General features: G+C 40.8%; 2 protein-coding genes and 1 pseudogene across 5 annotated transcripts; all 3 read left to right on the top strand.

The window, feature by feature from the left end:
- Positions 1 to 30632: 30632 nt before the first annotated feature.
- On the top strand, positions 30633 to 113411 carry RALGAPB (Ral GTPase activating protein non-catalytic subunit beta). Of its 4 annotated transcripts, none has more exons than XM_070420984.1 (31): positions 30633 to 30863; positions 38237 to 38452; positions 41182 to 41384; positions 45039 to 45202; positions 46112 to 46298; positions 50037 to 50168; positions 52434 to 52612; positions 53826 to 53974; positions 54102 to 54318; positions 56531 to 56566; positions 57777 to 57978; positions 60699 to 60866; positions 61394 to 61508; positions 61891 to 62038; positions 63723 to 63787; positions 64988 to 65117; positions 66844 to 66965; positions 73461 to 73643; positions 75322 to 75473; positions 80476 to 80663; positions 82916 to 83022; positions 84707 to 84859; positions 87405 to 87614; positions 91154 to 91312; positions 94579 to 94744; positions 97499 to 97621; positions 99414 to 99550; positions 102918 to 103026; positions 103828 to 103906; positions 108691 to 108839; positions 109307 to 113411. In XM_070420984.1, exons 2-31 carry the CDS (start codon positions 38267 to 38269, stop codon positions 109498 to 109500), a joined length of 4512 nt encoding a protein of 1503 aa, XP_070277085.1. In that variant the 5' UTR covers positions 30633 to 30863; positions 38237 to 38266; the 3' UTR covers positions 109501 to 113411. The 4 variants fall into 4 exon arrangements, with proteins under 4 accessions (XP_070277085.1, XP_070277084.1, XP_070277087.1 ...); XM_070420983.1 differs by having other exon boundaries at positions 66832 to 66965; XM_070420986.1 differs by lacking the exon at positions 56531 to 56566.
- LOC139014288 (small ribosomal subunit protein uS3-like) lies at positions 70362 to 71291 on the top strand (annotated as a pseudogene).
- Positions 113412 to 115667: 2256 nt separating the features above from the next.
- ADIG (adipogenin) lies at positions 115668 to 122913 on the top strand. The gene is made up of 3 exons (XM_070420981.1): positions 115668 to 115829; positions 119593 to 119719; positions 121232 to 122913. Exons 1-2 carry the CDS (start codon positions 115703 to 115705, stop codon positions 119703 to 119705), a joined length of 240 nt encoding a protein of 79 aa, XP_070277082.1. The 5' UTR covers positions 115668 to 115702; the 3' UTR covers positions 119706 to 119719; positions 121232 to 122913.
- The last annotated feature ends 480 nt before the right edge of the window (positions 122914 to 123393 follow it).

The following is a 123393-nucleotide window of genomic DNA, read 5'->3' as shown; positions in this document are numbered from 1 at the left end:
TGGCCATCTTCCCTCTGCTTCTGTGTGTCCCTGTGTCTTTCTATGGTGCTTTCCCCATGTCTGTCTTCACATTGTATCCCTCTTCTTATAAGGACACCAGTCATATTGGATTAGAACCCACCCTAATGACCTCATCCTAACTAATTATATCTGCAGTAATCCTATATCCAAATAGGTCACAATCTGAAGTATTTGGGGTAGAACTTCAACATATTTTTGGGGGGGAACACAATTTATCCTGTAACAGGAAAGAAATAGTGGTTGGGAAGGACTGGACAGCTGCGGAATCAAGTCGCAGATCTTACACAAGAGAAGCCTTTCTGATCTCTTGCCCACAACCTGGATCTGCTAACTCTGACTCACTCCCACTAATATCTTTTAAAACATGCTTTATTCTGAGTGCTTCTATTTGTTATTGATTTAATGTAAAAAGCACTTTTATGCTCCTAAAGCTAGGACGTTTTTATTAACGGTTGTAGTCATTTATGGTCGTGCAGGCCTGAATGACTGGTCTCCCCATCTCTCACTCCATGGCCATCACACTTTCCAACTGGGAAGTAAGACAGGTAAGGCCAGGCCAGATCATGAAAGACCAAGGGAGCCGGCAGGACCTGGACTGGCCTGGGAAATAAATAAATAAATGTAAAACTTTTAGTTCACAGAAAGCATGATCCAGAATGTAGAGAAATCTCAGAATAAAAGATCAATACAAAATATCAATTTTTTTCTATGTAATTGCAATGAACTGTCCAAAAAACATATTTTTTTTTAAAAAAAATCCCAATACTATCCAAAAGGATAAAATACTTAGAATTAAATTTTCCTTAATAAGTGCAAACCTTGTACACTAAAAAGTACAAAACACTAGAAGAGAAATTAAAGATTTAAATCTATGTGTATTTTATCTTTATGAATTAAAAGAAACAATATTTTAAGATAGCAGTCCTCCCCAAATTGACAAATGGAATCCCTATCAAAATCCCAGCAGAATTTCTTGTGGTAATTGACAAGACAATTCTAAAATGTATATGAAAATGCAAAAGACCTAGAATAGCCAAAACATTTTTTTAAAAGAAGAACAAATTTGAACTTACTTACTCAAAGCCATGGTAATGAAGACAAGGTGGCCTTGGCACAAAGATAGACATACAGATTAATGGAGCAGAACTGAGATTTCAGAAATAAACCCTTATATTTATGGTCAATTGATTTCTAACAAAGGTATTAGTTCAGTTGAAAAAGAATGGTCTTCAACAAATGTTGCTGGGAATAGTTGGATATCCATACACAGAAAAACGAACTCAGACCCTTACTTCACAACATACACAAAAATTAACCCAAAATAACCCATAGGCTTACAAGTAAGAGCAAAAACTATAAAACTTCTAGAAGAAAACATTGCAGAAAAATCTTTGTGACCTTAGGTCAGATAAAGAGTTCTTAGGTATGGGACATAAAGCACAGTATGATACCAAAAGAAGTAATTTATAAATTGGACTTCATCAAAATTAAAAACTTTTGCTCTTCAAAAGATAAAAGATGCACCACAGTCTATGAGAAAATATTTGTAAATCTATGTCTGAAAAGGGATTTGTATCTAGAATATGTAAAGCACTCCTACAATTCAATAATAAGTCAAATAGCTCAATTAAAAATGGGCAAAAAACTTTAATAGCTATTTTACCAAGAAGATATTCAAGTGACTAATAAGGGCACAAAAGTACATATCTACACAAAGACTTGTCTGTGAATATTTATAACTGAACACTGGGGGCTGACTCTATACCTGTTCTTGCTTCTACCTGTACTACCTAGCCTGATAGGTGCATTTTGGCTGGTTAAGACTGAGCACTCCTACTTCTCATCTCTGTCTCTTTGAAACAGAAAAATATGCTTTGTCACCCTTGAACTGTCTTATAAAGAGAAGGAGAAATGAGAGCATTTACTATGACTGAGCTCCATTCCTGGGACTATTAAAAATCAGTGCAAAACCACAGTAGCTTAGGAGGAGGGAGAAATGTGGTTTACTAAGCTTTGCTGAAAAGAAGGAATTTCTCTCATGGGACAACTTGCTTGGAAATGGAAGGAACTGCAGTTAAGACATGTGATTCTCATTACCAGCTACATCCTTTCATACAGGAGGCAGATATAATTGGAGCCATTTCTATTTTAATTATAATTCTTTGGCTTTAAAAAAATTGCCAATGGAAATCTGCAAGCCACCACAAATGCCACCATTGCAAATTCCCTGAATTTTAATGTGGCCTGGATTTCCTTCAGGAAGGCTGAGGCCACCGGCCACAATTGATATTTGTTGTTGTTACAGACCTAAAGTTTTCCACAAACAAAGAATGACTGAGCCCTTCTCTCTCTCTTCCTCCTTCTATTTTTCCTTTTGAAACAAGGAGGCAGATCTTTTAGATTTTGCCACCCTTCCCCTACAAAACACAATAGAGAGAAGGAAGCCTTTTGTGATGAAGGACAAGAGAGTGCAGGCTCACAGGGCTTCCTTTTGTTCCCCCACTATCTGCCCAGAGGGAGTCTCCAACCTCTCCAGAGTCCCAGGTTCTGGTATAGTCCTGAAAAGTGCTGGAAATTCAAGGACAGGCTCCTTATAAAGTCAAAGAGCACAACCAACACCTGTAAAACCTCTGGAGTTAAACCTCATCTGAGCTGTTTCCCACTCACTACCTTTTAAGTGTCTCCTGTTAAATATGAATGAGAAGCCAAGAATCACCTGACAATAGAAGAAAGCTTTTAACATGAAATCTGAAAATCAAATAAATAAATTGAAAGATGAAATTTGGAAACAAAGACCATGCAGAGAACAGAATAATATTATAAAAATATAATTAATACCCTAGATAGATGAGATTTCACATTTATTAAATAAGACCAGAAGGCTTTAAAAAAGAAGCATTCAAAAGATAAGGAAGAGTTCTTAAAAATTTAAAATATGATATCAGAAATTAAAAATTCAGCAGCATATTGAAAAGATAAAGTTAAGGATGTTTCCAAGAAAGAATAAAAGATAGATTGCCGAAACCGGTTTGGCTCAGTGGATAGAGTGTCGGCCTGCGGACCGAAGGGTCCCAGGTTCAATTCCGGTCAAGGGCATGTACCTGGGTTGCGGGCACATCCCCAGTAGGAGATGTGCAGGAGGCAGCTGATCGATGTTTCTCTCTCATCAATGTTTCTAGCTCTCTATCTCTCTCCCTTCCTCTCTGCAAAAAATCAATAAAATATATTTAAAAAAAATATATAGTTGACAGACAGACAGAAACAGGAGAAAAATAATAAAATTAGGGGATTAGTCCTGGAGATCCAACATCCAAATAACAAAAACTCCTGAAAGAGAAAACATAGGGAAGAGAACTCTTCAAGACAAAATCCAAGAGGACATACAGATGGCCAATAGACATGAAAAGATGCTCAAAGTCACTAATCATCAGAGAAATGCAAATTAAAACCACAATGAGATATCACCTCACACCTGTCAGAGTGGCTATCTATAATAATAAAAGCATAATATGCTAATTATACCTGATGGTCTGGACCGGGGCTTCCCTTGAAGCCCGGTCCCGGGTACCAGAGGGGGAAGCCAGTGCCGGCAGCTGCGGGGAAGGAAGGCCTACTCTTGCACGAATTTCGTGCATCAGGCCTCTAGTCTATAATAATAAAAGCATAATATGCTAATTAGACCTGATGGTCTGGACAAAGCCGGGGCTTCAAGGGAAGCCCCGGTCCCGGGTACCAGAGGGGGAAGCCAGTGCCGGCAGCTGCGGGAAAGGAAGGCCTACTCTTGCACGAATTTCGTGCATCAGGCCTCTAGTCATTAATAAATCAACAAACGACAAGTGCTGGCAAGGATGTGGAGAAGAGGGAAACCTTGTGCACTGTTGGTGGAATCCAGACTGGTGCAGCCACTGTGGAAAACAGTATGGAGTTATCTCAAAAAGTTAAAAATGGAACTGCCTTGCCCTAGCCCCGTGATCGGCAAACTGCAGCTCGAGAGCCACATGTGGCTCTTTGGCCCCTTGAGTGTGGCTCTTCCTAAGCCTTAGGAGTACCTTAATTAAGTTAATAACAATGTACCTACCTATATAGTTTAAGTTTAAAAAATTTGGCTGTCAAAAGAAATTTCAATCGTACTGTTGATATTTGGCTCTGTTGACTAATGAGTTTCCCGACCACTGCCCTAGCCAGTTTGGCTCAGTGGATAGATCGTTGGCCTGCGGACCAAAGGTCCCAGGTTTGAGTCAAGGGCACGTACCTCAGTTGCAGGCTCCTCCCGGGCCCTGGTCAGGGCTTGCACAGGAGGCAACCAATCGATGTGTTTCTCTCACATCGATGTTTCTCTCTGTCTTTCCCTTTCTCTCCCATTCTCCCTTTAAAAAAAAATTAATGGAAAAATATCCTCGGGTGAGGATATTAAAAAAAAAAAAAAATGGAACTGCCTTATGAACCAGCCATTCCACTTCTGGGAATTTATCCTAAGAAACCCAAAACACTCTTTCAAAAGAATATTTGCACCCCTATGTTCATTGCAATGATATTTATAGTAGCCAAGATTTGGAAGCAGCCCACGAGCCTATCAGTAGATGAGTGGATAAAAAAGCAGTGGTAGTCCCGGCCAGTGAGCTCAGTGGTTAGGGCATTGGCCCACACATGGAAGGGTTGCAGGTTCAATTCCTAGTCAAGGGCACATAACTGGGTTGTGGGTTCACTCTCCACTTCCAGTCAGGGTGTGTTTGGGAGCAACCAGTCGATATCTCTCTCTCACATCGATGTTTCTCTCTCTCTCTCTTTCTGTCCCCCTGACCAGGAATGGGAACTGGCAGCCTTTTGGTGCACAAGACAACTAATGCCCAACAAACTGAGCCACACCAGCCAGGGCATGAGAAAATCTTAAAGGCAGCTGGGGTGGGGGGGTGGAGGGATAGTATGAACAGAGAGACAAAGGTAAAAATGGCAGACTTCTCACTAAACACAATAGAAGTGAGATGACAAGGAGCATCTTTCAACCTTAAATTCTGTACCCAATGAAAATATCTTTCAAAAACGAGGGGGAAATAGCCTGGCCAGTGTGGCTCAGTGGTTGAGCATCAACTATGAACCAGGAGGTCATGTTCGATTCCCAGTCAGGAGACCTGCCCAGGTTGTGGACTTGATCCCCAGTAGGGGGCGTGTAAGAGGAAGCCAATCAATTATTCTCTCTCATCATTGATGTTTCTGTCTCTCTCCCTCTCCCTTCCTCTCTGAAATCAATAAAAAAATATTTTTTTAAATGAGGGGAAATTAAAGATGCATCATCAGACCTGCACTATAAAAAATGTTAAAGGACATCCTTCAGGAGGAAATAATGTCAGAGGTACATCTGGATCTATGCAAAGGAGTAAAAGCATGGGTAAATATATGAGTGTAGCATAAGGGCCTGACAGGTTGTTTTTCTTATTGCAATGCAAGTGCCTGAATTAAACTCTGTATTGCTGAAACATCCACTTTGCAGATAATAATCTTGAATAAACACATTGCCAACCACAGGACTAGGTAAAGAGCCAGCCCACAGCACCCCAAATTTTCTTTGTTTTAGAGATCTGGTTGATTTAGACAACTGATTGTTTAGCTGCTTGTTTTTCACTTCCTGCGCTTTAATTTCCACTTTTATGTTTTAAATTCACCAATAAAGAGTGAACACTTTGAAACCCTAGGCACTCTACCTTTGGCTTCAATGAAACAGAACCCAAGTCTCACATTCTCTCTCTACCTGCGGCATTGCTGTGTGACCCCAGGTGTGCCCTGGTACCCTTCAGGATTTGTGAGTAACAAACCTGTCTTTCAAAGTTTCCTGATGATTATTGATGAGTGCATCTTGCAGTCATAATAAGAACCACAGGGCCGGTCCTGCCATAGCATTGGTTCCAAAGGGGAGATGTCTGTGGGGTGTTCACTGCGCCAGGGTGAGTGCCGCAAGCATTGGTGGCTGATAACATCACTATCCAGAGGCTGAGACTGGCAAGAAACAAAAAGATTTTACTATGTATGTATTCGTATTTACATCTCTTTTTAAAATAAATGATGATTTAACAAAAGTAATAACATTGTATGATAGGATTTATAAAAAATGTATAAAATGGCCCTAGCCTGTTTGGCTCCGTGGATAGAGCGTCAGCCTGGGGACTGAAGGGTCCTTGATTTGATTCTGGTCAAGGGCATGTACCTCGGTTGCAGGCTTCTCCCCAGCCTGGGCCCTGGTCAGGGAAAACAAAATAAAGCAGGAGGCAACCAATTGATGTGTTTCTCTCACATTGATGTTTCTCTCTGTCTTTCCCTCTCTCTTCCACTCTAAAAAAGATCAATGGAGAAATATCCTCAGATGAGGATTAACAAAAAAAACAAAATAAAACAGAGAAGTATAAAATGGATGTCATAACTGGTAGCAGGGGAGAAATGTAAGTAAAGTATTGTGAGATTCTTATTCTATATGTTGTCACAGAATTTACCAGGCGACCTAAAAATACACAGGAATACCCGGAAATACAGGAAAAACCCATTATTTCCAGATGTACTAGTACCGTGACTCAGGGGAGCCTGTTTCCAAATCCTGAGCAAACCAATATGGAGGAAGCTTTCTCTTTATACCCTTTGGTTTCTTTGTCCCCCAAATAAGGATCAGACTTCCGGACCTTTCATGGGCTTTGCAAGACGCCCTCTGTGTTGGGATGGGGGCCATGAGACCACATCTAAAGGCCTGGTGCCAGCACTGATAACCCCCTCCAGGGGTTGTGTATTGTTCATGGTTTATGGCCTCTGTAAAATGTAAGTATTTAGGTAAACAGGTCTTGCAAGACCAGATAATTAAGGAAGGGGTAATGACTACTATAGGCTAACAGGAATGTGCATTAGGGATACTGATTAACTAGGTACAGAGTCAGGCTGCTAGCACCCCCCCCCCCAAAATGTCTTATTTTCCTCATCCTTGTGAAGTAATATAATATCACTTGAAAGTAGATTGTGATAAGTTAAAGATACATAATATAAATCCTAAAACAACTACTAGATACTAAATAAGAAAAAATTCATGAACTTGAAGACACAACAATAGAAACTGTCCAAAATAAAACACAGAGAGGAAAAAGACTGAAATAGGTGAACAAAGCATCAAAGCTGTGGGATAATTTCAAGTGATCAAATAGACACACAATTGGAGTCCCTGAAAAAAAAGGAATAGAAAAAAAAAATCTGTAAAAATAATGGCCAAAATTTTTCTGAATTTGATAAAGTGTATAGACCCACAGGCCTAAAAAACTCAATAAAATCCATGCACATACACACACACAAAATTACACCAAGGCACATCATAATCAAATTTCTCAAAACCAATGATAAAGACAAAATCTTAAAGATGGCTGGAAGAAAAAAAGACATTACATAAGACAAAAATTGATGCCAGATTTCTCATTGGAAAAATGCAGGCTAGAAGACATTACAGTAACATCTTTAAAGTATTGGGGGGAAATCTGTCAACCTAAAATTCTTCATTCAAAAGCAAAATAGAGCTTTTCCAGACAAACAAAAACTGAAAGAATCCATCTTTAGTTGCACATACTAAAGAAATGTTTAAGGAAGTCCTTTAGGAAGAAATACAATAACAACAGATGGAAAACTGGATTTACTCGAAGAAATGAAGAACATAAAAACAGTAATTGCATGAGTAAATATAAAGAACATTTTAATCTTTTAAATCACATTACAAGATAATCGACTCCTTAAGCAAAAATAATGATAGAAGTCATGTGAGGATGGAGGAGGGGCCACATGAAGATTGAAGGGATGTGGCCAGGAGCCCGCGGAAGCTGAAGAGGCACGAAGGACCCTGGCCTGGAGCCCTTCGAGGGAGCACAGCCCCAGACACCCTGATTTCAGATTCTGGCCCCAGAACAGGGAGAGCACATGTTCCTGTTTAGGCCAGTCTGTAGTTATTGCAGCAGCAGCCTCAGGAAATAGACCCCTCCTGGCCCCTCCTTTTGGGGCTTTGACCGGATTCTGGGAACAGCTGAGCCCTGTAGTCTCGCAGGGGAGAACCCCTACCAGTGATAGCGAACCTATGACATGCGTGTCAGAGGTGACACACGAACTCATTTTTTTGGTTGATTTTTCTTTGTTAAATGCCATTTAAATATATAAAATAAATATCAAAAATATAAGTCTTTGTTTTACTATGGTTGCAAAGATCAAAAAATTTCTATATGTGACACGGCACCAGAGTTAAGTTAGGGTTTTTCAAAATGCTGACACGCCGAGCTCAAAAGGTTCGCCATCACTGCGCCTAGACCTGTCACTGCAGGGGCTCACAGGGAGATCCATCCCTGTGTCTGTGCCACAGCCCTGTCTCCCGCTCCCTCAGGAGCATCTCGGCAGTGACGTGCAGTGGGCACACCAGGGCAGGCTGCTTGGTAGGAAGTGCAGGCTCCATGGCTCAGGGACTCCTCATCGCCTTGCCAAGCCCCCATCTGCAGGATGATGCAGGGTACTCCCCAGCCCCGCCCTTACCTCCCAGGCCTTCCCCCAGATGAGTCCAGCCTGGGCCTCTACTTCCTGAAGCACCTGGGTTGACAGGAGCCAGCAACTGGGTTGTTGTGCCCATATTCTAGATGCCAAAACTGAGGCTCAGGGGGAGCAGAGGTCTCTACCCCCAACCCACCTCCCCCTTAACTCAGCCCAGCTCACAGGTGGCTCCCTCAGCTGCCATGGTGTCCAAAAGGAGGAGGAGGAGGAAGAAGAGGAAGAGACTTCTGAGAAGCAATCCAAAAATACACACCAACTGGCCCCTCCTTTCTCACTCCCTCTCCAGCTTCAAAGCCTCTTTTTGTGCAGGTCTGTGGGGGCCTCTTCCTGGCCAGGCAGCCGAGAGCAAAGGAGGTCAAGGAGGCAGAGGGTCCAGGGAGTGGGTTCTGGGATCCCAACCTCACCCAGCAGATTTCCTGGACCTGGGCTCCATCGCCCTCCCACAGTCCCTAGACCAGGTGGGCTGTTTCCTGCCTCCCTGCCTTCGCACATGCAGTTCCCTCCACCTTAAATGCCCTTCCTCATCCTTCAAATCTCAGCTCGGCTTTAACTCCACTGGAGAACCTTCCCTGAGTCACTTGGGGCTCCCCCTGCATCCTGCACCCACCCCAGTCACAGCCGTTTTCTGGATGATGCTCTCACGGGGCAGTGAGGTCTTGGGGATGCTAGCTCTGCCTTTGTACCCCAGCCCCTGGCACAGACAGGTGCTCATAAATCCGGAAGGAAGGGAAGGAGGGAGGGAGGTCTGAGAGCAAAGAAACACCTCTCATAGGATTGTAGAGGATCTGGACCGTGAGCACCTGGTACAGGGCTGGGCACGGAGCGAAACCCACTCCCTTATTGCCGCTTCCACTTGAGCATGGGCTCCAGCACCTTCTGCCTCATCTGATTTGGAGCTGGCTCAGCGGCCATCTCCATATCCGCAGGGTTGTGTCTGTTGCCCATTTGGATGCAAGGTAATGACACCAGGATGCAGACGTGCACTAGTGTGTTAGGGAGACAGGCCTCCATTCTCGGAAATCCAGAACTGCAAACTTGCAAGGGCCTGAGGGCTGACCTTAAGCAGGGATTTTCAAACTGTTTTCACACTGAATACTTTCTGCACACAAAGCCTTACCTGAAGGCCATTATATAAAACAGAAGGAAACTAAACAACAACAAAAACACACCATATATTGTGAAGTTTAGAAGTAAAACATATGACAATAACACACAAAGACCTGGAGGGGAGAGATAGAACTATACTGTTGTAAGGCCCTTATAATGTCTGTGAAGTAGTATAATATCCCTTGATACATTAAAGATGTATATGGTAAACCCTAAATAAAGAACTAAAATAATATAAGAGTTACAGCTACTAAGGCAACACATGAGATAAGATGGAATAAAGAAATACTCAACCCTAAAGAAAGCAGAAAAAGAGAGAGGTGAAAGTCCAAAGAAACAATGGGGCAAATAGAAAACAAATATCAAAATGAGAGACTTAACTATAACCAACCAATAATCACATTACATGTAAATGTTCAGATTGTAAAAAAAAAAAAAAAGCAAGTCTCAACTATAATTAATTAGAATGCAATAGCAGAATGATTTCTGGAAAACCCCAGATATTTGAAAATTGAATACTTGAAAACTGGCAAATATGCACATGAAAAGATGCCCAACACCGTTAGCAAGTTAATTAAAGAAATGTAATTAAAATCACAAGATACCTCTACACTTATTAGAATGGCTAATGATTACAAAGACTGACCATACCAACTATTGGTGAGAATGCAGAGAAACTGGAACTCTTGTGGGAACATAGAATGGTACAAACACTTTGAAAAACAGTTCAGCAGTTTCTTAAAAAATTAAACATAAACCTACCACATGACCCAACCATTTCACTACTACGTATTTACCCAAAGGTAAAGAAAAAAATGCACGTGCCAAGACTTTTACGCAAATGTTTATGGCAGCTTCAATTGTAATAATCCTAAACTGGAAACAAGTAAATTGTCCACCAACAGGTGAATGGATAAACAAATCATGGTATATCCATAAGGTGGAATATTACTCAGCAATAAAAAGGAATAAACTGTGGATTCATGCTACAAGATGGATGAATCTCAGAATTAGTATAGTAAGTGAAAGAAACCAGACCCTTCCCCAAAAAAGTATCCATTGTGTGATTCCATTCATTAAAAATTTTAGAAAATGAAAACAACTCTATCTATAGTGATAGAAAGCAATCATTTATTGCATGAAGAAAAGGATGTAAGGAGGGTAGGAGAAAAGTATTACAAAAGGACATAAGGAAATTTGAGGGGATGACAAATTTTTCACTATTTATTGATGATGGTTTATAGCTTCATCCATATGCCAAAGCTTACCAATTTTTACACTTTAAATGTGTGCAGGATCTTGTGTGGCAACTTTATTTCTATAAAACTGTTAAATATGAAATACAGGAAGATTTGCATAAATGTACATGGATGTAATGATAACACTTTGAGAAGTTGTTTCTTAAAAAGGAAGAAAATAATTTAAAAAGTCATCCATTGGAAAATACCTTTGAAAGGGAACTTCTTTATTTTCCCTTTCATTTCCAATTTACTGTCTCACTCCGGCTCCAGAGAAACAGATCACAAAGAGGAAATAAGATTGGTTGCAATTGGATTCTTTTAAAATGATAATTCAATAATATTTCCTCTCAAGGGATTGAAAGTACAGTGCCCACTGAAGCTGCCTGGCACTTTATCTAAATTTCATTTCACTCATTGTTAAGTAGCAGGAGACAGCATGATTTATACCTCTGTCAGGAGAACGAGGAAGACTTGTAGTAGTAGTATCCTACTAAGGAACAAGTCAGGGATGTTACAAAACACATTCAGTATTTCCCATCACCAGTAGGATGAGATCATTCACTATCTTGCTCCTACTGACCATTTCCAGCCTCCATTTTCATTCCATCCTTAGTAATCATTGCTCAGCTTCATCCAAGCAGATTGACTCATTGTTCCACAGTAGACCTTGAGATTTCCCTACCACCTGCCTGGGAAACATCCCTTGCTAATGCCTCTTCACTGTTCTGCTCAACCCTTACCCATCTGCTGGGATCCCATTATATCTCTTATCCTAAGTGAATGTCCCACTTATGAATGGCTAGAGCATTTGTTGTCTATACCATCATTGGCTGATAGTTATTTTCTTTTAGCATGTTGGAGATATCATTCCATTGTCTTCCAGATTCCATTGTTTCTGCTTAGAAGTTGGCTGTAAATCTATGGCTTAATATCTTTAATCAATTTTTGAACATTCTCAATTATGAGCTCTTCAAATACTTAGTGTTTTTTGAAGCAGGGTGTCATTTGATCACATTTTAACCAAGACATTCACCATCCTGAAATCCTTCCCTGGGAGCCTCTATTGTATAAAAGATGCTCATTGCTTCCAAATTAACCTCCTTTGTCTGTAACCAGCAAGTGCCAGACTCCAGATCCTCTGTGCCTTGGGAGCTGGTGTGAACAGCACATGTTTATGAACTGCTGATGGTGTCCCTAACCAACAGATACACTGCCTATAGCTAGCTTCTCTACTCAAACTGGGATCATCACACCCACCGACCCGTTAGGATGTGCATAGAACCCTTGGCTCTATGCAAGCTTCTTAGAGTTCTAGGGTGTTTCATGTTTTTAAATCCAACACAGTTAACTTTTAGATGTTGCTAAATTTTAAAAAAGATTTTCCAATTCCATTAAGATTTTTCTGAGTTATCATCTCCTCTTTCCTTGTTCTTGATTTTATTTTTTGCCATTAGCCTGTATTGCTTTTAAACAATCCAGATGCTGTCCACTCCTAACCCAGACTGTCCTGGGTGGAACTTTGTCTGAGAACCACTGGTGCTGTGATATATATGTGATCAGGTGCCATTATGGTCTTATCTGAGGCAGAACTCTGTGCGTGTCCCCACCCATGGCCTGATTTGTTGTCACGTTGGCTTTAACAGCTATAACCATGGAGCATTTAACAAAAAGTGGGCTTTTTGTCATGCCCAAACCTCACCCGTTATAAAAACACCTTCCCTGCAGTTATTCCTTCATCTCTCCCTGTGCTTTCTCAGCCAGACTTCTTGAAAGAAATGTCAGCATGTACTCCTTCCATTTCTTCACACCTGGCCTGATTGCAATCTGCTTTTTGTACCCCACGCCAGACTCCCTAAGCATCTTTCACCAGCTCCTGCACCTGCCCCCTCTGGTCTCCTCCAGCATGCAGGGACAGCATCCCATACCACAGGCCCACCCCCCTTCTCTTCCCCGACTTCTCTGCCATCCCTCCACTCTCTTTCCACCCCCTCCTTTTGTTCCCTCCCAGTTTTGTTGATGGTCCTGGGTGCTTTGTCCCCACTCATTCTTCAGACTCTTGTTGCTTTGCTGACCCCCCTCGTGGGGGAGAGCTGGGGATGAAGAAGACTGCATAGGTCAGGAGAGTGGGCCAGGCCTTGGACCAGACCATAAGCAGATTGCTGGGGGAAATGAAGGCAGCTGGAGGGGAGTGGGGACACTAGGAACAAGCCTGCCGCTTCCAGATGTGATGCCCAAATACTGATGGGTCAGTTTTGCTTGCGGATCCAGAATAGGAGAAATGTAAAGTATACAAGGCAAATGTTTCCGCAGATCAGTGGTTATAACATCTGATATTGCATGCAAGCACAGAGCAATATATCAACCTGGAACGCTGAGTAAGGCTTTGCTCTCTTGAAGTGCCATGAGGAGTGCAATTTATATGTTGAGACGTCCCCTCTCGGGGGAAGAACCATGCAGATGTGTTTGTTCCAGTTTGCTTTATACATGTGTATGTGTATGTACAGAGGAGGGACAAAGGCCACTGCCCTTCTGTGGCTGCTGGTTCCAACACCAGGACCTAATAACCACGACTATGTCCAATTGCCAGTCTCAGCCTGGAAATCTTCTCCCTTCCTGCCACAACTTGCCCTCCTCCCCGGCAGAGCTTGCAGCTGCCTTTCCCAGCAAGTCTCCCACCACCTGGTGCTTGCCCCTTGTGCAGGAACATCTGGTTATTCCCACTTCCTTCTGCTGTGGCTCATACAAACCTCCTTTCTTCAGCCGGTCTGTAGGCGTTTTGAAGAGAGGGCTTGATCCTCAAGGCATCCAGCAAAGCACTCCACCTGCTTCAAGCACTGGGTATTTGTGAACCGAAGTTGGCCTGTCAGTTCCTTTAGGAGGGCAAGGATTCCTGCAGAAGGTTGGCTGCTCACCCCAACCTCAGCCACCCAGTCAGTAAGAAGAGCCACTTGAGAGCACTGATGTGGCTCCTTACCAGCCCCATACCAGGCAAGTAATTCTCTGCTCCAAATGCAGGAGAAAGGAGAGAGGAGAGCACTTAGGCCATCCTATCTCTTGCTCTGCAGCATATCCACCCTACGGGAATGTGGGGGCCAGGCTGTTCTGGACTGGGGCCATGTAATGGTCCATCCTCGGCCAGCTCAGGCTGGGCATGTGTGTGTGTGTGTGTGTGTGCGTGTGTGCGTGTGTGTGCTGGGGGCAGGGGAAGAGTTACTATAAAATACCGTTTTCCCATTGAGTTATTCACCCCACCTTTCCAGAGAGTACCCTTTGTGCTCATGTTAAGAACTTTGAGTTTTTAGGGTGATGGTTACTTAACTTTAGTAAATAAAAGAAAAACTATTTTTTAAGTTCTCTTAGCAGATTCCTTGTATCTTCTAGCGATTCTGATTTAATAGGGTTTGGATAGCCCTAATATATGAATTTTAATAAAGCACCGGATTATTCTGATGAGGGGAGATCATACTCTGAGAAAATTTGTTCTAGCAATTCCAAGAAATTTTACCACAAGAGTCTAAGCTATGGTGTGGGCCAGGGATGCAACCTGTACAGGGAAACTAGAAGTGTGACTTGTCCGGTTCTGACATTTGCATTCTAGTGTCCTCAGGCAACTCACTTCTTTGTGTTAAAGATCCAGTGCTTAATCACTGGATATTACACTACAGCATTCCAGTCATTCCTACCATCCAAATTCATTTCTAATCCATTTCTTCTCCCTTGAAGTTAAGCTCCCTCAAAGTTCAAGCCCCAAGGACTTTACCACCCGTGACCCTGCTTGTAGCCAACTTCTACTTACCTCCTCATCCCACAGTGACTTTAGCATGTAACTGACCTGGTCTTCTACACCCTCTTCCTGTTGCTCTGCATCAAGATGAGCCACCACACTCTGGTTTCTCAGTTTTTCATCATCTCAATAACCATCTTCTCCCTCCTCACACTTCAGTGGCCCAACTCCAGATCTTACTTTCCCAAATGAATGCACCGCCTTCAGAAGCTTGCTTGGCACCTCCATCTCCCATGCTTCCCGGTCTCTACAGAATCCCAGCTCCAGAATAGAAATAAATACATTTTTATACACCGGGTGGTTTGTCATAGCAACCAATACGACATCCTTTGACCCATATTCATATCTAGAAACCCGAGTGTGAGCAGGAGTGGCAGCGACTCCTCTGGCTTGGCCTGTGTGCCCACATGTCTGGGGCTGACTCCCTAGATGGTGAAGCCACTGCACCCAGAAAGGAAACCACTCGCTGTTTCAAGCAGAGAGGAGCTGTGTACCAAGGTTTTGCAAGGGCTGGGGTTGGGCAGGGGTTGCCAGCTGAGAAAAACAGATTAGGGAAGCTCTAAGGGCTGAGTTATAAAACATGATCAGCATGCAGAGCCAATCACATTTGACAATCTCAGAGGAAAGACCTTGAAGGAGCCACCCGGAGACCGTTCAGTGCTCACTTGGCAATCCCACTTGAGTTTCATAGATAAAGAAATAATAGTGATAGTAATAATGATAACAACTAGTGTTTCCTTCTAATGTAAAGGGTTTCCTAGACACTTCGGAAACACAACCACACTTACTCCTCAGGACAAACCTATGAGGGTAATTACCGTTATTACCTTCACTTTCCAGAAGAGAAAACAGACTCACGCGGTAAACTCACCTGCGCTAGGGCCTGGCCAGGAAGGGCAGTGCCAGGAGGAGGGCCTGTGCATTATGCTCCTGGCCCAATGTCATTTCCATTCCACTCCACCACACAGTAGGTAAGCTCAGTCGGAAATGCTCTAGTAAAATGAGATTTAAGATCAGAAAGAATGGTGCATATCTTTTCCCCTTTTCAAGTTCAGAGTCCAAGAGCAGAGCCTTTGCTTTGAAAACACTTGTGGTGTTAGATTGAAATGCCAAGGAGAGAGGGTGAAGAGCAGACCACAAATGGAAAAACAGAAGCTGTGAAAACAGTGTCCACCAGGGCATCTCTAGGCTCAGACAGAGGCAAGCTGACGGGCCAACAGATGCGAGACCCTGGGGGAAGGAGAATGGCAGTTCCCGCATTGGGAGACAATGGGTCCTGGAGGAGAAAAGAGACCTAGAGACCAGGGAGGCCCAGTGATAAAACGAGCTGAGACCAGGGAGAGAAGTCAGAGTTTAGAGGTCCTGGGCAAGAAGGCAGCCTGGGCTTGATATTTGAGAACGAACCCCCAGATAAGGGGGAAAGGGCTGAAGGAGAACACCAGCCTCTTAGTGGAAACGGCCCTGGAAAAGCCAATGGCTCCATGACGAGAGGGTGAAGTACAGCTGCAGAAGGCCATGGGGATGAGGCCGGTGACTATCACGAGACTTGAGGGAACAGAGCAAGCTGCAAGGGGTGAAGTAGGGAGAACAAAGTGCTAAGCGAATTTGAAAGGGATGCTCAGGAACTTAAAGAGAGACCTCCATGTCTGCCCAGTATCTGCAGGCAGAGTCTCGGCTAAGAAACCTTCTCCTCTTCATCACCACTCTGAGTCTTCTGGTGTGCTACTTCCTGCATCCCCACAGCCCCCCTGGGCTGTGCTCCCACCCTTCATCTCCCATGTGCATGCAGCCTATCCCACCCCCACTGCTCATCCAAACGCATCACTGACAGTGCTGCTGGGTGTGCTGCCACCCCGCGTCCCCCAAATCCCCTCACAGCACCCCCCCATCATTCCACCCTCCCAGCAGGAACACCCCCAACTCATTATCTGTGGATTCCTTCGGTCCTTGGAATGTCCTTCAAATACATGATTCTTGATCCCAGTGTGACGCCACTAGATAGTGAGTGCTCTGAATCATGTCTTATTCATCTTGCACGGTGCCCTGGACCACAAAGATGGTCATTTAGATGCTAATAATAGCAGTTTATCAACTCTACCCAAACGGAAATAGCTGTTAGTAGTCTGTTAATTGCCAAAAGCCAGTGCTGAAACAATCAGTTAAAAATCATATTCATCTTGTGCCCTCTTGTGGAGAAGAAGGCAAAGAACATTTAGTTCTTTCCTTACCACCTTGTTAGAACTCAGAGGTATAATTCTTGTGGAAAATATGGGTATAGCCAAAGGCTATTCCTGGGAGTCACTAATGCACTTTTTTGAAATTGGTATTCCTCGGAATGTTCTAAGTGCCCCTCCAAAGCCAACAGTGCCATCTTGGTAGGGGTCCCAAGTCCAGACCAAGCCCCATGTGGATCCTGTTAGCCAGCAATTTCTACCTTAACATTTTATATGTCGGCTGAGGGATGTGGGGGCCAGGGCTCTGGAAGAGGATGATGGTGGGATAAACATAGGGACAGAGTCGGGCTGAAGTCTTGAGGAATGCCAGAGTGCCTTGAGCTCTGAGGAGGAAAGTACACCTGGTCAATTTAGGAAGATGGTCTTGAGTCCTTGAGTCGGGGTGCGAGTGGGGTGTTTGAGGAACAGATGCTCTTGGGCGAACTCAGGGCGGGGGCCGGGGGAGGGGGTTAAGCAAAGGCTAGGTGTTGGGTTACAGCTACTGTTACCATGAGGTAGATGTGGTAACAGTAAAGGCAGATTGGCTAACCATGTATGTGCTTCACCACCCTGTGGATATGCGTTACTCTGTCCTCATTTTTCAGGTACAGTCTACACCAGCCGTGGGCAAACTACGGCCCGCGGGCCAGATCCGGCCCATTTGAAATGAATAAAACTAAAAAAAAAAAAAAGACCATATCCTTTTATGTAATGATGTTTACTTTGAATTTATATTAGTTCACACAAACACTCCATCCATGCTTTTGTTCCGGCCCTCCGGTCCAGTTTAAGAACCCATTGTGGCCCTCGAGTCAAAAAGTTTGCCCACTCCTGGTCTACACAGAGGACCTCTCCCAAAGGCCATGGGAAGCGGGGAGTTGATTGTCTGTCTATTTCATCCATTGAAACAGAAATCACCTGGACTGGGCTGAGGTGGAAGGTAGGGGGTCAGGCCTGCCTTTGTGAACTCAGGACCTTGGTGGACTCTGTCAGTGGGAGGCATTCTTGGTGTCTAGAGGGTCTACTCCTCCACTGGTTCAGCTGAGGTCCTTATTTCTGCCCTACCCCTCCTTACTTCCAACTCAACCATTTGCTCTCTTGAAGATCCCCACCGACTCCAATCCTCTGCATCAGTTTCATCCAACCATGGCCTTAGTCCTCTAGTGGAAAGTGACCACATTTTCCCCAACTTGGCCAGAGGTCCTTTTCAGTGAAGTTTTGCTGTTGGTGGTTGCCTCTTTGTTTGACACTAACCGTCCCCTTTTATTGCGAAGCAGCTTCCATTCAGTTTTCAAGTAGCAGTGTCTGCACCCCATTCCCCTCCCTTTTAAAAATATTTTTTTATTAATTTCAGAAAGGAAGGGAGAGGGAGAAAGATAGAAACATCAATGATGAGAGAATCATCAATTGGCTGACTCCTGCACAGCCCACACTGGGGATCGAGCCTGCAACCTGGGCATGTGCCCTGACTGGGAATCGAACCGTGACCTCTAGCTCATAGGTCAAGTCTCAACCACTGAGCCATGCTGGCCAGGCCCATCCCCTTCCCTTTAATTCTGTTTATTCTCTCAGGATTTTCTTGACCTTCCACCTCAATCCTATAGCTCTCCGCTGCCCTCTGCCTCCCTCGCCCTTCCTGACCCTCAGCCCCAGCAAGTCTCCAGGGAAGCCGTGCGGGGCTCTCCTCCCTGCTTGAGCTCTGCCTACCCACCCTCATCTCACACATTGCTCCCCACAAGTATTGTGGGCCCAGCCACTCCACCACGTCAGGTTCCTGGACAGGCTCTCCTCTTCCTGGCCTGTGTGCCTACAATGCATCCTCCATTGCAGACGCTGGCCTGACTCAGCTTGTGTCACTTCCTTCAGGAATTCTTTCCTGGCTGAACCACCCAGCCTGGATTCCCTGCACCTCCTTTCATTCCTACCACGTCTCAGTTATGTGCAGGCACAATTCTAGGAACCGGTAAACAAAAGGCAAAAGAGCCAATCCCTGTCTTCATGGTGCTTACATTTTAGAGATGGAGACATACCATACACATAATATGCTAGAGAGGGCTAAGGAAAATATAATAAAGCAGAAAAGCAAGACAGGAAGTCTGTGGGCCTGGAGGAGCAGTGTTTTAAGTGAATGCTGGGAGGTATGTGATCTGAGTAAAGTGAGGGACTCTCACCTCTGGGCGTTTACTGCAGCCTGTGCAGCTTTCATCACAGCTTGGACTGCGATGGTAGGAAGCTTTCCTCTGGGATACCAGCCCGGGGAACTAGGGTGGTGGTGAGAGGGGGGCGGGGGGAGGGAGCACCAGAGGCCTCTGAGGCCACTGCAGTGCTGCACCTTATGGTGAATGTCTGCCATGTGGTGAGTCTGACAGCCCAATTGAGTTGGGATTAGCTAGTCACACCAGGCTGTGCATGTCTTGAGGTCAGCTTCTATACCTGTCAGCTGCAGCCCCCTCACCCTCTTTTCCCTCCATCCACAACTCAGTAGGCTGGGGAAGCCCAGATACCTAAGGACAGGCCTAACCCATGACCTTGGTCTAGGACAAGAGCAGCGATAAACAAGCCAGGCAGGTTTTCCTTTTGGGGAGTTCTGAGTATGTCAAGAGCCTGAGTAATAGGACCAGACACAGAAAGAGACAGGAATTGAGTGCCTTTAGCAACAGAGTCTAGAAGTGCAGAGCATGGAGCTCCTGTTGCAGGCGAGAGAACCATTTCTAGGGGAGGATGACATTCCAATTTCTGAACCACGTTAGTATTCTGCTAGCCCTGGCTATGAGCAGCACTCAGACTTGCTGCGAGGCCTGGGGTTTAGGTTTTCTTGCATTTTTATAAGGTATGGCCACATGACCAAAATTCCTGTCTTCCTTTTCTTTATGAGATCTCACGCTCACCACAATTGTGCCATTATTAGAGGGAGCTAAATGAGTCTGCTCATAACAGCCTAAAGGGTGTTACTTACCAACACAGCTATTTACACATGTGAGGAGCTCAATCAGCCTTTAAGAATGAGGAATAAAGCCAGTGGTGGCCTTGATGGTGTGCACCAGGAATAGCTCGCCAAGGTTTCTCTATGCCCATGACTACAACTGCCATGCCACCAGGATACCTAACTCCACCAGCACTGGAAAGCAGCCTAGTGAAATCATTAAGAGCCTGTAGAATTCTGATGTCCCTTAACTGCTATGAAGCCTGGGGGCATGTTCTTTTGCCTCTTTGAACCTCAGCTTCTGGCTCTCTGATTTGACCATCAGAATAGCACCTAACCCAAATAGTAAGGATTAAATAAAATGACGCACATTAAATGCATAACACAGTACCTGCCTTATACTGAATGTTCAATAAATGGCATCTATTTTTATTTGATGAGCATGTCTAGCTAGTTGATAGTTAAAATGAGAACAAATATATAATGTCATTTTGACAGACTCATCTGTTAATGTGACACCATGAATACTTTTTGCTAATTTGCAGACATCCCAGTGGGGCTGATGTTAGGCATTGCTACCATTGGTCAAACTTTTATTAAATGCCATGCATTGTACTAAGTCAGTGGTTCTCAACCTTCCTAATGCTGCGACCCTTTAATACAGTTCCTCATGTTGTGGTGACACCCAACCATAAAATTATTTTCATTGCTACTTCATAACTGTAATTTTGCTACTGTTATGAATCGTAATGTAAATATCTGATATGCAGGATGTATTTAGGCAACCCCTGTGAAAGGGTCGTTCGACCCCCAAAGGGGTCGCGACCCACAGGTTGAGAACCGCTGTACTACGTAAACTCTTATATATAACTAGAGGCCAGATGCACGAAATTCATGCAAGGGGCTCAGCCCTTGCAGCTCCAGCTGCCTGGCAGCCCCCTAGCCCTGCCCACTGGTCGTTCCGCCATCCGGTCTAATTAGCATATTAGCTCTTTATTATATAGGATTACTTAATATAATCTTCACAATAATCCAGTGAAGTAGATTCAATTATCCTCCATTTCATAAATGTGGAAACCAAGACTCAGAGAAGTGAAGGGACCTGTCTCACTTCTAATGAGTGACTCAGCTGGTTTTCCATTTCCTGGCATATTAAATAGTGAAAAATGTTGCAGGCTGATTTCATAAATAGCATTAGTATACCAGGCTGTCCGATGCTTGTTTGTATTAGAAAACTGGGAATTGGGATGTTTTACTATTCCCTCCATCTGCTTCAAAGTATTGCCTATTATCCAGTCTTCCTAAGATAGTCCCCATCTAAATCAACAGTCTTGAGGATTGAACTTGTGAACCTGACACAGAGACAACAGGCCTGTTTCAGCCAACACCAAGTGTCTCTCTCATTACTGTTGTATCTGACCCGGGAATTATCCTAGGTCTTCTGAACTTGAGGAAACCTTTGCAGGGTATTTCTGAGGTGGCCCAAGAACCAGGATTAGGGCCAAAAAGAGTCATGATCCTATCAGAAAATTAGTGCTGCTCTAGCTGGTTTGGCTCAATGGATGAAGCATCAGCCTGTGGACTGAAGGGTCCTGGGTTCGATTCCAGTCAAGGGCACATACCTCCATTTCAGGCTCAATCCCCAGCCCTGGTTGGGGTGCATGCGGAAGGCAACCAATCCATGTGTCTTTTTCACATCGATATTTCTCTCTCTGTCTCTCCCTCTCCTTTCCACTTTCTCAAAAAAAAAAAAAAAAAAAAATCAATGTCCTCTGGTGAGGATAACAAAAAACAGCAACAACAAAAAGAAAATTGGTGCCTACCAGAGGTGGGACTTAGCAGAATCAAGCTAGGAGAAGGGAGAGCTGGAAGAATGGAGGTTCATTTGTCCATTCAAAAAATATTTGTTAGGCAAGTGCATAGATCATAAATTCTATCATTCCACACCCAAGGTAGTTAGGAACAATCACTATGTGCGTGATCTTGCACTAAACTGGGCATATAGCTCTGAACAAAGCAGAGGAGGGGCCTCGGTCTAAACAGTCCAATAGAAACACAATGCAACCTACCTATGCAATTGAATATATGTCCAGTGGCCACATTGAAGAAATAAAAGGCAGATGAAATACGTTTTAGTAATAAGTTTAATTCACTACATCAAAAAAAATGTCATTTCATCATCTAATCAATATAAAAATTATTAATGAGATAGTTTACATTTTTTTCTCCCAAATGAAGTCTTTGAAATCTGGTGTACATTTTATGCTTCTAGCACATCTCAGTTTAGACTAACCGCATTTCAAATGCACAGTAGCCACATGTGGCTTGCGGCTATCTTGTTGGATGTCAGAGATCTAGATGACATCCTAAGGGTTTAAGGCTAATTCTATTGAGTAAGAGTGTTGTGGGGATGCCTCCTTTACAGGAAGGTTGCTTCACCTTGTAAAAGGGCTTGAAGAAGCTGTTCCAGTCTGGGTCGCCACTCTCGGGTATCCCTCTTGCCCATTTGGCAGAGAGGGCCAGGCAGATATCAGGTGTGCCGGACGGAGTCCTGCATCGCATTACAAAGCCTTCTGGAGGCAGGGTGCCAAGTTCCTACTGCTTCTCCACTGGAGTTAAGCCCCCACCTACTGGAGATAACCTTAGTGTGCCCAGAGTTGTTTCCATTCAGTCAGTCGCTGCTTGTTTACTGAGCACCTACTAAGTGCCAGCTTCTGTGCTGAGCACTGGGAACACACACCAGTGAACATAGACAGTTATCTTATCGTCTTGTTATGGTAATCAAGTAATCCACAAATGAAGAAATCATTAAAATGGACAAATGAAAGGGTACAGAGACTGCACAGGGACACTTGACCTCTTGGGAGGTCAGAGAAGGTCTCCCCGAAGAAGTCGAATTAACTGAGCAAAGGAGGAGGGGCCCATGTACAAAAGCAGTATGAGGGATGCAGGGAGGAGCTCAAAGAGGGCCAGTGTGGATGGCGTACAACACTAAGGATTAGGGCCGCAGTCTGGAGTGGGTGTGAGACCGCTGGCTTCAGAGTCACAAAGACCTGGTCCAACTAAGTCGTGTGACTCGGAAGATAAGTTTCAACTTCTCTGGGCCTCAGTTAACTCCTTTAGAGGAATGTGGTGAAGGTGAAAGAGCATGACATACGAAAACTCTTGCTGTAGCAGATGCCCTGATTCATTGTTAAATTATTGATTTCTGTTATTATTTATTGAATGTTCGTCTGTACCATATTATGACGGTGGGCAAGACAGTCCTAGTATGTGCAAGGCCTTGGGAAAATGTTTTTTCCATGGACCCTGTCTATATAAACAATTTGCTTAAAGGTGTATTACAAAATTCATGAGCCCATGTGGAGTATAGCGATTATCAATGGAGATTTAGAATGATGAGTAGAGAAGAAGTACTAGGACTTCATTTATTGTCCTAGCATTGTACATGAAGATTCTTGGTAGTACCCAGGCACCATCTCTTCCTGTTCAAGTCTAGAAACAATCTTCTTTTTTAAAAAATACTCCCTCTGTCCCATAATAATAGTAGCAAGTGAATATTTAAACGGGGATCATTGGCGAATGCAGCTGTTAGTTATGTTGTAGCGCAAAATTGCGAAGCCTTCAATCAAAATCAATGTTTCATGACATCTGTCATTTGTTTTGACACATCTTTCAATTTTTAGGTTAATCTAATTATTACAAATTATAGCTATTTTTCTAATTTCATCTGCTGATCGAAATCAATTGTTTTATTTCAGTTGACTATCAACCCATTGTAAAAGTAAGATGAAAAAAAGAGAGTTTCAAGCAAAGTTCGAGCTGCGATTGTCCAGTTCTTGATGCATCAAAAAAAGAGGAAAATTTGCAGAAAGGTGCAATTACGTTAGCTGCAAAACAATTTAAGTGCAACAGAATGACCATATCAAGAATTTGGAAACGTGCTTCCGAAAATAATTGTCAAGGAGAATCTTATGCTAATGTTGATTCTTTGAAAAAACAAAACTGTGGACGTAAATGCAAAGATTATGGAGAAAAACTTGAAAAACTTAGACATATTCCTCTTAGCAGAAGAGGCACCATATTAGCCTTTGATAATATTTCTCCCGAAATACTGGATAATACGTTTCTGTCACTTCAACAAGTTATGCTGGAAGCAATGAAGAACGATGGCTCCAATAATTTTAAGCTCACGCATATAGGGAAAGCAAAGCTTCACAGCCAAGGGATCCTACCTACAAGTTTAAAATGCAGTAATGAAATTATTGAGAAATCCAGAAACTATCTGAACAATCAAAATAAAAATTAGGAGTACTATTTTTAATTTATTGTTTAATTTAATCTAGTTTTTTATAATAAATGTTGCGTTCTATATTTATTTTCTTTTGCTACTATTATTATGGGACAAATGACATTCATCAGCTGCTACTATTATTATGGGACAGAGGGAGTATATTTTAATTGATTTCAGAGAGGAAGTGAGAGGGAAAGAGAGACAGAAATATCAATAATGAGAGAGAATCATTGATCTACTGCCTCCTGCATACCCCCTACTGGGGATTGAGCCTGAGCCTGCAACCTGGACATGTGCCCTGACCAGGAATCAAACGGTGATCTCCTGGTTCATAGGTTGACAACCAACCACTGAGCCACACCAGCTGGGCTCTTCTTAATTTTTTTAATTGTAAAATGTGCCCTTCTTGCTTAATTTCGTATTTCCTACTGCAAAAAAAATATGTTGTTTGGAACCTGTTAGTATTGAATCAATATTGATCTTCTTTACTTTGTAGTTCTCTAATACATTTGTATAGTGCTGGGTATATTATTACTTATGATGCTTCATCATCCATTGGTGGTAGTCCCTTTATACTGGTTTCCAATGACTCAAAGATTTTTACTGTTCCTCATTGATGAGAACTATATTATAAATCTTACCTAGAGTATGCAGGAAAATGTGAGTGATTATTTTCCGGTCATGTAAAATTTACCATTTCAAATATTGTTTCATAAACATATACCAATATATCTTCCAATCATATCTTGAACTCTCTAGGTCATAATCACTGCATTTCTAAAATAGAGTTGCTTTGCCTGGCTGGAGTGGCTCAGTGGATTGAGTGTTGTCCCATGGACCAAGAGGTATAGGGTTCGATTCCTGGTCGGGACACATGCCTGCATTGTGAGCTCGATCCCCAGTAGGGAGCGTGCAGGAGGCAGCCGATCGATGTTTCTATCTTTCCCTCTCTCTTCCTTTCTGAAATCAATAAAAATATATTTTAAAAAATAAAAATAAAATAGGATTGCTTTCAATGTTGAACACACTCCTGCCTTCCACACAGCACCAGCAGTGGGGAGCACAGGAAAGGGGTGCATGAGCAGAGTGAAAGTGATAAGAACAGTCCTATTCATACAAGATATTCCCATCCCTTGTTCTCTGTGGCTTAAGACGGTTGAGAACACCATGTTATCGAATTGATTGGAGGTAAGAAATCACATCAGTAGGAAGAGGACACCGGCATTGCTGAACAATGTCTTAAAAGTTCTTGGAGAAGATTGGCAAGGCCGCTCCTGCCAAAGGAGGTGAAGTGACCGTCCCGGGGGCCAGCTGGGGAAAGGAGTACAGAGTACATGGAGTAAAAGATGTTTGCTGCCCTCTCCCACATCTTCTGGCCAGAGTGGCACTGTGCAGCTCAAGTCCAAGTGTCTGTAGTAGACTGTTGGTAGCTCAGAGTCTTAAACTCACCCTGGTTTCAATGTGCATAAGAGTCACCAAAATCGGAATGTCAACACCGTTTTGGCAGTCCAATTTCACACAAGCTGGTAATACTGCACTGGCTAGCTAGAGTGAGCTCCTTGCTAGGCTGTCCTCCTAGAACCAGAGCTGGCCTTAAGACTCCAGGATGAGTGCATAGACATGAGTCCTGGAGCTTCTTAGGGCATCTGGTCTACCCCACATAAGTGAGAAAAGGCTGGAGGTAACATAGAGAGTTGAACAACTCTCCAAAGAAAAGAAATAGAGAATGAGGCTCAGCGGGAATGGCCTTGGTCTGGAACAGGTTCATCCTATCTAGATGGCACTTCTTCCTCTGGCCAGTACCAACCACTGGAGTGAGACTTATAAAATTTCAAGGTAGAAATTGCTGGCTAACAAGACCCACATGGGGCTTGGTCTGGACTTGGCACTCCCTACCAAGATGGCACTGTTGGCTTTGGAGGGCACTTAGAACATTTTTTTTTAATATATTTTATTGATTTTTTACAGAGAGGAAAGGAGAGAGAGATAGAGAGTTAGAAACATCGATGAGAGAGAAACATCGATCAGCTGCCTCCTGCACATCTCCCACTGGGGATGTGCCCGCAACCCAGGTACATGCCCTTGACCGGAATCGAACCTGGGATCTTTCAGTCCGCAGGCCGACGCTCTGTCCACTCAGCCAAACCGGTTTCGGCAAGAACATTTTGAGATATACCAATCCAAAGTGCAATACTCTTTAAGACACAGGGTCTGGGCAGGGGGGCTGCTTACCTAGTTCTAATAACAGTACTACCACTAGCCACTGGGTATTATTCACTAAGATTTAACAGTAGCAGTGGGTTCAATGCTTAGCCAATGAATGTTCTATCTATCCATTCATCCATTCATCCACCCAACCATCAAACAAATGTTCATTGAGCACCTAAACTGTGCCAGTATTGTGTTAGGGTCAGGAGAAAGAGATGTGGGTCTTCCCAATCATTATCTACCCCATGTTAGTTCTGCATGATAAAAAAAAATGGTGGGGGGGGGATAAAAGAGGGAAAAAATTAGATACAGATGATATCCCTCTCATATAGCTGTTCAGCTAATAACTGTTCTCAATTATGGCTGTTGAAAGTTAAATTACTATGATTATAAACAATTTACCCCCAAACTTAGTGGCTTAAAACAATGACAATATTCATTTTGCTCATGAGTCTGCTATTAGGGCTGGGCTCAACAGTTTTAGCTTGTCTCTGTTCTGCTCAGTGACAGGTGGGGTGGCTTGAAGATTGGGGACTGGAATCATCTGAAGCCTTCCTCATTCACATGTCTGGCCATTGATATTATCAGCTGAGACCTTAACGCAGGCTGTCAGCTGGCACACCTCCACATGGTCTCTTCATGTGTCCTGGGCTTCCTCCCAACATGGTGGCTGGGTTTCAAGGGTGAGCCTTGCAAAAGGGGGTAAGCCAGGTGAAAGCCATATCCTCTTTATGACCTAGCTCTGGAAGTCAAATAGCATTACTTCTTTCCTATTGGCCAGAACAGTCATACTCCCCAACCAGGCTCTAGGGGAGGGAACAAGGGCCCCAACTCTCAGTAGGAAAAGTGTTGGTTACATTGTTTTATTTTATTTATTTTTTAAAAATTGATTTTAGAGAGAGAGGAAGAGGGAAAGAGAAACATTGATGTGAGAGAGAAACATTGATCGGTTGCCTCCTGTACACACCCTGCCCCCCAACATGGGATGGAACCCGAGACCCTTGGGTGCACAGGAGGATACTGCAACCAACGGAGCCACACGGGCCAGGGTGAATGTTGGTTACATTGTAAAAAGAACTGTGGGATGGTATGACCAACTTTGGGGGGAAAAATATGCCACAAAGGATTAATACAACTGCTATTTTTTTCCTTGAGTGTAATGCCTTTTAATACATAGTAAAAGTACACAATATAAAGTGATATTTTGATAATACAGTTTCAAACGAAGACACTCCCCCAGTATGTCCCATGTTTCTAGTTATAAATTATGATGTGGAACAAATTAGAATTGTGTACTGTGTTTGGAGAATCCATAATATTTTACTCTGTATAACATTTCCCATCTCTTCAGTCTACTGTATAGGCACTCTACCTACGTTTCAAAGAATTCTGATATTTAGTCTTTAATTTTCCCTAAGGTGTATGTGTGTGTGTAACTTTATTTTTATGTTGGTTTAAGTGAAGCTATAAAAATTTTTTTTAAATAAAAAAATTTTAATTGGTAAAGAAAAAGGTGCAGAAATATAAATAATATCACCTTTAAAGCATGACTAGCTTGCACCTTTCCTCTACCAACCCCCACTAATATTAAATCTTATCTTCCTGGCCAGTACAAGTCCTTATACTTTACATTTTATATAAAAGCCATATTCTTAATTTAAAATTATTTATTGCTTATATAATCTTTTGTTTTGCTTTGTTTCATTAATATAGTTTTCTGTTAAAAATACTTAGGTGTCTTGGGTTGGAACTGAACACATTTTTTCCCATTAACATGAATGGAAAAAAAAAAATATATATATATATATATATATATATATATATATGTACTTTTTCATTTAACAGTTTTGCACTTAGAGGCAGAATTTTCAGGAATGAATTAAAGTAACCAGGTGTGAGATAGATGTATTTTCATCTTCTCCCCAAGAGCTGTTAAATAACTTCTGAGTCCTCTGTGTCTGTCACTTTTTCAATTTCCATTGCCTGCGGCTCTTCCAATTTGTCAGCCCCATCACCAGCCCCTTACCTATCTGATATATTATAGGTGTGTTAGTATGGGAAGACTAAGGGAAAGCCCTTGAGGATAAAATTCTACCTCTGTAAACAGAGGGCAGGAAAAGACTGAAGGAAGAAGCTGACCACTTCAGTCTGACAACTAATAGAGTTTATTAAGGGAGACTTACATTTGAGGCACATCTTGGGTGTCTGCAGACAAAATGGATCCCCGAGTTGCTTGGCAGGTGCAAAGAATTATATAGGACAAGGTGGGATTGTCACTGGGTACTAATACGTGAATGCTACCAAGTATGGGAAATTACATGCTTGATCAGGTCAGGACAGCAGCCTGTTCCAGGAACCGGCATATAAGGAGGCAGGGGAGGGGTTCACTCTTGGTGTATGTAAGAATGAACATCCATTACGATCAGTCTCCAAGGGAGGGGGGTTTGAGGGACACAATCTCCCTCTTTTGGCTCCTGGGTCAGGTAGCAGTCATGCCTTGGAACAGTCTCTTCTTCACAAGGTGTTCAACATTTATTATGTTAGGAATGCATCTGGTTGAAAGTAACAGAAGACTCAACAAACTATGGTCTAAAGCAGGGGTCCTCAAACTTTTTAAATAGGGGGCCAGTTCACTGTCCCTCAGACCGTTGGAGGGCCGGACTATAGTTTTAAAAAAAAAACTATGAACAAATTCCTATGCACACTGCACATATCTTATTTTGAAGTAAAAAAACAAAACGGGAACAAATACAATATTTGTATTTGCATGTGGCCCGCGGGCCGTAGTTTGAGGACCCCTGGTCTAAAGATTTCCCCCACTTTTCCCTCTCAAAAAACAGGAAGGCAATCCAGGAATTGTACAGCCACTTGAATATATCTTAAAGAACCGGGCTTCTTTTGTCTTTCTGTTCCACCTCTTAGTATAGTCCTCCACATTGTGTCAAGAGGGCTGCTACACCTCCAGGTGTTGTGTCTTAGTTCCAAGCATGAAGTAGGAGAAAGATGAAGGTCACAAATGTCTCTAAAACTTCCTTTTCATCCTGGAAGGGAAGTTCTCCCTTGGGACTTCTACCTACATCTTATTGGCCAGATTTTGTCTCATTGCTACCCTTAGCTGCTAGGGAGTTTCGGAATTGTGTGTTTGCTTTTCAGCCTCTGTAGTTTGGAAAGGCCAGAGATAGTGGTTGGAATTGATACTGAATGAGCTTCTTAAGATATTTGTGACATGATGTTTAATTGAAATGCATTGCTTTGATCCACAAAATGTTCTGGATATAGCCCTGCTCTTGTCCTGGAACATTTTTACTCCTTGTTCTTCTTCCCTCCTCTAGCCACTTTCCTGTTGGTGGTGGGGGGTGATGCAAAATCTTGAAAATACACACTTCTCTTCTATCCTTTTTAGGAGTATAACAGTTCCCTTGTCACTCCTTCCTCCTTGTCCCTTCTAATTGAAGGTAAGGATATTCCTCTTTGCTTCCCTCTGCTCTTTTGAGACAACTGTGCCTTGAGCACTACTCAACACCCTGGTCTCTTCTTCCCTGGGTAGCAAGGACAGTCTCAAGGCCAGGTCCTCCCTCCGCTTCTCTCTCAGCCCTTTTCCTCCTTTACGCTTCCAAGCACTTCAGCTGTACTTCTCTGAAGGTATTTATTATTTTCTTCGTTGAAGTTGAAACCACATTATTGAAAGTGGCATTGTTTACAAAATGTGTGGTGCATTGTTAGGTGCTCAAACTGGTAACTCCTGCTTTTATTATTAATAATGTCTTATCGCCTATATCAGACTCTGCTACTTAATGAGAGGCTCTGATCCAGGTCTCTGATTCATCTTTGTAACTCACATTTGGCCTGGAATTGAGCATTGCAAATAGTTAATGCTATATCGGCAGGTAAAGGACAACATTTCGAAGGAAGGGTGCTGCAATGGGATGTGAGAAATTTCAGAACCTGGGTGGGAGCCAGAATCTTGCAGAGAAGAGCCAAATTCCGTCCGCACCTAAAACCAGCAAAGTCGGGATGGATTCACAGGGACGCAGGTGGAGCACCAGCCGCCAGTACCCTGATGAGGTATGCGCATTCGTCATTTCACTCCTCCCCCTCCACTGGATCCGGAAAGGGAGGTGGGACTGTACCCCGCGCAGAGAGCTGGGATAGCTGCGCACGCGCAGCTTCCGGCTCCATGTCTCGGGAATTATTTGACGCCGCCGTTCAGGACTCGCAGAAGTCTCTGACCAGGCGCGCAGCGCACGCGCAGTGGCCACTGGCTGGAGGAGCTATTTGACGCTGTCGCCTCTGGCAGTCGGAAGTTGCCTGAGCAGAGCCCAGCCGGCCGGCCCGACCGGCCTTCGTCGTCCCCAGGCGCCCTCAGAGAGTCGCTGACCGCTGGACGGACCGACCGCCTGAGGACAGTTGGCCGGGGCAGCGAAAACGCCGGCCCTATGGCGCCCGAGGCGTGAGGCGGAAAGCCGAGTGCGGCTGGCAGTGGTGGCGCCCGCCCCAGCAATGCGGGCCCCGCCCGTCGCCTCAGGTAATCGGGCGGTCCTCCCCGTCGCTGCCGGACCTCCCCTTCCCTCCCCTCCTGGTGGTCCCGGGACGGCCCAGTGTGTTTCTCGGCCCGGGGTGTTTCAAGTGCCCGGCCTTCGGAAGCACATCTTCTTTTTTTTGTGGGGACCCACAGGGTCCGGGGGAACTTGGCCCTGGAGTCGGTGGCGTCGGACGGGTCTGTTGAAACCCGGTCTGGTCCTGGGGAGCGGACGCGGCCGGGGGAAGCGCTCTCCGGGCTGCCGGGGGTAGGGGGCGGGTCTGGAGCGGAGCTGGACAACTCCAGCGAAGAACTCGTCCCGCGGAAAGGTTGGTCGAGTTGATCCCTCCCCTTGGGGACGATGCTGCCTAGTGCACAGTGACACTCGGATGAGGAAGAGTTAATACCGAGAATCAACAACTAAACCTTGTTCAGCGCGTACTGTATGCCAGGCCATTGCGTTCGCTGCATCTAACTTCACAGCAACTCTTTCAGGATAGAATTGTGACCCCCGTTTTAACGGGGAGGCAACTGAGGCCCTGGATGGTTAGGTGACTTACTTGCCCAAGGTCACTTAGCTGGTCATTTAGTCCGAATCCAGATGCACATTCTTAAAACGAGGTCAGTGTTCCTCCAACTTGGTTGCAGGTTAAAATCGTCTGGGGGAGCTTTTCAGAAGTCCTGATGCCTAGGTAGCACACCCAGAGCAATTGAATCAGAATTGGGGGGGAAGGGGTGGGTGAAGCCATACATCAGTATTTTTTTTTTTTTAAGATTCCCATGTGATTTCAGTGTGCAGCAAAGTTTGGGAACTGCTAGGTAATTCTGCATCTCGAAAGATGTTTCAGTGTCTCTCTGTTGAGGTGTGTAGGAGAATTACCTGGGAATTTGTTAAACATGCAGTTCCACCTGCAAAAGTCTTTTCGCTGGGCCCACTGACGACTACTCCTTGTTTAAAGTCTGTTGGGGATGGGAAGTAAATTTCTCTGCAGGATTTCTGAGTTAGCTGGATTTTTTAAAGTATATACATGTCATGCAAAACTGTTTGCAGTTTTCCAGAATATGCAGTACACGTAGATCTAGTGTCTCTAACATCTGGGTCCTCTCCTCATATGCGATTTCTCGGCCTAGACTGTCCTCCAGGCTTCCTCCCCACTCCACCCAAATGCACACACTTACGCTCGCTCTCATACACATGCATATATCCTTTTCTTCCCGTCACTGGCTGTGTAACTCCCAACATTCCAGATGCTCTGTCTGTGACCCCCTATCACCTTGGGTCTTTCCTATCTGCTCCTTGCATCATCACACTGGAATTTACCAGTTATTTTTCTGTGTTGTGTGTTTCTCTCTCTTCTAGATTATGAGCAACTTGAACCATGTGTTCTCCATCTCTATTCTTCCCAGTGCTTTGACATACAGACTCACAAAGATTTTACTCAGTGGAATGTTTGAGTCCTTTTTATGTGATAGACTTCATGCCACAAATAGTTTCTTCTGTGTTTCCATTTTTACAAAAGGTATTTAGTAGTTCTTCTTTTTTTTAAAAAAATATATATTTTATTGATTTTTTTACAGAGAGGAAGGGAGAGGGATAGAGAGTTAGAAACATCGATGGGAGAGAAACATCCATCAGCTGCCTCTTGCACACCTCCTACTGGGGATGTGCCCGCAACCAAGATACATGCCCTTGGCTGGAATTGAACCCAGGACCCTTCAGTCCGCAGGCTGATGCTCTATCCACTGAGCCAAACTGGTTAGGGCATGGTAGTTCTTAACGTATATTGTTTTGTTCTTTTTGCTTGGAAATACTGTAGGTTCATTAAGTTATCCATCTAGCAGTTGAATAAACTACTAGTTCTTGCACTGGCAACGCACTATGTAGGACTAACTCTGTGCAATCAATGTTGGTTGAATTTGTTTTTAATTGTTTTTTTTTTTTTTTTAGAGAGAAAAAGGGGTAGAGGGGAGAAACATTGATCCACTATTCCACACATTTATGCATTTATTGGTTGACTCCTGTATGTGCCAGGGCATTGAACCTGCAACCTTGGCCCATTGAGATGATGCTCCAAACAACTGAGCTACCTGGCCAGGGCAACATTGGTTGATTTTGTTTTAAAAAATATGTTTTTATTGATTTTAGAGAGAAGGAAAGGGAGAAGGGAGGGAGATAGAAACATTGATTTGGGAGAAACATCGATTGGCTGCCTCCTACATGCCCCCTACTGGGGATTGAGCCTGCAACCCAGGCATATGCCCTGACGGGAATTGAACCAGTGACCTCTTGATTCATGGGTCAATGTTCAGCTATTGAGCCATTCTGGAAGGGCAGATGATTTTTAATATTTGACTTTATCGCAATCAGTTCTTTAGTGGAAACCTTATTATTGTCCTTAGGTCTTTGCATATGTTCCCCACCTCATTGTCCAAAATAGTACTTAGTTGTCATCCATTAAATACTGGAGGCCCGGTGCACGAAATCGTGCACCAGTGGGATCCCTTGGCCTGGCCTGCGGGATCAGGTCAAAACTGGCTTTCCAACATCCCCTGAGGGGTCCTGGATTGCGAGAGGGTGCAGGCCAGGCTGAGAGACCCCACTGGTGCATGATCGGGGCCGAGGAGGGACGCAGGAGGTTGGCCAGCTGGGAGGGACCACGGGAAGGCTCCAGGGTGTGTCCAGATCGTCTTGCTCAGTCCCGATCAGCCGGACCTCAGCAGCAAGCTAACCTACCAGTCGGAGCGTCTGCCCCGTGGTGGTCAGTGCACGTCATAGCAAGCGGTTGAGTGGCCTTAGCATATCATTAGCATATTACACTTTGATTGGTTGAATGGCCTACCTGCCAACCGGACACTTAGCATATTAGGCTTTTATTAAATAGTATTATTGCCTTGTTGGTACTTGGTAAATCCTACTAGATAGAATTGCTGTTGGAAATAGTTGATCCTATTCACCAGAAGAGATGATAGAAGAAGTCCTTGATGAAGACTAAAACCTTGATGTCAGAGTTGACAGGCTTAGTGTATATTTAGTGCATAATGCCTTATGTATTTATAAGTTTGCCCAATGTATTTATAAGTTTTAAAGGAAGGCAGGGCACTAATTCAGATTGTATTCGCTCTTGACTGGTCTTAAAAGCATGTAAAGTTTATAGAAGTAAGGGGGTACGTGTGTGAAGGTCATGAAGAGGTTTTTAGACAATAAAGATTTTTTATAGCAATTAAATATGGCAAAGTATGTGACAAAAATACACATTTCATATAATGACATTCTTTGCAGCAAAAGTTATAAAAAGATTGTTTTGGTTCAGATTTTTACTGTTTCTCAATTTTTAGGCTAAGGTTAATGTAGAAACTGATGGGACAATTCATGTTATATTCAAACCTGCCCTTGTTTCTCTGATCTGATATGGACAGAGTATCCAGTTCTGGCCTCAGCACATGGAAGAAACTTAATCTTTAAGCCTGAGGTTTAAGTCTCTAGTTGATCTCCAAAGTAATAAAGGCGAAAATTTCACTTCCTCAGTTAAAGACCAAAAGTGACTCTAATCGTGATAGCCTGAAACCTAAAAATGGAATCTATTTAATTTGAGATTCCTGTCAGTGTTAGCAGGTGTGTTCCCTGGCATGTGTAAAGACCTTTTAGATAGACTGCATGATTTCCTTTAGTGTAAGGTGGTTAAAGTTATAGAATTAAGATACTTGGAGTTTAATTATAAGTTTTTATAGGTGAAGAAAGTAGGTAACTTGCCCAAGATTTAAATGGTTGGCTTCTAGCACATCTAGAACTAGAAAGCAGGCCACTTTTCTTTGGGTGCAGTGTGTTCTTCCACACCCATTCCTCCCATGTGAGAGGATATCTTTGTGTGTTGGGTTTTTTGCATGCGTTTTGTGTGTGTGCGTGTGTGTGTGCGCGTGTGTATGTGTGTTGGGGATGGGGGAAGTGTACAGAGTAGTCTGCTGTGTTTGAGATATTCAGTTCGATGTAAAGTGACTGCTTGGTGTGTACCCCGTGTACTTTGCTATTTAAATTGGGATACCAAGGTAAATAAGACACAGCTCCGTCCTTAAGGAGTCTATAGTCAAGGTTGTAATGAAAGTAAAAGTATAGTACCTGTCAGCTCTGTCAAATAGAACTTTCCACAGTGATGGAACTGTTCTATATTTGCACTGTCCAATATGGTAGCCACTAGCCACATGTGACTATTGAGCACTTGAAATGTGACTAAGGAACTGAATTTCTAATTTAATTTAAATTTAAGTAATTATATGTGGATTGGCTATTGTATTGGACAGAGCAGATCTGAGAAATAAAAGATGAGAACTGTGATAGTGCTGTTGAGGGGAAGGTAATGGGTATTCATTTATTTTTTATTTTGGATAGACTAGTAAAAACTGCCTGTTTCCACAATAGGGAGGAATGTAGGCAGAACCTGTCTGTCTTTCTTGTAATTCAGGTGTTTGATAGGATCCCTGATAGTTAGAATCTGGTATATAGGTGAATACATTCCTTTTTAGCTAAACTTGATTATTTGCCTTGTAGGGTCAATAGGACTACAACAGAAATATGAACTATGAACCTTTTGCCTTTATTAGTCATAAAGTTATATGGATGACCTTGAATGTACGTATGTGCCTTAAAATCCAGCAAGGTTCATTCATTTGCTCAGTATTTTGGCATTCTGTAAGAGAAAGGAGGCATGCCTAAGAATATGTACATTGTATTTGTACATCTCAAAGTTTGTTGCCTTATTTAAAAGCAATTTTTTAAAAATTGATTTTAGAGAGGGAGGGAGGAAAGGAGAGAGAGAAACATTGCTGTGAGAGAGAAATATCGGTTGGCTGCCTCCCACACGCTCCCCAACCGGGAATTGAACTGGTGACATTTTGGTGCATGGGACGATGCTCAACCAACTGAACTATATTGGCCAGGGCAACTTACGTTGTTTTATTTGATCCTTCTCCCAAGTAACTTTAGCTAGGTACTGCAGGTATTCTCCCTATTTTACAAATGAGAGAACTATGACAAAGAAATACCAAGTTTCTTGTCCAGGGTGATATGGTGAGGAATGGAGTCAGAAAAAAGAAAAGAACATTGCACTTCGAGGCATTTCTTGTCCCAGCTCTACTGTTACTTGATGTGACCTGAGCACGTTATAACCTTACTTTGTTTCCTCACTGAGTGGCTAGTGACATCTGTCTTAATTTTCTTGGCTTGTTTTTGGAATAAAATGAAATTACATGTGAAAATTCCTTGAAGTATACAAAGCTACATTGTTATTAAATAAGATCTTGAGTTTTTCTGTTGCATGTTGCTACCTTCATACCTCATCACATCAGTTATCATGTTGAATGCTATTGTATTATGTTGTTGTCATGGATTTTGCTTGTCTTCCTCACTAGGAAACCTTCTTTTGGGCAGCCATTGTGTCCTGTTTATATCTGCAGGACACAATGGTACTTACATTCTTTAAAAACAATACCTGACATATAGCAGGTGTTTAAAAAAATGTTTGTTTAATGAGATAATTGATGTCTAGATTTACTTTACAAAGTTTTAAAAAATTGTTCTCTGTAATTAGACTTGAAGCTCCTTGGGAACAGGGATGATATTTCTTCATTGTTACATTCCCTGCGCCTGGTGTACAGAAGGCATGCAATAAATATTGGTTGAGTCAATTGATGTAATTAATGTCAGCCTGCGGTCTTAGTGTGTCTACCACTGTATTGATCATTTTGGTAGTTTGTCAGTTAGGCCAAACCTTCATGTTATTCTGCGGTAATACCTACAAGCCATAAGCTGTTACCCAGCACACAGTCACCTGGTAATAGAAACCTCCAGAGACATTACCTAGAAAATGGGTGCATGTAGAGTTGGGAAGAAAATTAAATGATCTGCAAGGAACATCTTCCCCTTCCTCCTATCATATTTACTTCTGGAGCATTGAAGGTAGAGACTTCTTTACTAGCAGCTCAGGTTGTTAGCTGACTGCCTTATTTGGGGAGGAGACTCATAGGATCCTTAACATAACAATAAAAGTCCTTAATCATCTGACTTCAGTTATGTTTTCATATCTCACTGCAGTGTCTAACCCTCCGCATCCTTTTCTTCATCTTTCATGCTAAGGAGTTTGACCTTCATGCTGTAGGCTCATGATTCTCTAATACCATATCCTCTTGGAAAACACTGATATTACTTGAGCTGGAATGAGGTTTCCTAAGGTAAAATTAAACAATGCTAGTCTCTTCCAGTTTGAAGAAAATTTAGGTTAAGGTCTAGAACTTTTTAAAGATTAAGTGTACCCATGTATTTTGTTTAAACACTGCTGGCTGGGCAAACATTTCAGAGCAAGTAGAAAGTGGAAGTTAACAGAAATGAATTGGAAAGGGCTAACCTACCTTGATTCTCTTCATAAATATATGGCATTTGTGATTGTAATATTTATATTGCATTCATATAGATGTGTTTTCTGTGACCAAAATTTCTCATTTGTATGATAGACTTAGACATCATTTCATGGAGAATATATAGCTTGGGAGAAGGGAGAAGCAGTACCTGCCATGGGGAATGTACTAGTATAGGAAAGGGGGAGACAGAGAACATGCCATGGTTACGAGCATGGTCTCTGGAACCCAGCAGATATGGTTCAAAACCCAGTTCTACCACATTATAGCTCTGAAGCCTCAGGTAAGAAGCAAACCTCTCCACGTCTCAGTTTTTTCATCCGTGAAGTGGAGATAATACTACTTAATATTCATAGAGTTGTTTTGATGATTACATGAGTAGTATGTAATAAATGCTCAGTAAGTGGGAGCTCTTAGTATGTTTTTTAAAGGACACTGTGACTTCTAGGTGTTCTAGTACTGGAAGTTTCTGTGCCTCTACTGCAGGGAATAAAATATTCTCAAAGAATATTGTGTCTGATTTGAGGACATTGATGGGTGTGTTTCCAGCATGTACTAGGTACCTGGCAACCATTAACTGAAAAATCTGGGTCTTTGTTTCCTGCTTAAGGTACTCCATTCTTTCATCTTTTTCTATCCTGAACATAGTGTGAGGAGGATTCCCTCATGCTATAAGTGTGCCAGATCTGATCATTTATCACCTTGCACAGTGACTGTCTGTCTGTTAGGAGGGCTCTTTTGGGGAGGTGTTTGGACAGCTAGCTGCTTCTCAGGGATTGCCTTCCTATGTGATCTCACCATGAGGCTATTTTTAGGACATTTCTCAAAACTTTTAGATGTGTTTTATTCTCATTCGTCTTCAGGCAATATTTGCAGCTTCTTTATCTTGCTTTGTAGGGTAAATATGTATTTTACTTCCTTTTATTAATTTGCAACAGTATAATTTAACATGTAATTCTGTTTTGTCTTTTCAGGTGCCATTTGGATAGTACTTTAGCGGCACGATGTACTCTGAGTGGAGGTCCCTGCATTTGGTGATTCAGAATGATCAGGGTCACACCAGTGTTCTGCACAGCTATCCAGAGAGCGTTGGGCGAGAGGTGGCAAATGCAGTTGTCCATCCTCTTGGGCAGGCCTTAGTAACTTCTTCAGTGGCTAGTAGTGAGAGTTTGTTAAAAACTGACAAAGAAGTAAGTTTCTTCATTTCATTCTACTATGTGAAAATATAACTTTATTAAATGAATTTGACATCTTTTTAATGGATTTCTGCCAATGCAATGTGACTTCTCTATGCTGACCTTATTTGGGTAGTGGCGTGGAGGCTCAGGGTTTGTGGCAGTTGCAAGGAATATGTTGTATCATTGGCTGCTAGGACTTCCTACTAGTCAGACTCAATTCTCCACTTGAGCTATAGGCCCAAGACAGAGACTTGAGTGTCAGGCCCTTTCTCTTTAACTCAAGGCACAGTCCACAGATTTATATTCAGAGTGTGTTTGGAAGGTCTTCATTTCTTTCGGAGGAGCATTTTTCTCTCTTCAGAGTATCCTAGCAGAGATTTATCCTGAGGACCAGCAGTTGTCATGGTGCACTCTCCTCTTGGTGTATTTATAATCCCTTGCTGTCTTGTCCTCAGAAGAGATGGCACATGAGTAGATAGGGGTTCTCTGGTGCAGCCCTTGTTTATTCTTTTTCCCACCCTCAAAAAAATATGAGAGAGTAGCCCTTGAATCTAGTGTCCTCTAGAATTATACAGTTAATCTACCATGTGAAGATATCACCAATGATATCTTCTCCTTTGTCTTTGGTAAGAGGGAACTTGTAAACTCTTTTAAAATTCTTTCTCTTCTGCAACTAAATTCTGCCTTCCACCCTATTTGTCACACCTTCACTGTGCTGACTTCTTTAATACTTACTGCTTTTTTTTTTTTTGCATCCTCACCCGAGGATATGTTTATTGATTTTTAGAGAGAGAGAGAAATGTTGATGTGAGAAAGAAACATCAATTGATTGCCTCCCATATGTACCCCAACTGGGGATTGAACCCACAACCTAGGTATGCTCCCTGACTGGGAATTGAACCCACAACAATTGACGCTCCAACCAACTGAGCCACCTGGTCAGGACTATTGCTATTTTATATATTACATTATATTGTTACTAGAGGCCCGGTGCATGACATTCGTGCACTGGGGGAGGAGAGGGGTCCCTCAGCCTGGCCTGCACCCTCTTGCAGTCTGGCACCCCTCGGGGGATGTCTGACTACTGGCTTAGGCCCGCTCCCCACAAGCGGACCTAAACCTGCAGTCAGACATCCCCCAAGGCAATGGTTGGCAAACTGCAGCTTGGCAGACTGCAGCTCGCGAACCACATGCGGCTCTTTGGCCCCTTGAGTGTGGCTCTTCCACAAAATACTGACTTCTGCGCATGGGCCACGAAGTTTCAGTCGTGCTGTATGTGCGCGCCCACACATGGTATTTTGTGGTATTTTGTGGAAGAGCCACACTCAAGGGGCCAAAGAGCCGCATGTGGCTCGCGAGCTGCAGTTTGCCGACCACGGCCCCAAGGGGTCCTTAGTGATGCTGCAGAGGCGGGAGAGGCTCCTGCCACCACCATTGAGCTCGCCAGCCATGAGCCTGAGCGGCGCTCCCCGTGTGGGAGTGCACTGACCACCACTGAGCGGCTGCCCCCTGGCTGTCAGTGCGCGTCATAGCGACTGGTCATTCCACTGTTTGGTCAATTTACATATTAAGGTTTTATTGTAAAGGATATTGCTGTTAATGGCATGGTGAGAATAACTTCAGATTTCCAGTTGGAAGACGGGGTTCAAATTTTCAGCTCTAGCATTTCCAAACCAGTGACTTGGGCCAAATTGCTTAATCTTGATTAGCTCCAGTTTTCTTATCTATAAAGTCAGGATAGTTTACCCTCTCACACAGGGTTATTTTGATTATTAGATGATATTTATGAAAGTGCTTCATAAACTGCCAGGATTATACAATTGTCAATTGCCTTCATAGTAACCCTGTTTATAAAGGAATGAAGCTTATCTGGCATGACTTGTTCTTTTTGAGCAGGCTGGTTCCCAGTGATCATGCTTCCCTTTTGTAAGTGCTCACTGATCATCTGCTTAGTAATTTGTCCCAGTTTTGTCTGGAATTCACTTAAACTTTCCATTCTACAGTACCTGGAATGTAGTTTCATCCTCTTTTGCAAATTGGGCTGTTTTCTCTTTCTCATCATACCTTATTCATTCTTCATGACTGTAAGCAATGGTTCAGCAGTCTCTCTGGTAAGTTCTTTCAGCCTCTAGGATGTGATTCAGATGGGTCGGAAGGCTGTAACTCATTTAGTGCAGCTAAGTGCCTTGTTAATATCTTACCCAGCTTCAATACCTTCTCACTTGTGTTTGTTCTTACCTTTCCATTTTAAATATTATTTTCTTTAGCAGAGAAAATAGTCACAAGATATGAGTTGAGCAGTTCATTTTCCTTCCTGTTGTTAATGTTTCATAATCTGGAAATGGGATGTGATTGAATTTGTGTACATGATTTCCTAAATGGTACATGTACTCTCATGTAATTAAGTGGAGAAAAGTATCAAAAGTTTTCTATTTCTTTGCCTCCAATCTCTGTGGAAAATCAAGATGTCCTGCCTGTACTTAACTTTTTATTTTCAGAGCAAACAATAATAATGTCTAAAGGGTAAATGCCAATATAGGCTTAATATTTAGAAATAAGTAATTTATTTTCTTCTTAAATCTTTTGCATGGGAAATGTCTAAGTATGCCTTATATATGGAAGGTACATTCTTTAGAATAAGTTTGACATATGTGTTGAGATGAATATATTGTCAATTGAGATATAGATTGGGATGTGTGATAATTCTATATGTATATTTTCCTTTTTTTTTTTTTTTTTAGGTAAAATGGACCATGGAAGTAATTTGCTATGGACTGACCCTTCCATTGGATGGAGAAACTGTAAAATATTGTGTTGATGTATATACAGACTGGATAATGGCTTTAGTGTTGCCGAAAGATTCTATTCCATTGCCAGTTATTAAAGAACCAAATCTATATGTTCAAAGTATACTAAAACACCTGCAAAATCTTTTTGTACCAAGGTAAGCTATACCTGTCTATTGGCCTTTTATCAAGATCATAGTAAAATATTCATAAGTTTTACTTTTTTTGTATTATAGGAACTGATTTCATTGTTAGTCCTTTGAACAGTTAACTTTCATTACTTGTTTAGTTAAAGAGTATATTAATATGAATGTTAGTAGAGATGGGCTTATATGTTTAAGTGTGTGTTCATTTTAAAGGCTTTTGGCTTTTCTTCTAAATCTGATAGCTATTAGATATTAAAATACTGCGAACCCTTTCCCTTCCACTCAAAAAGACATACTTTTAGCCTATCATAATTTTTGTTTCCACTTAAACTAAAAGCAACTAAGCCTTCTAATTTACCTTAAAATGAATCTTTCCTAAGAGAGAATGAAAACAGTGAAGTAAGCAGACTTGACATTATTATGGGCAAATTTATAGTAGGTAGTCCAAAAGAATATCTTGACAGTTTGTTACTGATTTCTCCCCATGTCTGAGGCAAAGTCCTTAATATTGTAATGTAGGATATGTGCCTTACTTGTTCTTAAATTTTTTATTCCAGCTTTTAAAAAATTATGTCATTGTAAAGAATTTGGGAAATATATAAATTAATGAAGAAGCATTAGTTCTCTACACATTTGTGGCGATTTTCTGTAAGAAAAATAGATTTTTAGCTATTTTTTGTCTTTGAAAGAGGCAAGGGGGAATAGATCCTTTTGGAAAAGTTAGAGCTTTTGGTCTGTTAGATGGTAAGGGACTTTGAACCATCCAAAGCTCTATAAATTTTAACTTTTTAAATTTAGAAGAGAGGTTACTTTGAGGAATTGGAATTAAAAAGAAAAAATATCCATTAAGAACTCTGGTGTCTAGGATTAAGAGTAAACTCCTTACCTCGTGTGATATGCCTGTTGTAATCTGGCCCCTAGCCAGATTAGCTGCTACTAAATATGCATGAGCTCTTTGGTCAGACTCATAAATTAAACATTCCTTAAAGATCTTCCTTATTATCACCTACTCTTTCGTCATTCTACTCCTCCTTTCCCTCTCCTAGCTGTCCTTATTGCATTTTTGTTGGTTTATCTTCTAAAGAGAAGCCTTACCTTACCATCGAGGCCCATAGTGACCAAACCTTCTGTGAACCTGTATGGTACTTCCTGTGTTACTCTTATATCTTCCTGAGGTTTTAAAGTGTGTATGTCTCATTTCCCCATCTAACCAACTTAAGAGCAGCTACTGAGCTGTACATATTTTAGGCATATACAGTGTCTGGTGCAATACTGATATTACCTTTAGTGTGAATTAAATGCTGGTTGCTTGTGTTTATTGATTTCAAATGGAAATAATAACAGGAAATGGTTGGCAGTAATTTGCATATTGTTTGTGGCAAAACAGGTTCTCAAATAGTTTTAATGCTTTCTTGTTATCCCATTTAGGAGACCAATTTGCTGGCCTTTTTGATTGTACATGGGACAATTTGATGAGTTGTAAATCATTGCGTCTTCCTCTCTGTACCCTTACCACCTCTTAGTGTTCAATCTGTATTGATGAAAAAGTCAATGTCATTTGAGTTCATTAGGCTTTTGCTTTTTTCTTTTGAGAATCATGACACCTTACAAATGATTCATGTTACAATTTGTAATTAGCTTGTTTTCTCAAAAGTGTGTGCGTGCATACTTCTGAGAGGGTATTATACTGAGTTTTAGAGGTCTCCTGGTCAAGAATATCTTAGAGAGCTGAATAATTCCAGTGCTAAATATTGTGAGTTATGATCTCATCTCCCATTATTGGAAATTAAAATTTTTTTTGATTCAGACAGTTCAGAAAATTGTTATCAAATTTACTTATTTAGTGGTTTTTATAAAAAGTGACACTATAAAAAGGAAACTGCCTTCTTTGTAAGAGATTAAGTCAGAGTAGATGTAATCTGTCTCTTTTGCCTTTCTCTTCCTTTTTTTGTCATAATTGAGCAAAAAGTGAACCATTTTTAAAAAATGGGTTTTGATCTATTGCTCAAATATACTGGACTTTAAAAAACATAATATTCTTATAAAGCAGTGTAGTTGGCAATGTTTTCCATAAAGCGCCAGGTAGTAAATATTTTAGGCTTTGTGGGTCATATAGTACCTGCTTGTTGTAGAGAAAGCAGCCACAGACAATATATAAATGAATGAGCATGGCTGTATTCTAATAAAACTTTATTTGCAAAAACTAATGGCAGGGCTAGATTTGATTCATGGGCCACAGTTCACTAGCCCCTGTTCTTCAACAGTTTTTCTGAAGAGCACAAGTTACTTTTGAAAATATTGGGAAAAGTCTCTGGTGTTTAGACTTTTCTATTTATTTTTTAGTAAAGATTACCTCATTTCTCTAAGCTTTAGAAACTTGGACACTACTGAATTGACAATACTTGAGGGCTCTTTACTTTTCCTAGGTGAATGTCTCATCATTTGCTTTAGGTTTGACTTCTTTTGGGAAAACTTAGTGGTGTCATTTGTTTGCAACTTGAGGGTAAGTTTTTTCTTGGTCATGGCTTAGAATCTGAGAATGTCTATTCTAAGGTTGGGGTAAGAGTTCTAGGGGTACTCACTTGAGTTTCTGGATTTCTTGAGGAGGCTCTGAGATTTCCTACTCTGATTCAGACATATTTTATTAGTTCTTTATGACGTCATAATATATAAAAATTTGGCTTTAAGATTTATTTCAATAATATTAGTTACTTGTTTTGAGTTTCATATAGGAAGTCTGGAAGCCAACTCACCATTTGCTTATGCAGTGGGTTTCCTACTATTCTCAAAATTCTAACATGGTCTACTTTGGAGAGTGGGGATAAGGATTTGGACTTGGGCCTATATCTCCTTTCCTCTTCAACCCCAGCCCTAATAGTTTGACCTATTTTATTCCCGTGGAAAAAAATGATCCTGTGCACTAAAGAGTTATAAAACTGTTCTTCTAGAATATATGAGAAACTTTGGAGCCCCCATTTTGGGTTAAGGTGCCTTTTTTTAATTAGAATAGCAGTAGCAGGTCCTCATCTCTGAGGCAATTACCTGCATACCTCATGGGTTTTAGGGACCTGTTAATGATATTCCATTGGGTCCATAGGTTCTTTGCTAACGGACATTAACTTCATAGGGACTGTGAGCACTATGAAATCCCATGCAGAATTCTCATGAATGTGCATTTAAAATTTTAAAAAAGAATACAAAGGTCTTTCTGCTTCAATGTGTGCAGCAGGAGTGGTTGTGGGTATTCGCTCACTCATTCAACAGAAACCTATCACATACCTTTTGACACTTGCCAGGTATATTGTAGACATAAAAAATCCAGAGGTGAAGCTTACATTTCTAGTATTCCCTCTCACCCCAGGAGCTTTCAAGTCCTCATAGGAGTGGTAGCTTGAGATCCCAGAGTGCCGAACTATATGATGGGGAGATCCCAGAGTGCCGAGCTATATGATGGGGAGATCCCAGAGTGCCGAACTATATGATGGGGAAGAAGTAACTTTGTTGTTGTTTTTTAAGAAGTAACTTTGAACTGAAGAGGTTGTGCCTAGTCCTTAGGTCTGCTGATTCTCTATTATTGGACCATTGCTGTGTCCATAAGTTGCCTGTCCTTAAACTGTTGCTTTCTCTTCTCAAGGATTGTCAGTGATATCTGTCCATCTTCTTCAGACAGGAACAGGGCTCCAGTCAGATCCGACTATGCTTACAGGTCCTGAGAGCCATTCAGAAACTGGCCCGAGAATCATCCATCATGGCCCGAGAAACCTGGGAAGTCTTATTGTTGTTTCTTCTGCAGATTAATGACATACTTCTAGCCCCTCCAACTGTTCAAGGTTTGTTTATCTTATTTTTTTTCTAATTTATTTCTGAGCTTCAAATAGTTTACTTTTAAAATCATGAGTAGTAGACTCAGTGGGGATTTAAATTTTGGCGTGACAGTTGACAAACCAAGGTTAACAATTCTTAGAATAGAAACCCTGAAAGGCATGATATGAAGTTATTTTTTCTTCAGTGATGGTAGGGTGAATTAATATATTTTTTATAATGATAGGAACAGTAGCTTATCTATATCTCTATATATAAAAGCCCAGTGACTGTTACAGCGGAACGACCGGTCTCTATGATGCTCAATGCAGGAGCTGCCCTCCAGTGGTCAGTGCACTCCCACAGCGGAACGCTGCTCAGCCAGAGGCCTGGCTCACAGCTGGCGAGCGCAGTGGCGGTGGTGGGAACCTCTCCCGCCTCTGTGGCAGCACTAAGGACCCCTAGGTGGACATCCCCCAAGGGGTCCCGGACTGCGAGAGGGCACAAGTGGGCTGAGGGAACCCCCCACCCCCACCCCCAGTGTACAAATGTTGTGCACAGGTCCTCTAGTAGATTTTATAAATACTTATTCTGTAGAATTAATGTGGGGATTATGGGAGGTTGCTCATCTTAGGCACTCATTCTTTCCTCTCTCTCCAATGTGCTCCTGTCCCACTTGCTAGAAGATTAAGATCTTGGATAAAAACTGAGCAGGGTGACTTGAAAACTTTCAAAGTGATAACTGGTTAATATAGCTATGATTTCCTTCATAGGCACTCCCAAGAACCATTTATTGTTCTTACTATTAAATTGTTTGAAAGTAAAAACTTACCATTGCAGTTATTTTAATTTTTTGACCAGCCCTTTTATATCAGTGAATTGAAGATTCTGCTTTAAAAATAAGTATATCAAAGATATGTTTTCTTTTTGTTGGTAAGGTGGAATTGCTGAGAATCTGGCAGAGAAGTTGATTGGTGTTCTCTTTGAGGTTTGGTTACTAGCTTGTACTCGGTGCTTCCCAACACCTCCATATTGGAAAACAGCTAAGGAGATGGTGGCTAACTGGAGGCACCACCCAGCCGTGGTGGAGCAGTGGAGCAAGGTCATTTGTGCACTCACTTCAAGGTAGGTTGTTGTCATTGACTTACCTTCCTTAATCCGTCTTACCTAGTTCTGTCTTTTTTGGATTCATGGAATACATTGTAAAAAGCCTATACCTTGTGTCCATTATTGTGGTACTTTGATACAGAATCAAGCCAATTTTATTGTGTTTTTATTTTATTATTATTTTTAATCCTCACTCGGGGATATTTTTTCCATTGATGTTTAGAGAGAGTGGAAAGGAGGGAGGGAGGGGGGAGAAAGAGAGAGGGAGAAACATCGATGTGAGAGAGACATATTGATTGGTTGCCTCCCGCACTTAGATTGAACCTGCAACCCCAGATGTGCCCTTGACCAGGAATCCAACCCTTGACCCTTTGGTGCATGGGTCAACCCTCTAACCACTAAACACACAAGCCAGGGCAAATGAAGATTCTTTTTTAAACATAGTCACAATACCATTATTGTACCAAAAAAATCTTAACAATTATTTAATATTAACCATTGGATGTTCAAATGTCCCTGAATGTCTCAATATCCTTTTCTTTTTTTATAGTTGGTTCTATTGAATCCCAAAACAAAAAAAGGTTTAGATATTGCATTTAGTTGACATGTTTTCTTAAGCCTATTTTAAATTATAGGTTTCTCTTTCTCATTTTTATTTCTTTGTACTTTTTTTTTGGTTGAAGAAATTGGGTTGCTTGTTTTATAGTGTTTCACATTCTGGATTTTCCTGATTATGTTCTACTTGTGTTAATTAACATGTTCCTTTATTACCTGTATTTCCTGTCAACTGGGAATTAGATCTAGAGATTTGGTATGATTCAGGTTTGATTAGGGGGGGGCACAAATAATTTGTGGGTGATACTCTGTATCAGAAGGTAGATTGCTCTCTTTCTGAATTAATAAAATATTTATATCTTTATCACTATTTAAACTAAACAATGAACATTTGGAATATTCTGTTGATTCTGGTAATCTTGCTGAATGTCAATATTATAAACCTATTTTTAAATAATACTTTTATCTTGATTGTAAAAGTAATACATACTTATAATTAAAAAATTTGGAAGGTGTATGGGGAAATATTCATCACTTACAGACAACCAGTGTTAACAGTTGAATGAATTTTTTCCCATTTCTCTTTTAAAAAAATTAGTTTGAGATTTATTCACTGTACTATCTGCTTTTTTTCATTTAATGTCTGATTTTTATCATATATGCCTTTTTTTCATAACTAGATCTTGAGATCATATTTTTAATGGCTTTTTAGTTTTTCATGGAATTAGAATTCATTTAATGATTTTCCTATTTTTGCTCTAGCCAGTGTGGCACAGTTGGTTGGACATTGTCCCATGCACTGAAAGGTTGCCAGTTTGATTCCTGGTCAGGGCACATATCTGGGGGGCATGCAGGAGGCAGCTGATGGATGTTTCTCTCCCTCTCCCTTCTCTCTCAAAATCAATAAAAAAATCTTAAAAAATAATAATTTCCCTATGTTTTTTTTATATTGATGTTGTTACCAGTGTTTTACTTTAAAAATGTTATTGATATGAATGTTTTATCCATTGTCTATGTGTATATTCTGGTTATTTTATTAAGATCTAATCTCCAGATGTGTAATAAAGAGCTTTGAACAGTTTTTAGTACATTTGGAATATTACTGTTAAATTAAGTAATTGAATTGTTAAATTACTTTTAAGGTACACTATGAATTCTCAACTTTGTGTAAAGCTATTTAGCAGTTATTATTATGAACAAATTATGCCTTAGTTGTGTTGAAGGAATTTGCAGTGAGATAAATCTTAAAAATAATATAAATAACTTATTACTTATATAACTAGATAATTATATAAATACTGGAGGCCCGGTGCACGAAATTCATGCAAAGGGCTCAGCCCTCGCAGCCACAGCTTGCCTCAGCCCTTGCAGCTCCGGCTTCATCTGGAAGGTCGTCTGGAAGGTTGTTCAGCTGTCTGGTCTAATTAGCATATTATGCTTTTATTATTATAGATAATTCCATTATGTGATTATCATTAAACTAGAGGCCCGGTGCACGAATTCGTACACCAGTGGGGTCCCTTGGCCTGGCCTGCAGGATTGAGCTGAAATCGGCTCTCCAACATCCCTGAGGGGTCCTGGATTGTGAGAGGGTGCAGGCCAGGCTGAGGGACCCCACTAGTGCACGCTTGGGGCCAGGGAGGGATGCGGGAAGTTGGCCAGCTGGGGAGGGATCGCGGTAGGGCTCCAGGGCCTGTCTGACCTGTCTCGCTCAATCCCGATCGGCCGAACCCCAGCAGCAAGCTAACCTACCAGTCGGAGTGTCTGCCCCCTGGTGGTCAGTGCATGTTATAGCGACTGGTCAACCAGTCGACTGTCTGGCCCCTGGTGGTCAATGCACGTCATAGCGAGCGGTTGAGTGGCCTTAACATATCATTAGCATATTACGCTTTGATTGGTTGAACAGCTGACCGGACACTTAGCATATTAGGCTTTTATTATATAGGATTATTATTTATGTCATTTGCAATTATTTATAAACAAAAAGTTGAAAATAATTTATAATTGTATAAGTTAGTAATATATAACTTTAAATTTATGTTAAATACTATAGCGTTATGTAATTGTAAATATCTATCTATATCTATATCTATATCTATATCTATATCTCTCTATATATAAGCTGAACGACCGGAGCAGCCGGTCGCTATGACACGCACTACGGCCGGCCAACCCACCCAATAGGGGCGGGGCTGGCTGGCCAACCTCCTGTGGCCCCTCCCCCCAGCCAGCTGGCCCCAATCGGCCCCAATTGGGGTGGGCTGGGCAGACCCCACCCATGCACGAATTTGTGCACCAGGCCACTAGTATATAATATAAAGCTATCATTTTTATGATAAAATATAAAATTTATGTGTAATATTTAGTTCATACAACTTATAATGTTATAAATTTAAATTTGTAGTTATATAAGTTATAATTTATAAAATATAGTAAAATGTAAATATAGCTATTATAAATAATAATTTATTATAAACAAGTGAATAAATGTTTTAAAATCCTTTTATAAACTAGACATTTGGCCCTGGCTGGTTTGACTCAGTGGTTAGAGCGTCAGCCTGCACACTGAAGGATTGCGGGTTCAATTCCCGGTCAAGGGCAGGTACCTCTGTTGCAGGTTTGATCCCTGGTCCCTGATGTACGGGAGGCAGCCAATTGATGTATCTCTCTCACATTGATGTTTCTCTGTCTCTCTCCCCCACCCCGCCTCCTCACTTCTTCCACTCTCTCTAAAAATCAATGGAAAAAAATATCCTCAGGTGAAGATTTAAAAAACAAAACTAGAAATTTGCTTCTAATTTGTTTTATTTATTTTTATTTTTATTTTTTAAAATATATTTTATTGATTTTTTACAGAGAGGAAGTGAGAAGGATAGAGAGTTAGAAACATTGATGAGAGAGAATCATCCATCAGCTGCCTCCTGCACACCCCCTACTGGGGATGTGCCTGCAACCAAGGTACATGCCCTTGACTGGAATCGAACCCGGGACTCTTCAGTCCCCAGGCCGACGCTTTATCCAGTGAGCCAAACTGGCTAGGGCTCTAATTTGTTTTATAAACAAGGGTTTTATTTATCTTACTCACTTCAGTGAGGTATAAATACATGTTTCATCTATTTTCTCTTGTATTTTAATGCTTGAACGTATTATTCATTCTAATTAAGAAATGAACTTAGTGGTGTGCTTTTCTTTTTTTTCTAGATTGCTACGCTTTACATATGGTCCTTCATTTCCTCCATTTAAAGTTCCTGATGAAGATGCCAGTCTGATCCCTCCTGAAATGGATAACGAGTGTGTTGCACAGACATGGTTTCGCTTTTTACATATGTTAAGGTACTGTTAATTTAGTTTTCATGTGCTCTTTACCCAGTAAGTGTCTAGGGCAGAAACCATGCTATAACTTTCTTAATGGATTTCAGAGTGTCAGGTGGACCCAAAGTGGACAGCACACCCATCTACATCATGTGCCTTCTGCTCTCCCTGTTCCATAGGGTCAGGGTATGCTCAGCTGCTCTTGGTCTGTACTCTCTAGGAGCATGTTTCCTGTGGTATTTGCAGCATTTTGTTCTCTTGCCTGTTGCTACAGCCTAGATGATATTTTTCTAGGAATTTGTCACATTTTGTGGGGCCTGGAGACGACCTTGCTCCTCTCTGTGACCTGCACTGACCGTCAATATGGTTCTCAGAGCCTTTCCTCTAGTAACCTTGTTTAAAATTTTGCTGAGGGATACTATAAAATTTCAGAGGAATAAATTGCTACTTTCTGCTATTTTTTTTCTGGTAATTCTATTCAATTCAGCTTCATTGCTTCCTACCTTTCTCTCTACTAGCCCTATCTTTGTGCTCTATGGAACTTTTGTTCTGTTGTGTACTGTCTTGATTCTTAAACATTTTCCTTGCATATCTTTTCTTTCTGGTTTGACTAGCCTTATTTTTCTATTTGTGTACTAGTGATTCTAATTTATTCTGTATGACCTTTTTATAAATTAAGAATGTTAACCATTTTCTGTCTATTTTTTTCCAATTTGTTTTTCATCTTTCAGTTTATATTCTTAATCTATTTTTCTGTAATTTTGTGTTTATTTAAGATTAGAAGTGTTTTCTGTGTTCTGATTTTCATTGGAATGTCTCTACTACATGAAATTTTGAGTGGAATGTTAGTTGATATTAGTTTTTGTTTGTTTTTTAAGTTCCTGGTTTCCTAAGCATTCAAAATATTTAAAATTTAAAAATGTAAATGAAATCAGGAAGAATACTGGATTTTATTCAAATCATATTTTGGGATTTATTTTAAACGATTAAAAGTTTTTTCTTTTTTACCTGTTGATGTGATATATTAATTTATATTAATTTATTTCAATGTGGAGGTTCCGTTTCAGTAAATCTAGGTCGAATTTGGATTTTTAACAGGCTCTCTACTTGTGTCAGATATACAGAGCACTGGGAGCTGTAGGAATGTAGTTACCCATTCTCATTTCAAATTTTTTTTTTACTCTGTGCTCTAATAATTTGTGTACCAGTAAAATCATTTCAGATTTAAATGTGGAGAAGCTGGTATAAGCTTTCTGGTACTGCTACTAGACTTATCCCCTCTATACCACATGATGAATTGTAGTTCTGTGGATACAATCTACTAACACTAGAAGCCCATATATATGGCCCCTTGTTCCCACTTGCAATTAAGAAGAGTCTGAGTGGGTAGAAAAAGAGGTTTCAAAGGGCAGAGCAGTTATAAACCATTGTTTTGTATTTCTCAGCCTAGTTCTTTTGATCTCATAGTTAGTGGAAATTCTTTCCAGGTACTGCCTGTAGGTTTAAACAATATCACTTTGAGTTGGTGAGGCCATTTAATGGATAGCTACGTAGCCCATTTTGAGTAGAAATCTAAATCTATTTTTTAGTGGAAATATTTAAAATTATTTACACATAAAATATATGTTGTTTTGAAATATATGGCTTTAGTACATACACATAAATACAAACAATCCAAATTTTAAAATAACTGAATATGTTAGTATTAAAGTAAAATTTTTTTCTTGGAGTTATTGATTTATTTACAATTTTTATTCCATTGCTTAATTCCAAACATATTAGAAAAATACCCATGTATACTCTTAAAAATTTCTAGTCTCATTGGATTCTCATTCTTTGTATAGGCAAAGCAAGTTCATGTAAACATACTGCAGGTCTTCTGTAAAGAAGTGCTGATGTTTGAATCCCTAGCCTATTAACCCTTTGTACGCCATAAGCGTCTGTAGACGCAAGCAGCGGACCTTCCCCACACAACATGCGCGTCTATAGCCGCAAACCTCCCATATCAACTCTGGTCACCCAATTTTAAAATCAGACTTGTTGGTGACATTTCTAGGTTTGTAAAAAAAATTATGGTAACTTAAATAAGTAAATATTCCAGCACATATGGAAGAAATGGGGATGGTTTCTGTTTTGGACGCGTGGCAGTTAACTGGTTAAATACAGATAAGCCTCCTCTCTGAATTAAATAGGGACAAACAGCCCTGTTCTTAAAATAGATTGCATGTAGTTTATTGCTAAAGAATCTTTTAAATGTTTAATTAATTTTTCTCTCTCTTTTGATAGTAATCCTGTGGATTTGAGTAACCCAGCCATTATAAGCTCTACTCCCAAATTTCAGGAACAGTTCCTGAATGTGAGCGGAATGCCACAAGAATTGAATCAGTATCCCTGCCTTAAACATCTGCCTCAAATATTTTTTCGTGCCATGCGTGGGATCAGCTGTCTGGTGGATGCATTCCTAGGTGAATTTTGTGTATGTTGCTAGATGTTTGAAGAGCTACATGTAGATAACTCTAGAGTCTAGTTTTATTTATTTATTTATTTACTTATTTATTTATTTTAGAGTCTAGTTTTAGGTACTATTATGAAAGCCCAAGAAAAGGATGAATGGATTTGATTATAAATAACAAACTAGGAAAATTTATTTGGAACAAATATAGAGGGTTTTGTTGTCTTTATATGAATAGACCAGACAGTGCTAAGCAAAAGAATAAGACCTGGTAAATAAATAGACAAAGGATATGATTAAAAGATTTGCAAAAGAAAACTGTTCATTCTTACTAGTTATTCAAGAAAATACAGATTCAAATGTATTATGTATCTTCTTATGTTTATCATTAGGAGGCAAGTTATACCTTTTATGAACTATTTTGAACTGCTTTTCACATTTTAGGACTATGAAAAGTCAGAATTGTTTTTACCTGTTGAAAGTCAATGATATTTTAATATATAACTTTCTAAAGCATTTGTTATGTGTACTTGTTACTATAATACATACATAATATACAGGGTGGGCAAAAGTAGGTTTATAGTTGTAATATAAATAATACAATAGTTAATAAATAGTATAAGAATACATTCTGTGTTTTGTGTACTCACAACTGTAAACCTACATTTGCCCATCCCTGTATTAGGTCAAATTAAGTTTGACTGTCATATAACAACTAAAAATACCAGTGTTTGAAACAAGATAGTTTACTTACACATGCCTTAAACCCAGGGCTAGGCAGTACAGGGCTGCTATAGCAGTTCTACCGTTGTCAGGCACGTGCATCTTGTGGCTTGGCTCTCTATCCCTTCTGCACTCTCTCATGGGCCATGATGATTGAATGAGTTAGTTCCAACTATCCTCTTCAGGAATTACGAAGGAAGGAGAGCCTACACTTGATTGGTCCTTTTAAGGAGATTCCCGACATCACCCACTTTTCTGTGGTCAGAACATGGCCACATCTAGCTGTAAGGGAGGCTTGAAAATGTAGTTGTTGATTCTGTGGAGCCAGGCTGAGCTAAAATTTGTGTTCTATAACTCAGGAAGAGAGGGCAAATGGGTATTCGGAGGATACTAGCAGTCCCTGCTGTAGTCTGTACTAAACATTCACTGGTGTTGCTTGAGGAAGATTTTCTGACCACATATTTTGAACTATGAAGAATAACTCCATTTGTCTTTTCTTAAAGGCATTTCTAGACCCCGATCAGATAGTGCTCCTCCAACACCCGTGAATAGATTAAGTATGCCTCAAAGCACTGCTGTCAGTACCACCCCACCACATAATCGAAGGCATCGGGCTGTTACTGTGAATAAGGCCACCATGAAGACAAGCACAGTAAGTTTTCATCACCATTATTATGCTGTATAATGTTGACTTTTTGATCTGCTGTCCTTTTTTAAAAGTCCTGTTATTTTTTCAAACTTTTCATGAGTGTGCATATATTTTTGTGTCCTTCTAATAGGTTAGTACTGCTCATGCCTCGAAAGTTCAGCACCAGACATCCTCCACTTCTCCTCTGTCAAGTCCAAATCAGACTAGTTCAGAACCCCGGCCACTGCCTGCCCCTCAGAGACCAAAGGTTAACAGCATCTTGAATCTCTTTGGATCATGGTTATTTGATGCAGCATTTGTTCACTGTAAACTTCATAATGGGATTAACAGAGACAGCAGCATGACTGGTAAATATTGCTCAAGAAATACGTTATCATTTTTTCTTTTCTTTCTTTTCTTTTTAATCTTTCCTACCTGCAAGATTAATATGTATCTTAAAAAGCTCTCTGTCTCTGACAAAGCAGTGTTTTGTTTTTAACCCCTTCCAGCTGAACAATTTTGGAAGTTTTGCTACCTGTCCTTTTTATGTTTGTTTTGTGAGGTTTGGCTTTTTCTGGTTTTATTAGACACACTTCATGTTAGCCATTTTTGTTGTTAAGTCAAATTTCTTGTAGTAGGTGACCTGGAAGTTCCCTTCATGTCAGCCAGGATAATAATATTGATATCAAGAATTAAATATTTTAACCAGAAATTTATTCAGAAGTGTTTTCTTAGATTTTGACAACCATTCACTCATTAGTACATATAAATATCAGAAAACTTCTGCTTCACAAGACTCTAACTTCTCAGGTTTTAGTATAGAGAAATTTATTTCTAGTGTACACTTTCAAAAATACCATTTGTTCTGAAACTAAAAAAGACTGGTGGACAGTAACTAAACCCTGATAGCTTTACTTAGGTTTTATTATAGAAACACCATCTAAATAAAATCTGATTTATTTTTGTCATCTTACCATTATATTTGGAAATAATTGCATAGGGTGCAGGATGAAATGTAGGGTAGTGCAGAATGTACTGAGGGAGGACTATTTATGACATATCTTATAGAGCTGAATAATAATAATGGCTATCATTTATTGAGCTGAATTACTCTGTGCCAGGCACTGTGCTATCTGCATTAGTGAGTGTATTGGTTGTTTGGTAAGAAAGCACTTTTCCACTGGTGTTGGAAATAGGTTGATGAAAAAGGAGGCTTAATTGCATTAGTTTATGCCTCTCTAGGGAGAATGTTAGTTCCAAAGATAAAACTAGCGTCCACAAGGATCTCTGCTTTCTTTCACAAATTCATTTTTGCCTATTTGTATCATTTCAGAACTAAGGTCTGTGTCTGTTAGCATTATATATGTATAATTATTTTGGATATTCTTACAGATCTTTTATATAATTTAGAAAAGTTGTGACTATAAAGACATTTTCAGGAATATAATTTGAGATTGCATGGTTGAGTTTAGGGATTCCTTTATTTATTTTGTTCAAATTTAAACACTTTGTATCCAACCATTTTCATATTATCTTTTATTTACAAGTTTAAAAGTGGTATTTATTTATGGATAAGTAAATGTACTTATGATGACTAAATGAAACTTAAAAACCATTTTTGGCTTATGTTTTCTTACGTTCATGTGTTTATATTTTTAGTTTTCTGAATTATGTTTATATTTATATATTCTAGAATGAGTCAGACATATTTTTACTTTTATTAAGATGCAATTTTTACAGTGTAACTTTTGGATATCAAGCTGTTGACACTAAAATCCCTGACTCCAGAGTGGTTCAAGCTGCTGCCCTCCTTGGTGGGCTTGCTTAAAGGGAATTTACAGATCTTCCTGCTCTCTAGGGATTTTGTAACAGCTTTGCTCACCCTCTTGTTCCAAAAGATAGAAGTCAGAATTCAAATCATATGTGGGCAACAAATTCTTACTTTTAACTCTTACCATTTTCCTTGGTGGGGAAAGGATAGAAACTTCTCTTCCCTGATTGTGTTCAGAGATGAGAAAGGCTGTTCCATTACCCAGGAGACTGGAAGTGTCCAGATAATTGAGTGCGTTAGAGTGCTGTTGGGTGCCACTTTTGAGGTCCCAGGGGTGGTGGGAAGTTTGGAAATACTAACACTGTTAGTCTGTTTTCTAAATACTGGCTGTCATCAAGGAATTCTGCCATCCAGTTCACCTGTAACTTAAAATGTTTGCTTCTATGAACTGGTTAGCTTTAGATTTACTTGACAGTACACTGTGCTTTGTAAAAAGTAACATTGAGCTGGGAAGGGTTAATGAACTAAAAATTTAATGCACGTTATGGGCAGTTCAAAACCTCAATTCTTTTGTAGTTGTGTAATTTTCTTTGTTCATTTCTTTTGCATGATACAAAAATTATATTTTTGGATCTGAATGCACAATTTCCTATGTTTTTGAATTAGCTTGTGGTATCATAACGCTTTTAATCTAATTTTTAAAAAGCTAAAAAGCTTCTTAACTTACTGTAAGATTTCACCATCTTTAAAGTATTTTATAATTACTGCTGTCCTTTGATTTGTTTCCATTTATTTCTATTATCTTGCAGCATCTTTTATCCAAATTCTTCTTTCTTATAAATCTTGTAAGTAGGAACCAGAAGCGTCTCCTTAATTGCAGTCATGTTTTTATTTTTTTCATAATTCCATTAAAAAATTTGATTGTCATTGTCTCTTGTAGTTTTTGCACTTGGGAAGAAAAATACTTTTCTGTGTTTTGAATGGGGAAGATTGTTGGCAAAAGCAAATTAATCTGCCTGAATCAGTCCCATTATTTCTGTATACTAGTCTGGTCATGTCATGAATTCCAGGATTTTGCACTAACTGTGTTTTGGCTTTTTTTGTTTGTTTTTAAGCTTTAAGCTTATTTTTATACAGATTTAATGTTTGATTTGTATGCATTTTGCATGTAGTGTTTTTTAAATGTATTATTGCTGGATAGCTTATTCAGGACTAAAAATGGCTCATGGGAAGTTGCATAAAGATTTATACTTGACTCTGCATTCTATTAAAAATATTACAAAATAATTTAAACATTTCATGTAGAGTGATAAAAGATTTCAGAGTGGTTTTCAATACACTGTGAAATCTTTTATTAAAAATAAAAGCAACTTTCGAAGGGCTTCTGTTTCAGTGACAATGAATGACCATGATAGATAATCTTTCTTACCAATCCAATTTTCTGATCTATCAACCTCCAGTTAGCTGCTGTCTATGGTTTTTAAAATTCATTCTCATTTTGCTTGGTTGGGCGATTCTTTGGTGTGTGTTTTGGAGTTGGGTGGGTGGTGGGAATGCTCTTTCTTCCTACCCATTACTCATCCTTACTTTGCCCTCTCCCTAAAATATACAAACTGGCATGGGATTGCCCATTCAATAATGATGTTTGTCTGGGGTAATGTGGAAATTGCAGTAGCTATTTGTCTTAATGTTTAAGCATCTTTCTATAGGGGAAGTTAAAAACAGAATAAGTAATAGAAAAGCCAAATTTTGTATTATATATCTGTATATGAGTACAGATATATACAAATGTACTTTGATGATTGAAAATTCAGTTGGAAAATACTTCTAGTAGAATTTGTTAAACTGACAATACCACTATAGATGAATTGTTACCCATTTTCCAAGAAGATTACAGAGAGCCCTTAAAAAAATTAAGACATAGTTGCTAAAGAATTATTGGATTTTATTCAAGTAGCTATTTAATGACACCAACATTTGATCTTTGTGTCCAGGGTCCCATGAGCCTATTTGCATATTGACAAATATAATAAAACCCTCCTTTTCTCTCCCCAGCCATTACAACACAAGCTAGCATGGAGTTTCGACGGAAGGGGTCACAAATGTCTACAGACACCATGGTTTCCAATCCCATGTTTGATGCAAGTGAATTTCCTGATAACTATGAAGCAGGAAGAGCTGAGGCTTGTGGGACACTGTGTAGGATTTTTTGTAGCAAGAAGACTGGAGAAGAGATTCTGCCAGCTTATTTATCCAGGTCTTAGAATTTTTTTATTTTTCCATTTATGTAGTTTGGGTAGTGAAACTATATTGTAACAAGGCTTGGTAGGCTGAATTGATAAGTAAATGTTGGTTTGAAATACCTGAAAATGTCAGTAAGTAATCAAAATTTTTGCTTGAATTCTTCCATTTTACTTGCCTTATTAGATTTGGTAAAGACCCTTAAGATCCTTTTAATTTTAGAACTATTATTCTATTTTATTTGACTTATAATTTTGGAGAGATTTGGAAGGATTATACTAATTTTTAAATTAATTTTTAGCACAGTATTAGACACTGTAGATGGTTCACAAATGTTAACTGTAGATCCTGCCTTTAAGGAGCTTATTTTCTCGAGTGAGCAAAGCCATGTACACAAGTTACCATTGTGTACATGGTACATTGTGTACCTATTACAACTTCCAGTAGTAATAGGAAGTTGGTAGGAGAAAAGCACAAAGTGCTGTCACCATTCAGAGGAAGAAGCAGCATACACTTACCCTGGGGGTTCAGGAAAGAGTTACAGAGGATTGAATGATTGTGCTGGGTCTTCAAAAAGATGGGTAGTATAAGCAAGTTGGGTAGGGTCATCTTATCCAGATTTATGACTTCAACCAATTTTCGTGAATGCCTCTGCCATCCATTCAGTTAGTTGCTCATGCCAGAAACTAGGAGTCATTTTAGTCTCCACTTCTCTTCAGGTACATCTTTAGTTGGTCAACCAACTCCTGACTTTCTGCTACTTAATGCTCTTTCTAATCTCTCCACTTTGTCCCAGCCATGACCCTTTAGGTCTTTTACATTTTTATGAAATTAACTTGAAATGGCCTATTTTTGTTGGCCATCTCAACTAATCATTCGCACATCTGCTGAAGTTATATTAATATCAACAAGAGCATTCAGCTGTCTGTGTATCTGCTAGATTCTCAGGAGAGAGGTTTAAACGTACTATCAGAGGGAACAAAGCATATAGATATGAAACAGAATGGTACCTTCAGGGTACTAATCAGGAGTATCTTAATAGGCTCTTAGTTTTAGGAGTATCTTAATAGGCTCTCAATATGACTTAAGCAAAAGGAAAATCATTTATGATAAACTAGTACCATTTAATACATTCGAAGGTCAGGATATGCAGCAGGGCCTCATGATGGGCAGGAACCAGCATCTAGAAAGTGTTCAAGGACCAGAATGGGTTTTCCTTCTTTCTGAATTTTCTGTCTTCATGGTCTTCAAGAACTGCTTCATTGTTCTTTGCAGATCATTTTCTTATATTGCAGTATTCTAAGTTCTCAGTTTCATGGCCTTTGTCTAGGTGACCAGCAGGGCCAGTTAGCATCTCTAAATCCTAATTTCAAATTCCTGAGAAAGAGAATCTGATTAATCAGGTGTCTACCTCTGGTTTAGTCATCTATAGCTGTAAGAGTGGGTCACATGGAATGCTGGCACCCCTTGTGTGGGAGGGAGTACATTTCTCAGGAGGGAGAATATTGGTTAGGGAGATACCACAAATGGTAGCAGCAGCAGGAAGGATGAAGGTTATGACCATGGGCTTTCTGTCTGGTTCATAAGACTGGATAAGACCAACCAAAAAAGCATATTTGTGAGGGGGCCAATGATGAGCTTAGTTTTGATCTTGAAGTGTCTTTGGGGTATTTATCAACAAGTATTTATGCCATACACTGCACAAGGATTACTGGAGTACATCAATAGACGTGTCTTGCCCTCAGGTATCCAGTATACTTTTGGCTAATAGATCTGGAGCTCAGGTGAGAGGTATGGGGTAGAGACTGAGTTGATTATATTCAGTGGCTTAAGTAGTGTTTAAAACCAGGCTAGTGGAAGAGACAGCTTAGAAAATTATCTAAGGTTGGCAGCCTAAGGAACACCATTACTAGAAGGCAGGCGGAGTAAGAGGATTTATTAAAAGGAAATAACCACAGAGGTCAGAAGAATAAGGAGAGGAGAAGGGAATAATCAGAGGTTTGAGTGCTTTAAAAAGGCAGAGTCAGTTAAGACTTAGGCATGTCTTCTGGTTTTAGCAATGAAATGGCCTTTGTTTATTTGCTAATATAGTTTTAGTTTGGTTCTAGGGAGAAAAGATGGATTGAAATGTGTTGAGCAATGACCAGGAGGTGGGGAAGCTGTTTCGGAAGAGTTTTGCAGAGAGGAAAAGTGCCTTGTAGTAGAAGAGTATACCAGTAGAGTTGCTCTTGAATGATGGAAGATTGAATGCTTAGTTGATTGCAGGTTAAAAGTAAGGTATACTCAATGTAAGGTACACTTTAGGTATATTCCTAGATGGAGTCTTATATAACATCATGATGAATGCAGGGTTGAGTGAGGTTTCTTTCTTTGTCTTTTCCAAAATTATGGGTCACAGAGAAAAAGGCACATTTTTCAATACAGTAATTCCTCCAGTTTATTGATAATTACTGCAGCCATTTGCTTTGTTTTGGTTGCTTTATTTGTAGGCACCTGTAAATTTGAGTTGTAAGGCTTCAAAAAGGTATAATAAACATGAATATTTTTTTCATTAGGAAAGATAATTTTGGTTCTTAGTGTTTTTGATTCAGAATTGTTCTAACTTCAGTAATACCTTTAAAGGTTAGAAGTAGTGAAGAGTGCAAAAAGACTTTCTGGTGAGTTTGTAGAAAATATTAATAATTATGGAAACAACTGACCAGCAGTTTGTTTAAAATTTTTTTCTTGCTTTCCTAGATTTTACATGCTTTTAATTCAAGGTTTGCAGATAAATGATTATGTGTGCCATCCTGTCTTGGCCAGCGTTATTCTAAACTCCCCTCCTTTGTTCTGCTGTGACTTGAAAGGGATTGATGTTGTGGTTCCTTACTTTATTTCAGCTCTTGAAACCATTTTGCCTGACAGGTAAGTTGTCATTCTATATTAGCATATCATGTGTTGGGTTTGGCCTGGTCTGTTTTGGTAGTTCCTCCCCAGTTTCCTAGTTTATCATGTTCAGTTGTCTTCATAGCCCAAGGAGACTCAGGCCACATCAAATGAGTGTAGAATATTCAGACCCACCTCATCCCTGAGCTCCTTCAGTTCTGATTTGTCCATGGGCATGTTTAATCTTTTGTGGCCTGGTTTGGAGGCGTAAGAGCAACCCCGGCTTAGAAGTCCTAAATTTTGTAGAGTAGGCCTTACATTTAAAATCAGTCAATCAGATTCTAGTTTAATTCCATAACAGCAGTTTAACATAGACACACACACACACACACACACACACACACACACACACATTATAGAATATAAACTCAGTGGAAAGTAGGTACTGCAGTCTTTATGAAACCAGACCCAGTGCTTGTATTGTGAAAAATTGGCATAATGTATATTTGGTAATAGCTAAAAACATAGTTTAGTTTGGAAATAATAGCAATTTTTTTTTTTGGCAGAGAACTCTCCAAATTCAAAAATTATGTAAATCCAACAGAATTAAGAAGATCTTCCATTAATATCCTGCTTTCTTTGTTGCCCCTCCCTCATCACTTTGGCACAGTCAAATCTGAGGTAATGTTTTATTAAATTTTTTTAAAATTCTATGTTCTGTTTTGTGTGCAAATTCAAGTCAAATTATCTTTTAAAAATGGAACAGGAGCTTTTAAAAACATTTTAAAAAGTACTTTAATGAATCAACAAAGTTGATTTGTTGGGGAAATTTCTTCTGTTAGCGAGCATGCCTCACCTACCATTTCAAGTGGTGATAGGTTGGTGACATCTAATAACATAGTATGCTGTTGAGTTAGCAACAGACCTAGCACAGTGGCTAATATTAGTCAGATTAAAAGCCTTGCTTGTTAGACTGATCTGCTCTTTGTCCACTGTATCAGTTTCTACATGGGCATAGTATACCATAGCAATCAATGTTAAATATTATTTGTTTCTTCCATAGGTGGTTCTGGAAGGAAAGTTTAGTAATGATGACAGCTCTTCTTATGATAAACCAATAACTTTTTTGTCCCTGAAGTTGAGACTTGTGAATATACTAATAGGTGCCTTGCAAACGGAAACAGACCCCAACAACACTCAAATGATATTAGGTTTGTGTTCATACATTGTTTTTGTAAGTGAAAAACCAGATAATTTTGACCCAGACATGCTGAGGAGGCAGTGGTTGGTGATGGGAGGCTAAGTCTAATATAGCTCTACTTATTCTGAATCAGAAGCAGAATTTGTTTGCTTTTATATGTGAAAAAATGTAAAGGAGTGAGATGAGGTGAGAAGAGCATTCAGTTGTCTTGGTAAGTCATTTTTGCTTAGTTTCATCTGTGTTCTTTCTTTTTCTCTTTCCCTCTTGTCCTGACCCCTACCCTCTTCTCTTTCCCTCCCCTTTCTTCTGTTTCCTTTCCTCCCCCTTCTGCCTCTTCCTCTTGTCCATTGCCTGCATATGAAAGTATTTTGAGGTGGGTGTAATTCTGGAAGCTGTGTCAGAACTCTGCCAGGAGGAACATGAAGAGTAGCTGTGCTTCCTCCCTTTTTCCTTATTGTTTCCTACTGTCTCCTAATCATATTGATTGCCTCTTAAATGGCTCCTCATCATTATGGCCACTGGCATATTTTAAGCCCTCATTACTCTCAACTTGATCACTGCAACTCTTCCTTACTGTGCTTTCTGGCATTCATCTAAACAAGCCAATGGCATGGTCTTAGGTATAGGTACTCTGTGGGGAGTGGGATACTAAAGAAGTGAATAGTGTGGCTTTTGCCCTTCAGCAAGTCTCACTGCAGAGGTTGGAATACCCTCACAAAGTAGTCAGATAATAGTAGAAGGCAGTACTGATTGCATGTCATAAGGACATCAGCATGTCCTTAGTATTGAAAGAGAAGAAACCAAAAGATCAAGGAATAATTCATAGGGAGAAGTAGAAGTTAAATTGGATTTTATAGGGCAGAATTTGAATAGACAGAAATGATGGTAGTAGTGGTTGGAGTTAGTGCTCAGGAAGGATAGTATGTTATATAGTGTGAAGGTGAGATAAGTAGAGAAGAGTAAATCCTTTAATTTTTGGAAAGGAGTTGAAGGAACAAAGGTTAAATCTCAATCTGAGAGAGCCTTTAACTTGTAGTGTTTTAAGTTATTCAAATAACATATCACTTGAAATCAGATAATTTCTGTGGTTGGTAAGAGTGTTAGTTTTGCTTTCCCCTTATTCTGAAGAGCTCCCTTATACATTCCAAAGAAGAATCAATTGGCATTCTTGCCTTAGATTGGCAAAGCTGTGTCTGTTCTGTCTTTATCCTTTGTGGACAAGAGTACTCTCCCACTGGGATAAGAAAGCAGTATGCTAGGCTCGCCATCTTGTTTCTGTCTTAGCCTTTCTAGGGCTATGAGTTCCTTGATGATAAATACATTATATTTTGAAGGCACCTTGCCTTCAGCTTATGTAGCCATAGGCAAGCCCTGAAATTGAGATGTTAATGGTTAGTCTTTCATTAAAAAATATCTGGTAATGGTCATTATTATATAAAGCAAGTTTGACCTTCAAATTTATTTTAGAAAAATGTGGTTTTAAAACTTTGGGGGCAGATCAGAATTAGGGCATTTTAATGGAGTATCTTTTCTGACTAGTCAACAGATTTATTGGTAATTATATGAAAATTTCAGGAATGCTCTATTAAAAATCATGTTTCTGCTATTAATTGAGTTATTTTAGCCATTTTAGTATTCTTGTCATGTATTTAAATAAAATGCTTTTTTTTTTTTTTTTTTTTTTGCTGTTGCAGGAGCAATGCTAAATATTGTTCAAGATTCAGCACTTTTAGAAGCCATTGGTTGCCAAATGGAAATGGTAAGATTACCACATGTAATCTGTCAGAAACTATCAACTTCTGATTAAATTTCATTCTAAAATATCGTCCTCGTGATTTTTAAAGGCATTTGTTTGTAAATTCAGCTTATTGATGCAGAAGGATTCTATTTTGAAATATCAGATATTTTGAGGCTTCTTACCTTTTAGTACCTCATCAACTATACATCAGGTTCCTGAGAGATACTGCATGAGAGAAATTCCAGCAAACCCAGTTTTATTGCTTAAAGCTCTTACTTCTTTTGCTGTGCTGTTGAATTGGCTTGAATAATCTAGAAAAAAACCCCTACTCCATAATTTCTTCTATCCCTAGTAGATATAGTGCTAGCTGTTAGCAAGCATCTAGTTGACTCCTTTTCATCTCATCAGCTCTTGCAAGGCCCTATAGATCAAAGTTTGAAGGTTCCCCAGAGCACCAATGCTCCTAACTTTAAAAGGTTTTCCAGAGACTCCCCGTGTCCCCTGCTTCTGTCTCCAAGATATGTGATTCCTATACCTGGAGTAGAGGCAGTGGAGTGGATAAATTAATGGAATACACTAGAATGGTGGATGTAGGATGGGTGATCAAATTATTATTAAGGAAATTATATTCATGTCACATTAGGTGGCTAATAATAAAAACTGATCTGGATATAATGGATTGTGTTTACATAGGAAAAAATGAGGGAAATCTTTAACAGATACGTTTGTTAGCTCCTAAACATATATGAGTTAATCTTTAAACTAACCATAGTATATATATATTTTTTTGTATTTTATGGTATAACTACATTTGAGAGTTACTGTTTGTTTGTTTGTTTGTGTTTTGTTTTTTTTAAGATTGTATTCCTGTTCTGAAGTTTTGCTTGGGAGGCACTTAGGGTATTTCTTGAAGGATGCGGAGTCATTAGCTAGTGAAGATGAAAAAGGTCCTTGGCTGGCCCTTTGTAAATATCACCAAAGAAGACCCCAGAATAGGCACCTGTAATCGTCAGACTCTTCATAAACTTTCAGTAGATAGTGTCTATGCAAAAAATACTATAGCAGTTTTAATCCCTTGTCACTTTTTATCTGTGTATCATTTTGTGCTATTTAGTTGGCACATTTCATTTTATCAGTATGGCTTTTAATGATTGACCTCTATTTATATTGGTAAACTATGGCTATAGCCCTAAAATATTTGATTCATTTTTATTTGACTAGGGTGGTGGAGAAAATAACCTGAAGAGTCATAGTCGCACTAACAGTGGTATTAGTTCAGCAAGTGGTGGAAGCACAGAGCCCACAACTCCTGATAGTGAAAGACCTGCTCAAGCTCTCCTAAGAGATTATGGTAAGCCATGTTTGTTTTTTTGAAATCCAAAGTTTATAGAATAACTTTTAATGTCTAGGTATATAAAACAAATTAGCAAAACATTTTTATGGTCATACTTTTTTATGTATTTAAGAGTAATAGAGAGGCTATTAGTGTAAAGATTAAGAAAATGCAAATAAATCTTATAAATTTAACTCTATAACTTTTAGTAGTTAGATTCTGGGTAGTTTTAGATTTTATAAATGATTATAATGGGTGGTCAGGAAACATTTCTGAATTCTGTACCAGATGCTGGTAACACAGAGTCAAATAGGATGTGGCAGAGTCAGCCAGTACATCAATTATTGCAGTGTGGTAAGGATGAGTGGTGGGAAATGCATGAGATGGGAATCCAGAGGAAAATCTCTCTTTGTGCTTAAAACCTATATACCTTACTATATATCTGGTTAGATTTCTCAGTCACAAATTTTAAGTAAGCGTAAGGAAACAGTTGCCAGAAAAACATCCTATTCAGTGGTGTCCTTTACCCTGGACAATTACTTTATGGTTCTCTGAGTTTGTGGGTACCTTTATGTTTTTATACACAAATAATAGTGTATTGAATCTGTAAGTGTTAATCCAACCAGATTGAAATGAAATTTAGATCCTTAGATGTGAGTTTAATTTTTTAATCATAAGCATCCTCAAGCATGTCAGATATAAGGCATTATGTAGATAGTAAACACATTTAAATACTACATTTATTTAAATTGTTGTCTTACTCATTATGTTCATGGGTTTAAGTATATTATAGGCGAAAATTTGTTTATTTTTCATGCTTTCTAAAACACTTTTACACTAAAGAAATTTTTGCATTGTATGTGTTCTAATTTAAGTGTTTGAAGTGGTTATTGTTTGTTTCAGCATTTTGAACTGGTGTTAGTGAGGTCTGCTTGTAATGTTGTAAAATATTTTTTACTAAGAAATCCAGATTTGTGTTAGTGTCGCATGAATGTGTCTCTTTAATGATCATTCCTTTTTCTGTTGTCACTGCCCACTTTCTGATAGGATCGACAGGTATAATGTCCCTAAAGCTTCCTTTATCAATTTAATTTAATTTGTCCTTATTTATTATCAGCCAAGTAGTAGTTGCTTTTAAATATAGAATTGGAGGCCAAATAAAAACACAATCACTTGGTTATTTAATTTTTTTAGAAGTATCAAAGTAGTCTTGAAGAGTTAAATGTTACAATGTGTTTAAAAAGCAATGCATGTGATTTTTGATGGTTTAACCCCTGAAAATAACTTTAGTATATGCTTTAGGATAATTCCCCAGCATCTGAGAAGATTCTGAGATTTGAATTTTTCCCTCTATATAAAATTCCAAGGAAATAATTGATAGCCTTTCATTGTTTTTTTTGAAAATGTAACTCTATGAGTTAATGTAGAAATTTAAAATTTTATATCGTTATAAGAATGATATTGAAATTACTAAATCCCAGTGGATGTCTATATGAAAGTACCCGAGCTGGGAACTAGAAGCTGCTCTTGTCCAGTGTGTGTGCCCTGTGCACTGTTTTTCAGTCTGGCTTGATGCTCAGGCCAGTGGGGCGGGGAGCATAGCACTGTGTGGGTGCCCGTCGTGCTCACTGTGGCTGCTGTGGTCTGTGCCTGGTGGAATGCTGTGCTTCTCGTTACTAATGCTTAGTTGTTTTCCCTCCCTGTGGGATGTGGCATTGGGGTTATATCCTAGCTCTTAATACAGATTCAGCTGCGGGGCTACTGATTCGCAGCATTCATCTCGTCACCCAAAGACTTAACTCCCAGTGGCGACCAGACATGAGCATATCACTGGCAGCTCTGGAGCTCCTCTCTGGCTTGGCAAAGGTGAGAAGGACAGTCCTTTAATGTTAGCCCAGCAGCCTTGGACCATGACTCTATTTTCTGTATTTCCTGACACCTTGGTATGGATATCGCAGTGTTGGTTTATACTCAAACATAGTTTATATTCAAAATGTGGAAGAGTGAGCCTCCAAGTGAGATTTTACAAAATGAACTTCACTTTTTTTTTTTTTTACTTAGTATTTTTGGTACTATTTTAAAATCTTCAGCATGGCATTTTGTACCATTATAGTATAGGATCATTTAATTTTAATAAATATAAATTTGGTAAAGAAAGAGTGATTATTCTAAAATATGCCATTTGGGACTGTGACTCTTCCATCTTCCATTATCAGAGATAGGTGAAAATTGGCTATACTTTTACTTTCACAGCTGTTATTCAATTTTGTGGAACCTTGGAGTTGGGTGGCCATTTGTACTCTAAGGATTTTCTTTTTTATTGAAGTGAAATTTACAAAATTAACCATTTCAAAGTGAAGAATTCAGTGGCTGTTAATACATTTGTAATGTTTAACCGCCACCTCAAAACATTTTCATCACCCCAAAAAGAAAATCCATACCCATTAAGCATTTGCTTTCTGGTCTCCCTTCCCCACAATCCCTGATGACCACCAGTCTCTATGGATTTACCTATTCTGGACACTTCATATAAATTAAATCACACAATATGTGATCTTTTGTGCCTGGCTTCTTTTACTTAACATGTTTTTGAGGTTCATTTATGTAATAGAATATGCTAGAATTTCATTTCCTTTATGGCTGAATAATATTCTATTGTATTTATATATATCAGTTTGTCTACCCATTCATTTGTTGAGCTATTATGAATAGTGTGCTATGAACATGCGTGTACATTCATCTGTTTGAATACCAATTTTCAGTTCTGTTGGGTATATACATGGTAGTTGAATTGCTGGGTTATATGGTAATTCTGTATTTAACTTTTTGGGGAGCTGCTAAACTGTTTTCCACAGAGATGTATGGGGTTCCAGTTTCTCCACATCCTCACTCATCATCTAAGTGTTTTCTTTTGTGTAAAACGGGCAGGATTATCTTGTGTATAATAATTCCTGGTGTTGTGAAGATCAAATGAAATGAGAGGAAGTATGTAAAACACTTTGTGAACAAAAGGGTGATATACACACATAAAGAGATACTGGCTGAGATGATAAAGTTCAAACCCTCGTTTTATAGATGTGGGGACAGGTGGCAAAGGTTGTGACTTACCTAAGTCCTGAGAAACAAAATGGGCTAGAAAACCTAAGATGTTCTTACCACCACTCAGAGCTTACCTCAAAGATTTTCAGGGATATGTGTAATGGCTATTGTGTTGTGAGGAGCAGTTACTGATGGTAGAAAGTAAGACTAGCCATTCATGAGACTTGCAGGGCCACACTGTCCTTGAGGGCAAGGTACTATTTCCTGTGACATTCAGATACTCTCAGTAGTTAGGAATAATTAGCCCTAGGTGGAGGGCTGCTCTAGACCTCTGTAACAAATCATAAAGGGCAACACTACCTGATTTCAAGACTTATTATAAAGTTGTAGTATTCAAAACAGTCTGGTATTAGAATAGGGTTGGACAAATTGATCACTGGAATACTATAGGGAGTCCAGAAATAGAAGCACATATACATGAACATCTGATTTTTGATAAAGGTGCAGGATAAAGGAGAGTCTTTTCAACAAATGGTGCTGGAACAATCGGATATACTAATTTTAAAAAACCCAGGTTCCGTAATGACCAGCCGAAGGCTCGACCGAACACCGGAAGTCAGTCCTGCAGTCAGTGCTAATTTGCCGTGGCGACCCAGCACTGACTGCCGAGGGGGCTGTGGATCAGGCCCGGAGAGAGTTCCGGAGAGAGAGGCAGGGCCTGACAGCTGTTGATCAGCCGTTGCCTCTCTCTTTCTCTCCGGGCTTCGCCAGCAGCCGCGCCTCTGTTTTTCTCTGGGCCTCCACGGGGGCTGCTGATCAGCCCCGCTTCTCTGATCAGGCCCAGAGATAGGCCCGGAGCATATGGCATAGAAACTGACCAGTCAGAACCAAATCTGGGTGAACTGTGAGGAGCCAATGGCTGCCTAGGAGGCAGAGCTTTTAACGCTGACTGGCATAGAAATTGACCAATCAGAACCAAATTGGCCAGCAGGGGAGGGCAGTTGGGGGCAAGATCAGGCATGCAGGGGAGGGCAGTTAGGGGTGATCAGGCAGGCAGAGGCAGTTAGGGGTGATCAGGCCAGCAGGGGAGAGCATTTGGGGGTGAGATCAGGCTGGCAGGGGAGGGCAGTTGGGGGCGAGATCAGGCTGGCAGGGGAGGGCAGTTGGGGGCAACCAGGCCAGCAGGGGAGGACAGTTGGGGGTGAGAGGCCGGCAGGGGAGGGCAGTTGGTGGCGAGATCAGGCCAGCAGGGGAGGGCAGTTAGAGGTGATCAGGCAGGCTGAAGCAGTTGCAGGCGAGATCAGGCCAGCAGGCAGAGGCAGTTAGGGGCGATCAGGCAGGCAGACAGAGAGGTTAGGGGCTATCAGGCAGATAGGCAGAGGGGTTAGGGGCAATCAGGAAGAGGCAGTTAGGGGTGATAAGGCAGGCAGGCAGGCAGGCAGGTGAGTGGTTAGGAGCCAGTGGTCCCAGATTGCGAGAGGGATGTCCGATTGGAGAGGGTGCAGGCTGGGCTGAGGGAACCCTCCCACTCCATGCACGAATTTCGTGCACCGGGCCACCAGTCTATATATATATAAAAGCCTAAGTGACCAGCTGACCATCTGGTAGCTATGATGCGCAATGACCACTAGGGGGCAGATGCTCAACGCACAGGCATGGAAACATGGAACAGACTGATGAATCTCAGAAGGAAGGAGGGAGAGTGGAGGGTGGGAAGAGATTAACCAAAGATCTTACATGCATACTAGAGGCCCGGTACACAGATTCATGTACTGGTGGGGTTCCTGGGCCTGGCCTGCGGGGATCGGGCTGAAACCGGCTCCCTGACATCCCCCGAGGGGTCCTGGATTGTGAGAGGGGATCAGGCCATTTAGGATAATTTAGGATAATTATAGATCTGTAGATATATAACTGTATATAGACATAAAACAGTTGAAGTTTTATGAAGTGGGCTAGGCTGAGGGAACCCACTGGTGCACAAATTTGTGCACCGGGCATCTAGTTCATATATAAAAAAAGAACTGGTTCATACCTTGCACTATGTACAGAAATTAACTCAAAATGGATTATAGCCTTAAATAGAAAACCTAAACTATAAAACTGCTAGAATGGGAGAAAATCTTTGTTATTTAATGAAGATTTAGGTTATACAAAGATTTCTTACATATTGCACCATAGAAAAGCAAACTATTAAATTTGACTTCACCAAAGTTATAAACTACTGTTCTTCAAAAAATACTCTTAAGAGAATGAGATGACAAAACACAGATTGGGAGAAAATCTTTACAAAATATATCCAATGAGGGACTTATATCCAGTTTAATAAAGAACTCTCAAAACTCAGTAATAGCCTTTGCTTTTGGGTGCATGATAGCAATATAGTGGTGCAAATTTCCAAGAAGAGAAAATTTGTTGTTGATGGCATTTTCAGAGCTAAACTGAATGAGTTCTCACTTAGAGGCTTGCTGAAGGTGCTACCCTGGAATTGAGATCTGACTTATATCAACCAGCATAGAAATCATTGCCTTGGCCTCTGGGATGCAGAATGTTCTTTGTGAGAAGGACCAGTGGGTCCAGGAATTGACCGATGTAGTTTAGAAGTTTAGTTTCCCTGAGGGCTTTGTTGTAGAGTTTTATGAAGTTAAGGTAGCCATAAGAGGTCTGTGTGCCATTGCACAGAGTCTCTGCATTACAAACTTCCAGGGGGGGTTGCTGTGTTGAGAGCCTGCTGTGGGGTACTGCAGTTCATCATGGAGAGTGGGGCCAAGGGCTACAAGGTCCTGCGGTCAGGGAAACTCCAAAGACAGGGGCTGGATCCATGAAGTTTATGGATGGTCTGATGATCTACAGTGGGGACCCTGTTAGCTATATCAGTACCACCATGTGCCATATGTGCTCAGATAGGTGTGCTGGGCATCAAAGTGAAGATCATGCTATCCTGGGACCCAAATGATAAGATTGGCCCTAAGTCCCTGTCTAACCACATGAACATTGTAGACCGTAAAGATGAGATGCTATCCACTATCTATCTCAGGACATAAGGTTAGGAAGCCAGAGCTACCTGCCATGCTCTAGCCAGTTCCTGCTGCACAACAGGTTCTTCTTAGCACCTGGATCTGGATAGTGTGGTTCTTGCTTTGTAAAGACCTTTAATAACATCTTTTAAAAAGACAAAACAATAATAACAACAAAACCCCTCATTAATACAACAAACAACCCAATTAAAAAATGGGGAAAAGATTTGAGCAGACATTTTACCAAAGAAAATATACATATCGCAAATAAGCACATGAAAAGATGCTCAATATCACTAGTTATTAGGAAAATGCAATTAAAACACTATGAGTTACCACTCCATACCTATTAGGATGGCTAAAATTGAAAAGACTGACCATACCAAATGTAGGTAAGGACGTGAAGGAACTGGAATTTCCAATACTGTTGAAGGGAATGTTAAATGGGACAGTCATTTTAGAAAACAGCTTGGCAGTTCCTTAAAAAGTTAAACATACGTCTATCATATGACCCAATCACTCCACTACTAGGAGCATATATCCATACAAAGACTTGTACATGAACGTTCATAGCAACTTTATTTGTAACTAGAGGCCTGGTGCACGATATTTGTGCACTCAGGGGGCACAGGGCAGGGGGGGGTCCCTCAGCTCGGCCTGCGCCTTCTCACAGTCTGGGAGCCCTCAGGGGATGTCCGCCTGCTGGCTTAGGCCCTATCCCTGGGGATTGTGCGTAAGCTGGCAGTCAGACATCGCTCTCGCAATCTGGGGCTCTCATAGTCTGGGACCCCTCGCTCCTTACCACCTGCCTGCAGCGGAGGCAGGAGAGGCTCCCCTCACCGCCGCTGCGCTCACCAGCCAGAAGCCAGGCTCGCTGCTCCTTAGCACTGCCTTAGAGGTGGAAGAGGCTCCCATCATTGCTGCTGTGCTTGCCAGCCTGTGAGCCCAGCTCAGGGCTTCTGGCTGAGCGGCGCTCTCCCTGTGGGAGCACACTGACCACCTGGGAGCAGCTCCTGCGTTGAGTGTCTGCCCCCTGGTGGTCAGTACATATCATAGTGACCGGTTGTTCTGCTGTTCAGTCGATTTGCATATTGGCCTTTTATTATATAGGACTAGAGGCCCGATGCACAAAATTCATGCAAGAGTAGGCCTTCCTTCCCCCGGCTGCTGGCACCGGCTTCCCTTTGGCACTCAGGACCCGGGCTTCCCTCTGGCCAACGGCAGGCACTGGGACCCAGGCTTCTCTTGCAGCCCCGGCTTTGTCCAGAAAGTGGTCTGGAAGGATGTCTGGTCTAATTAGCATATTGTGCTTTTATTATTATAGATACCCAGAATCCGGAAACAACCCAAATGTCAGTCAGTGGGTGACTGGATTAATTGTGCAATAGCCGTACATTAGAATACTACTCAGAAATAAAAAGGAATGAGCATTTGATACACATACCCAAAATTGTGGATAAATCTCAAAATAATTATGCTAGTTAACCTATAGTGACAGCAGATCATCAGTAATCTAGGGAGGAGGATAAAGGGAGTTGGAGGAAGGATTACAAGCTACATGAGATTTTGGGGGTGATGGATATATCCACTATCTTGATTGTGGTGATAGTTCACAGATATATACTTATGCCAAAATTTATTAAAGTGTACACTTTAAAATTTATTTTATTGATTTTTCACAGAGAGGAAGGGAGAGGGATAGAGAGTTAGAAACATCGATGAGAGAGAAACATCAATCAGCTGCCTCCTGCACACCACCTACTGGGGATGTGCCCGCAACCAAGGTACATGCCCTTGACTGGAATCGAACCTGGGGACCCTTCAATCCACAGGGCGATGCTCTATCCACTGAGCCAAACCGGTCAGGGCTAAAGTGTACACTTTAAATATGTCTAGTTTACTGTATGTTGATTATACCTCTGGGCAGCTGCCCATAGAACTTTATAGCCCCATAACATCATTGTGGGATTGGGTTGGGGGGCTCAAAAAATGTGTACATGTTCTATTGCCAGCTATTCTTTTGATCTCTGGCAATGGTGAGTAGATGCATCCTATGAGTTTAGGTTTTAGGGCATGAAAAAGTATACTAAAATGAAATACTACTTTAAGATTTGAAAAATGCCCTCTGTTTTTATATAGAGTATTATAATACCTATGAATAGTCTGATTTCCTTATATAAATAATGTTTTAGAAGCAAGGTTTCCTGTGGTGTGTTACATTCTCAGAAAGGCCAGGCCTCAGTGCAGATGCTTTAAAATTGGTATAATGGTTCCTGGCTAACTGTGTTCCCCATATGAATATGCTCAGGTGAAGGTGATGGTTGATTCCGGAGACCGGAAGCGAGCCATCAGTTCTGTCTGCAGCTACATTGTGTACCAGTGTAGTCGGCCAGCTCCTCATCACTCCCGGGACCTGCACTCCATGATAGTGGCAGCTTTTCAATGTCTCTGTGTCTGGCTGACAGAGCATCCTGACATGCTTGATGAAAAGGTTAGTTTACTACATCTTAAAACAATAAATAGAAATAAAATGTATGTTGGGAAAATATCTTTTAAAAGAGAATATATAAATGTAAGTACTATATTGCATACTTTAAACTGAATGTACTTGTTATATTTCAATAGAACACTTATCCTTTTGAGCACAATTCAAAAACTGTCATACTTATATTTGGTTGCAAATGAACCCATAGAGAAGTTCTATTAAAAGAAGAGGACCCTCATCACAATTTGTTACATATATACCAAAAGAGTTAAATTAGGATTTAAAATTAGAATTGGGGCCATTTGTGTAAAATGACTTGTTATTTTATACCCAGCTCAATAGAAGTTCCTTTTTGTCACAGTTAACAGTTAGTTAACTATAAATGTTTATGCTTTTTGCATACTATTCAACCATATTCTTAGTGATTCCAAGAATAGCCTTGACCTAATTTTTTTTTTGTTTAATGTAAAAAATGCTATCACAGAGTTAAATTCACACTTTAGACATAGACAACTTCCAGAAATTAAATCAGTTCAGGTGAGTAGCATAATTGTCCTCATACATGTTTGTCAACTAATAAAAAAAAAAGTGCAAATATTAAAAAAAAAAAAAAAAAAGAGGACTTGACTCATTTATTTGAGTTCTTCTTTCTTTTTTTGTTAATCCTCACCTGAGGATATTTTTCCATTGATTTTTGGAGAGAGTGGAAGGGAGGGGGAGAGACAGAGAGACAGAAACATCAATGTGAGAGAGACACATCGTTAGGTTGCCTCCCACACATGCTCCGACCAGAGCCGGGATCAAGCCTGCAATTGAGGTACCTGCCCTTGACCAGAATTGAACCCGAGACCCTTCAGTCCATGGGCCAGTGCTCTATCCACTGAGCCAAACTGGCTAGGGTGGGAATGTTCTTTCTTAAAAGGGTGATAGCTTTGAGATGGCCAGAAGGCACTTTGGTAACCCATTACCAAACCAAGAAAGGCAATTGATAGCCAGGCGACCAACCTAAAGCAAGGCTGGTCTGCAAAGGTTGCTTGTATCTAAAAATTTCATTTCACGCATGTTTCCCTGCTTTTGTGGGGGCACAGATATCTAGGCTGCTTTCTCTGCCATTATTCTATGTAATACTTTTTTTTATGGGGAGGCAGGCAGTTAGAGTGAATTCACAGTGAAAATAAAAGAAGAGATATCAAGCATAGTGGATATTTATTTAGAGCCTTATGCAGTTTAAAAAATAATTCTTTTTATTAAATCTTAGTCATTTTCATTAAGGCTTCTAAAGTTATGATACCAGAAATTGCTTAAAACTGTCAATAATTGATGAACTTCTCTTTGGATAACCTAGCATGTTTTAAACCATCCAGGTTTAATAGATTACAGTTACATTTCTTTCATTTGGGCTTTCATGATTTATAATCTGAGGTAGTTTTGTAAGAACTATGACTAATAAAATTGAATTGAATTTATCATTACTTATTATCTAACTCTCTGAACACTCAAATTTATTTCTTTAAAAAAATTGGGGGGAGTTTATTATTATGAAATTTATATATACCTATTAAAGAAAATGAGAAAGAAACTAGAGCCCCACTACCAGAACACAACCACTATTAACATTTGATGTGTTTCCTTGTCTTATAAGATAGGTGTATTATAAAAACTGATTCGCCTTTCCTGCTTCTAGGACTGTCTTAAGGAAGTACTGGAGATTGTGGAACTGGGTATTTCGGGAAGTAAGTCCAAGAGCAGTGAGCAAGAGGTCAAGTACAAAGGAGATAAGGAGCCAAACCCTGCTTCTATGAGGGTAAAGGATGCTGCTGAAGCCACCCTAACATGGTATGAAAGTGACTGCATAGGGAATATGCCTAGAAATTTGTTGGGGTTAGCTGTAATCCTTGTTTTTTCTCCTCCTCAGTTTTTTAGCATTAAGTGGTGCAACCCCTTTAGGATACCTTTTCTACAGAAATAAACTAGGGAAGAAAATGTCTTTTTTTTTTTTTCTTTTTTTTGACGGAAAGAAACCAGGAACTTGGGCCTGAGAGTTGAGGTCCTTTTTTTATGTTGATTGACATTAATTCAGGTCATACCATGTTAGAGTTGGAAAGGATTTTGGAGAACCTAATTCCACATCCTGACTTGATGCCTGCATCCAGAGAAAGGATCTGTCTGGGTCACACTGTCAGGTCTCTTGCTTTCTAGCTCAGTGGTCTGTATTCTCTGTTACACCATTTATATTATACTATATTAAAGGTTCATTCATCCAAGTTTTAGGAACTCCCTCTTATGAACTGGTAATAGGATCACAATGAAAAATCAGATTTATCATCCTCAAAGAGCTTCTTATCTACTAGGGAAGGTAAAATATAAACACAATTAGCTGTACTATTACATGGACAATAAGTGCTCAAAGAGGAGGAAGTACAAATAAAATGCTGGGGAGTTGGAAGGAGGAAATGAATACTTCCAGATAAGGGCAAATTGAAATAAGATTCCTGGGGAAAATGACATTGGACCTAACTTTTAGAGGATGAGTAATGTTTGAGCTATAAGCCAGTCTCTAGGTTGGGTAAGTCAGCAAGAGAAGATTCCTGTTCAGTACTTTAGTAGTGGAAGAAGGGAGATAGGTTGGTAAAAAGTAACAGAAAGAGTTGAGAGACTTTGTGTTTGGCTGATAAGTGATGAAAGTAGAAGGATGTAAAGAAGGCAATTTAGGCACATTTATGAACTGTGAGGAAGAGGTAAGTGGAGAAGATTAGGTTGAATCAGTACAGGTGGAAAGATGGTGCTTGCCACAGGATAAATGTAGATGAAGACCCAGACCAATAAAAAAGCAGGAAGGAGCAATGTCATGTCAGTCTGGGTTGGCTTATCTTGGGCTTAGTTATGTGGTAGGTAAGACTGCTTGAAGATATGTACATAAATCAGCCCTTACCAAGATCTCAGAATCTTTGGAGTTCAGTGGTGTGTTGATAACTTAGGATACATACAATAAAGTTGGATTTTTTTCTGTTTTTCATGGGCTTAGGTCATTCAGTAGTTCTAAAAGTGTACTGGCTTTAGTTTAGTCCTGTTACTATGCTAATGCTGGCTCTTAGTGACTTTGTGAAGGTTTGGCTAATAGCTAGAAAATCAGAAAAATATGAATGAGTACTAGAAATAATAAACGTTCAGAGAGAAGACCACAGTTGAGATTGCCTGGATGGCTTTTTCCCCTTGGTGTACTAATAGAAATAGATTTAAAAGCATTATAAAAGAAGAGAGCCCTGGGATGCGACTCCCGAATCTAGTCTTGTCTCTACTGGCAACTTATCCAATCTTGAAGAGTGCTTTGAATAGTCCTATCATCATGAAATATGCCCAAAACCAAATTTCTCTCTTCCTTTACAATTATAGCTTTATGTCTGTATCACTGCTGTTTTCCAGTTATGCACACAGAATTTTGGCTTTTTTTATTTATATGTCATTCCCCATATGAAGCTAGTGACTGAGTCTAATAAACTTTACTTTCGAAAGTGTTTCCTCCATTTCCTCTAACCTCAGATAGCATCTTGGCCGAGACCCTACTTCTTGCCTGATTTTCCTGTTTTCAGTCTCCTACCTTTCTAGTTCATTTTGCATTGTATTGCTGAACTTCTTATTCTGCTGCTTGAGTGATAGAAAACGGAATATTCTGTGAATGCTGTGGTCTGGTTTTCAAGGGCCTCCTTATTCTTCCCCCACTTGAACTGTCTGATCTTTCACAGCACATCCGTTTTGCCATGAAAGCCACTCATGGCCGTAAACAGGGCATACTCATACCTGTCTACATACGACCCCTGGTTTTCAGGACTTCCCTCTTCTCTAGGCTACATCTTCCGTTGTTCAGTGCTCACCTCAAATCTAGCTACCTCCATGGGACCTTCTTTGGTTGTTCTGCTTCTGCATGATGACTCTTTTCTGTTCCTGGATGCTCATTCAGTCTGACCTTACTGTAGAGCATGGAATTCTCATACCTGGTTATGTCTGATACATGCCAGTGTTCTTCTCAACCTGGGTAGAGGCCAAGTTTGTTCTTCACACCATGCACAGTGCTGAGCACACAGTAGACAATGATGGAGTATAGATTGCCTGCTTGGGTTTTTCCCCTTGGTGTACTAATATAAATCCAGAATTAGGGCTTTTGAAAGTCATTTCAGCAGCCTCTCCGCTTAAGTCACTTTAAGACAGACTTGTTATTTAGCTTCTGATTCTGGGATATCTGACCCCAAGGTTACCCATTTCATTTTAATTGTTAAAAACCTGATGTTTACATTGAACTGAAATCTCTCCCACTTTAACTCCTACTCATTGGTTCTGATTCAAATTTTTTTTCTAAACAGTATGTCTGAAAGACAATGTTCGTTCTCTGGTTCATTTCTGCCAGTACTTTCAACTATTTTTTATATGACAGGGGAACCAAGTACCTTTGTCATCCTGGTCATTCTCCTCTTAATGGCGTAGCTTTGACTATGCACCTCTTAAAGATCATTTGCTGAGTATAATATGCTAGATGTGGACTGATATTTTAGACTCTGTAAAATATATTTTCATTTAAATGTACTTGAAGACTACATTGGATTTTTGGTAACCTATTGATTTGCATTAGTTCTGCAAAATCTTTTGAGTCTTTCATCTGTTGGAGGGCATTTGGATGTAATGTACAGAACTTTATTTTATTTATTTATTTTAAATATATTTTATTGATTTTTTACAGAGAGGAAGGGAGAGGGATAGAGAGTTAGAAACATCGATGAGAGAGAAACATCATATCAGCTGCCTCCTACACTCCCCCCACCCCCCCCGACACACACACACTGGAGATGTGCCTGCTACCAAGGTACATGCCCTTGACCAGAATCGAACCTGGGACCCTTCGGTCCGCAGGCTGACGCTCTATCCTCTGAGCCAAACTGGCTAGGGCAGAACTTTATATTTAAACCTGAAATTTTTTTCGTGTAAGGTTTGCTTTCTTTCTTTATTCATTTATTTATTTTAGTCCTTTAAGATTTTTTTGGATCCCAGCTTTGGTATATTAACTCTGCAGCTCAACTTTTGGTCAACTACAGATTTAATGAGCCTACCTTGTGTGTCCTAATCAAAGGCACTGATAAAAATATTGAAGGAAAGGTAAACTCACAAAGCACATCATAGGAAATTTTCCTTCAGGTTCACAGGTATTTTAAAATCTTATCTGTAGGTTTGTCATGATACACTCAAATACTCACATGTCTTTATTTCAAGGTAATGCTCTGCCTTTCCAGTTTAGTCACCATCAAGAAGAGAAAATGTGGTTAGGCTGGTGAGATTTGATCTTAGTGACCTATTCCCTGGTGAGCAACCTATTTGATAATTTCTTAGAACCTTGCATAGAACACAAGCAAGCTCACATGATTCATATGCTTTGTGACAGCCATCTTCGTCCCGTTTTTAGAAAACTAAAGCCACATGTTCCCATTACTGGTATGTCACCTATTATTCCCAAATCCTTAGGCTTGATCCATCATGAAACTTTCCTGGTCCTTGAAATTCTTAGATAGTCCTCCTCTTAGGAAGAGAGAAAATAGAAGGAAAAAATATATTGAGCAATGTTGCCTTTCATTATCAGAAATGTTTGAGTTCAAGCATTAGAATTAAAGAGAAAGGGAGATGCTACTCGAGGTGAGGATTGAGATGATAAAAGTGGTGTTGGGGAATATTACCTTTCCAAATGAGTTACATATGAAAGGTCAGGTAATAATATTAGGACCACAAAATAAAATCTTATGTTTTCATTACAAGATACATTCTCTCTGTGCTTCAATTTCTTCATTACAAAATGGGAATAATAGTGCTATCTATCTCATAGGATTGCTATGGTAACTAAATAAAATAATGTGTGAAGTGTTATGTATGTTATTTGTTGAATGTGTGCAAAAATCTCTATGAATATAAACATATCTGAATGTTAAGGCTTGATCAGTTGAATTCCAATGTCCAGATCAGTTCTTTTATATCTTCTCATTTGATAATTATAGCAGTTTTGCAAAGTGTAACTATTAATGCATCAAGTTTCTTATCTGGAAAATGAGGACAATATCTACTCTGGTCTTTTAAATGATCACTTATCTCTTCTGAGCCTGAGTTTCCTCATCTGAAAATTTGAGCGGGTTTGGTTTATGCTTTTCTAGCTCTAGAATGCTTTAGCTAGCATAATTTTGAAAGATGAACACACAAAAAATTTTAATGTATCTTTATCTTTAGGTGCTTTGGAAGTGTGGTTGATTAGGTTCCCTGGGTAGCAAACTCCGAGAGAGAAATTTGCTTGCAAAAAAGTTTATTGGAAAGTGCTCTCAGGATCAACCCCTATGAAGGAGAGAAGGAAGCAATATTCCTTCACTCCCTCATAGGGAAGAACTAAACTGTGAGCAGTCACAACAAAGAGATCTGGAACTGAGTTGGCACTTCAGAGTTTTCTGAAATTGGGGCAAGAGGACTGAAACTTTATATCCCTGCATCAGCCATTCGTTGGGTATGGACTGGCCCAGGAGGTAGCTGTGATCTTAGGTGAGGTGGTTCTTGTTGGCCCAGGGCTCCTCTTGGAAAGAGATCAGCTGAAAGTTGTGGCCACCATCTTCCTGCAACTAGGGGAGTGAATCTTTCAGTGGAGGGGGCAATCTGGACGGCACATCAAGGCATCTACCACAGGGAGTAAATCTGACCTGCAAAGTGGAAGCATGGCCGGGTCGATTAAAATCAAAAGTGCAGAAGGACACATTGACACATGAGGTAAACTTAAGATTTTACTGTGGGAATTAACTGTTATCTTTTGTATTCTCCATAGTATTATGCAGTTGCTTGGTGCATTTCCTTCACCCAGTGGTCCTGCCTCTCCTTGTAGTTTGGTGAATGAGACCACTTTGATTAAATACTCCAGGCTGCCAACCATAAACAAGCATAGCTTCCGGTACTTTGTCCTGGATAACAGTGTCATCCTGGCAATGCTGGAGCAGCCTCTTGGAAATGAACAGAGTAAGTTTCAGCACTTTGGGCTTTCTCCACAGCTATATCATCATATTCATCAGTACGAGCAAGCTATTTCCTTCAGGGAAGGAAAGAATGCAAATTCTAAGCAATTGTGTATTTGTCAGAAAGATGTCTAGCTGTGGGATAATAGCGAATGAAAAACGGAAGGTCAGAAAATGGAATATACATATTATATAGAATCTTTTAGAGGCCCTTAATGTGTATCTGGAATATCAGAAAAGACCTCTATAGTTTTATAAAATGTTTATTTTAGTGGGCCATTTTCTGTTGTTGTTTTTTTACTATGTTTAAAAATCATTATTACTTTTCCTTTCTTCTTGAACTTTGGATCCTGCCCCACTCCACAGTGTTCTATTTCAGTCACTGGTCTCACCCTTAGAGGTGGAAATTTGAGGAGTCATCTTTGTCTTGCCTGTTTTTTTCTGTTATTCCCTTATATAATTGATTTCTACCTACCCAGTGACTCTTTTCTTTTCTCTTCTGGAGTTGGGCAATTATTAAAGGCCCCATCTATTCCATATTAAACTGCTCTCCCAGTATATTCAAATGCAGGGCCTTATTATTTCTTACCTAGATTATTGCTGTGGTTTCCTGTCTGGTCTGATACACTCTCCTTCCAATTCCGAAATTTGTTACCCTTATCTCCATCCTTCTTGCTGCTACCATTGTATTCATCCTCAAATACAGATCTGACCATGCCAGTGCCCTGAAAACCCTTCAGTGATTTTCTATGGACACAACATTCACTGTTTTCCTCTTCTTCCTCCACCAAATATAAACCATCTCAAAGTATGTGATTACCACTATAAGCAAGACTACTGAAAATACATTTTTTTCCTGATGTATGTAAAGCCAGTATATAAAGGAAGCATGTTCTCAGACTCTTATTGCTAGAAAGGAGAAAGAAAGTGAAGGTTACAGAATCTGTGGGCATACAGGGACCCAGGGAATCACCTAGTGTACAGTTCCCTTATTTACAGGTGAAGAAACTGAGGCTTGTCCACTTTAGAAGTATGACTAGAACTAGAATCCAAATTTTCTGAACCTCATACCGTCCCTTTGTTATCATTGCCCCTCAGTGATAGGGTTTTCTCACTTAAAGATTTACCTTCTTACCTTCGCAAAGGTGAACGGGTCTTAGAGTCCCATGCAAATTCTTGAGAGAATATATAAGTAGGATCTCATAAATCCATAAAAATGAAAAATTAGACATTTCCCCGAAGTTCAGGGGTAAATGAATATCATCATAAGTTTTCATTGTGTTGTGGTAAGATACAGAGATTTTAATATGGAATAGATGGGGCTTTTAATAATTGCCCAACTCCAGAAGTGCTGGTCCCAAGTCTTCTCTCTTCCTTCTCTATCCCAGACCTAGGGTTTACTTGAGTCTTATTCCCTGTCATCTGCCTAATTTTATGATTCCTTCTCCTAAACAGCCTGCTGAGGAGTCTGTAAAATCCCAGTATCCCCTCTGGGTGTCCTGGCCTTTTCCAGATTTTTTTACATTTACATTTCATTAGAAGTCTACCAAAAATAAAAAATAAAAATTAGGATTTACAGATTTACAAAGATACCTTAATAGTTTATTGTAATAGCTAATAGAGGAAATGAGAGAGAATTGTGAACAACTTTGACTCCCCCACTGGAGACTAAGAAAGGAAATAAGAAGAAGGATCTGGGTTACTCAGGAATTCCATCCTGAGTTCTTTACCTACCTTTTCCTGCCCCTGAACTTGCAGTGGGATGGAACAGTGCCTGCCTTCAGTGGACAATGGTACACAAAGACATGGGTGAATGTAGCAGCACTGCAAGCAACCAGTCTAGTCTGTCTTCCTGCACTTGGGTTATTCCCAACATTGGAAGTTAAAATTATTGGCCAGGACAGTGTTTCTCAAAAATGTGTATGTGTACCATTGGAGGTATGTGAGATGAAGTTAGTATTTTATGTATTTTTAAATGTGTTAAAAAATACATAATTAGCACACCAAAATTATGGTTTTCTATTTAAAGTAGAGATATACAATTTCCTTTGAAAATAAATTTAAGTTAAAAAAAAAGGAAAGAAAGTGGTTCATATAAAATAAGACTACATGGATATGAGAAACCACAGAGGTGGTACACAAAGGATGAAAGTTTGGGAAACACTGTGTTGGGCTTTATTAGAAGCTCTGCAGTTGATAACAGGTGTATTTTAAATGATTGTCTGAAATAAAACCTTTTACATCTTTTTATTCTAGATGATTTTTTTCCCTCCGTCACTGTGCTAGTTCGGGGAATGTCTGGAAGACTCGCATGGGCACAACAGCTTTGCCTTTTACCCAGAGGAGCAAAAGCAAATCAGAAGGTATCCATCAGAAGTTACAGGGAAGTGACTAGGCGTGAGTGTGTGGATATGTATGTGTGCATGTGCATGTGTGCACACTATGATTTAAAGGTTAAAAAGTTCCCAAAAAAAAAAGTCACAGAAAAAAATAAATACTTTTGATTCTAACCAGGGTCTCAGTCAGGGGCTTTATTTTTAAATGATCTTAGGAGCCTAGACTTTTAGATTCACTAATTACTCTTTAAAGACATCTTCAAGGCAGATGTATTTTTAAAAAGCTTTCCAGGTGTTTCTGGTATCCACTTATAATTAAGAACTACCATTCTGAACAATTGTCCTTTTCCCCCCTGGGCAATGTTAAATAAATATAATAAAACTCAGGTGCACGCCATATATGAAAAGAGTTTGGCTAGACCTTTGATCTCCCTGGTAACAGGACTTGTTTCAAATGATTTATTCCCATATAATTGGTAATGTGCTCTATAATTTTCTTAATATGCTGTATAATTGAATGAAATCTTATTTTCAAGTGGCACAGTTTTGGGTTTTTTTTATATATTTTTATTGATTTCAGAGAGGGAGAGAGAGAAACATCCCCTACTGGGGATCGAGCCCGCAACCCAGGCATGTGCCCTTGACCGGAATCGAACTTGGGACCCTTCAGTCCGTTCTATCTACTGACCAAACCAGCTAGGGTGCAGTTTATTTTCTTTATAACATTTGTAATTTTGTGAATAAAATTTGCTCATGGGAGAAAAGAGTTGGAAAGTTCAGATAATGAAGAAATTTTAAATCACCTGTGTCCTCTTTAGAAGTATATAGCCACTGTTAATATTTTAGTGGATTTCCTGCCAGTCTTTTTTTCCTTTCTGTACACAATAACACTTAAATAGAATGTGAGTTATTTTTTATACTGCACATTTTAAGTTTTTACTTATGTTACTAAAAATTGTTTAAAACATGACTTAATAAAATTTCACTAGCATTTAAGGGCAATTAGAGTATGTGTCTAAAACCATTTAATATCATATATGTCTCTGTTGGGTGAGATGTGTTCATCTCTCTGAGAGGAGCACATGCAACATCATGAGGCTCACATTCTGTCAGTAGTACTTAAGCATTGAAGACTGAGAAGAAAGGAGATTAGAAAGGACCTGAAATTTGTTGATGGTTTAATATGTGCCAAATACATTTTTATTTAATCTTTACAACATTCTTTTTAGATATAAAAACAGAAGTCTCACAGCTTGTATATGTTAAAAGTAGGGATTTAAAGCCATGAAGACCTAGATTTGATTCTAATTGAACTCCCTGAGTAGTGATGCCCAGTGGACCTAAATTGTACCTTATTCTATGGAATGATTTGAGAAGTCTTGGGGAAGAAGAAAGTTTGAGCTTTAAGCTCTGAAATGCCTCACCCATTGGCTTTCCAACTGAACATAGGAGATTCAGGCCTGGGCAATATAGGTCCACAACCCATTTATCAGTCACAAAATCTATAATAATTTGATGAACAATCTTACAAATATATAATAGAGTACACCAGTACACAGGCTATTTATCAAAGGTAATTACAGATTCTTACTGAGTTCTTATGTTATGTAATCCTAGAGAAACATAGGCATCTAAGAGACCAGGGAAATGCATGTCATTATAGATGGCACCAAATGTAATAAACATAATGTTATTTGTTTTATTTTAACAGCTTTTTGTGCCTGAACCTCGTCCAGTTCCTAAAAATAATGTTGGATTTAAATATACTGTGAAACATCGACCATTTCCTGAAGAAGTAGATAAGATTCCTTTTGTGAAAGCAGATCTGAGCATTCCAGACTTGCATGAAATCGTCACTGAAGAAGTAAGATGAATTATTGTCAGCTGTTGTTAAGAGAATGACTATAAACATTCTTAAACAACTTCCAGGCTTAAGACACTGCCTTTTTTTAGTGTTACTGGAGGCCATTCATAAGATGGTTTGGATCTCTGTCATCCAGGAGGTTATATAGTAAGACAAGTATAGATTGTGGCTGACTGAACCGAACTGGCGTCTCTTAGAGAGAGGTCACTGGGCTGCATAGGCTGGTCCATGGCAGGTTTCAGTCGTGTGGTGACATGATCAGACTCTAGTGGAGGACATTTGGAGAAAGGAGACCAATTCAGAGACTATTATGACAATCCAGGCAGGAGAAAGGAAGGACTACCTCACTGGTAGTGGAAGTTAAAACATTGGAATGTATTGTAGAGGTAGGTCCAAGCTGTCTTGATGAGGGAAGGAAAAGAGCCAAAGAACTTTAGATTTTTGAGCTTGAGTTTTAGTTGTGTTATAATTGAAGATATTGGTACCATTTATAGAAATCTGGGCATTAGGAAGAAGACAGGTTTGGGAAGACAGGAAAAATGTATTTGGCTTTAGATTAATTCAGATAAGTAATTAGATTAAGTAATTGATATTTTAGTTCAAAGGAGAAGAATTTTAAGAAGTTGGGGATAGAGGTGTGTCAGGGCATGAGAGACTAGGAGGGCAGAAATGGAGGCTGCCTACCTTATCAAGTGCTAGGGAGATAAGGGAGAAGGAGCACTAAGAAGAGGCCCCAGGATTTTGGCATGAAATTGTACCTGCCCTTTGAGAATAGGTTCAAAGGAGTATTAAAGTTGGCAACAGAGTAAAAGGAGCTGTGGAGTGAAAGTTTAATGAGAGGCAGTGAATATAATCCATACTGTTAGCAGTAAAGGGAAGGATACAGAGTGGATAAAGCCTAGTAAGGAAAGGCAAGGCTAGGTTTTTTCTTTTTCTTTTTTTTCAAATATATTTTTACTGATTTCAGAGAGGAAGGGAGAGAGAGAGAGAGGATCATTGATTGGCTGCCTCCTGCACTCCCCCCACTGGGGATCAAGTCTGCAACCCAAGCATGTGCCCTTGACTGGAATTGAACCCGGGACCCTTCAGTCTGCAAGGCTGACGCTCTATCCATTGAGCCAAACTGGCTAGTGCTTCTTTTCTCTTTTAAAAAAATTCAAGGATAAGAAGAAAAAGAACATGCTTAGTAGTCAACAAGAAGGAACCAGTGGAGGAAGTCTGTGTCTGCTAACACTATAAGATGGGCTAGGGAAATGATTAATAGAGTAAGGCCCTGGAGGTAGTAGGGTCAAGAGTCTATATTATTGTATCCAGACAGGGGATACTTCTGGTAAGACAGGAGAAAAGGAGAGAGTAGGTAAAGGTTCAGAGACATTTAGAGGTAGAAAGGAGGAAAATTTAAGGAGTTTATGTAAACTTTAATCTTAGTTCTTAGCAGTGAAATAGGGAATCAAAGATGGCTCTTAAAATTGCCAGGCAGCCCAGGTAAGGTTAAGTAGCATTGTTTGTAGTGACGTTACTTACTGTGTTGTAAGTAACTTCAAAAGTCCTTAGGATTTGGAGGCATTCAAAAGTCCTTAGGATCTGGAGGCATAAGCAAAAAATTTGGTGTGGAGATTAACAGGAATGAGAATATGGGAAAATAAGGAACAGCAGCCATTTCTATGCTTAAGAAAGGGTATTAACATATTTGGAGGTTTAGAATTGTTTGGGAAGTAGATGAAGCCAGAGGATGCTAATGGCCTGGAAAAATATAGGGATGGGTTGGATACTTCCTAGTGATGGAAAGTGAAAGTGTGGTAGCAGGAAAGGGGGCTTATGATTGGAGAAGGGAATTTCAGAATTATAACTCTTGGAAGTTAAGCACATCTGAGATACAAAAGTGTGCTTTATAGAGGGCCAAAAGTTATAAGGATTGAGCAGATTGTAGAAATGCAGAGTGGGGCAAAAGTAGGTTTACAGTTGTATGTAAAACACTTTATTCTTGTATTATTATTTATTAATTATTGTATTATTTTCCATATGAACAACTGTAAACCTATTTTTTTCCCACCCTGAATAAACCAAGTTGTTAGAAGGATCATTGCTCACCAAAGAAGGTGAATTTTAAACTAGAATTGATTGGAAGGGAATCGGAAGGGTCAGGGGAAGTTCAGAGTAATTAGTGGAGTAATCCGTATGGAAAAAGACTTCAAAACATGTGGGGGGTCACTACAAAATGAAGATAGACAGTGGTCTGGAAGAGGGATGAGAGTAACAACTCTGCCCCTTTTCTTGAAGGGAAGCTGAGACAATGCTTTCATTTACAGGGTGAAGATGGAGAAGCAATTCTTGAGACTATAGGGGAGTTTTTTTGATATTTGTTTTAAACTTGAAACATGTTTGCCTGGTTGCATACACTGTATTGAATTGAAACTCAGTGTTGATCTCTGAAAATTATCTTTACTTACTTTGTTGCTTGTAGCTTTATTTTCATTTTAGAATTAAGAATGATCCTATTTCTTTTATAATAGTTTGAAAAGATTAAATATTTGGCTTCTTTCAGTTAGAAGAGAGACATGAAAAATTAAGGAATGGAATGGCCCAGCAGATTGCTTATGAAATACACCTTGAACAACAAAGCGAGGAAGAATTGAAGAAGAGAAGTTTTCCTGATCCAGTTACGGATTGTAAGCCCCCACCTCCTGCCCAGGAATTCCAAACAGCACGCCTTTTCCTTTCACACTTTGGATTTTTGTCCTTAGAAGCATTGAAGGTAATTTTCCTAAACTTTTATGAGTAAATATATTTGTAAACTAGCATTTAGCTATTGATAGCTAAAACATTTTTATGAGAATAGAAAGAATTTAATACATCTAACTCTGAATTTTTCAGGATAACATAGGGCCCATATCACACATAAATGACACCTACAGATAACTAGAAAAAGAATCTTAAAAATCTTTCCCTAGTAAAATTTATTACTGAAAGGATGGGCTGCAGTTGATGCTGCACTTTTAAAAAGGAACAAATATTTGTGAGCCAAGCACTGCTTATGTTGTGCATTTTCTAAGATCAGACTGTGTAGGTTTGTGTCCTGGCAGCACTACTTGCCAACTATGTGGTCTTGGGCAAATTGCCTGACTTCTCTGAGTCTTAGCTCCTCTTTTACAAAATGGGGCTAACAAAAGTATCCATCTCACTATGGTCATGTTAAGATGCTTCATGTCGTAAGTATTTTGCATAATGTAAGTCAGCCTGTAAGGTAAATATTGCCATTCTTATCTAGTATCCTTAAAACAATTTTCTTTCTTTTTTTTTTTTTTTTTTTAAATATATTTTATTGATTTTCTACAGAGAGGAAGGGAGAGAGAGATAGAGAGTTAGAAACATCGACTAGAGAGAAACATCGACCAGCTGCCTCCTGCACATCTCCCACTGGGGATGTGCCCGCAACCCAGGCACATGCCCCTGACCGGAATCGAACCTGGGACCCTCCAGTCCGCAGGCCAACGCGCTATCCACTGAGCCAAACCGGCTTCGGCCCTTAAAACAATTTTACAAGGGAAGTGATGCTGTCCTATTTTACAGATGTGGAAACAGAATATTTTTAAAATGTGAAATCCGCCTGCTTGTGGAGGATTTGGGGTTTGCTGTACCAAGACCACTTTGTTTTGAAAAGCACAACTGAATGTTGTCAAGCAAGAAGTTGCTTATTGCACAACTTGTCCCTTGCCCTTACTCCCTAGCAACTACTTGGTTAAAGGCCATTTAACATTTTTAGGAAAGCAGGGAGAACTTTGTGTCTGATTTTGGATTTCAGCATGTAGATGGAAAATGTTTTATTGTTGTAGAAAAGTGAATTGGTGATGGGGAGTATGAGCATAAAAACTTTTAAAATGCAGAAGAAAGGAGAAGAGAGGAAATAATGAGAAATACAGTGGCAGGAAATAATGAAAAATACAATGGCAAATATGGAATGCAAGGAACAAAGATACATCCTACAAATAATTAGTGATATTCCTAATGAAGAAAACTGAACAGAGTCAAAGCAGTAATAAAAATATACTAGGAGAAAATTGTTACATCCTGTGGACTGAAGGGAGATGAGAGGAGTCCTAATAGCACTGTCCCTGAGATTGTAATTTTCCATTCATGTTATCTGTTTTAGTTAAAATTTTTAAGCTTTCAAAAAAATAATGTTCATGCTTTGTCATCTGTGTCAGAACATAGGAAAAAGAAAGTTTCCTGGTTTATTGTATGAACCTCAGGGTATTTCTAATCACTTAAATCTGACAACACACATACAAAAAAGCTATAAACCAGTCTTATGAATCTATATACAAAAATATGTATATGAAGGAGAATGCTAGTCAAACTGAATTTAATAGCATGTCAAGCAAATTACCTTCCACAACCAAGTAAGATTTATTCTAGGAACTTAAGGAGAGTTAGTTATTGGGAAATACTAGTAAAGTTAATTAGGAGAATAATTTAATTGTATTAGTAGATTAGTCATTAAAACAGTAAGTCAGTATTTAATAGAATAGTATTCATTCTGATTTAAAAATACAAACAAAAAATTAAATAGAACTAGTAGTGTAGATCTCTCTAACTTGTAGCTCATGAGAAACTTGAAGTACCCCTTGTTAAAATCAGAGGCAAAGGGTATTGACCTTGACTGCTATATTATTTAGTCAATGAAATTTTTAAAATTTAAAGTAATTGTAGATTGCCCTGGCCGGGTAGCTCAGTCAGTTAGAGTATCGTCCCAATACAACAAGGTTGTGGGTTTGATCCCCGGTCAGGGCACATACAAGAATCAACCAGTTAATGCAGAAGTAAGTGAAACAACAAATCTATTTCTCTCCCTCTCCCTTCCTCTCTCTAAAGTCAGTTAAAATAAAGAAAGAAAATAATTGTAGATTAATAGAAAGTTGTAAAAAAAAATGTATAGGAAAGTTCTCCCAATAGTAACCTCTTACATAATATAGTTACATCAAAACCAGGAAAGTCAATGAAATATTAAACTAAGGGGTAAAAACTATTGAAAGAAGACAGGTCATAGGTAACATGACGTTTAATTAGACAATCATAAGAGAATCAATAAAATGGTTAAATGAGAGAATTAAGAGCACCACACAAACAAGTACAAAATTTAATTACTATAGCTATAATGTCTGGTTAAAAATACAGTGTAGCCCTGACCGCTTTGGCTTAGTGGATAGGCCTGCGGACTGAAGGGTCCTGGGTTCGATTTCGGTCAAGGGCATGTACCTTGGTTGCAGGCACATCCCCAGTAGGAGGTGTGCAGGAAGCAGCTGATCGATGTTTCTCTCTCATCGATGTTTCTAACTCTCTATCCCTCTCCCTTCCTCTCTGTAAAAAATCAATAAAATATATTTTTTTAAAAATACAGTGTAAAAATACCTAATTTACAGCTGTTGATATTGACAAAAGTTACCCTAACAAACTTCACAGGACCTAGAGGAAAAATTTTAAAAGTTAAGAGATATAAGATGTGCATATGATGCTCCTGGATTAGAAGGTCATCCAGGAGAACAAACTAATGAAATAGCTTACTTAAAAGGAAAAGAATTTGGAGGCTTTGCCCTACAAGCTGTATTACAGTATGCTACAGCTCCACAATTTCTTATTCATGATTTCAAAGTAAAAACTCAGAACCAGAAGTTTGTTTGTACATTTGTAGCAAATTCAGTTAGTGGCAAAATCTGGCTCTATTGACATGAGGCTATTTGTAGTCTTTACTCATTTCACTTAGTGTGAATAATCAATGTCTTTGGTTATAGGGTGCTGCCCAAGCCCTTGCTAGGAATGTTATGTAATAGACATTTGTGTTTAAGTTTTTGTTAGATACAAGTTTTTAATTCAGTTGGATAAATACCAAGGTGTGCAATTGCTCTGTTATATGGTATGACTATGTTTAGCTTTACAAGAATCTGCCAACTGTCTTCCAAAGTGACTACCATTTTGCATTTCCACTAGCAGTGAATGATTTTAAAAAAAGTACATTGAAAAGTTTTCTAGAAAGCATGATATGTTATAGAGAAAATAGGATCCAAAATTAAATGCATATGATCTCAATTATCTTTAACAAAAAAAAGGCAAATGCAAGAACTGGAAAGAAGTACACAAGAATGTTATATTGTTTCTTTAGTTTAAGATTATGGTGTGCTTATTCCTGCCACTTTGTAAGTTTATATTTACTATTTATTAAACCATGAACAAGTATTGCTTTTATAATCAGAGTAGTGAAAAGAGGAAATAATTTCTTCTTTCTTCCTTTGGTGGTAGGAACCTGCAAATAGTCGTCTACCTCCTCACCTTATTGCACTCGACTCCACAATACCTGGATTTTTTGATGACATTGGGTATCTGGATCTCTTGCCATGTCGTCCTTTCGACACAGTTTTTATTTTCTATATGAAACCAGGTCAGAAAACAAACCAGGAGGTAAGATTTCTGAATTTGAGGGATAATTTGTATGGTTGTGAATATAAAAAATTGTACATGGCTTGTGCTTATCCATAGTAGGAGATGAGTTATATTTGATGCTTAAAGACTTGTGAACCAGTTCAGAGACTGAATTAATGAAAACTATGGTGCTTGGAGTCCCAAGCCTTGACTCTCAATGAATTAATTTAGAGCCAAGCTATATAGCATGTCTTTCTTCCTCTTAAGAAATTCAGATTTATAAGACAAAAGAAACTAAAATACAAAAGGTTAGCCACAAAAAGCTAAAGCTAGGCCTGATTGCTTTAGAGTAAAACAACACAATGGATATTTATTGAACATCTTCCCTGTGGCTTAACATGCCAGAGTATAGGCATGATTAACAGTCTTTCCTCCGAAGGAGCTCATCTTCCAGGTAATCTCAGAAGCAAATAATTTCAGTTGAGTTATGCATAGTGTGCAGTGGGGAAAATAACACCTGAAATAGCGGATAAAAACAGAAGACTAAGTAAAACATGGTTGTATACATGTAACAAAGTGAGTAGGAGAAGAGTGAAGAAAACTGTAAGATAGGTGAGAATGAAAAACAGTGGACGGCAAGAGATTTGAAGTGCTTGTTGGAAATGCATAGTGGAAACATGGGATAGGCAGGCTTACCAAGTGTGACTAGGAAAGGGCCAAAGGAAGATTTGTAAAATACAGTATACAGATGTGTAGGGCACTGTGACTATAAGATCTTGGAATTTTACTGTAATCATTGTAAGACCATTAGCTAATCAAATTGAGAACACCTTAAGAAACTTACCAAAGTCACAAAACATTTATACTGTTAGCACTATTTCAAATTATTGGAGCCCTACTAGAAAAGGGGATTGGTTTATGAGAAAGTTCTCATTTCATGTAATTGATTCTATAAGTATTAAGAGTTTGTGCCCTGGCCGGCTTGGCTCAGTGGATAGAGCATCAGCCTCCGGACTGAAGGGTCCCACGTTCGATTCCGGCCAAGGGCACATGCCTGGGTTGTAGGCTCGTTCCCCAGTGGGGGGGTGTGCAGGAGGCAGCCAATCAATGATTGTCTCTCATCATAGATGTTTCTATCTCTCTCTCTCCTTCTCCCTTCCTCTCTGAAGTCAATAAAGAAATATATTTTTTAAAGAAAGAGTTTGCAATCCGTTAGGTACCAGGGTTATAGGTGTGAAAAAGCTCTACAAGGTTTCTGTCCTTCTAGAACTGCTGTCTAATGAGAAAGACAGATGATTAAATGAACAATCATAGAAAAGTGTGCTAATAGGAATATGTTATAGGCTCCATAACAGGAACACCTAACCTGGTTTCAAGAAGTCGTCCTTGGAGGAAAAGACATTTAAGCTGGTATTTGAAATATGCATTGGCAGTAGATAAAAAGTAGAAGCAGGTTGTCACTAACCAAGTAATAGCATATATAAAGGCTCGAGGTAAAAGAGAACTCTGTCTTTACAAAATTCATTGAGGGTTTAATATGCTTGGTTCTTGGGAGAATGTAGGCTTGTGGTAGCCAGGAATAAGACTGTTGGACTCAAGTTTTTTGGAAGAACCTCAGTAGAATTGGGTTAATTGCAGGGATTGTGGATCTGTTTCGAAGGAAGTCTAATGTGTGGTTTGTATGAGAATAATAGGACTATTTTTCTCCTACTTGTACAAGAAGACTCAAACCCTTAAGGTAATTCAAACTATTTTAGTTTTCTTAGCTGTCATGGGAGTGAAGGCTACTATGAAACAATGAAGATTTTCTGAGGCCTCTTTTATAATGGCTGAGACCTAGCCACAGGGTAGGTTTAGAATAATTTCTGGCTGCCAGCCAGTGGCCTTCAGGTTGAATTTTATTCACTTACTGCATCTTGACTTAATTTTCAGAAATTGTTTATTTAAAAGTTTCACTTATGAATACAAATTTTAATTGGAAGAAAACTGGAACTGGCTGTCAAATCAGTTTCCTGGCACTTATAAGAATATATGAAGGGATAGGCGTAAACAAAATAGTTACATTACTAAAAAGTGTTTAAGAGATCATGTGTTTGACAAAAGATGGCCTGGCAGTGATACCCAGTGGATTGAGAAATAACTGTAACACCCCATATTTTGATTTTTTCGGGCCTCCTGACGATCTTAACATAGATTAGCATTGTATGAACTATATCAGTGGTATGTGGACTGGCTGCATCAATCTCAGGGCAGGAGGACTTTTAAAAATAATAATTCCAGGATACTACCCCTGCTGATTCTGATGTAGAAGGTCTGGAGTGGGCTAAGAGAATCTTAGGTTTAAGAATTTCCACAGGTGATTTTGGTACATTCCCTCCGTCTTCCCCCACCTCCCATTTAATTTGTAGAGGATGTCAATTTCCTCTCTTTAGTGTAAGGTTTTCAACAGCATAACTATTGCTATTTTGGGCAAGAGAATTCTTTCTTAAGGCATCTGTCCTGTAAATAGGAATTAACAGCATCTTTGGCCTCTACTCACTAGATACCAATAGCTCCCCACCAGTTGAGATAATAAAAATGTCTCCAGACATTGCCAAGTGGCCCCTGCAGGGTAAACTCACTCCTGTGAGTACCACTGTTTCAGAATTAGGGGCTTTTCTTTTGTGGACCAGTAAAAAGTCCAGTTATTAAATTTGGCACTTAATGAAGAAGAGAGAACCTTCTAGTCCTTCATTTTTTTTCTGGAATGACTGCATGCTCTTCTTTGGACTAAGAGACGGATGTTTTTTATGCTCTTTTATTATACCTAACCTTTATTGAGTTTTTAATAGATTTGTATTTTTGATAGCATTTGTCAAGATTTATAATTAAATGATCACATACAAAGGTAATGTTTTTCATTAACCAGTAATCTCTGTGAAGGCAGGGACAAAGTGTTTTTTGTTTACTTTTAATAAACAAGTCTGGTTCAATAATTGTTTTTGCTGGGGTGGGGGGGGGGGGGGAGCTAAGGGCTTTACTTGCTTTATCTCACTTAATCTTCACAGTCATCATTATTATCCCCATGGTATAGATGAAAAATCTGACACAGTGAGGTTAAGAAATTTGCCCAAGGCCCAGCAAGGATTTGAACTCAAATCTACCTCAAAAGCATGCATTTTTTAAACTGCAGTTGTATATTGCCAGTTTATTCTGAACTTAGACTTTATTTGTCAAATACTTCCAAACTAACTGATTTTTATGAAGATTCATTTTGATATGCTCTTGTTTCCTTTATTATAGCTGATGAATGATATGTATTTCAGATTTTAAAGAATGTGGAGTCTTCCAGAAATGTTCAGCCACATTTCCTAGAATTTTTGCTCTCCCTTGGCTGGTCAGTAGATGTGGGCAGACATCCTGGTTGGACTGGGCATGTTTCCACCAGTTGGTCTATAAACAGTTGTGATGATGGCGAAAGACCAGAACAAGGTAAAACTCATTAAGCTCTTTGTTTTTTTCTTGTTTTGTTACTCTTTTTTTTTTTATTATTATTATTTCTGAAAGTATTGCAGATGTCCCCTTCCTCCCTGCCCCACCTTTACTATGAGTTTGTAGTCTTATTTTTAAAACTAATAAGCAGAGATATATAAAGGAAAATCTCCTTCCCCTAATCCTAGTCTTCACAGGAGGTCAAATAATAATAATTTGTATATTTTACCAGACATTTTTGTGCATAAATAAATGTTATACTAGTATATAAATATAGAGTTAATTGATATAATGATCACAAACATAATTTCTTTTTTATAGTGTGAATAAACAAATTTCATTTTCTGTAACAGCATTATAATAAATTTAGATTATCTATAGCAAATAACACAGTTTCCTAACAAATGTATTTTGCCTAATAAGTACAGTTTTCTATTAACAGGTGTGATTTAGAGACTTAGTGGCTATCATTAAAGGTTACATTCTTGGGACATTATATAAAAACGTTTGTAATTTAAGGGACAGAAGGGGACATCTTAATATTTTCTACAATAGGGAAATTAAAAAGCAAAAAACTTAAACAGCTGACTATCTCTGAGAGATTCACAGTCCCATCTCTACAAATCCTCCTGAAGAACTGTAATGAGGATAACAAGTACCAGAACAAGTTTAAATTTAAACTTAAGACCTTTGCCCCACCTGGCTGATGTTCTTTGTTCTGAGGGCTTCTGCAGTCACCGGAAAGTTAATGTTATCGCTTTGCAGTGGGTAATGCTTCTGTCCAATGCTTTGAATAATCAGGTTCTTCTTTAACATGATTATAGTTTCTCAAGATTTCCATTGAATACCACTGTGACTTGTGACCTGCAATTTTTTTCTAATTTCAACCAAATTTGAATCAAATTATTTGAGGATATACTGTAATTTTAATTCGCACATATTCTTATGAACTTGAGTATATTTATAGACTAAATTCCCATAATTAGAATTGATAAAAGGATATGCATATTTTTCAATTTGATAAATATATCAGTTAGATGCTTATGGTTGCAAGTAACAGAAAACATGACCCATACTGGCCTAGATTTTAATGGTCATCTATTGCCTCATGTAACTGAAAGCTGCAGATTACTGTACAATTTTGTTGTCACTTGATCAGCACTCTTGTTCTATTTCTCTTCAATTTTCTTTTAGCTCAGCCCTCTAAGTGTTGGCTTTGTTCCCAGCCTGGTTTCTCTCATAGTGCAAACAGGCAATTCCAGGCTCTACATTCACATACCACATTAGCCTGAATAGAAGAGATTAGTTGAACTTCTCTATTCCCAAATCCTGAGATACTCAGGGATTGGACCAACCCAATCTATTGCTATGGCAGGAGAGATGGAATGACCCTCAGAAGAGAGCTATAGACAAGGTAGAACTGGTAGTGAAGAGACAATCCTGCCCACAGTTCACACCTGCTACACAGAGTAGGGGATGGTGGGGTGGGTATTGAAGCAGTAAACATAGTATCCACTGCAGTAGGTACAAAATGCCTTCCCAGCGTCTGAACCAGGAGTCAGCAAACTACAGCCCATGTCTGTTTTTGTAAATAAAGTTTTATTAGAATTTTAAATAACTTACAGAACACTTGTTTATTTTTATTTTTTATTTTTAAATATATCTTTATTAATTTCAGAGAGGAAGGGAGAGGGAAAGAGAGATAGAAATATCAATGATGAGAGAGAATCATTGATTGGCTGCCTCCTGCATGTCCCCCACGGAGGATCAAGCCCGCACCCGCAACCCAGGCATGTGCCCTTGACCGGAATCGAACCTGGGACCCTTAAGTCCACAGGCTGACACTCTATCCACTGAGCCAAACCAGTTAGGGCACAAAACACTTGTTTATGTATTATCTTTGATACAATAGCAGACTTGAGTAGTCATGGCCTACAGTTACTCTCTGATCCTTACAGAAATAGTCTGCTACTCTGGTCTAAATTTTCTGTTTGTCACATCCTCACAAACATTAGATATCTTTCAATCTGTTAGGTGAGAACTTTTCTATTTTAAAGTATGATTGTTTTTAGCATCTTTTAGCGTGTTTTTATTTTTTTCCCTGAGAACTGCTTGTTCATTTCTTCCCAACTTTTTTCAGGTTGTTGGTCTTTTATGTACTACTGATAGGACATTTTAATTGTGTTCATTTTAATAGAGAACTATACTAACTCTCAGGAATGCTACTTTTATTAATTCAATCTTGCTGGCTTAGAGCAGATACTATTACTAAAACTTCCTGTACATTTTATATGATATCACTGACCATTGGGGAAGGGGGAACAGAGCAGAGCTGAGGAGCAGCGGAGAGAAACCAGGAACCAAAATGCCTTGAAAGCAAGAGTACACACGCGGACACTTGCCTGCTCCCTTCAGAGGGATTCTAGTGGTCTTGTTTTTTTTGATCATTGCCTCTTCCAAAAAGACTGTTTCCTTAATCTGCTGCATACAGGTGAACCAAAGGCCCTGCTAATCAGAAGTGGTCTGACTTACAGAAGTTTTAGAGACTATGAAATTAAAATTTCATAATTTAAAGTTCGTGTGAAGACATTTAAAGAACATGTAGAATTTATTCTTCTTATACACTAATTGGTTCTTGTTGGAAATGTACCTTCTATTTATTATCACTTTCTTAACCAGTTAAAATTTCACAAAGCAGGATAATATTTGTTTTTTTCACTTTTTGGAGCAGTAACATAGTGTTCTCATTCCTAGATGAAGTGATTTCCTCTGAAGATATTGGGGCTAGTATTTTCAATGGCCAGAAGAAGGTGCTGTATTACGCTGATGCCCTTACAGAAATATCTTTTGTGGTTCCTTCTCCTGTGGAGTCATTAAGTAAGAGCATTTTTTGTATGGTGCTATTTTAAGATCTATTTTTGTATTCACTGGTTTGTGCAGTATTATTGCATTGGGAGAGATTCTGAAGTCATCTAAGGCATTCTGCTTCTAAAGCATGATAGCTTTTAGATTATGCAAAGGTACAGGATGTTGGCTCCTCTTAAATTTCTAAAGAAAAGTAGTTAAAGACAAGCAGACTGACCTTCTAATTATATTCTTTAAATAGTGAAGGAGACCTACTTCAACCCATATTTTGTTTTTCTTTAATTATAATCAATACATAGAAGCCTTGTTTTTCAGTTTATTCATTTCACTAATTATGCTTGAGCCCTCACCTACTTCCCTATTTCCTGTGAGAGCCTTTATATGGAACCCAGAGAGTCTTACAATTGGAAGGCTCTCATGATGGCCTCTGGCTTATCTAAAACTGAGCAGGAGAAACTTCAGCAGCCTAGAAAAGATGGTGATCAAAAGTGTTCTTTGTAAGGATCAGGGATGATCATTACTTTTCAGTCAGAACTCAGTCTTATTTTTCCTAGAACCTTTGCTTCTTACAAATTAAGCCCATATCTTTGTACCTGACAAAGCAGTGGGTGGAAGGTTTACCCTTTTCTTCATTGAGGCCATCTGGAGAATGGGATGCCACACATCATATTTTCACTGTCTCATCACCAGGCTAATGACTTTTTGGGTCCTACCTTGGTAGCCTCCTAACCTTTTACTTGGACCCTTGATTTCCCACTCTAGGCCCCTCCCTATTTCATACTGTGGGGCCAGTTGTGTCTCTGGCAGTAGTGGCCTTCCATGATCTAAGTCAGTATCTTAGCAGATGTTTGCCTTTGTGTCAAGGCTATGATCTACCACCTAATTCTAGAAGCCAGGCCCTATCTATCCTCTCTGGGCCAAGTCCCTGCCTATGTGTCTGGCCCAGCCTGCTTACACCAACCCAGTTCTCCCACAGCTAGATCCATGTCCTTATAGCAGTTCCCACAGTTGAGTCTTCACCTCCTGTCATGAAATATCCCCTGTGCCAATTGTGCCCCTACTCCAAATCAGCCTCCTCCTATTTCTTGAGAGTTGTCTTCCTTTGTTTTTTATAGTTCTCTGTGTGTTTGCCTCCAGTCAGATCATTCCTTAATCACAGAGACTAGGATTTCCCAGTGCTGCTTAGCACCATGCTATATGGTTGCTATGTTATCAGAATAATTCAGAGAATAGCAGATGGCTTTTATTATATCTACATCTGAAAAGTGAAATATTTTCAAATCTTAGTTCAGTTATCCTGTAGGACAGGAGCCGGCAAACTATAGGACACAGGCCAAATTCAGAATGCTAAGAGCAGTTTTTACATTTTTAAAGGATTATCATTAAAATATAAAGAAGAATATGTGATAGAGGCCTATACAGCCAGCGAAATCTAAAATATTTATTACTTGATCCTTGTAGGGGTGAGGAACTTTTTTTCTGCCAAGGGCCATTTGGATATTTATAACAACATTCACGGGCCATACAAAATTGTCAACGTAAAAATTGGCCTGCTATAATTGGTCAAACAATTAACTCACTCCTAATGCCTTGGCAAGTACAGACCAAATGATTTCGAGGGCTTTATACAGCCTGCAGGCCGGACATTCCCCACCCCTGCTTTACAGAAAATGTTTGCCAACCCATGCTGTAGAAGTAATGCTTTGTTTAAGTGACTTAGGTTAGACTACTAGCATAATTAGTTTACACACTTTTGCTCCAAACAAGTAGTAGGTATTATAATTTTTTTTCTCTTATGCCATAGCTGATTCATTGGAAAGTAACATCTCGGACCAAGACAGTGATTCAAATATGGATCTTATGCCAGGAATTCTGAAACAGCCATCCTTGACACTTGAGCTTTTCCCTAATCACACAGACAATCTTAATTCCTCACAGAGGGTAAGTCACTTCGTTGTTAGATCTCCAAAAAGTTATAGTGGGGGTAATTATAGAATCATGCCTGCAAAGCTTTTGCCTTTAACCCAGAGAGTAATCGATAGTTACACTGATTCATTAGTGTCTCCATTTTTAAAAGCAAATTCGCATGGTTCTCTTTTTTTTAGCTTGCAACAAATAGTTCATTCTAAGACGGCCTTTGTTTCCCTTGATTTAGCCATTCTAGTACCATGTTTGGTTCTCTCACCCATTTCTTCTTAAGCCTACGTTTTTATTTAGTACCAGAAATATCCACTAAAACTGGAGCAGTGCCTCTACAATTCTCATCTTTAATTGTGCAACATTCAACTAAACAAGTCTGGCTATATACAAATGGTAGCAATTTGGAGAACAGCTCAATATATGAATGAATACACTGAGTGAGGTACACAGCGGCTACTACAAGAAGAGAGCATTTTACTTTTTTCTTACCATATCAATGGATGTTATGTCTTTATCTGTGTTTTCTCCTCATGTTACCTGTTTTTTTGTTGTTTTTAATCCTCACCCAAGGCTATTTTTCCATTGATTTTTAGAGAGAGTGGAAGAGAGAGGGAAAGAAGAGAAACACATCAATTGGTTGCCTCCTGTACGTGCCCTGACCAGGGCCCAGGCTGGGGAGGAGCCTGCAACCAAGGTATGTGCCTTTGACCAGAATCGAACCCAGGACTCTTCGGTCCACAAGCTGACACTCTATCCACTGAGCCAAACTGTCTAGGGTCTCATGTTACCTCTTAAGCCTTACTGGAAAGTGACTAAGTAAGTAATATCAAGAGTACAGAACTAGTTCACAAGTATAAGAAGATTGATTTAAAACAAATAAGCCCAGCTGGTGTGGTTCAGTGGTTGAGTGTTGATCTATGAATCAAGAGGTCACGGTTCAATTCCCGGTTAGGGCACATGCCCAGGTTGTGGGCTCGATCCCCAATAGGGGATGTGATGTGCAGGAGGCAACCAATCATTGATTCTCTCTCATCATTAATGTTTCTCTCCTCCTTTCCTCTCTGAAATCAATAAAAATACATTTAAAACAAATAATAAAAAAGACAAAAGAAGTGTAAACTTAACTGAAGCCATTCTTCCGTTGTAAGGATTTTAATTTGGCTCCTTCCATAGTGAAAATGATTCTATATAATAAAAGCATAATATGCTAAGTGTCTGGTTGGCCGTTCAACCAAAAGAGTAATATGCTAATGATATGCTAAGGCCACTCAACCGCTTGCTATGATGTCCACTGACAACCAAGGGACAGACAGTCGACCAGTCTCTATGACATGCACTGACCACCACGGGGCAGGCGCTCTGACTGGTAGGTTAGCTTGCTGCTGGGGTCCGGCCAATCCGGACTGAGCGAGATAGGCCAGACATTCCTTGGAGCTCTCTCGGGGTCCCTCCCTGGCTGGCCAACCTCTTGTGTCCCTCCCCAGCACCGATTGTGTACTGGTGGGGTCCCTCGGCCTGGCCTGTGCCCTCTCACAATCTGGGACCCCTCAGGGGATGTTGGAGAGCCAGTTTTGCCCAATCCCGCAGGCCAGGCCAAGGGATCCCACTGGTGCACACGTGCACTGGGCCTCTAGTTCTTAACATAAGTATATGGGAGGAGTTTTCACCTTTAAAATTGATTTAGGCAAAAAAGTTAAGTTGTATAGGATACTTTGAAGTAGACTGATTTTGAAAATCAGGAGTTGCTATATTTAAAAAGATTTTACAGAATACAGTTGGGAGATGAACAAGTCTATTGGATGGTAATGCAGGATTTTAGCCAGATCTAATAGTCAGTGATTGGCTGTTCTTATACTCATTTTCTGAATGCCAGCATAGTTAGTTATTCCTTAAAATCCAAAGAATGAAAACTCTTAAAGCACATTGTTTTTTATTTACTACATACTGAATTTTTAAATAATTAACAAACTAAAAAAAGAAAAATCATTATCTCAATAGATGCAGAAAAAAAACAGTTGAGCAGGAAAAAGGTCAGTATATTAGGCAGAATTCAAAGATGACCCCCAATGATTCTTGCCCTTGTAGAATGTCATCCCCTTCCATGTGGGTGGAACTTTTGAATATGATGAGATAGACTGTGATTATGTTACATTTTATGGCAAAGGGGTTTTGTGGATGTGATTAGAGTTACTTTGAGGTAATCAAAAGGGGGATAATCCAGGTAGGCCTGACCTAATCACAGGAGCTTTTCAAGTCTAGTGCTGGAAGTCAGATGTAGGAAGTCAGAGATTCAAAGCTGATTAGGAGCCATGATGCTAAAAGAATAGTGTCTGAGAGTTGCCTGGGTATCTGTCACTAATTTGGGGAAAATCTCTCGGTCATTCATTTTCTGTGAATGTCATGATAGAAATAAGAATTTGGGGGAATTGTCATGGTCTCTGGTCATCTGGTAAAAACATGTATATTTTTGTGTGTACAAGCGTTATTTTTATTATTATTTTATCCTCACCCATATATTTTTTGATTTTTTTAGAGAGAGGAAGTAAGGGAGAGAGAGAAAGAAACATTGATCGCTTGCATCCTGTATACTGGGGATCGAACCTGCAACTTATATATGTGCCCTGACTGGGAACCGGATGTGCAGCCTTTTGGTGTATGGGATGATGCTCCAACCAACTGAGCCACCCAGCCAGGGCAAGCATCATTATTCTTAAAATTCAACTTCAGTTTGGGATTTTCCCTTCTTTCTGTACAACATAGCTATGTTTAGGGCTTTAGCATAAACTCGGGTCTGATGCATGCCCTGAAAGTAGATGAGACTCAGAGTGCCATTTGCTAAAGGGGAAACTCATAGTTCTGTTAGCCTTTCAAAGGAACTTACAGCTGGCAGGGAAGCCAAAGAAAACTGTGCATGATAGTGAAGACCTGAGCAACATTTTTTTTCTTTCTGCTGACAACACAAAAGAATTTTGGGGGGCTTCAATTGTAATTGGTATGAGAATGAGGAATAACTTGCTGGTGGGACATTTAAAAGATAAGGATTTCCAGGTAAATCAGTGATGTTACCATGATGAGGAAAAACACTTCTTTCTGGCCATATAGATGAACTCAAATCATAAATTTTCAATTATTAATTGTCAGTTTAATATAGTTTTTTTTCCCTTGAGGATTTTTTGTTCTTTATTTATTTATTAAATTTATTGGGGTCCTTTGAGGATGTTAGGCCTTCATTCCTCTGTTCTAGGTTGAGACTTAATAAAGGTAACTGATTTCCCAAGATCCGATACTTATGTCACTGGGTAGCTTGAGGACTGTATGATTATAGTTTAATTAAGCCAGTTCTTTTTTTTTTTTTTCCTCCTCTCCTGCTTTTCTCTGCCTCATATAGCTCAGTCCCAGTTCCAGAATGAAGAAGCTGCCTCAGGGCCGCCCCGTGCCTCCCCTTGGACCTGAAACAAGAGTGTCTGTAGTCTGGGTGGAACGCTATGATGATATAGGTACTATATTAAAAGGACATTGTCTATAAATAAAATTAGAATGACCATGACTTTCTAAAGGTCTAAAGGGAATGGCAGCATAGGCATGGTGTGGCGGCCAGAAGCTGGGACTGGAATTCAGCAGACCTGGGTCTGCATCCCAGCTCCACCACTCAGTTTCCTTAAGCTTTGGAGTATTTATCTGTTCAGTGGAGACACTCGTGTTCCCTAGTTCATAGTTGTGAAGATTTGATGAGACTAGTGGATATAAAATCTTTAGTTTTGCTTGGTATGGTATGACAGTTAATGGTCTATTGCCACTTGGTCCTACTCACCCCAGGATTTTGGGGAAGGGGGAACACTTCCCTCACCCTCTTCCCTGGAACCCTACTATCTAGATTTAGTGTAAAGATTAATTTATTCTTAGGAATTCTGCTATGGATAAGTTCTTTGTGACATTTATATAAGCAACATAAGAATCTTAGAAATGCATATTTAGCTTAGAATCTCATCTGGCTCAGAGTTTATGGGAAAGTGTGAGATTTGCTTTCCAGCCCCTCCACAACCCTTTCCAAGCCCTCAAAGACTACAGATCACGTTCTCTAACAACTATCTGCTTTAGATGAACTTAGCAAAAATAAGTGTTGAAGGAGAACTCTTTATTTGTGAGGAATAGTTTATATTGTAAGATTATATTGTAGGATAGCACAGTCCAAATATTTGTTGCCTACTTGTGTAGAAAGTTTAGAAAATTAGATTTCCTATTATTTGTTTGGGAAATAGAAGGGAGATATTAATTGCAATGCTATTATTTTCTTCCAGAAAACTTTCCCCTCTCAGACCTGATGACAGAAATCAGTACTGGTGTGGAAACTACTGCAAATAGTAGCACTTCTCTGAGGTACACTCTTATTTACTTGAAGTTTATCAGCATGTCTTTTAGAATATGTTGATTGCAATTTAATCAAGAAAGATTTATGAAACAAATGGGATGAAGGCAATCATAACCAAACAGTGGAGGGGGTGGGGAGGACCAAAGACCTTTGTAGATAAGTGCATAAGGTGATCAAATTAGCAGGATTTTTAAAAGGCATAATTAATTGCTGTTTTACATTTATCTGCAGCAAAAAGACAAATGGAGATGTGAAGGCATCTAAGTGTTAATGAAAACTGATAATAGGGTAGCAATCTATACTAATAAATGGGTAATATGCTAATTAGACTGGGTCGACCAGACATCTTTCGGTCATCCTGACAAAGCCACGGTGGTGGGGGCCGAGGCAGAGGCAGTTAGGGGCGATCAGGCCGGCAGGCAGAAGCAGTTAGGGGCAATCAGGCTGGCAGGCAGAGGGGTTAGGGGCGATCAGGCAGGCAGGCAGAGGAGTTAGGGGCGATCAGGCAGGCAGGCAGGTGAGTGGTTAGGAGCCAGCGGTCCCAGATTGCAAGAGAGATGTCTGACTGCCAGTTTAGGCCCGACATCCCCCAAGGGGTCCCGGATTAGAGAGGGTGCAGGGTCCTGGATTGGAGAGGGTGCAGGCCGGGCTGAGGAACCCCTCTCCCCCCGCATGAATTTTGTGCACCAGGTCTCTAGTATTAGATAAAGTAATGGAGTTAAATTGGTCAAAACATTCTGGACAGATAGCAGTTAAAATATCCTCATCACATGAGCTATTTAGTGGAAAAAATATTTTAAACTTTATTAAAAAATTGTTAAGATTTTTATTTTAGCGGCCCATGCACAAACGGGATAAGAAGAAAATAATATAATTGCCAGAATAGTCACAATGTATCTGTATAGGCTTTATAGTTTCAAGATTTTTTGCTTAACTGTTTTTGGCTTAAACAAATAACTTTAAAATAATTCCAAGGGTACAGTTATCATCTTCATTTTGCAAATGGGATAAAATATTCCTCATCATCACATATTCAATTAATGAAGGATTTAAGAATCTAAATCCAAATGCTAACCTCATCTCCCACGTCTCACAGAGCCACCCTTGTTATCAGGCTAAACCTGATATTTTAACTTTGCGTAAGTTCCTTCAGTGTACATGATCTGGTTTGTATTGCATGTAAGATGAATTTAGTCTAACATTGTTAGATTATTGTTGTAGAATGAAGTCAGTAAAAATAATTTATTTTATCATATTTTAAAATTTCTAGAAGAGGTCAAGTCATTAACAAAACTTCGTGTTTTTGGCCCTAGCTAGTGGAGGATTGGCCCGTGCACCAAAGGGTCACCATGGGTTCAATTCCTGGTCAAGGGCACGTACCTATGTTTGCAGGTTCTATCCCCAGGCCCAGTTCAGGGATCTTGTGGGAGGCAACCAATCGATGTGTCTCTTTCACATCACTGTTCCCCCCCCCCCCCCTCTCTCTCTCCATCTCCTCACCCCCTTCCTCCCTCTCTTCCTCCCTCCCTCCCTTCCACTCTTTCTAAAAAAAAAAAATCAATGGGAAAAAATACCCTCTGATGAGGATTAACAACAAAAAAGGAAAATTTTTTTTTAATTTTTAAAGTTATTAAGCATATTCTAATGTCTAACATGGTACAGAGTAAATTGTCAGGAGCTGGTTTTTTTATGCCAGGGTATTTTAAAGCAATTTACTAGGTGTATCGGTTAATAATGCGGATTTTTTTCAATAGATGGAGTTACACATATGTTGATATATGCGATTTGATATGTATGCTATTTTGTTGTATTGACAACAAGCTTCAAAACTTCATATGTCAAATTTGCTGAAGGTGTTAACATCATAGATATTTTTACACTTAAAAATGTCGAATTTTGTGCCAAAAAAAAGCATTTGCAGGAAGTTTTAATTCATTATTTTGAAAAAAAGTGCAGCTAAATACTTCGGGAAGCTTATGGTGAACATGCTCCATCTCAAGATACTTGTGAACGTTGTTTTAAAAGTGATGATTTCCGCCAAAACCAGTTTGGCTCAGTGGATAGAGCGTTGGCCTGCAGATTGAAAGGTCCCAGGTTCAGTTCCGGCCAAGGGCATGTACCTGGGTTGCGGGCACATCCCCAGTAGGAGATGTGCAGGAGGCAGCTGATCGATGTTTCTCTTTCATCGATGTTTCTAACTCTCTATCTCTCTCCCTTCCTCTCTGTAAAAAATCAATAAAATATATAAAAAAATTAAAAAAAATAAAAAAATAAAAGTGATGATTTCAATGTGAAAGACAAAGAACGTCCAGGTCAACCGAAAAAGTTTGAAGACCAACAATTACAAGCATTATTGGATGAAGATGCATGTCAAACTCAAAAACAACTTGCAGAACGATTAAACGTTGCTCAGCAAACAATTTCAGATGGTTTACAAGCAATGGGAAAGATTTTGAAGGAAGGAAAATGGGTGCCACATCAACTGAACGAAAGACAAATGGAAAACCGAAAAGTCATCAGTAAAATGTTGCTTCAACAGCATGAAAGAAAATCTTTTTTGCATCAAATTGTTACTGGCGATGAAAAGTGGATTTATTTTGAGAATCCCAAATACACAAAATCATGGGTTGATCCAGGTCAACCGTCAACATTGACTGCAAGGCCAAATCACTTCAGAAAGAAGACAATGCTCTCTGCATTTGGTGGGATCAGGAAGGTGTGGTGTATTATGAGCTTCTAAAACCAGGTGAAACCATTAATACTAATCACTACCGACAACAAATAATCAGTTTGAACCACGCTTTGATTTTGAAATGACCAGAATGTGCCAGAAGACACGGCAAAGTAATTTTGCTTCATGATGACGCACCATCACACACTTCAAAACCAGTTAAAGACACATTAAAACAGTGGTTCTCAACCTGTGGGTCGCGACCCCTTTGGGGGTCGAACGACCCTTTCACGGGTCGCCTAAGAACATCGGAAAACACATATTGAATATATAATTACATATTATTTTTGTGATTAATCACTATGCTTTAATTATGTTCAATTTGTAACAATGAAAATACATCCTGCATATCAGATATTTACATTACGACTCATAACAGTAACAAAATTACAGTTATGAAGTAGCAACGAAAATAATTTTATGGTTGGGGGTCACCACAACATGAGGAACTGTATTAAAGGGTCGAGGCATTAGGAAGGTTGAGAACCACTGCATTAAAAGATCTTGCCTGGGAAGTGTTAACCCACCCGAGTATTTACCAGACCTTACTCTTTCAGATTACCATTTGTTCTGATCAATGGCAAATGCACTTTCTGAGCAGCACTTCAAAACATACGAAGAAGTGGAAAATTGGGTCTCTGAATGGTTTGCCTCAAAACAAGAAAACTTCTATTGGGACGGTACCCACAAATTACCTGAAATATGGGGGAAATGTGTAGCTAGCAATGGATATTACTTTAAATAAAGCACTTTTGATGTTTCTCTTGAAATTATCCTGTTTTCTTTAATTACAAAATCTGCATTATTAACCGATACACCTAGTAGAGATATTCGAATGTTCTAAGTATTTGAGTATACATCTCTAAAAATTTAGAACACTTTTTAAGTAGATAAAGATAACATTATCATGATAATAAAGTTAATGAAAATTGCTTAATTTCATCTAGTGACCAGTTTACATTAAAATTTCTCTATTTTCCCTAAAACATCCTTTATAGCTCATTTGTTCAAACCAGAATCTATTCCCAGATCTTGCATCTAGTATTAATTCCTTCAGTCTCTTTTACTTCAGAACAGTCCTGTTTTTATTTTTCCTGAAGAGACTAAAGTAGTTTTCATGAGATGGATTTTTCTAGAACTTCTTTGAAAAGAAACATTTGTCTTACACTCATTTTTGTTAGTGTTTTAATATTTTTATGTCAAAAATTCTAAAATGATTAGACAATTTGTATTTAATTCGTACATTAGCAAAGTTTAGGATTTGTCTTGAGGCTAGAATTAGTATAGGATTGATTTTTAGTTAATGTCTTGAAAAGTTGACTCACTGTTGCTTTGGCCAGCATCACTTTACCTATATAGAAGGAAAGCTCATTGTGTTGCAAAACAATTAGAAGCAAACAAACAAAACACCAACCCTGACATGTAACATCACAGAATCTCACAGGCATCTCTAGATGCACTGGCATATACCTGACTCGTGATGTGTCACTCGGTCTCCCAAAGGTATGATTGCTTTCTTAGCACCTGTTACTTGTTCAGAGGCTTTAATGGCTTTGGCTCTGCCAAGATGTCACCATTTATCACCTTTGCCCAGGAGTCCCTCCTAACTTCCTCCCCCATCCCCTGAAAAAAAATTTTATCAGGGGTTCCCATGAGTCCCATTTTTGCTTTGAGGTGCCAGTGTTGACTGTAGTGGAGTTCCCTGCACTTGTCTCAGCTCACTTTTGTTTCTTATAAGGAGGAGGAACTGAGTGCAAGTCCCCATAGCTGGTTGCTAGATTCATAGCTCCCCCAATAGATTTCTCTGGCCTTTTCTTCCGCTCCGTGTCCCCAGTGGTTTTCTAAGCACATTTTTAGTGCCTTTTTTGTCATTTCAAAACACCCAGCCCCAGTGATGGGTATTTAGGGTCAGGTGTTGGGGTGTTTCATCAGGGGCCTCCAGGAAGAGGCCTCAGCAGACTGACCCCTTGGCTTTTATCAAATTCTGCCTGAAAACAAGTCACTAGGTAGTCTTATATTACACATTACTATTTGGGGTAAAAAGTGTTTTCCTTTTTTAAGATCTACCACTCTTGAGAAGGAAGTTCCTGTCATCTTCATTCACCCTTTAAACACTGGATTATTCCGGATAAAAATTCAAGGAGCCACTGGAAAATTTAACATGGTCATCCCTCTTGTGGATGGGATGATCGTCAGCAGGCGAGCACTCGGTAAGGTCTTCACATGTGGTTGAAGGGTTGTTGTGTCTTTTTTTAAAATATATTTTCATAAGCCAAAATGAAGTAGAAATAAGGAAATATGTTACTAAATAGAGCCCACATGTAGAAAAATGCTGTGGTCTTGTTCAAAAGGAAGCAAGCTTTGAAGTGTGCTTAACTAGTAAGTATGTATAGAACTATAATTCACAAAATTCCAGTATTGGAAAGTGAAGATAGCTGTTTGTAATCCAGGGCAGGAACTGGGTCATCAGACCAGATTTTTATTCTGTTTTTCCTTGTCCTTGTATGTTTCTTCTGATAGTTTTATCTTCATCGAGCTCTGTCCATCTCTCTGGGGATGGGAAGAGCTTTGCAAATGGGCTGATAGTTTGAGTTTGTGGAGAATAGTTCACTTCAGTACTGAGAGTTCACCTAGCTGACTGATGATTCACATTGTTTTAAAACCTTCTGTTTTCAAGGTTTCCTGGTGAGGCAGACTGTAATTAATATTTGTAGAAGAAAGAGGCTGGAGAGTGACTCCTACAGTCCACCACATGTCCGCCGGAAACAGAAAATCACTGACATTGTCAACAAGTACCGGAACAAGCAGTTGGAGCCAGAGTTTTATACTTCACTTTTCCAGGAGGTTGGACTCAAGAACTGTAGTTCTTAGACTCTTGAACTGTCTAGGATTCTTCAACTCCAGTTTGGGGCTATAATATCAAAGTAAAACAATTTGATAGGTGATCACTGTAAAGATAAAAACAAATCACTCCCCAAGAGCTTACTGTTTAATCACCAGAATAGAAGAAACACATTTAAACACTTCTGATAGAAGACTTCCAGCTTTCTAGTGAAATGGGCTCCAGACACAATCATATTCCTTCTGGTAATGATGATATACATTTTAGCCATAAACTTTCTTTTAAAAGTGACAATTTTAGTTAAATCTGAGCCTTTTGAGGAGAAAGGCTTTTATGCATCTCAGTTAAACACTTGCATTGGTAGTATCAAATTTGCAAATTAGAAGTTGAAGATAATTTTATACCTCACTTTTTAGGAGGTTGTGTTCACAATTAAAATCTGTCTCAGAATCTTCAGGACCTTTGAAGACTCAAGTTGATAGCATGGAGGAAAAGGAAAGAAATCTCAACTTTCTGCTCACTCATTAGGTCCATTTGTCATCTGTCTGTCATCCAGCTGTCCAGCTGACAGAAAAGGACTTGTTTTTGGCTCAGATATGAAGTCTGGCGTTAAAATCTTTCATATTTTCTCTCCACATTTCAAAAAGTTGTTATGCTCATTACTGCACAGACCTGTCTGAAAGCCTCGTTTCTGGGCAGCCCAGGAGCAGATCTAATATGGAGGCATGGCCCTGTCCTTTAATAGGGGGACAGAAGGAGTTTGTGGGGTTAGAAGTTGTAAGACAGCAGTGATGCCTCCACTCTCTCCAGTATTGTCTAGTTTGGTGACACAATGACAGGGTAAACATTTGTAATTCCTTGGTAATTTCTTGGTTAAATAGTAAGAAATATAAATTCACAACAAGGGTTGAAAATTATTTGGTTTCATTCATTGTCTCTTATTTCAGGACCAAGCAGGAGACTGCAGTAGTTTGTGAAGGATTCTAATTTGGGGTTCAGGAAATAGCCTCTCACCGCTACTAATTCAGATCTCTCCCAGAGAACTTCTGGATTTCATCACTGTTGACAAACATTAGTGACCACCTCCTTGGGTGGCTGCTGTGAAAAATGGCTATTGTTGTCATATTTTCTGGACTTTGCCAGCTGAAGGCACAACAAATCCCAGCCTGGGTTTTGGAAATACTTGTTACCCTCGCTGCTACTTTTCTGCCAGGGATAAATGTTTTGAGGTGGCCAGACCCAGAACATCGATTACAAGGATTCCTGTTACAGCTCTAGAGTAGACACTGCTTATTTCTCCTATTCTTATGCACTTTCCTCTTTATTAAGATCATTTTATGTTAAGAAAATAAGTGACATTTAAAGTCCAAAAAGGAGTGATCACAGTTGTATTAGGGGTGATTTCTCACCTGAAGTCTGTTATCAATAGATTCTGTAGGTTAGGGATGCAATGGTCTGTTTGGTTTGATGTTTTGGTAATTAGGGGGCAGAGGATAGTGTGTAGGGCCTAATTCCCTGTGCAGATACTTCTGTTTCAGAAGTACGTATTTTGTCATGTATAAGCAAGAAATGTGGGCATAGTGGCTCCTGGTTTTAAGTTTGCTATACTTTTTTCTTCATGTTTGTTTTAAGCTCAGGTAAAACCTATGACTCCATTTTCCATTCAGGGTATGATGTTATTCAGTAATTGATTTTCTTTGTAATCTGGGCAATAAATTGATGTTTCCAGGTGGCAGCATGGAGGAGGGGTATGTATGATAAAGTTTAGGAAGTTCTACTCTAAAAATGTTTTAGTAGCTCAGCAGATATAAGGCGAGGTTTAACAGTTTTCATGGAAGTTCCAGATTGACCGTTCAAGGGGAAAATGGGCCCTTGTTCTAGTGGTTGTGAACAAAGAAGGCTATAAATTGATGTGCAACTTATAACATTCCAGAGGTTAAAAATAGCTGATGTAGGTGTACTGCCTCAGTGAGATTTTTCAGATAAACCTTTTACCTTTGGCTTAGTTTTACTACTGTCAGCAAAATGTACTGTGGTGTGCATGTTGCAGGTAGGCTTCCTGATCCTGTAGTTTGCTATAATTTCTGGCAACTCCTTGTAATTCGAATGGCTTTGATAAGTGAACATCTGTGTTGAATGGAATTTGTGACCTGAAAGATCTAGTGGTCTCCCAGGGAAGGAGGGATGGATTCAGGACTATGTAAGGCACAAACAGTATGAGGTACGCGACTTCGTCAGGTGCTGGTTCCTTCTGTTCAAAATAACATCTGCTTTTAAAAGGAGGTGTGGTAAGAGCCTTGCACCTTTCACTAGAATTACGGGTTTGAGTTCATGGTCACTAAGGTCACCTACCTGCCTTTGTTAAAGTCACTTTGAGTAGAATAACGGCAGAGGAGCATATTTAGTCCCTAGTAACGGTTTTTAGAAGTCCACTTTATAAGCTTGCTAGTATGCACTTATAACCTTTGGAGGGAAGCCGGGACCGCTTGGGCCTGTGGCTTAGACAGTTTAGTTGCTGTATGCGACAGGTGCACTGGGAGGTGGATGAGCATGGCATTCATGACAAGAAAAGCATTACCCAAGGGACAGAGTCAGGTAGTCCCTCATCCTTCTAGCTTGCGCTTGGTGATAGAGGCTTTCCTCTTCCTCTCTTTGGAAGCACTGAGGACAGTAACAGGGCTTTTGCCTTTTTAACCCTTTCCTTGTTCAGCCAACTTTCCCTTTTGTTCAGTGCTTTCCCCTAAGTGCCCCCTTCTCCTGCCCATTGGCTGTTTGACAGGAATAGTTACGTTGTGGCTTGACACTACTCAGACACACACTCAAACACACACATACACTCACACACGCACACACATGCGTGCGCGCACACACACGCATCCATGCTGCTCACCATTTCCAGGTCCTCTACTTCAGGGCAACCCATTCTCCTCTGGCCTCATAAATACGAAAACCTACAGCTTTGGCCAGTAATGTCGTGAGGTCTTCACAAACGGTTACTTCTACGTGCACGGAGGAACTCTGTCAGGTTCTGCAGATTGCTATTTAAAAAGGCAGAGTCTTCAAGAGTATTTATTTTTACTGGCAGGTGAACTTTACCCAAAGTGGGAGTCAGCATTGCTCAAAGGCTTGGTTTGTAAAAAGTAGATGGTAAAAGGTGTAATAGAGATAATTTGACACTCCTGCTGGCAGTAGTTCTCCATTCAGCATTTAAAAACCCATTCAGGTTATATCTTCCTTAAAAAAATGGTTCATATGTTTACATGAAATGATAAGTTGCATTAGATGGTCTGTTTTAAGGATTTCCATGACAGCCTCTTTTCCTGAGACAGAGAGATTGGAGGTAGTCCACCCGCTCAATGTGGAAGCAAACGGGGGTTCTTTTCTTGGTAGCTAAAGAAGCCATGTACTTACTGTATAGTGTTTTTCTCAAGAGTATCAACTCATGTTCTTCAGATGCTTTTCTTTTTTTATAATGGTGAGGGAAGAGGTATAATTTGGGATTCCACAGTGCCTTGCATATAGTAGGCGCCCAATAAATATTTGTTGAAGCAAACCAAGTTTCCCAAGTCCTTGTCTCTTGCAGTGACCAAGGACATCTTTCTCCTCCGAAGGGCTTGGCAGTTGTGGCTAAAAGATAAGCAGTATCATTATTTGCTTGAAACCATATATACAATTTGTATGAATTTCAATATGTTGCCAAGACATGACCTTTTTCTTATTGTATTTTCTGTAAATATTTCTGGCTCTGAACTGTAAAGTAAAGGCGAAATGTAAATATGAAGGCGCCGTGTCCCTCGCCTCCTGTGTTTTCTCTTCGTTGGTTAGGGAAGAAGGCCCAGAGGCTTGTTTGTATTTATGCCGATCCTTTGTTCAGAAGAAACCCATGGAATATTGAATGTAATACATTTAGTCAATTAAATTTTAAGGAGATTCTTATCTACTAACGTCGTATGTGCTTTTGGTCCTAGGCCGGGGTTTGACTCCTGTGTGGGTGTTCTAACTTACTCTTTCCAATATTAGATCTGTGCGGTTTCCTCCTGGTTTGGGGGAGTCTCATCAAGTACTCAGACTTGGTCAAAGTATTTGGCTTCTGTGCTGGAAGGATCTTGTGTAATGAAGTCCCTGCCAGCAGAGGCCACATCCCAGGAGCAGCAGTCCCGAGACACATGGAACGCACTGTGCTCTCTGCCCACAGAGGACTGAGCTCTGCCAAGCTGGCCAGTCAGGAAAGTGGGGGAGGTTTGGCTGCAGAGGGTTCCATGGGGCCAGATTAGCATCTTAATGCCTAGATGACACATGGGTGGTCATGCTGCCCGAGGTGGAGATGGGTGCCTTTGCCTAGAGCCGCCCCCTCCAGCCTGGCACTGATTCCATGTGAAGTTAGTGTGCGGCCCCTGGACTGTGCCAGGGAGCCACCTCCCTGCAGTTGTGTCCACACCTGGGTCTTGAGTGGCACAGCCCATCAAGGCACTGCTTCTTGGACACGCATTCTAATACCATCTGCCCAGACTTCCTCTGAGGACTCTAGTTGTCCCACATCTGGGCTAAGACTCCCTTTAAACACACTGGCCCTCCAAGCCCCAGCTCTCCCCTCTCTTCCCTCCTCTCTAGCTATCTAGCTATCTATTTAATTAAGTAATCCTCACCTGAGGACATGTTTAGAGGAAGGGGCGGGGAGAGAGAGAGAGAAACATCGATGTGAGAGAGAAACGTCGAGTGGTACATGCCCTAACCAAGGATGGAACCGACAGCCCAGGTATGTGCCCTGACAGGGAATCAAACTGGCAACCTTTTGGTGCACAGGACAATGCTCAACCAACCGAGCCACTCTGGCCGGGCTCCCCTCCCTTGTTTGTATTGTGGCTGGCCCTCTTGCCCTTCTCCCCAGGCTGGTGGCTTCCTAGAAGGGGGTCCTTTCAACCCATGTCTCCTTCTAGGTCTCCCACCCACTTTGTGCAGCTGCTCCCCCAGCTTGGAACTGGGTCTGCCCAGCTTTCCAACCTGTGCTCTGTGAAATGCTGTGGTCTCGAAATCAAGTCTGCAACAGAATGGTTGCCCATTAATGTGTTGAGTCCCGAGCCTCAGCCCCTGGAGGTTCTGACTTAGTAGAACAGGGTGAACATGGGAATCAGCGTGTTTCCCAAGTATCCTGCACCCCCCACCCACCTGCTGCCAGTGACAGGCAGGTGGTCCAAGGACCCTCTTAGAGAACACCATGCTGCTGCCTCCCTCCCACACAGCAGCCACTTGTGTAGACCTCCTGCACCCACCAGGCTCCAGCTCAGGGACTATCAGGCTCTGCGAGTTCCGGAGCCTCCTGCCCCAGGGCCTGGCACATGGAGGTTCACTTCATGAATGAATGAGTGAATGAGGGGGGTGGGAGGAGGTAAGAATGGCATTTGAGAGTATTCTGCCCACTTGGGAGATGAAGGAACAAGGTTAAAGCCTTAGAAGCTCCTCACTGAACTCCCTAATAAGGAGAGGTGCCAAAGCTTCCTGATTAAATAATCATTTATGGAGGGCCTACTATTTGTTAGAAAGTTTTTAAGTGTCAGCCTAGTGACCCAATCTGGCCCACCAGACTTGTTTTGTTTAGCCAACAGTATTTTAATGTTTGATTCAGTATTTTTAAATTGGCAGATTTCACATAAAAACTCCGATGCTTTGGCTGTCTTGGAAGTCAGAAGAGCTGGCTGTACTGGACCTGCACTTCCCACACATCAGTTCCTGGGACAGCTGTCTGCTTTATAGGCTCTACGCTCCATCCGGTTTGCAGTCCCCACCACTCCCACAAAGTGTAAGTGTGGACACATGGAGCCTGAATTTTGGGACCAGGGACCTAGCTGGCTCCTAGAGAATTCTGTGACCTCAAATATATGAACACCCACCTGCGGGAGTGCTTATCCCAGCATTTGCTTTTCTAACTTTTAGCAGCTTGGTGAGGAAAGAATTATTCCCATCCTACAAGAGGATCCCGGAGGTGGCGCATGAACCCAACAGCAACTTAGCTGGGATTCAAACCCAGGCCTGCCCGGGCTTACTCTCACTGCCCCGGCTCCTGACCATTCATCTAAATAGCTCTCCCTTCCCTGAAGGACACTGTAACTTCCTTGTTACGTCACCAGCTCAGTCACAATTGGTTTGAGAGCAGAGCATGGCCCAGCCTACCAGATCCCCAGGGCAGCGCTGCCAGCCCAGCTCAGGCTGGCCCGGCTTGGCCTCACACGCACCATGAAGTACCCTCTGGTGCCGCTGGTGAACGACCTCACGTTCTCTTTCCTGGTGTTCTGGCTCGGCCTGCCCGTGGCCTTGCTGTTGTTCTTATTGATCGTCTGGTTTCGCTTCTTACTTAGCCAAGGTGAGCCACCCAGGCTGGGCCCTAATCCTGGAGCTGGGCAGGGGTCTGGAAACCACTGCGGAGAGAGGAGCTTCTTTGGGGGCATTTTCACTGCTGGCTCAGAGCCGACAAGTGGTCACCTGAAAGAGAAAATGACTAATTTGGTGGTTTAGTTTCTTAGAGTCCAAGGGTGAATCCCTGAGTTCGTCCGAGAAGCAGTATGTGTGTGTGTCTGTGTCCCCTCAGGGCCACGGCTGGCATGTAAGGTCTTTGGTGCTAGCCACGGCCCTCAGAAAGTGGTGACCCCTCTGGGCAGATGAATTAGTAGAAGGTGTCCCTTCCTGTGAGTGCAGCCAGGGCACAGGCTCTGAGAGCAGAGCTAGGCTGGGTTTCAGTCCCTCTCACCCTTCAGCTCAGTGCTCTTGTGCAGTAAACACTGCACAGTGGGAGGTGGCAGCCTTAGGCATTTATCAGGGGCCAGTGACCACTCACCCTTTTCCCCTGGACCATACATCAGGGAGGACCCCAGTTTCTCTGGGACATAGGATCCTGAGCGCAGCATGCTGGGGTGGAGCTGGCCCCTGGAAGCTGGGGGTGGGCAGGGATGCAGTTTGGCCATGTGGCAGGAATGACACCTTGCCCGTCCTGTCTCCCTGGGCTCTTCCTCGGGACAGCTTGACCTCCTACCTCCTGCTCCTCAGCCCCATGAACTTTGGCCAACTGGGCAAGCAGGGAGGGCACTGAGTGTGCTGTCACCTCTGGTCAGATGGCATTGAGACGGGGTGAGGAGTTCACCCCCTAAACTACCCCATGATTTCAAATGTGGGGGTCATGGTGTAAATATTGGGAGCTCCTGGTGAGAGCTTTTAGAGTATGATCTCCTCATTCCCAGGATACACCGTGGCCCTCGGGCATCAGGCAGTGGCTGGTGGAGTCAGCACATGTGTCTGTGTAGTGGATATAACAGCCGTCGGTCTGGAGTCTAGGGGATGTGGGCCCAGATTCCAGCTTTGCCCCTCAACAGTTCATAATGACAGCTGGGCTTTTCTGAACCTGTGCACTAGGACTTGTGCTCAGTACCTGATGCGTAATGTTTCATTTAACCCCAGAATAACCCTGTGAAGTAGTCCTTACTGTACGACTGAGGAAACTGAGGCTTGAGAGAGAAGCCACCTGCCCGAGGTCACACACCGAGGGAGTAGTTAAAACTCTGGCACCTACCAGCTGTGTAGCCCTGGACAAGCCCTCCCCAAGTCTTGGTTTTCTCATCTACAAAATGGAGATAATAATGGTCCCTGCCCTTTTGGAGAGATGCACAGCAAGGGCGGGGCACACAGCACGGGTACACATAGTAGGTGCTTGCAGGCTGAGAAATGATCTAGTCCATATTGGTTTTGTCAGGGTAGGAGGAAGAATAGCAGTGGCTTTGAGTGGCATCTCTGGAAGGGGAAGGTACATCTTCCCTGAGGTCTAACGCTCTGATTTCCTCCAATTCATTCTCCTTGGAGGCCCTGCTTGAAAGCTACCTGCACCTGCTCTGCCCCACCCCTTCTCACCTTTCTCCTGAGAGGCAGTTTACCTGCTGACATCTCACCTGAAACAACCAATAAATAAATTCTTTTTGTTAATTTCTTTGGTTAATCCTCACCTGAGGATATTTTTTTCATTGAGTCTTAGAGTGGAAGGGAGGAGGGAGAGAGAGAGAGAAACATCGATGTGAAAGAGAGAGACATCAATTGGTTGCCTCCCAAACGTGCCCCAACCAGGATTGAACCTGCAACCCAGGTACATGCCCTTGACTGGGAATCGAACCTGCAGCCCTTCAGTGCACAAGCCAACGCTCTAATCACTGAGCCACGCCGGCCAGGGTTCTTTTGTTATTTCTGGAATGAACAAAAACTGTCCTTAAAGTGAGTGAGTGGCCCTTCTTCACCGTCTCTGTCTTCCTGGAACTCTCAGTATTACTGCGTCTGTTCTGTCCTTGTGTTGGGAACTGGTCCAAATCCAGGGTCTGGGCCTGCCAGGCTTTGGTGGGGGCTGGGGTTTGCAAGACCCTCCTCTGTGGTTTAATATCTGTTGTGGATCTCTTTATTGGAGTCATTTCGGTCTGGAATCCAGTGGAAAGCAGACAAGAGTAGCTCTGATTCCCCTCCAACCCTGCCTGGCCAGGCTCCACGGGGCAGTTTCAGGGCATAGGAGGCAAGGGTTGAGCAACATACCTCGTGGCCAATGTGGCCAAGGAGTATGCAGTTTCCCCAGTCGAGGGGGAAGCAAGTGGGCGGAGAGAAGGAAGCTTTCTGGTGAGCCCTGGGAAGCTGGCCATGGGGACAGCATTAACCCCCCTGCCGTTATATAGCGAAGAGGACCAAGCCAGGCGTGTCCTTCAAGGGGAAGACCCTGAAATTTGCAGAAAGAAGAGGGGAGACCTCCAAGTAAATGGACTTAGGGCTAAAACAGAAGTGGGCACCATAGGCTATGCCTGTTGAGGGTCCTGACCGCTCCTCAAGCTGGTCCTTGGAGTGAGTTGTTAATTTCGAAGCTGCCTTTGAGGTCCCCGACCTCAAACAGGTGCACCCAATGGAACACATGGCACCTAGTACAGGAGGCACATTTGAGTCCAGCAGGACCACTTCCTGGCTGTGAGCCTTCCCCATTGTAGAATATGAAGAACATCGATAATTGCCTCAGGAAGTCGTTAAGAGGGTTAAATGAGAAGAGGTATGTAAAACACGTAGCACATAGTACGCATTCAGAAAACAATCGCCATATCTAGTGAAGATCAGCCACTTCAAGCTATGGCGCTGATTTTTAACTGATAACTGCCAACACTATTGAATGCCCGTTTTACAAATCTCACTTCAGTTAACCCTCGTTATAGAAGAGGCTATTGTTGTGCCCATTTTACAGATGAGGACAATGAGGCTCAGTCTTTTCTAACGTCGGCTCTTGGTCTGCAATCTAAGGGCCTTTTTCAGCCTTCTTTACTTCTTTGCAGCTGGTGAAGTAAGAGTATATGTAGTAAGAAAAATAACAACCTCCTCGGCCCTCTCGCCTTTCTCCCCTTGCTTCCCAAGGTAAGCCATGTGAGCAAGCTCATGCACCTATTTAATGACACCTTCAAGTTTAAAATAAATGGAGGAGGGAGTATTCTTTGTTTTCCTATTAAAAAAGCGGGGGGAGGGAATTCTACACATAGATTCCTCTGAAGTTTGCTTGAAACACATAGACATCCTGCAAGCAGAAAGGAACAGACCCAATGCAGTTACTGTAATAACTTCATAACCTGCCACCGGATGGACGGGTGGGCCTCCATTAGGTGTGACTGTGCCACACTTTGACCAACTGGAACTCTCACAGTGGACGTGCACACACATGGTTTCTAGGGTGCTTTGTTGTGTGTGTGTATTTTACCACAAAACGGCTGCAATGGAAATCATTGTACTCAGATATTTGTGAATGAATGGACTGGTGGACAAATGGATGGTTGGGTTCGTGTCTCCTCCGTGCCTGCTTCTGGTCCACACCCAATGCAGGTAGGCCGTTTGCTCATCTTAGGGTCCTTCCCTGTTTAGTAGTGGACAGGGCCTCTTGGTGAGTTACAGAGCAACCTTTTTGATCCCTGGTCACCATTCCAGGCCCTGAAGTCTTCCCGGGGTCTCAGGGCTGGCCCCCTGGCCTCAGACAAGGCTGCAGGGATGCCCAGGCCTGGCAGGGGGCTCCTTGTGGATCAGGGATAGGAGACAGGATGTGACCATCCAAGAAGCCTTGTCTTACTCCTCCACAGATTCAGAGGAAAATGAGTCGGATTTGTGCTTTGACTGGGAGCCATGGAGCAAAGGCCCAGCCGAGTGGGACAGTACACTCCAGAGCCAAGAGGAGGAGAGGCCCGGCCAGTGAGCCTGTTCTGCCAGGTGAGGCCCTTTTTGGGAGATGGCGGGGGGAGGCGGGGGAGGGCGGCCTCAGAGACTGTCCACAGCCTCGGGCAGCTGCCAGATGGACAGCTGACTCCCTCCGCCATTGCAGAGCTTGCCATCTCTGCCGCGTCGGAGAACCTTCTGCCTCATTGTGTGGGAGACCTGTTCTTGCCATGTGGGAGCCACCTTACTAAGGTCCCCCACCCTTTGCTTCTTGGCCTCACCTCCTGCAACTCTCCCTGGGGGCTTTGCCCTGGCTGTTGCCTCTGCCCGGAACCCTTCTCCCCTAGACATCTGCGTGGTGCACTCCCTCACCCCTGAGGTTTTGCTCAAATTCACTCTCTCACCAGGGTCCCCCGCCCCCCGCGACTTCCCTCCTTATTACGGACATCTCTCCCAGCTTCACGGCCCCCCTGCTCTGCTTTCCCTTATCTTTTGCCATGGTGGGGGCTCAATGGATGTTTGTAGGAGGGATAAAATAATACTGATATTATGCCAGCTGACACTCCTTGGGTACCAGGCCTGTGCTGAGCATTTCCCTCTCACAAGTGCATTTATGAAAGCCCACAAGGAGGATGGTATCCTGGTGTCCATTTTACAGTCGAGGATGCAGAGCGGCAGTGCCGCAGGTAACGTGCCCAGCGTGAAGGAGCCCCGCAGCTGTGCACACCCAGGCGGCCTCATCCAATCCAATGGGGCTAAATGCCATCTCCCCGCCAGGGACCCCCAAATGTGTGTATCTCGCCTAGTCTTCCTTCTGAGGATGGGATGGTTTATTCCCTTTGCTAAACCCAACAAAGCAAAACCCAACACATGACCTGCTAACTTCTCTCCATCGCCATGAACAGCACTCCCATTGCTGGTCTGGCTGCACAAGCCCCATGTTGGGGGTCAGCCTCATGGCTCTCTTTGCCTCCCACCCCACATGCAGTCCTGCCCCATCCTCCATCTCTTTCATCATCTCTCTCTTCCCCTGGCCATCAGGGCCTGCTCTCCTCCGAAGTCTGCCCCTGCAACATGTCACTACCCCCTGCTCTGCCCCGTGGGTCACAACTTGGAGCCCCTGCCAGTCCGAGTGGAGGAAGGAGGTGGGGCTGAGAAGCACGGGCCCTCACGTGCCCTCAGTTACAGTGATTCTTACCCTTGCCGGGTTACAGCCTTGATGGTTGAGGCCCCTTTCCCCACAGTCCTGTGCATGGGGCCAACTTCACGGGGCATGATTTGTGTGGGCATATGAGGTCCCATGTTCAGCAGAGCCCATCTTGGTATAATACTAGGCTGTTGCTGTCTTGAAATTTTTAATAATTTGTAACAAGGAGCCCATGTGCTCATTATTCATGAGCCCCACAAATTATGTAGCCTGTCTTGCTTGCATACAGTTAGTGGAATAAGAAAAGGAGATAGTCAAACTCTGCTCGGGGACCCTGTCCATTTACACAGAGCACTTCCCACTCCCCCCACCCCCCAATATCTGTCCCTCTCTTACTCTCATTCCATTGTCATCCCTAGACCCAACCTGCCAGTTGCTCCCAGCTTGGTTTTCCTGGAGTCCGCTGGGCAGTGACAATGGCCCAAGTGGATGGGAGAGACTCGCCAAGGAGGGGAGAGGACTTCAGCGACTGAGGCGCTTTTCTGGGACGCCCACCTCGTTCCCTCCAAAGTCTCCGGAGGACCCCCAGGTCTCGGGGAAGAGCCCGCAGCTGTGAAGACGGTATAAGCAGTCACACGGGGAAGTTGGCCAAATGAATTGAGAAGAGGTCCTCGGGCAGGGCTGGGCCTGAGCGTGTGGGTCCATATTAAAGGCAACAGGGGCTGCCTGAGCTCAGGAGACCCTGATGCGCGTTCTGGGCCTGACCAAGTCCATTCATTCACAAGCTGTGGGGCCTGGGCCTCCTGACCCCATTTGGGAACCCGGACCCTCCTTCCCGTCTGTTCAAAGGGCTGGGGATCTTGCTCTGAATCTCCATTGTCTCATTTCAGACTCACTCCTCAGTTAGCCTTTAGGCTGATTTTAACAACGTTGACTTTATAAACATCTGCAGCGTATCTACCATACACCTGGTTGTTTTAAGAAGAGCTCACATTTAATGAGCGCTTACTATGTCCCAGGCGTTTTTCTGTGTACTTCACACACATTGTTTTTAACCCTCACAAGAATTCTATCAGGTGGGGTCACAGATGGGGAAACTGAGGCACAGAGCAGTCAAGTAACTTGTTGAATTGCAGTGGTGGAGTTGGGGTGTGAACCTAAGCCCTGCGACTCCAGAGCTGGCCCTGGCCCACTGGGCCGATGGTTCACCAGGTTGGATTGTTGGGGGCAGTCATGGGGAGGCACTTGGAAGAAATCCCAATCTGTCCTTGTACCCCCACCAGCCCCCAAGAGGCAGCAGGGTGGGTGGGCTGTAGAGGGGACAGGCCTTCCCGAGTCTCACCAGATGTCACCTTTGTCCCCTCTTTCCCTCTTGTCACACATTCCATCAGCCACCGCAAGCAGAAAGAAGGGAGCCTGAATTATTGGCTGGTCTCCCGGAGTTGGGTCTCCCCTGCTCTGCCCTTCCTGCCCGTTAGTCTGAACGATCTATCCAAAGCACAGATCCAGACACGCCATCGTCTCCCTGCGTAGGGCCCTCTGAAGCTCCCTATGGCTCTGGGCTAGAGCCAGGTTCCTCGTGTGGTGGGGAGCCGCCCTTTGGGATCTGAGCCACCGCATTTGCTGGGTGAGGTTTCTGTGCTCACCAGCAAGGCTGCTGTGAATACCCTTGAACTTCTATCTTTGCACACAAGTATGCTGCTGTCTGTGGGATAAATTCTGAAAGGAGGACTTGTTGAATATAATATCTGTGCCTTTACAGTTTGCAGATACTGCGAAATTGTCTTACCAAAAGGTGGCACCGAAAGTGTGTACAAAAGTGCCTGTTTCTCCTGGCCTCTGGCCCATGAACACCCCCTAAATCAGTGATCGCCAACCGGTGGTCCACCGACCACTGGTGGTCCCTGAGGTCTGAAAGGTTGGCGACCGCTGCCCTAAATAACACCCTCACACACCCCCACACTCACCACACTCACACACACACTCACACTCACACACACACACACCCCTCTCTCTACACACGCTTTGTTCTGGCTGATGAGCTTTGTCGCTGTTTTGCTGGGAGCTTTCCTGGTGTTGAATAAACACTTTTGATAACAAACCTCCCCTGTGGCTGAAGCTTCCTCCTGGCTTGTCTGGCATTTTCTCCAACCACCCTGCTCCCTGTCAGCCACTGCCCTTCCCCCTCCCCCCTCCCCCCATTGGCCATTGTTCAGCCTCTGTGCTGACCTAGAAAAGTCAGGTGAGTCACGCCCCCCCCCCCCCCCCCCCTCCAGCCACTCTGGAGGAGCCAGAGGAGCCTTGGGGGCTTAGACCCCAAGGGGAAGCTGGCACAGCCAGTCCTGCAGGACATCTGGTTGCACTCCTGGGATCACCCAGCAGCAGGCAGGGGCCATAGCTCCTCAGGGCCACTGGCAGTTAAGTGGTGAGGGCTGTGAGGAGATGCCCTCCTGCTTTGAGTGGGGGCTGAGACCCTGGGTGTGGATTGGGGCCGCCTTCCTGGCATTTTGTCCTGTGAGGCAGGAGACGTGTGTGTCTGACAAACACACCTGTGACCTAGTGATAGCCCCCGCCCCCCCCA

The sequence above is a fragment of the Myotis yumanensis genome, unplaced genomic scaffold, assembly GCF_028538775.1.
Source record: "Myotis yumanensis isolate MYYU_CA2020_CCGP unplaced genomic scaffold, mMyoYum1.0.hap1 SCAF_7, whole genome shotgun sequence".
In the NCBI taxonomy this organism is placed as follows: domain Eukaryota; kingdom Metazoa; phylum Chordata; class Mammalia; order Chiroptera; family Vespertilionidae; genus Myotis; species Myotis yumanensis.
Note: the sequence above shows the minus strand (reverse complement) of the source record. Positions and strands in the feature narration are given on the sequence as shown.

Bases quoted from the DNA above. Each gene is read 5' to 3' on its own strand.
- ADIG (XM_070420981.1), top strand. From the start codon at position 115,703: ATGAAGTACCCTCTGGTGCCGCTGGTGAACGACCTCACGTTCTCTTTC. The intron at 115,830-119,592 runs GTGAGCCACCCA...ACTCCTCCACAG, and splicing joins TCGCTTCTTACTTAGCCAAG to ATTCAGAGGAAAATGAGTCG.
- RALGAPB (XM_070420983.1), top strand. From the start codon at position 38,267: ATGTACTCTGAGTGGAGGTCCCTGCATTTGGTGATTCAGAATGATCAG. The intron at 50,169-52,433 runs GTACTGTTAATT...CTCTTTTGATAG, and splicing joins CGCTTTTTACATATGTTAAG to TAATCCTGTGGATTTGAGTA. The intron at 91,313-94,578 runs GTAAGATTTCTG...TATGTATTTCAG, and splicing joins GTCAGAAAACAAACCAGGAG to ATTTTAAAGAATGTGGAGTC.